We start from the raw sequence: 141,505 nt of genomic DNA, 5'->3' as shown, positions 1-141,505 counted from the left end.
TCATATAGGATTTCACCCTTGTCAGTACAAAGAAGCGCTAATAAACTGAACCCTGAGCTGGCAAGCAGGACAGGGAATTCGATAGCATTGAGCAGGCCCGGTCCTGTTCGGAGAAGAAAACAGTTCAGTCAGATTAATCTGAGTTGGGTTTCAAGCTCTGCCATCTCCAGCAATTGACTTAATCTCCATGAGCCTCAGTTTCCTCAATTATAGAAGGATACGCAGGGCTGTGTTAAATGACCTGGTAAAGAAAATCATGGCAAACACAGACATAGCACTTACCGTGTTCCTGGCACTGTTCGACATAGCACTTACCGTGTTCCTGGCACTGTTCGAAGTGCTTTACACATAACAATTAATGTAATCCTCATAATGACTCTCTGACGTAGGTATTTTTATTACTGTTATTGTTACAGAAGGAAAAGGGGGCGTGGAAGAGGTAAGTGACGTGCGTGCAAAAGGCTGCACAGGCAGTGGTCTTAATCACTCTCCTTCACAGCATGCGTCTCTAATAATAAAAGTGTAATATGCTCATTAGACTGGGCAGCCGAATGACCTTCCGGATGTCCTTCCGGATGAAGCCGGGGCTGCGAGGGCCGAGCCCCTTGCACGAATTTCGTGCACCGGGCCTCTAGTATATAAATAAAGTGCCCAGCACAGGGTGGGGCACCTACATAAATGTTAGTTTGCCTCCCACATTTCCTCCCCTTGCTAAAGAGTGACCTAAACTGTAAGCGCTGTACTGTGTCCCCACCGTCAGTGTTCCCTTCCTAAGACCATCAAGACACTCAGAAGAAGGAAACACCACGGAGGACATGGGACTGAGTGCTTTGAGTGGCAGCTGCTTCCTTGCTAAGGCCCTGGTGTGCGTGTCCCTTTCAGCTGCACTCAGTCCAGCCACCGGCCACTTCCTGTGTCAGTCGTGCTCAACCTTGTTCTGGCTGCCAAACCCTCCTATGCTGGGGCTTTACGAGACGAAATGGGAATCGGGCGGTGGCTGGTTGAGCCTGGGGAAGAGTTGAAGGGGACAGCTGTTCTGGAAAACCATGCAGCCTCAGTGGCTTCCCAGTGATGTGAATGCTCCTTCGGTGCCCCTGCGACGTTGCGAGAATAACAGCTTTAAGCTACATTTCAGAAATGATCCTTGCTCCACCGTCGTGTCTGTGGTCTCCCCTTCTCGAGAGGCCCTCTGCCCTTGATTCCGAGGTCTGACAGCCTGCCTTTGGCCTGTGTCCTTGGAACGCTCAACAAAGCAAGCTTCTAGGGTGGTGGGGTTGTAAGTAAACATTTCTCTTTAAAGCAAACTTCCTCAATTGCTGTCACAATGTTCGTGAAACAATAGCAAACAATTTGAAAACCAAATATCAGCAGTGCGTTTAGTAGGAAGAAGTCGAACTAAGAACCAAATCACAAAAAGAGAGACTACTCTGGTGGCCCATTTCTTAGTGTTTCTTATGCTTAAACCTCCCTTGGCTGAGGACAGGCCCACAGATTTGAGACTTCCAAAGGGAGCTTTTCAGACGACCCACACCTGTGTGTGGTGTGCAGTGGCGCTGAGGATTCATGCTTCCTGTGGAACCCAAGGTTTGGTTTTCAAACGTAACTCAGTTCCAGCGAGCATGCAAATGCCAAAAGTCTTCCTACTTTTCTCCCTGGCAGAAGCTTATCTAAACAGAATGGGTGCTTATCTTGTGCATGACTGAAAATATCAACCACAAAACCAGAAGAGTGGCAAGCTAAAGAGATTTCCCAGTAAAAAATATCTTCAGCCAAAACATGTCTTCATCCAAAATAGCATATGTAAATCCACAATGTGCAACAAGAGAGCACTCGCTTAGGTTTTCCAGAGAAACATCACCCATGGAATGTATAAAGAGAGAGAAAGGAATATATTTTAAGGAACTGGCTCATGTGGCTGGGAACCCTGGCGAGGCTGAAGTCTGAAGGGCACACCAGCAAGCTAGAAACCCAGGGAAGAGTTGATGTGGCCACCTTGAGTTCGAACGAAGTCTGGAGATAGAACTTTTTCCTCGGGGAACCTCCATCTTTTTTCTTAAGGCCTTCAACTGATTGGGTGAGGCCCATCCACAAGATGGAAGGTGATCTGCTTTACCCAAAGTCTACTGATTAAAGGCCAATCACATATGAAAAATACCTTCTCAACAACATCTAGACTAGTGTCTGACCCAAAACTGGGGACCATGGCCTAGCCATGCTGATATGTAAAATTACTCATCACAGGTATGAATCAAGTCCAGCCCAGATATGATATGAAACTCTTCTGAAGGTTCTTTCTGAATATCCATTTTCTATACCTATACTATTTCCAACTAATGCTAAGGCTTTAAAAAATTGTGATTGGGCCCAGCTGGCATGGCTCATTGTTTGAGCATCGATTTATGAACAAGAGGTCACGGTTCGATTCCCGGTCAGGGCATTAAAAAAAAAAAAATAGTGATTGTTCTGTCACCCACAGAGACCTTTTGAGTGTGTTGACTAGGGTCAAATTGATAAAGTCAATAAATCTTATTCATGTACCTCTGTTAGCATAGCATTTAACTGACTACATATCTATACCTATTCCAGGAAATCATTATCTCTCTCTCTCTCTCTCTCTCTCTCCATACACACACTCACACACACACATATATATATGACATTTGTCATCCTATTTTAGGGTGCTCACAGATCTCAAAGCCCATCCACCCATGGACACCAGGTTCAGAAGCCTTTAAAAATGTTTCCTGAGCCTCTACACAGCAGGCTCTAGGTGTCAGGGATGCAGAGATGAAGAGCCACGGCCCATCCTCAAAAGCTCACAGTCTCAGGGGACCAGCAAGAACGTGATGCGAAAGGGTCAGGGCAATCCACAGCACAGGTGGGAGACTGGCCACCAGGATGGCACTTCTGATCGGCCATCGGGGGGACCTATGCTCATAGCTGCTTCTCCACGTTTGCATGGACCAGACTAGAGTAAATAATCAGGAAGCTGTCACGCAGCTTCATGTTCACTTGAAACTTGGATCGAAAGGCGCCGGGAAAATATAGGGACCGTCAAGACTGCATTGTCACTAACTGCTTGTCCACTCACATCTCACAGGGCAGATCCTGAATCGTGTCCTTACCCAGCCACACCACAGCGTGATTTTAAAAAATATATATATTTTGTTATTGATTTCAGAGAGGAAGGGAGAGAGAGAAACATCAATGATGAGAGAGAATCATTGATCGGCTGCCTCCTGCACGCCCCCCACTGGGGATCGAGCCCGCCACCCCGGCATGTGCCCCTGACCAGAATCAAACCTGGGACCCTTCAGTCCGCAGGCTGACGCTCTATCCACTGAGCAACACCAGCTGGGCCACAGTGCGATTTTGAGTGTTGTCCCCAATTGGCACATTTTCCCCAGCTGCTTCTCATGCCTTCCCAGAAGTTCTGTGCGTCACCCAATAGGCATTCAACAGAGTCCTTTTCTACGCAGGTCACCTAGGGTCTGTGTCTTTGCTTCCCTGCAGAGCTCTGACTGACAGAAGTCCCGCATCCTGTCCTGGACAATAACAGTATAAAAGTCTCCGGGCTCCTGTGTGGATAATTAGGAAACGGCCTATTCGCTCATGTGCAGTCTTCACGTCATCCAAGAAGGGAAGACCCTGAGAATGACCACGGCCACCCAGCCAATAGGCACAACTGCATGGAGAGCCCAGGCTGGCCGCACTTTGGCCAACTCGGACCCATGCTCGCCTGAAGGTGGCAGCCCGGAGCAGGTGAGCCCATTTTACAGCTCACTGGCCGCTCCTCACTTCACAGCTCAGTGGCCATCTATTTTGCATAGAGGACCAACACAAAAAATTCTCGGGGGGGCAGGGGCGGGCTAGAAGGGGTCAGTGGGCAAAAAACGGGGACATATGTAATATTTTCAACAATAAAGATTTAAAAAAAATTTCTCTGGCCCTAGCCGATTTGGCTCAGTGGATAGAGCATCAGCCTGCGGACCAAAGTGTCCCAGGTTCGATTCTGGTCAAGGGCACGTACCTTAGTTACAGGCTCCTCCCCAGCCCGGATCGTGGTTGGAACATGTGCAGGAGGCAACCAATCGATGTTTCTCTCATATCAATATTTCTCTTTGTTTTCCCCTCTTTCTTCCGTTCTCTCTAAAATAATCAATGGAAAAATATCCTTGGATGAGGATTAAAAAAGAAATTCTCTGTAACTTGAAGAAAAGCATAAAAAAATGTCCCAACACCTGCATTGAGAAACCCTGATGCCCTTCCCACTTTGAAGTAAACATTGGATATGTGATGGTCTTCACAGTGGTTATTGGTGAGCCTTAATAAGCAGCGTTGGCTGGCCCTTCTGGACGGAATCCTGGCTCGCTGACCAGCCCTGCCTGCTCCTAGATTTGGATCCCAGGATGGAATTCAGTGCCCCTTTTCTGAATGTTTTCCCATCTGTGGTTGCTGAATTGGTCTTATCTACTTATTTCCCTCGTCTTCCTCCCTCTCCTGCCTCCATGGCGCCCCTGCCCTCTGGATTGAGTTTGACATTCTGGATTTTCAGCTAACCTCCTGGCCATGACCCCTGGTTCTCACAGACCCTTCTTCTCCTCAAATCTCCTTGGTACAGTTCAATTTTCCTGCTCCTCCCTATTTTCCTACTGTCCACCAATTCTTCGGCCCTAGTCAGGGATATAAGGTGTAAGCACTTTAGGCAAAGCATACATTCCTGAGACAGATCCTGAGACAGGCTGGAGGGTACCAGCTGGAGTGGTGCCACCAAGTGGAAAATAGTAGAAACAGCTTAAGAGTCTCTCTGGCTTTGAAATTATGTGGTTGGAGCTTGATGATGCCACCTTATGTCAGATTTGCATCATTCTAACGCACACACTTTCATCTCCAAGGTGCTTTGAGTCGTCCAGGGCAGTCATCCTCTCATTCAGTCGCAGTTTCATGTGTACCGACTCCACCAGGAAGTTCCGACAAGAGTGAGCCACACACAGCCTCTGTCTCCAGGGGGACACAGAAAAACACACCTGGGGGAGGGAGAGTGAAGAGTAGTCAGGGATGGCTTCCCAGAGGAGGTGGCATCTCGGCTGAAATAAGAATGAGGAAGAGCTGGGGGTGGGAGGGGAAGATGGACACTTTTCAGAGAAAGGAAACTTATGCAAAACACCCAGAGGTAAGAGGCAACAGGCTGCAGGCAGGGCATTTGGGAGACTGCAAGCAATTCAGGACGCGTGGAACCAGAATCTGTGAGGGGAACTGGCAACAGATGAGTCTGAAGAGTTCGTCACAATAAGGTTAACACACGTGTAGAGTGCTTGCTGTGTGTCAGGGACTGTTCTCATGTGTTCCGTGTTACTCACTTTTACATGTGTTCCCTCACCAGAACCTTCTGAGGTAGGTACGATTGTCATTCCCATTTTACAGATGAGGAGCCTGAGGCATAGAGAAGTTCAATAACTGGCCCAAAGGTAGACCTGGCGTGTGCACCAGGACCTTGAGCTAAGCGAATGAACTTGGGCTTTCATCTGAGAACAAGCGGAACTCTCCCAGGAGGCAGCGACCCGATCGGGGTGCGCTTCAGGAAGATTAGAGGATGCCAGTGTGTTCTCCGATGCCAACGACAAGATTGAAACCAAGGACGTTTGGGGTTAACGCCCGGAGCTGACACCAACAGACATCAGAGCCAGTCCCGGAAGCAAGCAGGGGATGGAAGTGGGGTCATCGCCAGGTTTCCAAGAACTGAGTGGGGAGCTGCCAGGATCCCAGCCGAGGCTTCCGGAGAAAGCGGCACAGGGAGGGCAGCCGGCGGGCTCAGGCTGCACCTTCAGGGCAGACACGGCCCCGGCCTGCTTGAGCCTCCCTGCCCGGTGCCAGACAGCGACTTATCTTTTCAGACTGGCCTCTTACCTTTCCGGGCTTATCTTCTTCACCCTAATCCTCACCCAACTCCAACCGATTTTGTTACTTATAACCAGACACCAAAGGACCGAAGGAGCGTTACAACGCATAGGCCTAGAGTAAAACTGTATTCAATCGTGAATAAGAATAAACATTAAGATCAGAAGAAACCTAAGTAAGAACAGAAATCAGGCTTGGGTGGCGGGAGGAGGGGGGAGGATATTGAAACACAAGTGTTCAACGGTCAAGTTCTCCTACTGTTGCCATAGTGAAGCTCCAGTTTGACGCTAAGCTTCCAGTCCCAGCGAGAAGGGAGGCCCAGACATTGACCTGTTGTTGTTGATGAAAAAGAGAAAGGGCACCCATTGGACAAGAGAACGTTGGTGGCCCTTGGCTAGTGAGCTCACCTGGGTTTTCAAACTGGGCTGCTCTCCAATCCCTTAACACCCCCTCCACCTTCCCAACACCACACCTTTGTCTAGGACAGCTGTGGGCAAACTACGGCCCACGGGCCGGATCCGGCCCGTTTGAAATGAATAAAACTATTGAAAAAAAAGACAGTACCCTTTTATGTAATGATGTTTACTTTGAATTTATATTAGTTCACACAAACACTCCATCCATGCTTTTGTTCCGGCCCTCCGGTCCAGTTTAAGAACCCATTGTGGCCCTCGAGTCAAAAAGTTTGCCCACCCCTGGCCTAGGACATGGGTCCTCCTCGCTCACAAGCATATAGCTATCCGTCAAAATCCGGCCCAATGTCAAAGTCCGGCACCCATGATGATGTCTGTCTCCTCCCTGACCGATGTCCTTCCCCCATCCGTTTCCCTGCCTCGTTTTCACTTCTTTCATAGCACCCAGCGCATTCAGACATATGTCGTAATTCAGTGTGTCTGTGTCGTCTCACTGCGGTGGGATAGCCTCATGGTTGCAGTGGCAGCTCTGAGGTCTCCCTGGCTCCCACCTTTGCCACGCACTGGCTGCGTAACCTTTGGTGTGTCACTTAATCTAAGCTTCAGTTTTCTCGTCTTAAAAGTGTGTATTGTAAGAGCGTCATCCTTGTCTGGCTGGTGTAGCTCAGTGGTTGGGCATTGACCTATGAACCAGGAGGTCACGGTTTGATTCCCGATCAGGGCACATGCCCGGGTTTCGGGCTCTATCCCCAGTAGGGGGTGTGCAGGAGGCAGCTGATTGATGATTCTCTCTCATCATTGAAATTTCTCTCCCAGTGGAAATTTCTCTCTCTCCCTCTCCCTTCCTCCCTGAAGTCAATGAAAATATAATTTAAAAAAATAAAACAAAGTAAAGCAGAAAAGTTGGGGATATAAAAGCTCCCAATTGCAACAACCTAGTACCAATCAGTAGACGACTACATCCTTGTAACAAAATCACATTTTTTTAAAAAAGAGCGTCATCCTTGGTCTCAGCATGGTTCCATCATTTCACTTTGTCAGCGTCTTCATAATCCTCATGTCCTCTTCCCAGCGCTGAGCTGCCCCATGTAGGAGCCACCTGTCACAGGGGGCCCATTAAATTGAAGCCAATGCTAATTGCATAGAACGTAAGTCAGTTTCCCAGGGGCACTGGCTTCACTTCAAGTGCCACATGTGGCTCGTACCTCCCATATCGGACAGCTCAGATAGACAGTGTTTCCACTATCACAACAGCTCGACTGGCCGTGGTGAGTCCAGAGCAAGGATCAGCAAGTTTCTCCTGTAAAGTAATTATTTTACTAGATTTTGCAGCTACCTGGTCTCTATTACAACCACAACTCCACCAAGGTAGCATGCATGCCGCATAAATGAATAAGTGTGACTGTGTTCCAATAAGACTGTGTGTGGACACAAAATGGAACTGCCTATGATTTTCATGTGTTTCAGAATATTATTCCTTTGGGTTTTTCAACCACTTAAAACAATGTAAAAGTCATTCTCACCATGAGAGCTGTACAAAAATAGCTGGTGGGCCGTCCTTTGCTGACCCTGCAATCTGAGCTCCTCCTAGACCAGTGGCTCTCAACCTTCCTAACACCGCGACCCTTTAATACAGTTCCTCATGTTGTGGTGACCCCCAACCATAAAATTATTTTCATTGCTACTTCATAACTAATTTTGCTACTGTTATGAATTGTAATGTAATCATGTATGTGTTTTCTGATGGTTTTAGGTGCCCCCTGTGAAAGGGCCGTTCGACCCCCAAAGGGGTCGCGACCCACAGATTGAGAACCGCTGTTCTAGACAGATCTTCAATCATATGCAGAGCTCTGCATCCTGGAATTCCTAGGATTAAAACTGCCTGCTATGTAACAGGTTCCTGCTGCATGTTGCGGGAGAGTCATACAAAATGTATAGGCTCTGGATTGTAAGACCTCACAAGCTGTAGTCAGCAGAATAGTGCCCTCCAAAACGTCCCCATTCTACTCCCCAGAACCCTGGCTGGGTAGCTCAGGGCTGGCTACTCCCTTTACGTGAAACACTGACCATCTTCTTTCAAATTTCAACCTTCCACCCGCCTCCAAGAGTACCCACCATGCTCTCATGTGCCCCATGTTTATCACCATGACATATGATGTTTATTTTACTAGTTTGAGTGCTCTCTCTCTCCCTCTCTCAGATGCGCGCACGGACACACACACGTACGCTTCATGAGAGCAAGGTCTGTTTTGTTCACTGCTGTGCCTCCAATACCTAGGACAGTGTCTGGCACAGAAAGGTGTAAAAAGAACCTTTGAATGAGTCCATGATGAATAAGTAAATACTAGGAAGAGTGTGAGCCAGAAGAATGTCATAAAATGTTGGCTTAAACTATAACGATATGCCTCTCGCTATGTAGCATGGTGTCTGGCTAACTACATTTGATTAACTAATTTGGTAGCCTTCCTTTGGAAACTCCAGAATGGAAAAATGTACCTGAAGGCAAAGTTTATTTCCCAGAAGTCAAACTATAGGTAGTTTTAGTTGCATATATTTTTTCTGATTGTTATTAATAAAACGATATGTTGAGCCTGGCACCGATGTGCAAGTGGGACTGTCTGATGGGAGCCACACAGCATCCGCCCTGGCCGGTAACCAGCATGAGTAGGGCCCCTAACACTCAGGTGACTGAGGTGTGCTGATGAGTGAGCTTTGCAAGGTAACAGCCAGTCAGCAATGGAACCAGATTTCAAATCAGGGTTGGTTCTGGAGCAAGAACAGCTCTGCACCATGTTGCTCCCTTCTAGAATGAGCACAACTTACTAGTATTTCTAGAATATTCAGAGGAAAAGAGAAAGCTTATTTAAAAGGAGAAGAAAGAAAAGGAGGAGGAGGAGGAGGAGGAGGGGGAGGAGGAGGAGGGGGAGGAGGAGGAGGAGGAGGAGGGGGAGGAGGAGGAGAGGGAGGAGGAGGAGGAGGAGGAGGGAGAGGAGGAGGGGGAGGAGGAGGAGGGGGAGGGGGAGGAGGAGGAGGGGGAGGAGGAGGAGAGGGAGGAGGAGGAGGGGGAGGAGGAGGAGGGGGAGGGGGAGGAGGAGAGGGAGGAGGAGGAGGAGGAGGTGGAGGAGGAGGAGGAGGAGGGGGAGGGGGAGGGGGGAGGGGGAGGGGGAGGAGGGGGAGGAGGGAGAGGAGGGGGAGGAGGAGGAGGGGGAGGAGGAGGGGGAGGAGAGGGAGGAGTAGGAGGGGGAGGAGGGGGAGGAGGAGGGGGAGGAGGGGGAGTAGGAGGGGGAGGAGGGGGAGGAGGGGGAGGAGGAGGGGGAGGAGGGGGAGGGGGAGGGGGAGGAGGGGGAGGGGGAGGAGGAGGAGGGGGAGGAGGGGGAGGAGGGGAGGAGGGAGAGGAGGGAGAGGGGGAGGAGGGGGAGGAGGGAGAGGAGGAGGAGGGGAGGAGGGGGAGGAGGGGGAGGAGGGAGAGGAGGGGGAGGAGTAGGAGGAGGCAGAGGAGGGGGAGGAGTAGGAGGAGGGGGAGGAGGAGGGGGAGGAGGAGGAGGAAGAGGAGGAGGGGGAGGAGGAGGAGGAGGAGAGGGAGGAGGAGGGGGAGGAGGAGGGGAAGGGGGGAGGGGGAGGAGGAGGGGGAGGAGGAGGAAGAGGGGGAGGGGGAGGAGGGGGAAGAGGAGTAAGAGGAGGAGGGGGAGGAGGAGGAGGAAGAGGAGGAGGAGGAGGGGGAGGAGGAGGAGGGGGAGGAGGGGGAGGAGGAGGAGGAGGAGGAGGGGGAGGAGGGGGAGGAGGGGGAGGAGGAGGAGGAGGAGGAGGGGGAGGAGGGGGAGGAGGAGGAGGAGGAGAGGGAGGAGGAGGAGGAAGAGGAGGAGGGGGAGGGGGGAGGGGGAGGAGGAGGGGGAGGAGGAGGAAGAGGGGGAGGGGGAGGAGGAGGAGGAAGAGGAGGAGGAGGAGGGGGAGGAGGAGGAGGGGGAGGAGGGGGAGGAGGAGGAGGAGGAGGAGGGGGAGGAGGGGGAGGAGGAGGAGGAGGAGGAGGAGGAGGAGGGGGAGGAGGAGGAGGAGAGGGAGGAGGAGGAGGAAGAGGAGGAGGGGGAGGGGGGAGGGGGAGGAGGAGGGGGAGGAGGAGGAAGAGGGGGAGGGGGAGGAGGAGGAGGAAGAGGAGGAGGAGGAGGGGGAGGAGGGGGAGGGGGAGGAGGAGGAGGAGGGGGAGGGGGAGGAGGAGGAGGAGGAGGAGGAGGAGGAGGAGGAGAAATGAGAATCTCCTTATTGTCCAGCGCGGGAGCCCCCTGACGCAATAACAGACTTCAGCCCAGTGATTTCCATAAAACAACCCCCCGGAAAGCCATTAGGCTTCCAAGACTCCGTAATCACACAGGCATTTACAAAACCCTGTGGGTCCTCTCTGCCTGGTCCCGACAGCAATCTGACTAACGTGAAATCGATTGCAAAATTGGCTGGCTCCTGAGAGAATCCTTTCTTTCCTTTTGATCAATCAACTGTTCACTGAAACCCTAAACATGATGGGCACCGCAGGACTTGATCGAGGAGCTGAAAGTATGTTTCCTTAGAATCAATGGAATGAATACTATATATATATATTTAAATGAATAAAGTGTAGCTCTCCTGCCTTGGCAATTAGACTGTCTCCTCCTCTCTTCCCCACAACCTCTTGTCTCCCAAACCTGGCTGCAAAGCAAAGTCTCTGCCTCGGTGGTCCAGGCATCACCACTTTGCAAACACAGGGAGGGGGTAAGCGAGTTTAGAACAGTGGTTCCCAATGTGGGGCACACGCCCCACAGGGGGCAATTTGATTTTTAAGGGGGGCAATTCGAGAATGAGTTATTAGCAGTGAATTTTTTGCATTTCTTCTGCTTCTAGGGGCCTCATCTACAGTTTAGAATATATATTGTGACATATTTATGCATTTCAGGTCTCTATTATATGTTTTGAACCTTTATTTGCTATTTTTTCATATTATTTTTTATTTTTAAAAATTATTATTATTTTTTAATTTTATTGTTTACAGTTTTACAACTAGTAGTACATATGTCTCTTTTATTTTTTCCCACTGACCTCCCCCCGGCCTCCATTTCTTAGTGATTTCTTCCTCGGTACTTCAACTGTCCTTTCATTTTTTTAAAAAAATATATATTTTATTGATGTTCCACAGAGAAAAAGGGAGAGGGATAGAGAGTTAGAAACATCGATGAGAGAGATCGATCAGCTGCCTCCTGCACGCCCCCCAGTGGGGATGTGCCCGCAACCAAGGTACATGCCCTTGACCGGAATCAAACCTGGGACCCTTCAGTCCGCAGGCCGACGCTCTACCCACTGAGCGGTTCCGCTATTTTTTTATTTTTTCTCTTTCATGGAGGCCATGCTCTTTGGAAGCTTGTTTTGACCAAGATCATGGCCTTTTCGGCTTCCTCCACGGGAACAGGAGTCCACTTTTTGAATAGTAAGAATTCTATGTCACGGGGCGGGGGAGGGGGCGACATCAGGATTTTAGAGATCTTAGGTGGGGCACGGCCAGAAAAAGGTTGGGAACCACTGGTTTAGAAAGTCCTCTTTCCAGAGCAGGGTGGAAATAAAAAGGGACCACTAAAGGAGAAATATTTTTAGAAGGCTTCCCTCGCTAGGAGTAACAGGTGCCTTCTCCTTTTCACCTTGCCCTCTCTCTTGTGCAAAGCAAGCCTGCTCTTGTATTATTACAACACAACCCAAGGATGCGGAGTAACTCCGAGGTCTAAGATAATTCCTTGCACGGCAACAGCTGGTCTAGAGATCATTTGCCTCGTCATGGAAGTGAAGTCAGTTACGGCCTCCCACTCTCCACCTCTGTTGAGCTTGACTGAGTCCTGGACAAGTGGTCCTGTGTGCACAAACTTGTGCTGTTCTTTTCAGGGTTTTGCCAAGATAATTTGCTGGGTGAAATCACCTAATTTCAGGTTGCTCTTTGAGTCCTTGGTAAAAACACACATCTGTGATGTCTTCGTATATTTCTAGGTATTCCTTTAGACTGCTACTTTGTTAGTGCTTTGCTCTTAAGCACCAACACTCATTTGGTAGAAAATGAATGTATTTTAAAGCGAATGGAGCAAATATAACTTTGACTTGAGCCATGAAATTTAACACTGTCCAGTGAATCGCCACATTGATTTTCATGATGAATATAGGGATTTTGGGTTAGTTTACATGGCCCCCAGGATCTGAGACAGAACAGATCCAGGGATGTCCCTGTTTCTTTAAAAAAAAAAAAAAATTTTTTTTTTTTTATTGATTTCAGAGAGGAAGGGAGAGGGAGAGAGATAGAAACATCAATGATGAGAGGGGATCATTGATGGGCTGCCTCCTGCCCGCCCCACACTGGGAATCCGAGCCTGCAACCCGGGCATGTGCCCCGACTGGGAATCGAACTGTGACCTCCTGGTTCATAGGTTGACGCTCAACCACTGAGCCACGCCGGCCGGGAGGACGCCCCTTTTCCCGCCTCCAACCACACCCCAACCTCCTCTCCAGGTGTCCCCTTCAGACCCCTCTCAGCCGTCCTCGGCCTCCGAGACCAGCTAACACCATTTTTAGCTTAACTCCTTATTGCTGCTTAACTCCTTATTGCCGAGCAACATGAGCTCCCAAATTCCCCCGAATTATTCCACCGCGGTGGAGGCCCCATCAACGGCCTGGTCACCCGGCACCTGCAGGCCTCCTACCCTACCTCTCTCAGGGCTTCTCTGTCCCCCTCGCGGTGGAGGGCTTGGGCCTCTTCTTCCGAGAGCGGGCGGCGGAGAAGCTGGAGGGCACTGAGCGTCTCCGGAAGATGCAAAGCCAGCGTGCGGCCACATTCTCCCCCAGGACACGCAGAAGCCTCCCCCAGGCGAGCGGGTAAACCTCAGGGCGCCAGGGAAGCCGCGCGGTCCTGGAGAAGAACCTGAGCCACGCCCCTTTGCACCTGCAGCCTCTGCCCACGCAGACCCGCAGCTCCGTGACTTCCTGGAGGGCCACGTCCTGGGTGAGCAGGTGAAACGCATCAAGAAGATGGGCGACCCCCTGACCACTCACCTCCACAGGCTGGCCCGTCCCCAGGCTGCGCGGGGCAAGTATCTCTTCCAAAGGCTCCCCCTCAAGCACGACTAGGAGCCTCTGGAGCCCAGAGGCCTTTGAGGGGCCCCTCGGCCTCGCCCTGGTGTCCGGCTTCTGCCTGAGCCTCTCTCTGCAACCACGAGGCAGCCTTTTGACCTCCCGGGAGCCCTCTCCCAGGCCTTGACCCAAATGGAAACCATAAAGCTTCCTGCAGCAAAAAAGAGAGAAAGCTTTAGCTCTCTTAATATTAGAAATAAAACAGTATGTAAGACAAAAGCGTGTTCGGAATAAGGACAGATACTGTATAGTGCTAAAAGAGCAACATCCTGGGAAGATGTGAAAACGCCACCTGTAACACCCAACCACGTGGCCTGAAGATACATGAAGTCCTGGGACAAAGACCCGGATCAATAACCTCCCCAGAAGGAGGCCAGATCCACACGGGGAAGCCAGAACCACCCCTGGAGGGCCCAGAGGAGGACTTGGACCGATGGGAAGGCATGTCCTTGCTCAGGCATGTCCGTCACCCCGGTACTGGTGTCTCCTCAGTAAGTCTATGCCTTTAACTCGTAAAAGATACAAAGTTTTATACTTCGACCGATTTTGTTCTTGCCCCGTTTCTGAAATACCTATGCTATTTGCTACAAGTTCTGAGTAGATACTCCCATTAGGCTTAAGGGAGTTTCCTTCTATTCCCAGCTGGCTGAGGAATTTTGTCGCGAATGAATGGGAAATTTGCCGATCCACGCGTATGTTAAATTGCACTGAATGTCTAACTTTTCAAATGTTAAGCCATCCAATACATCCAATGTAGACGTCGTGATTTTTTAAAGACATTTTAAAACTTAAGCACAGCGGGGAGCTCGGTGTGTTGGTTTCGCATGGTGGTGTTCTGTGGTTTTTCTTTGATGAGCTGGTTGAGAAACCCTGATGGGGAGCGGCGAGCGGCAGCCACCTGACTTCCTGCTCGGCTGACCGTCCATCACAGGACCGGAGGCGGCCCTGCTCGCTGCCAGCCTTCTCACTATGTGTGACAGCAGGCAGCCGGAGACCAGGCAGCCCCGGGGCACGGCCGTCCAAGTCCCCCGCCCTCCAGCCCTCCTGCACACACACACACACACACACACACGCAAACGCACACGCACACACACACGCACGCACAGGGTGTCCGGTGCAGGAAATAGCCTTCTGCTGGCCTCCTCAGGATGCACGCCTCATCATTTGAAAAGCAGCCACAAAAATGACAGCTGACTCCCTACCTTTCCAAAAACCGAGCCCCCGAGAACAGCGGAGTGGATCTGACTGCATGCTCCGAGCTGGGAAACTCCCCGGGCTTAACAGCGTTCAGCCGAAGTGAAGATGCTAAACTCCATAGAGCTACGTATAACATAAGATACATATGAAGATATTAATGGTTTTAGGAAGATGAGCAAGAGTCTAAGCGTTACCAATGGACAGCGGAGTGCTGAGACTGTAAGGCAACATGCAGTTCTTTCTCCAAATGTCCCTTTTCTTGTTGACGGGTTTTTTAACTGAACGAGTAATACATGCCGGTGTTTAAAACACGAAACGGTGACAGATTATACAAATGAAGCGTAAGCTGGGACCTCTGCAACAGTGTCAACAATTTAAAAACAAAAAACCAAGAGTAAACTCCCTCCCTCCCCATCCCCCCTAATCTCCAAGCCTTTGGGAATGACAAGAAACCTGGAAATTATTGTTTCCAGTTTATGTCCGTTTTTCTGGAATCAACAATGCACATTCAGGAGAGACAGGGCACTTGGTCCTGGCTGGTGTGGCCCAGTTGGTTGGGTGTCATCTAGTGTGCCTGGGGGTTGCCGGTTCGATTCCGGTCAGGGCACATGCCCGGGTTGTGGGCTTGATTCCATTGTGGGGCGTGCAGGAGGTAGCCGATCAATGATTCTCTCTCATCATTGATGTTTCTATCTCTCTCTCCCTCTCCCTTCTTCTCTGAAATCAATAAAAATATATATATTAAAAAATATTATTAAAGAAAATAGCCTTACATTTTAGTGCCTTTAGCAGCACTTTTTCCTGCTTTTTAAACAAAAGGCCCTGCACTTCCATTTTGCACAGGACCCTGCTTTTCCATGTTTACCTGCAAATGATGTCTCGGCCCTGGTTGGAAGCTTTGTTGGGCCATAAAGACCCACAGGCTCCACCCAACGTGCCTGGGCAGAGACGGCAGGAAGGTACTTGGGAGTCTTAGGGGCTGTGTCCCCTAGCAGGTGGGCAGGAAAGGTGTGGAGCCTAGCACCTGCTCCTCACCCGCAGGTAGCAGTGGGGGAGGTGAGGAGCCCCACCCTCCCGGAGTGGAGTGACGGAGGCTGCAGGAGTCAAGGCTGGACCCATGTCGAAGGGGCGCCGCCACCTCCAGGGCAGCAGAAGCGAGAGGCTGTGGACGGGCACTGGGGGAAGCAGCTGAGAAGGAGCCACAAAAAGTCGCCCACATCAGGAGCCACTAGGCCACCAATGGGGCCCGTGAGAGAGTCTTTTGGAAACATTTGGAGAGCGGCCCTAATGGGAGAGTGTGAGGCAAGAAAGGACGACAAGGGTGTCACTGATGAAGACCTCTCCCCTCTCCTGCTCACCCCACCTCCCAGCCCTGATTCAGAAGACGGAGATGGAGGGGAAGGAGGCGGCGGGAAAAGAAGGAACGAAAGCTCAAAGGCGCTGAATTGGCTTTGAGAAGGAAGTCTCCTACTCTCCAGAAGGACTTGAAAATGTATGGGATCGGCCCGTACCTTAATTTCTGTAACTCTGATTATAGAAAAGTAAGCAGCCTCCTGTTAGCCCCTCCACTACGTTCATGTAAGAAACCAATTAAAAAAAAAAGAAACCAAATCATACACACATTTTCTGATAGAAATAGACCTTATGCTATTTCTTTTCATACAACAACCTCTCTCAGCGATGGTCCTGTGTCAGAACCAAGGATGCTGCCTCACTCCTTCAGTGACTGCGCGGTATTACATGGCGAGGGGCACCACAATGACTGTAGCCTGTCTTCCGCCGATGGCATTTTGTGCTTCAGTCTTTTGCTGTGGGTGTGTTAGTTTTCAAATCAGAAAAAAAAAATGCACTGACTTCCTTTTAAGTACACATCACGGAGAGAAAATAAAAAGGAACTCCATTTTTCTGATTCCTTGATTCGTTTGTAAAAAGCAACAACGCTAACTTGTATAGTGGACTCTTCATTGCTTCTAGTGTCCTGCCCCGCCTCCCCCACCATATTGTGGCAATCTAGCATTTGATGGTAAAACATACATATCTTTGTAGTAACTGAGACTTGAGTATGGTAGTCACCACTCCATCACTATTAGCCTGGTGACCTTGGGTAGGTTAAGTTTTTAGAGCTTCCATTCCTTTGTCCACAAAATGAGGTTAATAATTCTTACCCGGGAGTGTTATAAAGAGTAGAGATAATCTTTGGAAAATATGGAGCATAGAGGACGTGCTCAGTCAAAATGATTTTACTATTGAGGTTTTTGTTTGTGTGTGAATGTGTCTGAGTGCAACAAACTATTAACTTCTGGGTGGCTTCTCCACCACTCAACACTCACTATGCATCTTGATATGCACAATGATATAGTCACGAGGAAGGCAAACATATTTTACTACTGAGCTAAGCAAAGGATGTTGAAGAGGAAGGTACGATGTTTAAAGGCAATGGAGTTCAAAGGCAAGAAAGGTATTCTTCTCTATTAATATCGATCATTTGTTCTCAAACTGTGCTTCAAGGATGCCTGGGGCTACCCAAGAATCTCTTGGGACATCTGTGAAGAAAAAACTATTTTCAAAATAATACTAAGATGTGATTGGCACAGGGGGGTTTTCTGAAGCCTGTAGATGTGTGACATCAGACTGAATGCAGAAGCAGCCATGAGAACCCAGCTGTCTTCTACTAAGCCAGACACCGAAGAGATCTGAAGAAGATGTTAAACAGTGCCTTGCCTCAGGAGCCACTAATACTGTATAGTTCCTGGACATTCAGTGATAATACTAATTCAATTTGGACAACATTGTTTTTCAAGAGAGGCAAAGAAAAGACATATGATGAGTGAATGGAAAGATAAGTAGGAAAATAAAGATACTTTGCGTGTGGTTTTTTAAAATGATTGTTTCTGTGAGTCAGTCGGTTGGTATATTTCGTGAACCCCTATTATGTGGTCAAGCGTCATTCGAGATGCTGGGAGAAGACACAAGAGACCCTGCCCTCATGGGGTTTACCTTCTAGAGCAGTGGTTCTCAACCTTCCTAATGCCGCGACCCTTCAATACAGTTCCTCATGTCGTGGTGAACCCCAACCATAAAATTATTTTCGTTGCTACTTCATAACTGTAATTTTGCTACTGTTATGAATCGTCATGTAAATATCTGATATGCAGGATGTATTTTCATTGTTACAAATTGAACATAATTAAAGCATAGTGATTAACCACAAAAACAAGATGTAATTATATATTCAATATGTGTTTTCCGATGGTCTTAGGCGACCCCTGTGAAAGGGTCGTTCGACCCCCAAAGGGGTCGCGACCCACAGGTTGAGAACTGCTGTTCTAGATGGAGGAAACAGACAGTAAACACATAAATAAACATGATATAGTTTCACATTGTGATAACTACTCTGAACGGAATGCATAGGCTCATTTGATAAGAATCTCTGTGGGTAGCCCGGCCAGTGTGGCTCAGTTGTTGAGCATCGTCCCATGTACTAAGAGGTCACTGGTTTGAGTCCTGGTCAGGGCGCATGCCCAGATTGTGGGCTTGATCCCCAGTAGGGGGTGTGCAGGAGGCAGCCCATTGATGTTTTTCTATCATTATGTTTCTTTCCTTCTCCCTTCCTCTCTCTAAAAAAAAAAAAAAAAAAAAAAAAAAAAAAAAAAAAAAAAAAATCAATAAAAACATATTAAAAAAAAAAAAGAATCCCTGGGGGTAGAAGGAATTTGTCTATATGATCATCAGAAATTACCTACCTAGGTCAAGAGGATAGAAGAATCTATACTATGTTCATGGATTAGAATGGAAAATAACAGCCTGCTATTCAAATACTCAATGCATAAAATTGTACAAAATAAATTATTTCTGTCCTTGGTTTGGGATAAATCTCTTTTTAAAAAAACAACACCGCTCCTCCCCCTAAAAAACATACAAACAAAAAAAACAACCCCATCAGATTCCCTGGGAGTTGCCAAAGCAGGATTCTTTCAAGAGCTCAGGAAAAAGATCCTATCAGAGATGCCAGGGGAAGTGTTGATGTGCTCTGGGAGGAAAGTCAGAGGCAGGCAAAACATTCCAGCGAGCGAGGTCAGACGTGGGTCATCTGTAGATAGTTAGTGGCTTAGATGCCCACGTGTGGGAACAGATCCCTGGGAGAAAGCAGAGAGAGAACAGAGGGCCTAGGAAACAGCCACGTCAGATATTTTAAGACCTGTCTCGTCCACTTGTTATCTCTCCCAAAGGCTCTTCTGAAAGGACCTCTGGAGCCAAACTTCCATTAAAAATTAGAACCCCACCGAAGGGTGTTTCCGACCTCAGAGAAATAATAAAAAATCTAAATCACACACCCTTCAGCTCGGCAGCCGTGCAAACCCTCAGTCGTGTTTTTGGAAAACGCCAGCTTTTTATCCCTCACATGTATTTTCAATTGATAAAGAAAGTAGGAAATCATGTCGAGAACAGGCACCAAAATAAACCGGTGCAATCGGTGTTAGCCAATGAGCGTTGGGCAGTCTGCGTTTCTGTTTATAACAGAGGTTCTCTCCCATCAGCAACACGTGACTGACTGGGAGCTGCAGCAGCCTCTCCAGCCGGCCTCCCTTCTGACAGTGTTCCCGAAATTAAAGGAATACTCAAAACACCAACCCAGGAATTTCTCTCCAGTGCTCAGCGACTGGCACATCCTCCGTGACCGCTGCCCTGGCATCAGCTGCCACCTCTTCACCAACGTCTCTCTCAATGCCCCCATCCACCTTACGCCCAGGATATAGCTATCTACCAACTGTCACATTAATGTAAGAATGGAGAACACAAACATGATCGTTTCGATAAAAGCAGAAACAGCATTGGGGAACAAAACCACAACATGTTGGTGCTGTCCCAGTGGACCACAGCCCTGACTGTAATGAGGCATCATCCTCAAAGGTCACACCCAAGAAGGCAGGTCCTGCGTGTGTGAGACATTTCTGGGGACTTTATCATTACGGGGGAAGGCTTTGAAGGTAGAGGCGACAGCCAGCGAAATGCGGGTAACCAATGGCACAACCACATTCCACCAGGAAACCCAGGTGACATGGCTGCCAGTCTACATGCTGACCTGTCTCTCCTTAGTCCCGTGTCTAATACCACACCGAGTCCCACAGCTTCTACCTCCACCCCCCAGTTGTCCCTGAAGTTCAAGTCTAATCATCTCTCACCTGGTGCACCAGCCTCCCACCTGCCCTCGGCCTCTGCTTCCCCATCCGTCCGCTGAAGCCTCCACTACTGCTGCCACCTGAGCTTTCGAGGATGCAGTCTGGCTTGGTGGGTCAGCTCACCCGCGCACACAACTCCGGTGCCCTAAGGAAGTGTACCTTGCTTAGCCTGGAGCCAATTGGGCCTTTCTCTGGACCTCTGTGTATTACCCGAGACCGTCCAGGGAGGCCCAGGGCAGGAGGGAAGGGAAGAAGCCCTCATCAAGCCCAAAGAGCCTACAGTACAAACGCTCAGCCAGAAATGTTAACATCAGGAGGGACCAGGCAGACGAGAGGCAACTTACAAAAATAACACACACACTTCCTATTTTAAAAACACTTGGCAAAACAGTCCTCACCCCTTTCGTTCATCATACACTATTTTCCAACTGGTACATAGACAATTTCAGCGGGTGCTGTGTTTCCACTACAGACTCACAGAATTTTATGGTAGGAAGTCATCGTTCCGCCCAGCTTTTCACAAACTCCGTTCTATGAAATGCTCGGGGCGGATCACACCTGTAGGAAACGCCAACAGGCTCACCCAGCGTTGGTTGTACTAATGCAGTGTGCACACCAGAGGTGCTGGGGCGTCTCAGGGACAGGCTGTGGGCAGGGGCTTCGGGAAGCTTTGGGTCTGTGCTCAGAGATTCGAAGGTGGAAAGGGAAGGAGAAACAGAAATCAGGTCCGGCCGGATCTGGTCAGGAAGCAGGTGTTTTAAAAACTGGGTATCTCACACCTTGGTTTAGGAGGCAGGAGGAACGGAGTGAGTCCGGGAAGTCACCCCGTGTTGGTCATTCTGCAGCTGCGCTGTGGCCTTGAGAACCACACTGTTTTCCGCTGGCCTCGCCCAGGCCTTGCTTCGGACTGTCCAGTGCGGACATCACAGAGCAGGGCTCATTTCCACGTTCTCAGCCCCTACAAGGAGTCTGGGGGCGTTCCTGGAAGGAGGAGATCTACAGAAGCCTGGAAAACGCCTGTTAAACAACCTCCAATATGCACACCGCTGGGCTTTCTGGCACTTTTTTTTTCTGTTTTTCCTGCACTTTTAGCATGCCAAAGTGATTAGAAATTTCCCGAGACACCTTCGGTTCATTTTCAACACAGCTGCCTGCGTGATTCTGTTCAACTGCAAGTCAAAATGTCCAGTGGTTTCGCCTCTGTCCCCACCTCCCTCAGCATATCATCTGACCTCTTTTCCTATTTATTGTGCCCCCTCCTCCAGCCACCCTGGCCTCCTCGGTGCTCCCCGAGCACTTTCCTTCCTTCTGCCCAGAGCGCCGTTCCTCCAGGTGGCTGCACAGCCTGTCCCCTTCTCTCCTTCAGTCTTTGTCCAAACGAAATCTCCCGGTGAGCTCTTCCCTGCCCACTCTCTATAAAATCTCCCCTCCCCAGTACTTCCAAATGCCCTTCCACAGCTTGATTTGTCTCCCGGCCACCCACCGACATGGAAGATACCGTTCAGTTTATTATTTTTTTGTTTATGGTGTCTCTGCCCATGTGGGCAGGCGTTTTTATTTACGGTGCATCTGATGAGAGAGAAATGTCAAATGAATGCATGTGAACCCCCTCCCAAACTCCTCCTTTGGCAGAGGAAGTGGTGAGGCCTCTAGGGCAGGGGTCCTCAAACTACGGGCAGGGGTCCTCAAACTATGGCCCGCGGGCCACATGCAAATACAAATATTGTATTTGTTCCCTTTTTTTTTTTTTAATTCAAAATAAGATATGTGCAGTGTGCATAGGAATTTGTTCATAGTTTTTTTTTTAAACTATAGTCCGGCCCTCCAACGGTCTGAGGGACAGTGAACTGGCCCCCTGTTTAAAAAGTTTGAGGACCCCTGCTCTAGGGTTTTCCATGTGTAGACAGTAAAGAAGTTTGGGAAGGACGCCTGGGGAGCCTTAGGGCTCTAGAATCAGCTCTGTCTTCTTCAGGCCTGACTTTCCTTCAAGGCCCACCCACCGGCCTGGAACTAAACACTGCGCATCACTAGATGGCGCTGTTCACCAAGAATCGTGGGGCTCTTAGCGCTCTCCGGGATCGGCCAGTGGTTCTCAACCTTCCTAATGCCACGACCCTTTAATACAGTTCCTCATGTTGTGGTGAACCCCAATTTCATTGCTACAAATTGAACATAATTAAAGCATAGGGATTAACCACAAAAACAATATGTAATTACATATGTGTTTTCCGATGGTCTTAGGCGCCCCCTGTGAAAGGGTCATTCGACCCCCAAAGGGGTCGTGACCCACAGGTTGAGAACCGCTTCCTAGACTCTAGACTAAGAAGAAACCCAGAGCCGTACAGAACCACTTATCAACTAGCCGGGCCTGCCATGAGCTCAGTAGTTAACCCTTTGCTTGGGAACAAAAGATGTTTTTAAATACTTCTAATAATACCCTGGCAAACATAAGCAAAGCTTCAATCCCTCCCCCACCCCCCCTCCACACCCCCCCCCCCCATCCCCGTGTAAAGCTGCAGGGCTCCATAACCTGCCCTTGCACTTGGCCCGTGGCCAGCCCTCTTGGCACAATGCTCCCCACCCCTGGCCTCTCTGTTCCTGTACAGTTTGAAGTACAGGTTAAGATGCCAATTCTATTTCTAGCCTGGAGCCACAACAGGCTGACAGGCAGCATGGAATGGCGACCTTGTACTCGGGGCCTGGGTAGGAGCTGCATCTCCATCACACACTGCCCTGGCCCTTCAGCAACTTACCCAACATCTCTCCAACTGTCTATGCGGCTGCATGGTGGGGATAGAACCCGCGGAAGCGGACAGATGTAGTGAGCGTGAAATAAGAAGATGGACGAGGCTTCAAGCCACGCTTTCTGTAAAACTCCCTTTTCCATGTTCAGACCCGTTATACTCTGAAAGTTAAGTCAGGGTGACTGGCTGACCGGCTGAATCCTTCCCTGCAATCTCGGCCGGTCTTGAGATGGCCCAGAGAACCAAAACTCCATCGCTGAGCAAACCTCTCTACGTTGTCTTGCATACTAAGTAGGCCTTAGCTCAGCGGTTCTCAACCTGTGGGTCGCGACCCCTTTGGCGGTCGAACGACCCTTTCACAGGGGTCGCCTAAAACCATCCTGCCTATCAGATATTTGCATGACAATTCATAACAGTAGCCACATTACAGTTATGAAGTAGCAACGAAAATAATTTTATGGTTGGGTCACAACATGAGGAACTGTATTTAAAGGGCCAGAAGGTTGAGAACCATTGCCTTAGCTCAAGGCGTGTGCACACACAGCGAAAGCTACCGTCATCATGAATATCAGCCCATCAGCAAGTATTTATGGAGATCTTATGATCTACCTTGGGAGGGTTAGGAAGATTATTCTGGAAACAAAAATAAGACAGATGTGTGGGGGGAAATGAAGGCAAAGACACGAGTTCACTCTCCAGTCAAATGTCATCATTTCTGACTCATGAGAGGAAATACGTAACTCAAGGACTATGAGAATGGTTGTTGGTTTTGCTCTCTGCCCGCCCCCCCCCCCACCCCCTTTTAAATCAATAAAACCAGGAATAATGGTCCTACGTTGGGAACCTTTGCACATGATAGGACTGTTCCTTCCCTGCACATGTTCTCCCACACAGACTGTGCCTGTGATCAGGAACAAAGAGTTCCAATGTGCCTGCGGCTCAGCCATACCGCTGGCCCTGGACTTCCTGTTTGCCAATCTGATAGGGTCACCTGCTCTCCCAGCAATCAGCCCACAGTCACCCTCTCCCCTCCTACTGCAGACTGACTCCGTGAGCTTCCTTCACGTTGAGACACCCCCCCTGGCCCCCGGCCTCCAGGCTTACCGATTCTGTACTGTCCCCAGGCCCTTCCTCCCCACCCTCTCCTCCCAAAGGCCTACCACGCACGCGCCCATTAGGGTTCGGCTCTCTCTCAGCACAAGTTCTGAGTGTTGAAACACATCAGAAAAGCACAAGGAGGTTATTTCCTGTGACCTGATTCTATAAAAATAGATTTTATAAAAAGAAGATGAGGACCGGAGTGCTATTTGCTCACCTAGTAGTTACTCTAATTATAGGCAGTTGGGTGTGATGGGCAACCATAGTGGGTGACATGAGGGTTGCGTCAGGCAGGATGTCTCCTTCCTAACTTCCCCTGGTAATGCCCCGCGCATGCCCCAATCGGCATTTTTGTTCTGTAAATAGGACGCCTCCCCCTGAACTGAATTGGGGGCCTCTGGCAATTTTGTATTCCCCAGGAGGTTTGAGCCCCACAGCCCAGCTTTATTCCCCCAAGATTTTGCTGACTTGCTGTTTCTCTAGGAATAATGGACATTTTGTCTGGGGAAAAAATAGAAATTCCAAATTCTCATTTGGAAAAAGGAGAAAAAGACGTATTCCCATTGCAGACCTTTCCTGTAAAGTGTTGTGCTCACGTCCTCCCCCCAATATCTTTTGCTCCTGCTATTTAGCAGTGAAATTTCTGTTCCAGCAATGTGGATTAGGATGCTGTAAATCCAACATTCAAATTAGGAGTTTCCACGCCCACGGGACCTAGAATTAGGCCTAGGATTTAAAGACCAAAAACTGAGCCTGACATTAAATGCATTCAGCACCTCTGAATTTAGTTGTAGCCTTTCCCTTGGCTTTTTATATGAGTGGACATCTGGGAATTTTTGTTTGAGGGTGGAGCCCCTCAAAGAGGCTGCTTACGCCTTTAACGGAGGTCACCCTCTTTGGCCTTCCACAAACCACATCCAGCCGGCTGATGTATTTAGTTTGGTCCACATGGTGGCTTTTTAAAATAAGAATCAGTTGTCAACATTTTAAATTTTTACATAAAACAATAGTTTTATATAAAATAAACATAGATTTGTATAAATATAGATTAATATAAATATAAACTTATATAAATATACATTTAAGTAAAAATATAGATTTCTGAATTGTCTTGGGAAAAAAATAAAACCAGATGAGGCCCTAGCTGGTTTGGCTCAGTGGATAGAGCATCAGCCTGCAGACTGAAGGGTCCTGGGTTAGATCCCAGTTCAGGGCATATGGCTGTGAGCTCCATCCCAAGTTGGGAGCATGCAGGAGGCAGCCAATCAATGATTCTCTCTCATCATTGATATTTCTATCTCCCTCTCCCTTCCTCTCTCTCTCTAAAAAAACCCCCAAAAAACCCACAATAAAAATATTAAAAACAAAACCAAATCAGATGAGGCAGTCCTGAGATGTTATTTCCACTTGGGTGGATGGTGGATCATGAGCCCAGTAGGAAACGTACAAGGGGGATCATTCACAGGAAGCGTGGGACTAAGATGACCCGTTTTCTTCCATAACTACCTCTCCAGGCCCGAACCTCAATTCCTATGAATATTCAGTTCTGCTACCTCAACACATCTGAAATGAAATGCCTCTTCCTAAATACCTGCCCAAATATCTGAAAGCAGCACAACGGCTTGCCCCTTTCCAACCACAGTGTCAGCTTTAACCCTTCCCCCCTCTTGCCTGCCACGCCCCTTCCCCATCTGTCACCAGGCCCTGTGGCGTTCCACTCCCATACTAGCTTAAAGTCTAGCTAGCGTGAACTGAGATATGCTGTAAGTGAGGAAGACACACTGGGTTTTAAATACTTGTGCAATCATCATCATCATCATCCTCATCCTCAACATTTAAACTGATTAATCATTTTACATTGATTACCTATTAAGGTGGTATTTTTGGCATCTTGGGTTAAATTAAAAATATTAAAATGTACTTGCCCATTTCTTTTTGCCCTTTTTATGTGGCTTCTACAAAACTTAAAATTACATACGAGGTTCACATCAGTGGCTCACATTGTCTTTCTATTGGACAGCACTACCTCAATATATCTCTTGGTGTAGAGGTGCTTATTATCATTACATGGCAATCATGTTACAGTATATAAATGTGTCAAATCAACATGTTACACACCTTAAGTTTATACAACGTTACATGTTAACTATATTTCAATTAAAAAATATCTCGAGTTTGTCCTAACCTATCTGACCTTGCCGCCATCCAATAGCCCAGTAGTATCACACATACCTTCACTCCCAGAGTAAGAATATCCATTAGTTTAGGTTCCCCTACCCCTTCTAATCTGTTTTGCACACCCTGGCTGAGTTTATCTGACTAAAACACTGCTTTTATCATGAAACAGTCCTGCTCAAACACTAAAACACCAGCTCCCAATTCTACTCCATCAAGTCCAAACTCTTTGTAATAACAACTTCCACTTTTAAAAACCTGTTCGGCACCTCATGCAATTCTCCCAGCAACCTAGCACCTAGCACCTAGCATGCCAGACACTTGGTTTTCTAAATAGAATAGAAAGGACTGAAGCTTTTGCCTGAGCTGGGAGGGAGAGGGAACACACCTTTGATCTGAGAGGTTATAAAGATGATGCAATTAAGGCAGCCAAGCAGCAGCTCTTTCCACTCAGGATGCTTATACAAACACCACACAATCAACCAAAGAGCAATCACACACATTGTGAACCTATGAGACAAACTATTTTTACATCAATTGAGAGAAGAAACTGCTATATTTGCATTTCAGAAAACCCAAACTGGAAATCCAACCTGAAAAGCTTAAGTGAAATAGTCCTCTTCTCTCATCCATTTTATGTCCAACTTTCAAAACAGATACATTTGAATCATACCAATTTGAAATGCTGTGACATAACAATAATTGAAATACTATTTCATCTCAAAATTTGAAAAGCACGAATTAAAATTTCTCAGGAATTAAATAAATCTAAAGCTAGCAGAGCTGAGAGAGGTAATGATTCATAAACTGTGCTGGTATTTCTACATGGCAGCATGTTTTTACCTTGGGAACAGAGACCCTTTGTCACCTCGAATTATATGAATTTTGAATTGTGCATTCACGACTTCATACCTTTCATAAAATATATCATCCTATACATATTTTCTTTGATTTTTTTTCAGCTACAAAAATCGAATTGGTTTTGTCAAATACTGTCTAGTAGAGCCGTTTGGTGCTTGGATCTTGAAATCAGACAAACCCACATTCTCCATGGCAATCATGTTACAACATATAAATGTGTCAAGTCAGAATACTACACACCTTAAGTTTAAAAACACCCCATACCATTTATTGTATTACTTCGGACAGATTGTTATGCAGCCCCGGGCTTTAGCTGCCGCTTTTTTAAAATGGTCATAATTATACTTTCCTCACAACGTTTTATAAGAATTCAACGAGATAATACACATTAATGCAGTGCGTGGCATGTAGTAATTCTCAACGGCAGTGCAATGGTAAGATAACTTATCTGTCTGGCCTTAGCATCCTCATTTTAGAAACTTTTTTTTCAAAGCAGCTTGGAGACTCGACAAAAGGGTGGGGCTTTGGCGTCTCGCGCTCTCTACTAATCTCTGTAAATTTAATAGACCAAGAGTTACACATGCCGGGGACTGGGTGGGGTAGGAACGACAGCGTCCGCCTGTCCCCTTCGCGGCAGCCGCGACGCAGATGCCGGCCTGGAGCCAGCAGGTCGGGCCCCAGCTGCATTTGTTGTTTCTCTCTCCCGGCCGGTCAGCGGCTCTGGCGATGAAAACACTACCACGTGGCCTGCAGCCGCGGCATCGGGCGCCTTCGCCCAATGCCGAGCCACGTCACGGAGTTGGGGGCGGACCTCCAGCAAGGCAGGTCCGCCCACCGCCGCCTCCAATTGGTCAAAGATGCGCGGCAGCATGGGCTTGTGGCCAATAGAGGCCTGAAGTTTGGACCCCGCCCTCTTAGTGGCACTGTTCGGCGGCACTGGCGGGAGGGGCGGGGCGAAGCGGGACGGGGCGGGGCCAGGGCGGAGAGGGGGCTGGCGACCCGGCCCGCAGAGCCGGCGCCAGCGGGCTGCTGAGGTGGCCGTCGCCGGCTCGGAATTGCAGCTGCCCCGGGCCGAGCCCCCGATGGAGGCCGAGGCCGCGGCCGCGGACGGCCCCGCGGGCGGGGTCGAAGCAGCGCTCAGCTGCTTCTCTTTCAACCAGGACTGCACGTAAGCCGCGGAGCCTGCCTGGCCGGGAAGCGGGGGACCGAAAGTCGCGACCAGGGGTGTTGTCCTGTCTGCAACTTGTAGCCATAGAGGCGCGGGCCTACGCCCCGAGAGGCCGGCGGCGGGACGGCCGGCGGCTGTCCCCGACTGGTTCGGGTCTAGGTAGCCACCTCCTCTCCCTGCCTCCTCCCCCAGCAGGGGGCTGGGGCGGGCCCCCCCAAACCCTGGCTCGGGCGGAGAGCCAGGAGGGGCTGGCCGAGGGTGAAAGGGGAGAGTTAGCCAGGGGAGCAGAGCCGAAGAAAGCTAAGGAGTGGGGGTGGGGTGGTGACCCGAGTGGGGGTCTGGGGAAGGAGTGGCAGAGACCAAAACAAAGGAGATGGGAGGGGAGGGGCAGGCTGCAAGTTGACCCTAGGCGTGGTAGCGGGGCCCAGGAAGATGGGAGTCCAGGGAAAACTTTCCCATTTGTCCTTGAGCATCTCAACGTGGCATCTGGGCAGGGCCTCGGACAAAGAGGCAGCCTATCCCGGCGGCCAGGCCGGCCCGTCCCAGCCCTGGCGCGGGCGTCTGCCCGGCCCCCTCTGCCTGTCAGAAACCTCCCCGTCCGCTCGCGGCTCCCACACAGCCGCTCGGCGAGGCCGGGGCGCCCTGTCCGCGTCCACCAGCCCTTTCTCGAACCCAGGCTGCTCTCTCCGAGGAGCACGAGCTCCACCCTGTTGCTTTGTTGAGTGGATTTTTCCGGTGTCACCTGGATGTTCACGTTTGGACTTTGGCCAGAGAGCTGGGATTTGCTGAACTGTGTGTTTCAGGCACCCGGAGGACTCGGTCCCTTGCAAGCAGGCGTCCTTTTCCTCCCCGCTTTCCATGGAGTTGTTAGATGCCAGCCCCGGGGACCATATGGAATAACCTCTTTGGAATGTGGCCCCAGCGCATCAGGCAGGGATGACCTCTCCCCGGCGCCCCACTTCCTGCTGTACCAGTTTCTGTTGTGTTCTTGTTTGGACTCAGCCTTCAGGCTTGTGCTTTTGGCCTGCGACTGGGCTGTGCTAATATTGAACCTTCCGTGGTGTAATTAAGGCCGTCATGTACCATAAGCAACTCCGGCTTCCATTCCCTTTGTCTTTTCTGTTTAAAAGCATCCTATGCCAAACAGTATGCCTTTGTTCCAAACACTGTATGTGTGATCCCGTCATCTGGTTGCTGGGCAGCTTGGTCAGATGTGTGACTTTGAAGCTCTCTTTGACCACAACCCACAATAAGAAATAGATATTACAACATCACCCAATACCCATATACAAATAACAGCACTGAAAAGTGAATCACAGAATGGTGTTTACCTTTCTTATGGGAAATCCCCGCTGGTATTTTCTGTTTCCTTTTTAAAAGCCATTTGTGACTCCCTGAATTATTTTTAGGGTTCACTCATGGTTGAGGCTCACAATTTACAGAAAGGATAGTCTAGATAAAATTGTGATGTTTTGTAAGAAACATTTTGCAAGAGGGGATGGCTGTTGAAATGCCTGGGTGTTTTCCTTCCTAAGTGAACACAGTTTAAGGAGAGGAGTTATTTTGCTTATTAGCAAATGTTCTAATTTCTGCTTTATAGCATTGTTTATTAGATTATTTTTATTTTTTAAATGTTTTCAGAAATTGATTTTCGAGAAAGAGGAAAGGAGAGGGAGAGAAAGAAACATCGATTTTGGCTGCCTCTTACTGGGATGGAGCCTGAAACCCTCGCATGTGCCCTGACCTGGAATGAAACTGGGGACCTCTTGACCTCTGGGTGCCTGGGACAACACTCAATCAACTGACCTACACGGGCTAGATTCTATTAAAGTAGTGTTAATCTTGTTTTTTTTTTTTTAATCCTCACCCGAGGATATTTTCCCACTGATTTTTAGAGAGAGAGGGAAAGACAGAGAAATATTGATGTGAGAGAAACACATCGATTGGTGGCCTCCTGCATGAGCCCTGACCAGGGCCTGGACCAGGGAAGAGCCTGCAACCGAGGTAAATGCCCTTGACTAGAATTGAACCTGGGACCCTTCAGTCTGAGGCTGACACTCTATCCACTGAGCCAAACCGGCTAGGGCAAGTCAGGTTAATCTTTATTCTAGTTAAGTCCAGGCTTTCATAGCAGTTGGATACGAATGCTATTTTCAAAACTGCAGGGTGCTTGGAAAGTTAATTTCCTTAGTCCCTACTGTCAGTTCTGTTTTCTTGGATGAAGGCTCTGCTGGGCAGCTCTGTCTCACTATAAATAAAAGTTTTTGTCACAGTCAGTTGTCTTGAGCCACAGAGGGTGTGACATTGAATTTTAAAATGAGTCGAGCCCATTACCGAGCACATTTAGGGTTATCAGTGTGTCTTTTCTCGGTAGTCTGAGTTTGAGATCTAATATTTCTGGGGAAGGTGGGTGAAGATGGCTCTCCTTCACTCAAAGTGGCCCTGTGCTGGACACTTTGGGTGCATATTTTCATTTGATTGGAGAGACCTTTGTGTCCCAAACCCTATGCCCATGAGAGGAGATGAGAATTTTTTGATAAAAAGGCTTTATGGATAAAATAAGGTTTTCGTCTGAATTCTTTGATTCACAGATGTTTGTAGCCATTGATCAATCATTTACAACATAAATAGTGACCACCCTGCCGTTTTCTCATATATAAAACTAGAGGCCCGGTGTTCCTCAGCCTGGCCTGCGCCCTCTTGCAGTTTGGGAGCCCTTGGGGGATGTCCGACTGATGGCTTAGGCCTGCTAAGCTGGCAGTCGAACACCTTAGCGCTGCCGCAGAGGTGGGAGAGGCTCCCACTGCCGCCGCTGCACTTGCTAGCCATCAGCCCGGCTTCTGGCTGAGTGGCGCTCCCCCTGTGGGAGTGCACTGACCACCAGGGGGCAGCTCCTGTGTTGAGTGTCTGTCCCCTGGTGGTCAGTGTGTGTCATAGCAATGGTCGTTCCGCCGTTTGGTCGATTTGCATATTAGCCTTTTATTATATAGGATTCTTCCAGGAGCAGGGCGTATGTTTAAAAATTATTTTAAATTGCCAGATCTTTTGGTTAATATAAGACTCTAGTTCAGGGGTGGGCAAACTTTTTGACTCGAGGACCACAATGGGTTCTTAAACTGGACCGGAGGGCCGGAACAAAAGCATGGATGGAGTGTTTGTGTGAACTAATACATGTTAACACTGCTGCTGGTGAAGGAGCGGAGGGGAGAGCAAGAGAACCCTCCGCTCTTTCGGCTCCGTGGACTGGATAGAACAGCCGAATGGGCCGGATCTGGCCCGCGGGCCGTAGTTTGCCCACGGCTGCTCTAGTTACATTTTTTTTTTGTTACTAGAAAACTTTAGAAACCTCTGTTTACAGCTAAATGTGTCTATCTGTATGTGAAAAAGTTTATGTGAAAAAATTTAAAACACTAAACACTCCAGAGTATATTTTGAAGGTTTAAGATGCTGCTGGCTTGCCTTCCCGGTAGCTGTCTGTCATCACTGAGGCTGTGGTTACAGATGCCAGACCTACTAATTCTCCGAAGCAAAGGTCCAACACACCATTTTAGCCACAGGGCAGGTTGGAGGGCTAAGGAACAGAAGCCCTGGCCTCGCTGATTACAGGTTGACTCCAGTCACACATCCATGTGTCCCAGGGAAGAACAAATGTTTGGGTAGGAAAAAAAAGTATTCCAGAGAAAATCATGTGACCTTCTCTTTTTTAGGCGAGTGAAACAAGAGCCGTGGCCACCTGGCTTGTAGCAGTAAGCTGCTTATTTTAGTATAGGCTGCTCTGTGAAGAGCGAATCTCACCTTTTCATTTGTTTCTTGTTTTTTTAATAATGTATTTTTATTGATTTTTAGAGAGAGGAAGGGAGAGGTAGAGAGATAGAAACATCAAGGATGAGAGAGAACCGCTGATCGGCTGCCTCCTGCATGCCCCCCACTGGGGATCGAGCCCACAATCCCAGGCATGTGCCCTGACCAGGAATCCAACCGGTGACCTTTTGGTTCCCGGGTTGATGCTCAACCGCTGAGCCACACCAGCCAGGCTCATCTGTTTGTTTTAAATGAGGAAGTTGGACTGAGTTTGAGGTCCACTGAGGCCCATGTTAAGGTCCCTTTCAGCTCAGACCCCACTTTCCCGGGATGGAAGTGCTCAGGGAAGTGCTTATTCTGTGCATCTTGTGTGTCAGATTCGGTTCATCACTCAAGTCTTAAGGGCAAAGCAGGCGAGAGCTGGATGGGGATTCCCAGCTGCTGAACAAAACAGGCTCATTTGCCTTCATCCTGAGGCCAAGGCAACCTGGCTTCACACTCTGTCTTTATCTATGGGTTGAGAAGTGAAAAATTTAAAAACAAGATTTTTTTTTAGCCGACCTTGTTCCAGATAAACGTTTAGTTTTTGTTTTGTTAGATTGTAGAGCATATCGGGGGAGCAGAGGTGGACAGTCATCAGTATTTTTTTTTTAATTTCTCAAGTGAGTTTAATGTCCATCTAGGGATGAGAGCCACTGGTATAAAGTGGGAATGTTTCAAGGAAGCATCTATTAAATTTTGCCTACTAATGACCTACTATGCCTACTAGGAACATGTATTTCCTTTTTAAGCAAAAAAAAAAAAAAAAAGTCATCAAGGGAATAAAAAACGACACACCTCTTGAAAAAGTACCTCTCCAACAACCAGATGACCCCTAATTGCGTTGGGGGTAGTACCATGGTGAATAGTCTTAAACAGCCCATTGCCCCTATTTCTGCTCAGCTGGGAAAGCATGGTCTCTGGGTAGTTCACCATTTCATTTGATGGTTGAGCCCATGAAGTTTCATGTCTCTTGGCCATGAGAGTAGTTGTCTTTAACCTCATCCCTCTACCATGCCTCTCCATCTGACAAGGTGTGCCTCACCAGTTAGAAAGTTACCACATAGCACCTGGCCAGTGTGGCTCAGTGGTTGAGCATTGGCCTATGAACCAGGAGATCACATTTCAATTCCCAGTCAGGGCACATGCCCGGATTTTGGATTCAGTCCCCAGTGTGGGCATGCAGGAGGCAGCTGATCGATGATTCTCTCTTGTCATTGATGTTTCTCTCTTTCCCTCTTCCTTCCTCTCTCTGAAATCAATAAAAACATGGTTTTTTTTAAAAAGAGAGGAAAATGTCATTAAAGCATTAAAAAAAAACCCAATATTGAAGCACCTGAAGATGTTTGTTTATCTATCTCCATGAGATGAGAGGGAAAAGGGGTCTCTGTCTTCAAGTCTGTGCTTGGGATTCAGTACCTGTTGTCATTCCCAGGCTCTCCTTGTCTCCCACAGGTCCCTAGCAATTGGAACCAAAGCTGGTTATAAGCTGTTTTCGTTGAGTTCTGTGGAGCAACTGGACCAAGTCCATGGCAGCAGTAAGTGTGTGCGTGTGAGGTCTCAGGGACGCCAAATCCTCCATTTGGACTTTAATCCGTGCTACTCCTGAGCTGTCTGCCTTTCTCTCCCTTACCCATCAAACTTGAGGCAGTATTTTTCAGATTAAATATAAATCAATGTCTTCGCTTGCTTTAAAACCAAAACCATAGCGAAGTACTTAGTGAGATGTAGCAGTAGCTTAGGTAACATTTTATATTAAGAAATCCTTTGTTTGGAACCATACTGTTGACAATTTTTCATATACATATATGCACCGTCATCAGTTCTTATAGTTGTCATAGCAAAAGATCAGTTGGGATTTCCCCCCATTATGTTGGCACTGTAGAATATTGGTAATGTTTTCAGTCATGGAAGTATGTCCTTTGCTGATAAAGCAATACAACCCCATGTACATAGTCCATATTGAAGATGCTGGCGTACTTCTAGTAAAGAGTAAAAAAAAAAAATTCAGCTTAGAAATGTGACTCTCTTATATAGTGAAGAATATAATCTTTGGATTTCCTGGAAAGAAAGTGGTTTGGTAACTAATATATTGGGCTCCTAATTTATTTGTGAGATGTTATTTTTATTATGCCATTTTCATGGATAACTTGCTCTGTACCTGTCCTGGGTTGCTCCCTACAGGACTTGCCCAAGATCAGGAAAGGCATGCATAGGAAAAGAGTATTTTTGGGGGGCTCACTAACATACCTTCTTCCCGAGTACGGAGGTACTTCCCTGGTTATAACACTGACGTCCAGATGGTTTTCAACAGGAAAGGGATTCCAGAAATGGTCAGGGAGCATAGCGGGATGGGGAGGGAGTACAGGTTTTTCTATGCCACTGCCCCCCATGGTGGTCCCCCTCGTAGCAACAGGGACAGGAATTCTGAAGGCAGAGGCTCCTGACAAAGCAGTCACTTCTTTGAAACCTCTGAATGAGGAAAGGGTAGCTGAGACGGCCCAGACCCCTCATTAGGTTTCACAGAGCAAACAGTGGCGCCCCAGGGCCCTGGAGGAGCTCTGGAAATTCTGACTTTGTGTCTGGTCACTAGCATCTTCTTTAGATATGTGAAAGGGCTTTGGAACTGTTCCATTTGGAATTGGCTAAAGCTTCCTGGGGTGGGGGTGGGGGGGCACTGATCATTGCAAATACATTCTAATGGAGGGTGCCCAGTCAGCAGGACCTAAAGGACGCTGGCTGACTGGCCGAGGCCGGAACGCGGGTAACCTCGGCTGCTTTCCCTCCCAGATGAAATCCCGGATGTCTACATCGTGGAGCGCCTCTTCTCCAGCAGCCTGGTGGTGGTGGTCAGTCACACAAAGCCGCGGCAAATGAACGTCTACCACTTTAAGAAAGGCACGGAGATCTGCAATTACAGCTACTCCAGCAACATCTTGTCCATAAGGCTGAACCGACAGGTAAGTGGGGGGAAGATCCCTCCAGATTGCAAGGCTTCTGCTCGTTGGGACTGAGGAGAAAGATGGCTATCGTTCAGGAGGAATGCCTCTAGAACAAGCATCAGATTCTACAGGGCATTGTCATCCTCAGGCCTTGATTTATGAGGCTCCTGTAGAGAGTCTGCTCCATGCGCTTGTCTCAGTGGCGGGTCCTCCCTGGTCCTCCTGCCTCTTGTTCTTTTTCCGACGTGGCCACCGGCGAGGTGAGCCCTCCCCTGGGTGCAGGCTGGCCGGACCCCTGGCTCTGGAACCCTGAGCCGTTGCAAGGACACCTTCAATACAGAGGGACACCTCTCTGGTTTGGGTCCCCGAAGGTGGCATTCGCTGCAGACTGGCGGTCACGCCTCTCGGAGGAAGCTCCTGAGAACAGTGTGTGGTCCTCCTGGGTGGTTCTGAAGCCAGTCAGTAAAACTGCCCAGTGGGCCAGGTTCTCGGGCTTCCACGTCTCTTCCGCCCAGCTAACCCTTGAAGATTTTTCTTGTAGTGTTTTCTTTGTTGAAGGAAGGAATATTCTTATCTCAACTATGCAGCACCTTCTCTTGAAAAATATCCGTTCTTCTTAAATAAGTGGCTGAGGTATTAGCAGAGTTTTCGTTGAATTATTACATTCTAAGTCCTAGGAGCAGGGCAGGGGCTATATCTGTTTTTGTTCACTGCTGTGAGACCTGGTAGAAAAGATAGTGAATGCCCGGTAGGAAAATCTCCCACAAATGTCTGTTTCCTGACCGCCTTGTCCATAAGCAAACAGAGACATTCTCTGCATGAGCGCGCAGCTCTGTCCATTCAGGCAAACAATCCCAGGAGGGTGGAGGTCGTGGCATTCGCCCAGGACAACGTTCTCTCCTGTCTTTGCACCTAAACCACGAAGTGCTGATTAACTTTTTTAAACAAATGAGACAAAGTGCTTTCTGAAGTTTATGGTAAGGAAGAGATTATTTCTTTGAGTTGATCAAATATTTTCACTGACTCTCCACTTAAGCCTGCATAAAAGCAGAGAACAGCCTGAGAAATAGGATACGGGGATTTTTTTTTTTTTTTTTTTTTTTTTTTTTTTTTTTTTTTTTTTTTACGCAAAGAGGAGTCTGAGTAAAAAAGAAAATAAACCCGGGTTCTTAGCAAGAGAGAAAAAGGCAGTTTGAGAGTTTTCAGCTTGAAGGCTTTTAGTTTTCAGCATAATGCTTGGCTCAAGTGCTCGTTCTGAAGTCTGTTGGGAGCATGTTCAACGTTGTTGTCGAACTGTCTTGTTTTTTCCTTTGCATGTAGGAGTAGCCAGCATTAACGATGTTTTTTCGGTAACTGACTGTCTCCGTAAGGTTGTTTAGGCAAATGTCCTGTTAAGATCAGAATTCTCGAATAGTATCTATGGCATGTCTTTGTATAACTTCTCTCTTACTTGCTCTCTGACATTTTCATTAGCGAATGGGACAAGGGAGGATTATTCAAGTGTCCGACCCAGTCTGTTGACCTTTAGATGTCACCCCACTCAGCGTAACACTCATGAGCTCTAAGGCTCTCCGCCCCCACCACCAAAGGACATTAATGCACCTGGACCTACCTGGCTCATCATGGCCAAGCTAAAGTGAACCCGGGTCCAATATTTCTGCTCCTAAGAAGGTGCTTTGGAACAGGTCTGGGAAGCGTTTGGGGTTTGCTTTTCTTAAAACGTTCAGGTTTGGGCCTTAACAACTTCTGGTTTAGGCAACTCCTGCAGCCCCTCCCTGCCAGGTGGCGGCGGCAGCTCCCTCAGATAGAAAGGAAGAATGTCTAGTAATTGTGATATTTTTCACATTTAGTAGATGTGATTCCCCCGGCACTGAGTTGAGGAGATGCGTTCAACAGAATACAGGCGGTTACCCAGATGCATTTCAATATGCGAGCGTGTATGGTTCTTTGCCACCTGTTCTCCACCTCCGTCTGGATGCCAAGGGCCCTAGAACAGATGCAGCATCTGCATCCAGGCTCAGACGCTGAGTCTAAGTCCGTGGTGCTCGAGAGCAGACGCTATAAATATTTTTAACTGCTAAAAGGGGTTATTAAATTATAAAGCCTAGAGAAGTCGACGAGAGTTGGAGTGACAGGGAATGAGCTGAAAACTGGCTGTTAAAGGAAGCCAGTTCCAGGCTCTGCCCGTCCTGGAAGCGTGCTGTCACTTGAACTGAGGGCAAAGCGCATCCTCTTGGCCTCTGCGTGTTCTCGGTCTGCTCCCCTCCCGCTTCATTCTTATCTGCAGCCAACACGGGGGCGACCTGAACGTGGGCCAAGTGGGCCACAGAGCAGACGGTGCTGTGAGCGCCGGTGGGAAGGGACGCAGACGGGACAGGCTAGCAGTAGGGGCCGTTCTGCAGGGGGCGTGTGCTGAGGACCCGTGTGCTGGGGATTGGGTGTGGGGCTGGAGGGGAATACAAGAGGATATCAGAAGCCTCAGAACATCAGCACGCATAGAGGAAGACAGTGCCCACCTGGTGAGTGCTGGCAAAGGCACAGGGACCAGGGCAATCGGAGGACACGTGTTCCACGGAGAAACACTCCTCTGTCCTCAGTTGGGAGACCCAGCACCCAGCCTCAGACCCGTGACCGCAGAGCCCGAGTTAAGATGAAGATGTTGACATTTTATTTTTCTGCTCGGTTCAAGTGTTAGTCTCCGCTTTTCTGAGCTTTGAGGAGTCTTACTGGGCAAACAGTAAGGTGGGCTTTTCCCAGGAGGAGAGCCTCCTGCTTTTTTGTAGTGTTAGGTACCTTCCACGTTTTGTTCCCTGGGATAAAGGGTCTTCTCCGTAAACAGTGGCTCTCAAACACAGGTGTACTTCAGAACCCCCTGGGGCACTGGCTGAATCACCTCCGGAACCAGAATCTCCCGGGAGAGCCCAGGCCTTGCCCCTTGGGTGCTCAGATCCTCATCCAAGTCCGAGAACCACTTGCCCTGAGGGCCACAAGTCAGGCGTGTGCAGAGGTAGGAGGTGGCTCAGAGTGAGGCCAGAGCCACCAGATGCGGAATTCTTCCCAGTAGCTCCTCACCATCACCTGCATCTGCTCACCTGTGCTGAGCTATGCATCCAGTTCCTTACACACCAGCACGTTAGCCCTGTGGCCTGTTTCCACTGGGGAGAGAGCACGGCTGTGGGGAAGAGGCTCCAAACCTGACGGGTCTTGTTGGAAGAGGAAGAGAAGGGTCTCACGGCTCTGGGGAGGGGGACCCCCAAGGAGTGGAGCTGAACATGGAAGGGGGACGGGGTGTTCCCATGCCGAGGCTGGAGGGCGTGCACAAAGGTAGGTCTGCGGGAGAGTTTAAAGAAGTTAAAATCTGACCATTCATTGGAGAGGGATAAACCAGAAGATTGGGGAGCAAAGAAACCTACGTCTGTACAAGAGGGAAGAGAGCCTGTCTCCATATATGACAAACCCACAGCCAACATTATACTCAATGGGCAAAAACTGCAAGCGTCCCCCTTAAGACTGGGAATAAGACAGGGATGTCTGCTTTCACCACTCTTATTCCACATAGTACTGGAAGTCCTAGCCACAGCAATCAGACAAGAAAAAGAAATAAAAGGCATCCAGATTGGAAAGGAAGAAGTAAAACTGTCATCATTTGCAGATGGAGTGATACTGTATACAGAGAACCCTAAATTTAGATCCTACCAAAAGACTAGTGGAATGGATAAATGACTTCAGTAAAGTCGCAGGATACAAAATAAATATTCAGAAATCAGTTGCATTTTTATATACCAATAATGAACTATCAGAAAGGGGAACTAAGAAAACAATCCTTTATAATTGCATCAAAAAATAAAACACTTAGGAATAAATTTAACCAAGGATGTAAAAGGCCTGTACTTGGGAAAGTATAAGACACTGAAGAAAAACAGTATGGAGTTTCCTCAAAAATTAAATTTTTTTAAAACAGGAACTGCTGTTTGACCCATGATCCCAATTCTAGGAATATACCCTAAGAGACTCAAAACACCAGTCAGAAAGAATGTATGTACTACTATGTTCATGGCAGCACAATTTACAATAGCTAAGATCTGGAAATAGCCCAAGTGCCCATCAGGAGATGAGTGGATAAAAAAGCTGTGGTACATTTACACCATGGAATACTGTGCAGCAGTAAAAAAGAAGGATCTCTTACCCTTTGAGACAGCACGGAGGGACCTGGAGAGTATTATGTCAAGTGGAATAAGCCAGTCAGGGAAACACAAGTATCACATGATCTCATTCATATGTAGAATCTAATGAACAAAATAAACTGATGAACAAAATAGATCCAGAGACATAGAAGCATGGAACAGACTGTGGAATCTCAGAGGAAAGGCGGAGGTGGGTGGGTGGGTGGGAAGAGATCAACCAAAGAACTTGTATGCATATATGCATAACCCTTGGTCACATACAATAGATTGGGGAAGGCCTAGGGCAGAGGATAGGGGCGAGCTATAAGGGGTCAATGGGGGGGAGGGCAGAGAAGACATATGTAATACTTTCAACAGTGAAGATTTAATTTAAAAAATAAGACACTGAAGAAAAAAAAGTTGAAGATATAAGTGGAAGCATATACCATGTTCATAGATAGAATTAATATCGTTAAAATGTCAATACCACCCAAAGCAATCTATAGATTCAATGTCATTCCTTTCAAGATACCAATGGCATATTTCACAGAACTAGACAAATATCCCCAAAATTTATATAGAACCACAAAAGATCCCAAACAGCCACAGCAATCTTGATAAAGAAGAACAAAGTTTGAGGAATCACTCTACCTGATATCAAACTATATACATCAAGGCCATGGTAATCAAAACATCATGGTACTGGCACAAAAACAGACATATAGATCAATGGAAGAGAGTAGAGAGCCCAGAAATAAATCCATGCCTTTAAGGACAATTAATGTTTGACAAAGGAGACAAAAACATACAGTGGGGTAAAGATAGTCTATTTAATAAATGGTGCTGGGAAAATTGGACAGTTAAGTGCATGACCTTCTTACACCATACACAAGAATAAACTCAAAGTAGATTAAAGACTCAAATGTTAGACTCGACACCCTAAAACTCCTAGGAGAAAACATAGGCAGTGAAATCTCAGACATTTGTCGTAGCAATATTTTTCCTGATATATTACCTTGGACAAAGGAAACAAAATAAAAAAATAAACAAATAGGACTACACCAGACTAAAAAGTTTGGTGTATACATGTGTGTGCATGTGCATGTGTGCATACATAAACATCATCTTCAAATCCATCATCCAGAGTTTTCCTCGGTTAGACTTGGGATCAAGTTAGGACTTAAGGAAAGGTGAGTGGTTTCGATTGGCTCGGTCCCCTTTCGATGCAGTGATGCGTCTGTGTGGTTACAGAGGCTGCTGGTGTGCCTGGAGGAATCCATTTACATCCACAACATCAAAGACATGAAGCTGCTGAAGACCATCCTGGATGTTCCTGCAAACCCAACAGGTAAGCTCCCGAACGAGACAGGTGCCCCCTCCTCTCGTGTCCAGGTACCCCTTTCTCTATCTTGAGAACCTGAAGCAGTTGTTTTGCTTTATAAGTCTTCATGGTGTTTACCCCGAGGCTGTGTTTTCATGGGGGCAGGTTCAAGTACATCAGGCTGTGCGCCCTGCAAGAGGCTGTGTGGCCCTCACGGCCGCCCACCCCCCGAAACTCCTTTCATCTGGGCCCGTTCTCAGCAAATGTGTCAGGGCGTTTGAGGTAGACGCGTGGGAGATTCCATGCATCTGGTACGGAGAGATGTTTACCCCTAATTATTTGCTGTGGTTGCTCAGCACAGAGTAGGCGTAATAATTAAGAGCAGGTTTTGACTTGGTGTGTCTACGTGACTAGGAGAGAGACAAGCCGAACCGCAAAGAATATGTTCTGTTATGTTACAGAGAAATCTCCACATTGCACTTCCCAAACTTCTCAGGATGGGACGCTGTTGAGTAAGTTTCCCAGTTTAAGTTTGTGAAGTGCAATGTTCTAGCATTTCCTTCTGAAAGGCCAGGGACAGGTTGAACAACCACAGTGTGTCTTTTTCTTTTTTTATAATATATTTTTATTGATTTCAGAGAGGAAGAAAGATGGAGCAAGAGATAGAAACATCCATGATGAGGGATAATCATTGTTGGGCTGCCTCCTGCACACCCCACACTGGGAATTGAGCCCGCAACCCAGGCATGCGCCCTGAGTGGGAATCAAACCCTCTTAGTTCATAGGTTGACGCTCAACCACTGAGCCACGCTGGCCAGGCCACAGTGTGTCTTATTACACCTTTGCCATCTTTTGGAGAGAATGTCCAGGAGTTTTTCAAATCCTGAAATTTATACTTATCATCTCAACAACCACTTTAATAAAATGGAGATGATAATGATCGCCCCCCCCCAGAATTACTCGGAGGATTAACTGGGGGCAGGGAGTGAAAGCCACGGCACGTCTGCCCCGCATCACATGCGGCCCACTAGGCTCGCTCACTCATTGAGCGCCAGCCTGGGGGGCACCCCGGCATCACATGACATGACTGCTCCCCAATCCAGAACCATCGGCTGCCTCTGAACCTTCAGAACCACGACCGTAAAATCCTGAGGCCAGTGGCCTCCTCCATTTGCTCATTCTCTAATAGGTTTTCTGAACAACACTAAAGATGGAGACGCTGGCTCTGATCTTTATAAACCCTTCGTGAGTCAAGGCAGACAGAACTGTGTCTCATGGCTCAAGCACACATTCTGCACGCATGCTGCCCGTGGCTCCAGCACACATTCTACATGCATGCTGCCCACGTGAACCACGAATCAGTGGCACGCACCGAGTCCTCCCACTGCTCTGCGCTCAGCATCTGTGTGGCTGTAAATTTCCTCCCTCTTCGTCTGTGTTTGTGTCATGCCCGCTCCTGTTGTGTCAGAGATTGCAGGCTGCTTCCTCTAAAGAGTTAGGCCAGATGGGGCTCGAAGCTAATTTCCTGCGAGCACAGCAGTCTGTGTGCCGAGCTGTGGAGGGTAGAAATCTCTGGACAGGTCTGCGAGCCACGGACTCGGCTGTGCCGCGGACCTCACAACCGTGTACGGGGTACCGAGGGGCAGTCTACTCCCCCAACAGTGTGTCTAACAGAACGAAGCCGTAGGTATCGTCCAGTGAGCCCTCTCTCTGGAAGAGGTGCTGCAGGCGGGGAGCTGGCTCTCATTTGCAAGCACAGATTCCTTTCCAAGTCTGAAAACAGGAAGGCATGTTCTGGGCCACAGTTCCCAGAGGGAACTGCATGTCATAAATCACCGTCAACTTGCTTGAAGTTTGACATGTCATACTGTGAATCCCGGGACGCCGATGGCTTAGAATCACAGGACTTCCCTGTCATCCAGCGGATGATGCCATTGGCTCTTCAATTGATAGCAGGCCCTTCTCTTCCAGCTGTGGAGGGATGACAGCCACACCACTGTGGTGAAATCATAGTTGACAGTGACTTGTGAAAATGTGTCAAGTGTCAAACATCCAAACCTCGCTCCTATGAAGGAAATGTGCTCAAATGTTGAGAACAGTGAAAAACCTCTGGGGTTTAGAATGGTGGCTGATTTCCCCTTTCTTCATATTTTCTGGGCTCTGCAAATTGTTGATCACTTTTCTGTTATAAAATAATATCAAAGGAAAGGATCGTTTCCTTCCTTAAAAGGCTTTGTGCGGCACCTGTGACAGACGCAGAAGACTTCGTGCTTTCCTTGGGGGCTTTGCAGGAAATAAAGATACATTCTCACAGCTGGTTGGACCCCAGGCCATCGAAGGAACTCATGCAAAGCATTTGTGGGGGCCTTGGTTTCGTGTGCGAGGGTCGGCGTGCAGGACCCCTTGGCTACAGGCAGATGGGTCGGCAGAGATGCAAGTCCAGAGCCCAGCTGTCAAACACGTGGGCATGTGCCAGCATGCACCTGCCCTAGCCGTTCCCCTCCGCCCTTTTCTTGTTATAATCTAGGGTCATCTCATTCTCCTCCAGGCAACACAGGAAGTGCCATGTTAGCTGCAGACGTTGAAGCCTTTCTTCCTTTCTGAGATACTCACATTTGGACATAGAACTCTGAAGGCACCTGTAAGAAGGGCTTATTCAAAAAGGCAGGAAGTAACAAGTGTGCTGAGGACGTGGAGGAAAGGGAGCCCTGTGCCCTGTTGTTGAGAATGTCAGTGGTACAGCCGCTTTGAAAAGGAGTAGGGAGCTTCCTCAGCCAGCTGAAAGTAGGTAGAACTACCATGCGATCCAGCTGTCCCACTGCTGGGAATACAGCCTGAGCAAGTGAAATCGCCTCCCACAGAGACAGCTGCACCTCCCGTGTTCATCGCAGCGTTGTTCCCAATAGTCAAGATCTGGAAACAACCTAAGTGTCCAATGACGGATGAACTATAAAGAAAATGCGGTGTGTATGTACAATGGAATCTATTCAGCCATAAAAAGGATGAAGTCTTACTATTGTAACAACACGGATGGGCCGTGAGGGTAGTATGCCGAGTGAAAGATGTCAGGCGGACAAGGACAAATATCGCAAAAACCGTAGGATCTCTTATATGTGGAATTTAAAAAAATGACTTAGTAGATACAAAGAACAGATTAGTGGTTGCCAGAGGAGGGAAGTGAGGGGTGGGGACCAAAATGGGTGAAGGGGGTCAACAGGTACAAACTTCCAGTTATAAAATATGTCCTAGGAATATGCAGCATGGTGACCACAGTGAATAATACTGTGTTGCATATTTGAAAGTTGCTAAGAGATTAGATCCTAAAAGTTCTGCTAGCAAGAAAAAAATTGTAACTGTATGTTGACAGATAGTAACTAGACTTGTGATTATTTTGCAATATATACAAATACTGAATCATTATTTTGGCAGACCTGGATCTTGAACTCACGTCCTCCATCTGTCTCTGCCAGATAGATATTCTTAAAACACTGCCTGTTTTTCCCAACAACTTATTGCGATATAATTGGCATGCCATATGATTCACCCATTTACAGTACACAATTCAATAGCTTTCAGTATATTCAAAGAGCTGTATGACCACCAGGGCAATCGATTTTAGAGCATTTTATCCTCTCCCCGAAAAAAAAACAGAACATACCTCTTAGCCATCAGCCCCCATACCTCCAGGCCTAGGCAACCCTAATGTACTTTCTGTCTCTAGATTTATCTCTTCTGGACATTTCATAGTAGTGGAATGATACAATATGTGATTTTTTGTGACAGGCTTCTTTCACTTAGCATAATATTTTCAATGTTCATCCATATTGGAGAATACTCACACACACACATATAAATATATATATTTTCATTTAATTTCTCTTTATTAATTAACTAGAGGCCCGGTGCACAGATTCATGCATCGGTGGGGTCCCTCGGCCTGGCCTGCGCCCTCTCGCAATCCGGGACCCCTTGGGAGATGTTGGATAGCCAGTTTCGGCCTGATCCCTGCAGGCCCGATCCAGACAGGAGGGAGCTCAATCCTGTGTGTTGAGCGTCTGTCCCCGGGTGGTCAGTGTGCATCATAGTGACTGGTCGACCGGTCGCTTAGGCTTTTACATATATAGATAATACTCCATTGTAAAAATATACCACATTTCATCCACTCATCAGTTGATAAGACATTTGGGCTGTTTCTACTTTTTGACTGTCATGAAGAATGTTGCCGTGAACATTTATATACAAGATTCTCGGTGGCTCTGTGTTTTCATTTCTCCTGGGGACATGTCCAGGAGTGGGGGTTTTGGTTAGATGGTAACTCAGTGTTTAGTCTTTTGAGGAACAGCCTGGCTGTCTCCCCAGCACTGGCCCGCGTGACCTTCCCAGCGGCAGTGTGAGGGTTCCAATTAGCTGTCTTTTTATAATAGCCGTCCTGGTGGGTGTGAAGTGGTATCTCGTTCTGGTTCTGATTAACTCTGCTTTTTTTAAGCACATGTACTCAGAAACCTTCAGAACGTACTGGACACATTTATACGATCTGAACTCTGCAATGGTACTCAAGTCCCTCTAGGGTTGCACTGTCCGATCTTCACCTCCTTTCCGCTCACCACCCCTCTGGGAACCCACATGCAAACCAACCTGGTGTCCTGGTCTTCCCTCCCCCATTTCACAAGACCAGAGTTCCTTCTGCTGGGCAGGCTGATGTTGAAATTGCATTTTGGATTGCAAAGAACCCAGATGAGATGGGAAATTGGGTTCCCAGAGCAAAACTTGCAAGGTCCGAGTGGTCCCTTGTCAGGCCTGGGCCAAGCATGAAAGGTCAGGAGGCTGCAGGGAGCCAGAGCAGGCAGGTCATGTCTGCCACACCGTTCCTCCCCTCACCAGGAGGTGGCGGTGTAGGCGCCGTTTTCAGAGCCCTTTGCAGGTAAGTGCTCTCGGGACACTGGCTGTTTCATCTGTTTGTTCTCTGCCAGGTCTGTGTGCCCTCTCTATCAACCATTCCAACTCTTACGTGGCTTATCCTGGAAGCCTGACCACAGGCGAGATTGTGCTTTATGACGGACACTCCCTGGTAAGTTAGCAGGGACTGGGCTGACCCCGCCCACCTGCGTGGCTCTGCGGTCAGTGGCAGGTGCTGAGCGGGCTCTGTCGCAGTGGGGCGAGGTGCAGAGGCTGAAGCAACAGTGGGGGAGTTTGTTCTGGCCACAGCGCTTGGGTGTGGAGAAAGCAGTGATATTTGCCCTTGAGCCATCAGTCAGCATAGCCAGGAGGCAGCATGCCAGGCCCAGGCAGACAGCTGCAGCGCCAGGGAATCCACCTGCCAGCTGGGGGCCCGCTGTGGGCTTGGCGGTGCCATGCTGCACACTTCCTGTCCTCCGCTTGCCGTGCTTCACAGAGCAGGGCAGCGTTGCCGGGGAAGCCCCCTAAAGATGCACTGGGGAGGGCCGCGACTGCGCCATCACCCCACACCAGGCACCGTTGGCTGTCCATCTTCCCGAGGGCAGGAAAAGGGATAGAGACGAGTGGCCCTTGAGGCAGAGCCTGGATACACTAGAGCACATGGACAGCTGCCATGTGAAAGGTCTGCTGGAAAGAGAGACGGGCGACTGGCAAGTGAGGGAGGGTGTCTCGGAGGGAACGAGGAAGCAGGGAGGGGCGATCCATCGTCCCTCTTTCCCGGCATCGATACCCGTTGTGCCTTTTCACCAACAGAAAACAGTCTGCACGATTGCGGCCCACGAGGGAACGCTGGCCGCCATCACCTTCAACGCCTCGGGCTCCAAGCTGGCGAGCGCTTCTGAGAAAGTGAGTGCGCTCAGCGTCTTTACCGGCTCTCCTCCTGGGTGGTGAGTGATGACACGTGTCTGGTGACACCAGGACTGACGGGCCTCGGGGCCCGCCCAGAATTCACTTCGGAAGCAGCCTATCAGGCCTGGTGTGGCATACTGATGCCTCTGTTAACTCACTAGTGCAGAGGCCTGCGCCATGCAAGATGCAAGATACTTTGCACCAAAACTTGCTGTCTTACTGAGAAGCGGGTGTGCCCATCACAGATACAGACAGAGGCTGCCTCTCATTAATGTGGTGTAAACGAAATGCTTTGCTAGTTAGCAGATTGAGCTCTTCTGACGGGAATAATCAGGAAGTGTGAGCAAGCTGAATTTTCAAATGCCACGAAGAATAGGTCTGTTGTGACCGGCAGAGACTGACCATTCCAGGAAGCCAGAGCCCTTTGAGTGAACACACGCCGAGCCCTGGGCTGGGGTGGGAGGAAAAAGGGAGACAGACGCCCTGAGAATTGCTTCTCTGGCACATATGCAAACAGACAGGCCTCCCCGCCCAGCACTCTGTGCTTCCTCTCCGGGAACAGATGTTCAGCGCCAATAAAAACACATCTTCTAAAGAGACGTGTCTTTGCGAAGCCATGAACGGTATGAAACGTCCACCCGCTTTCTTTTCCAGGGCACGGTCATCCGGGTGTTCTCCGTACCTGAAGGGCAAAAGCTCTATGAGTTCCGGAGAGGAATGAAAAGGTGTGTGTTCACTGCGAAACCCACTTTAAAGTGCCCACAGAGTTCTGCAGGGGACGGCTGGCAGCCATCCGGGGAGAGGCGGGCGGGGCAGACCTGTGCCCGCCTCTCTGCGCCCCAGACGGGGCAGAACTGTGCTCTCTCAGGTAACTGACCTAGAGGCCTGCTCACTGCTTAGTACACCTGAGAGTGAAGATGCTTTAACACAGGGGTTCAGCACCAGGAGTCCTCGGTGGGTGTCGCTGGGTGTCCAGCAAAAGAGAAACGAGAGAGCAAGGGAGTCACAATCCAAAAGCAATTTCTTAAAAAAAAATAAAAAATACACACACACACACACACACACATATTCTTTTCTTTTTAATATATTTTATTGATTTTTTACAGAGAGGAAGGGAGAGGGATAGAGTTAGAAACATCGGTGAGAGAGAAACATTGATCAGCTGCCTCTTGCACACCCCCTACTGGGGATGTGCCCACAACCAAGGTACATGCCCTTGACCGGAATTGAACCTGGGACCCTTGAGTCCACAGGTTGACGCTCTATCCACTGAGCCAAACTGGTTCAGGCCAAAAGCAATTTCTGATCCCCTTCTGTGGACATAGGAAGGTGTGACGGTCTGGGGTCCCGCTGGCTGTAGGGCTTGCCAGTGGGTGCAGAGAGCAGCTGGAAAACCTCCGCGGTGACCGGAAGGAGCAGCCCCTGTTCCTTCCTGCCTGCGACCGTGACCCTCTAGGAACCTTTCCAACATCAATTTCTAACGCATGCCTGACGCCGACGAGATGTTAGAACGCCCAGACTCGGGGGACACATGGTTCTCTTACAAAGCTGATTTTTCCTGGCTCATCGGTCCCCACGCTGCTCTGGGTTCTAGGTATGTGACCATCAGCTCCCTGGCCTTCAGTATGGACTCACAGTTCCTCTGCGCCTCCAGCAACACCGAGACCGTGCACATCTTCAAGCTGGAGCACCTCGCCAGCAGGTAAGCTCGGCGCCAGACGTCACACACTCATTGGGCGGAAGGATGGGGCCCCGAGGACCCTGTGTTGGCGGCCATGGACAGCACATGCGATTCCCTCTCTCTCTGAAAGCCACAACCTTGACCTCATTGTCATGTCCTCTCAGAGTGGCGAGGGTGTGTGAGCCAAGGCTCAGTGTGTGATGCATGGAGGCAACGTCCAGGGACCCTCCAGCTGGGGCAGTCGTTTAATCTTTCTGGACTGGGGTGCAGATGCAGGGTCTACACACCTGAAGCCTGTTGTAAGGATTAAACGAGCTCCTTGACCTCAGGGGTGGGGAACGTCCGACCTGTGGGTCGTGTAAGGCCCTGCACCCGAAATCATTTGGCCTGGCCCTGCCCAGGCAGTAGGGCTGAGTTACTAGTGATTGAATGTTTGACCAGATAGAGCAGGCTAATATTTTAAGTTGCTCTAAATCTAGTAATACAGTCCTTGCCATTACCCACACGGAATGTGAGGCAAGCACTGTCAGTGCCCATGTGTGCGATGGCAGGTGTGGGTGAGGTCGGCAGTAGAGAGCATGTGTTAGATTGCAGCCGGGGCCGTGTGTATTCATGCCGTATGATCGCTATAACGAAGTACCACAAACATAAAACGGCCAGCGGGCGTACCTCACGGTTCTGTAGGTCGGTCATCGAGGCTGGGGCTCTGTCGAGGTCTCAGGAGGCAGACATCCCAGTGGCGGCCGGCCACGTTCGCACCTGGAGCTGAAAGTCCTCCCGGACTCATCCGTGTTGCTTCCTTCTCAGGCTTTGGCTTTCCCCGGCTCCCCCTCTGCCTGCCTTCCCTGCCAGCACTCGAGAAAGCTCTGTGCTTTAAGGGCACACGTGATTCGATTGAGCCCAGCTGGGTGATCTCCCTCCCTGCAGCCAGCTGGGCCCTCTGACCGTCACTGCTCTCAGCACCGTCAGGTGCAGGGGCCGGGGGCCAGGGGCAGAGTCTCGGGGCCACTACTAGACTCCTGCCTGCCCTCGCGTGAGCGTGAATTCACAGGGCTAAGTGCCACGTGTGTGCCCGTGTCCTCTCCTGCGGACCTTTACACTCAAAAGCACCACAGCTGTGAGGAGTTCTCCCCCCCAGCCACCGTGCGTGGCAGTGTAACCTTGCCCAGCCCGCCTCCCAAGGTCAAGATCCCGCTCCAGTAGCTGGGTAGATGGCTCGCACCCCCCTCGGGGGACGTGGGACACCTTGGGTCTCCTGACACTTCTTTTAAGTGTCATGAAGGGAAATTGAAACGCAAAGGGTTAGCATCAGCTCAGTCCCACTCAGAAAGCAGGTGATGGCATCAGCGGTAATGGCACCGGCCGTAGCCACGCCAGGACCAGAGAGGAGAGAGAGGCAGAGAGTCCCTCCTCCGCTCAGTTCCCACTTCTCCAGTTTGCACCACCGGGATAATCACGTCACCTCGCTGGGACAGCTGAGCAGGGGAAGTATGCACAGGGCCTGGCACAGCGCCTGGCACACAGCACAGCTGTTTCATTAGATGGCGTCTCTGAGGCTGGTGTGACTGAGGCGGCTCTGGAGTGGTGGCCTCTGGGAATAAAGGTACCTGAGGAGGGAGCACCTTGTCCCCAGGAGCGCATGCAGGAGACCGGTCCATTGAGAAGACAGAGGGTGAACTGGTCAGAGACACTAGGAGGGGACCGCATAGAAGAGTCACAGGTTGCACCCAGAGGGGCATTTCCGTTTAGAGAGCACCTCACACACCTCCCGCGGTCCCGCCGTCTCCCTGCAAGGCGGGCGGGGAGGTGTTTCATTGGCACCTGACAGTAACTGCTCGTGCTGTCTTATCGTCATTTTCCTGGGCTGTGTCTCCACCGTGAATGCAGGACCTGGACACGGCAGCTCTTGGTAAATCCCAACCCTGAGCACAGGGCTCCAGGGAGAGCGTGGCGCCGGGACGACAGCAGTACGCCTGGCAGGGCCGGCGCTTTCAGATGAGAACAGGGGGTCCGCCAGCCGGGAACAGAGTGAGAAATAGACCCCAGAGCTGTGGTGCGTGTTTCCTGCCTGGATCTGGTCCCCAGACAAGCACCTCGGAGCAGGCGTGGCCACCCTGGTCCCTGCTGCTCCCTGTGCGGAGCCGGAGCCGAGACAGGTGCCCGTGAGCCGTCCACACTCACCTGCCTCAGCAGCAGAGCAGTCACCCCTCTGGCGACTGCAGGGGGTGCACCAGGTCCCTCCGAATGGTCTGCACCCCAGTGAAGCTCCGGGCACTGGGCGCTCCGGGCTGTAATCAAACACCGCCCAACCGTCAGGCCCAGAGGTTTGCTTCCCACTCATCTGGCCCCGAGGCCGCACACAGAGCTTGCAGGGCAGGCTTGAGCCTGTTTACAGAGTCCAGAGAGCGATCCCATCTCCCCTCACCCGCTTTCAGGAACCTAGAAATCAGACGAATCACCAGATGCAACGTTCTTAATGTAGGAAAGTGTAACACTGGGAACCTCTTAAGAGCTTTGTAATGGCCCTTCTGAGGGACAGCGGGCGCGTGCTGCCCGTTCGGCATGGCCAGGACACTGTGTGCCAGGCTGTGCTGGGTGGGCAGGACATCACACTGAGGCAGTTTCCTCCTCCCGCCGCGAGGGCGAGGGTGAGGGCCGCTCCCCGCGCGTGGGGGGTGGGTCATCGCATGGATGCCGGTGCCTGCAGCTCCGGCTCATCGCGCCCGTGCCTGTGTGTTGCTCCCCCAGCCGACCCGAGGAGCCTTCGACCTGGAGCGGCTACATGGGAAAGATGTTCATGGCAGCTTCCACCTACCTCCCCGCCCAGGTGTCAGACATGATGAACCAGGACAGGGCCTTCGCCACCGGGCGTCTGACTTTCTCCGGACAGAAGAACATCTGCACCCTCTCCACGTACGTAGGGCACACCCACCCTCAACGCCGCTACACAGTCATGTCCCCAAACACACACGCACAGGAAAAAAAAGAAAATAAAAAAGGAAAGAGAAGAAGGCCAGGAGGAAGGGTGAGCAAAATCAAACCCTGCAGCTTCGCGTCAGCTGCCTGGTTATAACATGCGTTCTCGGGGGGCAGCTGGACGCTGGCGAGGGAATTTATGGCGACACTGTCCCGAAAACAGTGTCTGTGTTTACGTAATTATGTAAAAAGGCCTAGACACCTACGGGGTTGACAGATGTTTTCCCTAAGAAGTTTAAAGGCGTTAAACATTTTTAAAATTCCATAACACGAGCCAGCAAAGAGGCAAGCCAACTTTCCACTGTTCTTTCTGTCACTGTTAAAGGTAGAGGCGCCATCCCGTTCAGGTGAGCTCATGTTTTGTTTGTTTGTTTTCGCAACAGCTCCTCCTGGAGTAATTGTGTGGACACACGTCATTTTGTCTCTCCCACACAATTATGGTCAAAGACAAGAATTAACCCTCAGGGTAGATCACTAGGTCAGAATGCAAAGAAAACAGCCAGACACCCAGAACCCGGGCCCAGTGGGCTAAGGGTTTGTTGGTGGCAGAAGTCGGGGGCGGTCAGGGGGAGCGAGGCCTGGTCGTCGGAGGCCGGCCCGTGACCCACCTTTGCTGTAACCACGCGTTTCGCTTGGCTTTTAGGATCCAGAAACTGCCGAGGCTGTTGGTCGCATCCTCTGACGGACACCTTTACATCTACAACCTGGACCCTCAGGACGGAGGAGAGTGTGTCTTGATCAAGACTCACAGGTGGGGCTGCTAGTTTTCAGCCGGTTGTGTAGTCACCACTGGGCCAGGAGCAGTGAGGAGCTTGATCTTCGGTGCTCTCGCTTTCCTTTCTCCCTCACCGGCAATCGCGGCGCACACCTCTAGGGGGCGCCTGCTCCCAGTAGGGCTCAGTGTCAGGCCAGGTGTCAAGCTCACCATGCTGTGTGCTTCTGGGAAAGTGAATGACACCCACCATCTCCCTCCTTGTGCGTGATGGGGGCTCAAAAATATTTCCCGAACGGAACTGGAAAGTTCTCGTGACTTCCACGCCCCAGCACAGGATGGCCTGCTCCTGCTGTGGACAGGACACTGAGCTGCCCATGCCCCTCCCCCCGGAGCACCCCTTGCGAGCACGTCTTCGAGTCCTTGCCTGAGTGACCCTAGTGACCCGGGCAAGGCCGAGCGCCAGTCCTCCCTTATTAAACACTAAAAAGGAAGGGGCCATTGTGAGTCGCATGGTTGACCCTGGCCATCGAGGTCCCTTCCGTGTCCGCACTGACCCAGCAGCTGGGCCCTGAGGGGCTGGAACTAGTGGCTGGGCATGAGCTTCCTGGTGCTTCTCTCGTGGGCTCCTGGGTGCGTGACGATCGCACTTCTCCCTCTTAACTGCCGCCATTAGGTTGCTTGGCTCAGGAACCACGGAAGAGAATAAAGAAAATGACCTCAGACCTTCATTACCTCAGTCCTATGCAGCAACAGTAGCCAGACCAAGCGCATCTTCCGCCTCCACGGTGCCAGGTGAGCGGCTGGTCGTGGGGACATGCCTAGCAGGCTACCCCCCCCTTCACTGTTACCTGTGGAGGGAGGCTCTCCCCAACTGTACAGAGGCCATGGGAGGAGCCTGGACAGGCAGCTCCCTGAACCTGGCAGGCCGGGCACTGGCTCGTTTCCCTAACAAGTTAACCCTTGGCCTCTCAGAGTTGGCAAACCACTGGGAAGTTTTAGGCGCCCGGGTGGGAGGTGGTGAGAGGAGCCTGCCCATCTCTCGGGGCTCGGAGACCATCCGTGGTGGGGATTCCGACTCCCCACCATGGATGGCTGCCTCCCTGGTCCCCGGGCCCCCTGTTTTCTGAGGTCCTGCCCTGGGTCATGGCGCAAGAGGAGACCCCGTGGCTTCTCTCACGCCTCCTTCTTGGTTTCCAGGTTACTCTGAGGACGGCGGGGCGCTCCGCGGAGAGGTTATTCCCGAACACGAGTTTGCCACGGGACCAGTGTGTCTTGATGATGAGAATGAATTCCCCCCTGTGAGCATTAGGAATCCTTAAGAGAGCGGCTCAGTCTGTGTGCTTCGAGGGAACCTCCGCCTGGGGCAGGAGGCGCAGGCCCTTTCCCCACAGGCTAGTGTAGAGCTAACCCTCCTCTAATACCCAGAGGCCCGAGTGCTGGTCGCTGCAGACCAGCCCGCAGGTGGCGCTCCACTCGGCAGCACCCAGTAACAAACACTAACCCAGGTGGTCTGGTGGCCTCGCTCGCTACCTCCGGCCGGAGTCCTTGACTTGGCTTCCTTAGCACTGTCTTGGCTGCTGGGTGCACTCTTCGTTTCCTGAGGCTCCTGAGGGCGCTTTAGCTGAACGCTGCGGTCTCTGGACAAAAGATGGTGACCTAACAGGGCTGGGCCACTCTGCTCTGCGGGCGAGTGAGCCGGACCCTCCCCCTCCAGCCGACAGGGCAGACCCCAGCCTCAGCGGCAGCAGCTACAGTCCTTGTTCGCTCACGGCCAGCCCCTGTGGAGAGACACCCCTCCACCCGTAGCTCCCTGGGGTCCCAGCATCCTGCTTTTCCTGTCCTGGCAGCGAAGGCCACGGGCTGGCTGGGCCCTGGGTGCTAGGCTTGGCTTCCAGCTCCCCTGTACAAACAGCAGGTCCTCTCCCTGGGTGGCCATGGCCGCTTTCGCTTGATTCTTCAAGCTTCCATTTAAGGCAACATATAGATGCCTCTTGTGAGCTTCAGTTCAAGGCCAGCCCAGATAGCGGGCCTGAAATCGGTTAGAGACGGGGCAGCGCGTGGGCTGAGACTTTGGGAGTCCACCGAGGGACCCGGAGGCAGAGCCACGGCTGCTGGGCGCTGCTGCAGGCCCCTTGGGTCCTGGTGTGCAATGCTGTCTCCTGATCAGCACTTTCTGTCCGTGGACATTCCTTTTGCAAAAGGGTGTTGTACAGGTCTGGCTTCTGGCTTGCATAGACCCATAAGGACAACCTAGTAAGCACAGTCACTAAAAAAAGGGGGGGTGTTGTGGGACCCCCAGTGCACGGCTGGAGGGCTGTGTGAGATCCCAGAGGCAGGGGTTGCAGGGTGAGATGTACCCTCTGGCTCTCAGTCGGCAGGCCCCCAGAGACAGCGCCAACAAGGAAGGTTTATAGTTTAGGGGTGGAAAGCGGTGGTTCTTAAAAATACTAATTTTTGTAAATTTAAAAACCTCTGTTGGCTTGCTGCCTCCGATGTGCCAGGTGCCTTGCCTTTGGGTTCTCACGCCCCACCAACCGTGAAGGTTTTTTTTTTTCCATCACCCAAAAGTTGGTGGTTATTTACCCAAAGTCGCATCTTCTGGGAGCCAGAGCAAGTCAGATGCAGCTGGGGATAAAACTGAGGTTCCCTTTCAGTGACTTTGGTCAAAGTCTGTGACTGCTACACAGGTTAGTAGATTCTTAACTGTCATCAGAGTGGACCTTGCCACCCCTTGTATTTACAGAACCAGGTACTTCGGCTGTCAGCATGCAGGAGGGGGTCCTTGGCCAAAGGTTAGACCTGCACAAAATAACAGGTCCACGGGGCAGAGCACTTGTTTGGAGTAAAAACAAAAACCATGGCGACGCTTCAGAACTGGCCCAGAGGCCTGTCCGCCTGGGCTCTGCCTAAGGAGGGAAAGATGGTTTAAACTCTGTCAGGCTCCCCTGAGTGAGACCACTGGGCGAGGTTCCCTAGATCGGCTGTCAGACGCCAGCAGGTGTCGGGTGATGGGGAGGAGCGGGTCCTGTTCCTACGAGACACTGACACAGTAGCAGGCGGTTCCCCATCTCCCCGCTCAAGGGCCAGAGACACGAGCGGCTGCCGGGATGCGCTCTCAACATGGACCATCCCGGCCATGCCTCTCCCACAATCACATGCAGCTGGAGATGCGAGGCGCCTTCCTCTCTCTGCCTCTGTTCTTTGCCTGTGATAGACATATCTGTCCAGAATCCACATCTCTACCCACATTCCTTAAACACTGCCAGGACAGTGAGAGGATCCTGGTCTCAGCCCGGGCAAAATCCCTTCTGTAGACGTGAATGCGGGCTTGTCTGGACGCCGTGAGCACATGGGTCATTTTAAAAAATACACACGGACCCGTCCCTGGGTATGCTCACTCTCATCCCCTTGGGTTTACTTTGCTCCTGGGAAAATGAAAGAAGAGAGAATGCATAGCCTCTGGTACCTTAGAAAGACGCAGCCCCCTTTCAGGAGGACGGGCAGCCTCTGTTCCGGGAACCAGCCAACCTTACGGCTGCGTGCTGCCCCACACCAGTCTTATTCTAGTGGGCAAGAGGAAGGGGCTGGGACCAAGGGTTTACTGACTTTAACAGTGATTTAGCACCCTGTGTTTACAAGTTGAGCCTTTAAAAAAAAAACACCCACATACACATATCAATACACATGCAAATATTTTCTCTACAGTCAGTATGTTCTGAAACGGTGCCGCCCTCGCCTGGGCATGAGTGAGACGGGCGGCTGCCTGAGGCCTGTGTGCCAGTCTCCCCTGCCCACCCCGCAGGCACAGACCTGCTGCTGATGCAGCCTGCTCTGCCGCCTCTTCCTGGGGAGAGTAAGGCCATTCTGTTTTGATTTCGGTAGATAATATTGTGCCGTGGAAGTCAGAAGGGCAAAGCGAAGCAGTCATGATGAGAAGCGCGCCTCAGAAATCAGGACACCCCCCATCAGGTGGTTTTGGAGAAAACCAGGAAGGTGGAAGAATGGCGTGCGATGGTGGGCGCAGAGTGGGGGCAGGAATCCCAGGTGCCCCCTGCTTAAGCCACAGGACGTGGCTCACTGCTCACCAAGCCCCCCCCAGTCCCGGCTGCCAGTGGGTACGGGAGACACCGTGTACGCATCCTGCTATTGGAACTATATTACAGCCATAATGTCAGTGCTAACTAACCATATTGGTCTATAGCCGGAATTTTGTATTAAAAGCGGCATCCTTTTTCAATGTATGCTGTGTAAAAATGTATCTATAGGAATATGTCTTCGAATTGTACTTCTTGTATGTTACGTACATAGAGACTATTTTAACCAGGCGAAGTACTTTTTTTTGGCAGTGATTGGAATAAATCACGTACTACCTTTGAGTCCCATTTAGGACACTAATAATAAAATCATGGCAATGCATTTTTAAGGCTCTGAAAATTTATTTCTTCATGGCTTTAGGAAGCAGGAAGAACTCCTCAAGTCTTTAAAACACAGCCATTTGACCTTTAAAGGGGGTCGGGGTGGCGGGTCGGGCCATGGACTGATCTGTGGGCTCTTCTGCTTGGAGACCTGGAGCCGCTCACTTTGTCTAGTCAACACCCATGCCACCCAAGCACCCCCAGGGGTGGCCTAGAGATGGAGGTGGTCAGGCCCCAACCCAGACCTCCTGGGTCAGAATCGGTCCATTCACAAGCTCCCGGTGATTCGTATGCGTGTTAAAGATGGAGAAGCGTTGCCTAGATACCAGTTGGCACAAATCTCTACTAAAATGACGAGTGAAACTGGGTGCATTAAAAAAAAAAAGACTAAAACGAATTAAGTGCCTGCCTCACGTGTCAGGTAATATGCCTGGCACTTTCATGAACTGCCTTACCGAATCTTCAAAATCAGCTCACAAGGAAGGGTAAGTCTTGGCCCAAGTTCAAAAGCCGGGCCTTGACCCTGGCCTGCCTCTGAGCCCGTAGGGTCCCCGTTACAGCTCTTGGCAGCCGACCTCCCAAGCCATCATGCAGACGGGACAGTGGGGGATGAAAGGTGGTGGCTTCCCGCCGAAATCCCGAGACTTAGAAAGCGTATGTCACTAGAAAGAGGGTGGACGTGCACTTGCCGTTTCATTTCCTGCTGCTCCTGCTCCTGGGAACACGGGCTGGGAGGTGGTCTGGCAGCGGCAGGCAGTCTGGCGGGGGTCACAGCAGGGAGCTGCCGCCGGGTCCAGCGTGTAGTCCGCTCTGGAGACGTTGTCCCCAGCAATGTCGTGCAGGACGTCGGCAAGAACCTCCCTGACCTGGGGCAGCACGCGCTGGTACTCCGCACTGCCTGTGTCCAGAGGTACAGCTTCCGTAACATCATCTTCCAGGTTGAAAATAAGGGGGGGCTCGTGAGACCGCGCAGGCCCCACACTCCCGTCGCAGGCTCTGGCTCCTCCTAGAGGGGGACAACAAGGGCCCCGTCAAACCCAACTCTAGCCCGTGTCGTCAGAGGGGAGACCTGTGACTGATTGTAAATGAACTCAAACACACCAGCACCTGACTATTCAAATGACTGCCCTCCCTGTCCAAGAAATGACCTTGAGAATCTGCGTGCTCGTCCCATGATGCTCCTGCTGTCTGGAATAATCCGGAACTTCTCCTTGGACTTGCCTTCAGAGCCAGTAGAACATGCGTTCAAATGTCTTTCATCTCTGCCCTCTGGGAGTAAAATTTGTTTTAAAATAGATTTCTTGGATAGCAAATGTATTCAATTTCAAGCATCAGGCAGGCAGACAAGGTGGCTCCTGCCAGTTCGGGCTGAAGTGGAGGTTGCGGTGCGTCCGTCTGGCTGTGGAGGCAGTCCCAAAGAGGGCCAGGTGCCTGGGGCCATGCAGCCTCCTTGGTTGTGAATGATTCAGATGACTTTTTTTGTTTTGTTTGCCTTTTCCACGCAAGTAAGCAATTAAGGTATCTGACAAAAATGAATAGAATACAATTGAATGAACAAAAGGAATGCAGGCCAAGGATGGCCCTTGGAAGGAAACAGCGGGAGTTAGTTCCTAGAGACCTCCTTCGACTCCAAGCTTCTCAGCGGCCAAGCGTGACTAAGTCAGAAACTGAAATCCAATTGCTCGGGGAAGCAGAGCTGCTCTGGCACTGACGTGTGAGAGAGCGTTTTCCACGGCTCCTCATACACGCTGACGGAAAGCACAGCCGATGACCTCTCCTCACCCTTTATTACCCAGGTGAGAGCTCACACCGAGGTGCCAGTCAGTGAAGGCAGACCCCCAGGGGCCAGAGCCGGGCTACCTGAGCACCGGCTTCCACCCTAGTCCCCTGGGGAGAGGCTGACATCTGAAATCTCCCAGTCACAAGAATGAGTCGGTGGCGTGGCCTTGAGGGAACCGACCTAAATGGTTTTTCTCCTGTGACTCAGATTCAGGTTGTTCAGCTGAGAAAGAGAGTCACTGCCTTTGCCTGGAGTTTGGGGTTGAATCAACAATGAAGAGGGGTCACGTGAGGTTTGGCCGTCAATCACGTGAAGGCTGGGATGGGCTCCTATTATAAGAATTAAATATTTTTGCTTTAGCCGATTTGGCTCAGTGGATAGAGCATCAGTCCAAGAACTGAAGGGTCCCAGGTTCGACTCCAGTCAAGGACACCTACATGGGTTGCAGGCTCGATCCCCAGCCCTGGACTGGTCGGGGGTGTGGAAGGCATCCAATCAATGTGTTTCTCTCACATTGATGTTTCTCTCTCTCTCTGTCTCTCCCCTTCTCTCCCACTCTCTCTAAAAATCAAAGGAAAAATGTCCTCGCGTGAGGATTAACAACAGCAACAAAAAATTAAAGACTTCCCATTAAGGGAATAGTGGGATTGCTTGCATATAAATAACCTTCCTATAGATAACAACTATGCATTCTAGGCAACGTATTAAAAAAAACATCCTGGAAAAAAAAAGAGGGGAAAGAAGAAGAAAATAAATAAAAACACATGTTGAGGGCACTAGAAATTAACCAATGCAAAGGCAGCAACCTAACGGGACTCAATCCTTGTGAGAAGGAAGCCACACTGGGTTGGGTCTGTGTTTAAACGATTTCCCCTGGGAAGACTCGTCGTCCCCAGGCTGTGTGGCTCCGAGCAGCTCACCCGAGGAGAAAGCTGTGGTCCCTGTGGTCCCTGAGGTGTCAGGGGACAGAGCTCAGGGCTGCCATGACAGACGACAGCGGCTGAGCAAAATCCTGGGTAAGAGGGAGCTAGTGAGGGGAAGCCTCAGAGTCCTGGCTGAGCCCTGACCTGCGGGCACAGGGGACACGGGCTCCAGCAGCAGCTACGGGCAGACAGAGCTCAGCGGGCGTTTCTATGCGGCCACATGGGGGAGACGGGCTCAGAGTGTGGACGCTATTAGAAAGGCCTCAGAAACATTTCGTATTTCGCACTGAAGTCCCAAAGGGTTGGTGCTAGGATTAAAGACCACGGCCCAGGACCGAGGCATTCACCTAAGATGAAGGACCAATTCTGCGATGTGGAAAACCAACCTCCACAAGTTTAAGGGAACAGAAAGACCCACACTCCTCAAATACCAGAAGTCAGAATCTCTACGGTCCGGCATCCACAGCGACCAGCGACTACGCAGGAAACCTCCGTTTCCAGCCCAGCGTGTCAGGAGCTGACAGACCATCACTCCGTCCGAACCAGTGAAAGGCTGAACCAACTGAAATAGCCGCAGCCTTTCTGGGAGCTGTCGGAGAGGCGATGTCACAGGCGAACGATGCCCCCAAATGGGAGATGCAGATGAATGAAGGGAACTCCCCCAGAGCAGAGCAGACCGGTCGTCTTTTCAGGCCACTCCTAGTTCACGACCGTAAACTCACACCCTCGTCACAGAAGGACACACATCTTCCTCCAGGAACGGACGCCCACCACGTTCCTGGGAGCTCACCCCAGACCAGCTGTGAGTGAGTGGGAGGCAGGCTTCCCGGGGGTCGGGGGAGGCATCCAAGCATGTCCCTGTTCCATCCTAGCCTGTTTCAGCCCATCCGCTGAGCTGTCGGTGGTCCCCGCCCCCACCCCGTGGGGAGTTGGTGACTCCTCAGAACAGACGTCCCCTGGGTGTCATCACGCCTGTCTGACTGGGATCACTGGAAACAGCCCTGTGACTTCACGGTCACACTTGTGATTCCAGCACTGTGGTGCCGAGGGCTTCCTGGCACGGCTCTCCCTTCTGAAATTAACTCGGCCTGGGGAAGCCGTGCCTCTTAGATACTGTAATGTAAGGGCTGCGATCTAGACACGTTCCATCCGGGAGCGTGACAGTCATCCGACTGGTTTGCGTTTCAGCGTTTGGAGGATCAAAGGCGGCTGTGGCATTTTTAATATCCTCCAAGCGATGAACTCACAGAACTTGTTTTCATGCCGTGTTCTCTCCGGGGTCTGTTATCGACACTCCGGGAAAGTCATTTTTTGTTCTGTTTTGTATAATTCTTTGGCAAGTTCCAACATAAATTAACTGAACCAAATTGGAATCTGCAGCAGGTCCCAGATTTTGGTGGGGTTAGGGTTTTTTTTGTTTTGTTTTGTTTGTTTTTCATTCATTAAAAAAAAAAAAAAGTTAATGTTCCTTCTAGATGCAAGACACTGTCCACGCACATCAAGATAACAAAAATGAAAGGGCTTATGGAGCTCTGAGCTTAGAGAGCTTGAAACTAGTCAGGGAAGCCTGGCTGGTCTGGCTCAGGGGTTGAGCATTGACCCAGGCACCAGGAGGTTGCCAGTCGGATTCCTGGTCAGAGCACATGCCTGGCTTGTGGGCTCGATCCCCAGCAGGGGGCGTGCAAGAAGGCGGCAGCCTATGGATGTTTCTCCCTCATTGATATTTCTCTCTCTCTCTCCCTCTCCCTTCCTCTCTCTGAAAACAAAACAAAAACTAGCAAGGGAAATAGAGCACGCACCTAAATGACTGGCATATAGGTGAGAAAAGCGTGAAAAGGGGGGATGTATAAAATGGAGCCACGTGAACCAAGCTGCTAACATTAACATTACGAAGCCTGAGGCATGAAGAACAGGTACGTTCTTGTTGCAAGGAGCCCGGGCATGTGAATGTTTTGAACTTTCCAGTCCTGCCTCAATGCCGGGCTGTGCATCTGGACACGTAGACCGGGCCCCAGACAACCCCCTGGCTGCCCCTGAAGGACTCACGCCTGTCTCCACCGGACATCTGACTGACAGCCATCTCGGAAGAATCCTCAGAAGGCAGGACTGCTAATTCTCACGAATGTAGTTTTCACTATAAGAACTCGTAACTTTTCTTTCTTCTTGGGAACACGTCTGGGTTTTTGCCTCGCTGTGTCCCCAGTTTGCCAACTCTGAGACCCTTAAAGAAATAAGTCTTTACCATTGATTGCTAACAAAGCCTGCGGTCTCTTCCTGAGTCTGTTCGACATGCGGCAGAATGTGATAAATATCAGATTTCTCCAGATCCTACGCTGCTAGGAAGACGGGAGAAAGTTTTATTTTTATTGATTTCAGAGAGGAAGAGAGCGGTCTCTCTTGATCAGCTGCCTCCTGCACGCCCCACACCAGGGATGGAGCCCGCAACCCGGGCATGTGCTCTGACCGGGAATCAAACCGTGACCTCCTGGTTCACAGGTTGACACTGAACCACTGAGCCAGCCGCCCAGGCGGGAGGGAGTTTTATGATATTTGGTTGGAGGCCTTAAAAGTTGAATTGAATATGGACGCCGTGGCCGTGGCCCTCGGAGAAGACAGGAAGGGAGAGGGACCCCGGAGGCAGGCGTCTGAATGCAATTGGCAGCAACAGGCCCTTGGGAGGTTCTGAGATGCATCCTAATCCGGTGTCACGTTTCTAAAGCACCCACTGAAGATGGCCACCCGGACGTCTGTCGTTTTGCTAAACCGACCTCCAAACTCTATTTTCTGCAAGTCTCTTGTCAAGTAAATTTCACTGTCAAGTATCTCCGAGCTTCCATGTAATAGCCACCCCAACTCGCATCTAAAGCGTAACAGTGTCATGTGTGAAACGGAACAGAAAGAACCACAGGGTGAGGTGAGTCCCTGGTGCGAAGCCACCGCACCAACCCCAAACTCTAACCTCACTCACGGCAGCCTCAGCCACCTCCCGGGAGCGGGATTTTAAACCAATCAGTCCGGAATGTCTTGATCAATACCAGTGAGCTAATCTGCAGGATAATCCCACCCCCACCTCACCCCGCTATTCCTTCCTTCCCCAAAAAGACGACTGTCCCCAAAGCAATCCTTCCTTATCTTTTTCTAATAACGCCTCCGCCACACCCTTCTGCCTGTAAAACCTTCCCTCCGGTACCCGTCTCCGCCCAGAGCGCCCTTCTATTTGTTAGATGGGCTGCTGCCCAGCTCATGAACCACTTAATAAAGCCAATTCGCTCTCCAATGGACTCGGTGGTGTTTGTTAGCAAATGAAATGGCCTTCAAGTGAAAAGCGCTATGCACTGTGCCGAACGGCTCCGAGCTTGCTGGGAATTTAACAGCAGAAAGACCTTGCTCGCTGCGTGTGATGGGTGCAGAGCGCCTGTGCTGGGCCCTTGGGTGCTGGGACCTCTGCTGGGCCCAGGCTTTGGATGGGAGGGTTGGGGGGATGGGGGTGAAAGTGCTTCCCAAAGGAGGGCCCCCCACACTCATTCCTGCAGGCCTGATTGAGTCCCCACGGGGCCGGGGCCGGGGCCAGGGCAGGGGCAGGGGCCAGGGCCACCCTCCAGGCCTGCGGGGGGCGGGCACCTCCCTAACTCACCAGTGACGTAGAAGGCCTTGTAACGCTCCAGGCGGACAGTCTGCAGGGCTCCGTACTCTCCCGCTGCCCCACTGTTGGGGTGAAACAGCACCTGCAGAAGGGAGGCGGGGCTCACTCATGAGAAAACAGGCTCTCTCTTCTCGTCCCCCCAACCCCACATCGAGATACATTAGTCTGTTCCATGCCTCCCTGCTTCAGGTCTTATTTTGTTGGTTAATTCATTTCGTTCATTAGATTCCACAAATGAGTGAGATCGTGTGATACTTGTCTTTCTCAAGATATACCTATATGCATGGCCCACAGACATGGGCAAGAGGGTAGTGGAAGGGGGCTGGAAGGTGGGGGATCAAAGGGTAGGGGAATGGGAGAGATCTGTAACACTATCAACAATAAAAAATATATTTAAAAAGAAAAGGAAGAAAACCAGGCTAGAGGCTCCCTGGGAAGCTAGCGAGTCCGTCCTCCCCCCCCCCTTTCCTTGCCCCCCCCTTTCCCCATCCTGCCTCAAACACTGACAGACACCGGCCCGAAGTCCACACCAGCCCCGTCCTGGGCGCCTCTGTGGCTGATCGGAGTGGGTCTCAGCTCTGGCCAGACTCCTAGCCCAGCACCAGCTGCAGGGTTCCCAGCAAAGTGAACATGAAAGGAACCTTGTCCAAAAAATTGAGAATTTCAAGACGACCACAGCAAGTGCACGCTAAACCCAGCACAGGGTCCTTCTGAGTGAGGGGTCCCTGTGTGCGTGTGCGTGCGTGCGTGTGTGTGTGTGTGTGTGTGTGTACAGCTCGCGTGGCCGGAGGCTGGCCCTGCCCGGCCCCACCCCCCAGGTGCAGACGGGCCTGGGGACCTGCAGGCTTCACAAGGACCCGCGGGGCCTCCGGCGCAGGTGACCCTCAGGTTCCTGCACACAGCGTCTCCAGCAGCCGGGCGATCTCTGAGCCGGGGCGGCCCCGGGCGGCACCCGAAGAGACCCTCTCAGTGATTCCTCCAGGAATGGGCACGCCCTGCCCTCTGAATGGAGCCTCAATCCTATTCCACCCGACTGAGGGCCCCTTCCTCTGCTGGTCCCAGATGAAAGAACCCCGACAGCCTGGAAACACCTCAGTCAGGGACCCCAGGGCAGGGTTTGGTGGGAAGGCAGTGGCCAGTGCCCTTGGTAGGCTGGTGGGTTTGGGCTGGAAGTGGGAGACCGCCCTGGTATGAATCATGACCAATATACATCACTGGGAAGGCGCTTACGTGATTCAAAGTTTCCATGGGGCTAAAAAAAAAAAAATCAGAACCATCTGTTGGAGCTGTAAACAGCTGTCCCCCAAGTTTCCCGCTCCGGGAGGATGCCAAGGGCGGGGCTCCTCCCACACCTGCCTCTTCCGTGCCGCGCTCTCGTGACAACCTCTGCGGTTCCCCAGGCAGCGTGATGACAGCGGGCTCCTTCCAAACAGGAAAAGAAGTCGTAACTCAAAACCCTCGCTCCTTCCAGGCCCGCAGGACGCCAAGCCTCTCGCCGCAGGAGGCTGTGGTTTCCTCCCGGGGACGGCAGGAAGCGGGAGGCTTGGAAAACCTTCTGTCCACTGATCGATGATGCGCTCCGACAGCCAGAAGATGGGAGTCGAGTCCGCTGGTCCCAATCACGGGCGGGCGCTGCGTCTCGGTCGCAGAAACGCCACCGAGTGGGCCGGGATGTTTGTGCGACGTTACCAGAGGCAACCTCCACAACTCCAGAGGACGCTGACTTGGGGGGCGGCTCACTCTCAGAAACCTGGCTGGATTTCGAGAGCTTGTCTCTGCCTCCCCCCTCTCCCCCTGGAGCCGACTGATTATATTCTTGTTTCTATCAACACAGGAAGGAGGCTGGCAAACCGAGCCATGAATCACAGCGGAAGGACGATGTTCTCTCTCGGAGGGCGCCCGGTCCAAACGTCAAAGGTGACACCACCTCCCGAGAGCCCGCTGCACCCTCGAGGGTGCCTGTCCCACCTGCTGGCTTCGCTTTATTCTGTTCCGTGTCTAAGCACGCGAGCACCGCCTCCTCTTCCAGTCTGAAGGCTGGTGCCTCTGTCGCACCCCAGGAGGCCCCCTGATCCCACAGGATGGGGGTGCACAGCCCTTCGCCAGCCACTCGGGATGGCGTCCTTCACCACGAGGGGCCTCCTGAAGAGAAGTGACGGGTGTGTACAAAGTGGGGGTTTGGTGCCAGGCTGTGCTCCCTCCCCTGCCTGGCTCCCCTCCGTCTCCCTCCTTGGGGCAGCCTTCTCTGCCCAGACACGGACGGACGTATCAAGACCAGAGGCAGGAGGCTCAGCAAATGCAAGAATGTGCAGCATGGCGGCTGCTGCCTTTGGTTTTTTGAGCATCATGTCACAGGCCGTCCCCAGCTGCCGCGAGAAGACCGTTTAGTAGGAAACCCAATCGCCCATTCAACTGCCTCTAAACCTCTCAGCAAAGGACCTGGAGAGGGTGCCAGAATGTAAGGGGCTCTAGACCACCTCATTTGCAAAATAGGGAAGAACCCGTTGCTGAGATGCATTTGCATATTGTACTGAGATGACTGGGAGTTCCTTTGAGCTTCCTGAAACCGGGGTGTTTTTCTTCTAAACCAGCCCATGTTAGGATCGTGGTGAGCCCAAGCCATATCTATCGGTGGACACAATCAAATGGTGCTTATTTTAAAACACACATGACATGCGTGTATATGCATGCATGCACATGTATGTACACACGTGTATACCTATATAATCACGCATAGTTTTACCCCCTGGCCTCCCTTCAGCAAATTAGAGCTGGTTTAGCGTAGTCTCATTAGTAGCTGGCCAGAGAAGTCCAAGGCCAAATTCGGAGCAGGGCCAACAACTCCCATGCGGCCCCCAACGAAGGTCCTCGCTAATGCAGCCGAGACCCAGGGCCCGGAGAGGCGGGTGGCCACAGGTGTGTGCCCATGTGCTTTCGCTCGTGCCGACGACAGCAGCACCTGGCGGGGATGTCCACGGGGCCCCGGGGCGTGGTCAGGGAGCAGATCCGCCCGACGGAGCTGCGTAGCCACATGGACGTTCCCACGAAAGCCCAGTCGGCGCTGTGGTTTGTCTCTGGTCCTCGAGGCTGAGCCCTGAGAAGGGGCCTCCTGAGCCTGCAAGCTTGAGAGAGAGAGCGAGCGTTCTCCCCTCTGGGAACGGAAGTGAGTGCGAAGGAGCTGGCTCGACAGGCCCCGACCACATCAGGGAGACCACAGTCCTTGAAGCACTTCCTGGTGACTCCGAGGACTGTTAGTTGCCATGGTGACGCACACTCAGGAGCATCTCCCTGATGTCCTGGATCGGCCCCCAGGGTCACGTACTGCGACTCCTGCCTTCCTGCCTCTCGCTGCTCAGGAGCAGGGCGCGGCCTGGGAGCGCCTGCGGCTCCAGAGGGGAGGATGTTCCCGAGAGAAGCGGTACTTCTCGAGGGGTGAGGGGTGCGGGGCAGGGAGAGTACGTGCCAGGCATCATCTGACAACACCCAGACACCAATGAGTGTTCACAGAAGCACTGACGGCCCTCCCAGGCCCAGTGTGGGGCTTGCTGGGGCCGCCACGGGGAAGGGCAGCTGCAGTAGCTGCCACAGCACATTGGAGCGGCATCTGAGTCACTTCCATGTGGCCCTCGGTAAAGGCCTAGCTATAAATAGACGCTTTGATGTGCGGCCTCTAACTGAGAAGCCCTGTGCTCACAGAGCCTCGCAAAGGGGGTTCCGGTCCCTCCATCCTCCTCCCTCCTCCCACTTCCTCTTCCCCTTTTGGCAAAAGGAAAACTGGGAAATGACAGGGACAGGCCATCAGGCCCAGCATTTCCTGGTTGTGCCTCAGAGCATCTGAGGAGAGGACACTAGGCCCTGGCTGGTGTGGCTCAGTGGATAGAGCGTCGGCCTGTGGACTGAAGGGTCCCAGGTTTGAGACCAGTCAAGGGCACATGACCGGTTGCAGGCTCTAGCCCCAGTAGGGGGCGTGCAGGAGGCAGCCGATTGATGATTCTCTCTCAACATTGATGTTTCTTATCTCTCCCTCCCTCTCCCTTCCTCTCTGAAATCAATAAAGATATTGAGAGAGAGAGAGAGAACACTGGGTGCTGGGTCTCACAGCCTTGAGCTAGTGTGGCGGCTGCAGAGCCTCAGGCTGGGCCTCCAGGAGCCAGGGCCTGTCCCTGACATGCAGTGTGCACCCGTGCACACACCTCGGCCGAACGGTTAGACTTAAATCCGACTGACATCCGGGCTGAGTATAGGGAAGCGGAGGAAGGGAGAGGAGGGAGGTTCATCTCAGAGGAGTCGCCCTCAGGGTTTCTCAGGCTGGATCTGGGCGGCCTGCCGCTTGCCTGCCTCCCCTGGGATGGCTCTGTTTGGGGTGAGGCAGCAGGTCCACCCCGAAGAACCGGGCGGGTACATAGCTCCTTCACTTACCCTGTGCCCAGTCTGCGACCCGCCAAAGAGCACGTCGGAGGCATCCAGACCGTCGAAGTGGCGCCCTCGGGGCAGGCTGGCACCGGCCAGGGCCAGCACGGTGGGGAAGATGTCCAGCACACTGCGGGAGGATCAGACAGACAGCCTTGGCCCGGCTGGCCCCAGACTCGGCTGGCCATGCTGTGGCCAACACCCACCCGCACCAGCCCAAGCCCAGCACTGGCGGCCCAAGCCCAGCACTGTGTAGCCCCCCCTCCCCCGGCCGGTCCTTCCCTCACGTTCCACCTGGGTTTCTACCCTCCAGGCGGCAGAGCGGCCCAGTGGTTCAGCACCCACGCTCTGCGGCCAGGGGTTGCCTGGGCTCAAATCCCAGTGCTGCCACCTGTCCGGCCCATCGGGACTTCAGTTTTCTGTTCTGTAAAATGGGCACGATGCCCTGGGGGGTATGGCTCCGTTGGTTGAGCGTGGTCCCTGGCACTGAAAGGTCACCAGTTCCAATCTGGGTCGGGGCCCATGCCCAGGTTCCTTGCTCAATCCCCAGTCGGGGTGGGTGCAGGAGGCAGCCGATCGATGTTTCTCTCTCTCTCCCTCTCCTTCCTCTCTCCCTAAAAATCAATAAAAACACATTAAAATAAAATGCGCGTGATAATAATCACCCTAAAGGCACAGAGAAGAAGCTGGCGCTCGGTCGGTGCTCCTTGGAAGTCTGTGCTGTCACTGTTCACAGTGACACCCTGTGGGCCGGTCTACGTGGTTCTGCCTGTCACCACGGGGGCCACAGCCACGCGCTGAGACGGAACAGTGAGTGGCAGGTGTCTGCATGAGAAGGTGCCTGTCCTGTTCCTTCCCTGGGACTCTGTGCCCTGAATATCTAGTCTTTCTTTGGAACCCAGTGATGTGAGAAATTCCATCTCCTTCAATTTAGCTCTTTTCCCATTAAAAGAGCAAACGCTCCCGACAGACACAGCTCGTGCAGACGAGGAGAGGAGGAAACGTGCACAAGCAGTGCACCGCCCAGGGCAGCCGTCGGCGACCGAGGCAGACTCGCAGCGTCGCCCACCAAGGCAGCCGTGTTACCGTTAGGGTGCACTTGGTTAATGTGACCTTTTGTTTTTTTAAATATATTTTATTGATTTTTTACAGAGAGGAAGGGAGAGGGATAGAGAGTTAGAAACATTGATGAGAGAGAAATACCGATCAGCTGCCTCCTGCACACCCCCCACCGGGGATGTGCCCGCAACCAAGATACATGCCCTTGACCAGAATCGAACCCGGGACCCTTCAGTCCGCAGGCCGACGCTCTATCCACTGAGCCAAACCGGTTAGGGCGGTTAATGTGGCCTTTTAAAGCTCATGTGGTACAATTTTACTCCACTACGGGGCACCCCCTGCCCCTCCGTCCAGCCTGCTATGCTCTCGGTGCTGGGAGCAGCTCTCCAGCAGGAACACGTGGGCTGCCCTTTCCACAGAGCTGTCGACCCGCGGGCCCAGACTACCAAGCGTCTGTGGGACCTATTGGCACAAGGCGGGCAGGGCCAACGTGAGGCCGAACTCCCCCACAAAGAGGCTCTGGCTGGCCCAGGGCTGGGCCTGGCAGCAACTGGAGGCTCACTCCTGTCAGGCGTCTGCCCTGCAAAGGGGCTGCAGGTGGGACCTGCCATGAGGCCCCTCCTCCCTCTGCCCACCTCCTCCTCCGCCTCCTCCCCAGAACTCTGCCGACCACCCAGGGCAGAACCTCTCCTTGGGCTCGGTACAGAGTGTGTCTGCTTTGCCTTCTGCTCTCAGTCCACGGAGCCGGTGGCTTCTCTCCTGAGAGACGTGCTCCGGGATCTGGCATCCCACAGCCGAGCCACGGCACGCCGCGCAGAGAAAGCCTCTGCAGCGTCCAGCACAGCCCAGGGCCCTGTCCGCAGGCCGCAGCCACGCCCCGCGCAGCACCGGTGCCCTGTGGATAGGGTGTGGTCGGGGCTGTTTGCTGGGCTTTGTGGAATGTGTGCCCCCGAGGGGTCTGGGGCACAGATGGGCCAAATCCGTGAGCAAGAGAAACAGGAGGTGCTGGGCTGTGGGATGCACGGTCACTTTCTTTTCCATCTCATGTTCCCCTCTGTCTGAGGCTCCGTCTCCTAGTCACACAGCACTAAGTCCACGTTCTCGGACCCCCAGTGTCTCCGGGATTCCCGGGGCCTCGGCGAGTCCTCGCCCACCCAGAGCAGAGAGAACCGCTGGCCGGAGAGAACCGTGGCAGCGTCTCCGGGACTCGCCAACGCCGCGCTGCCTGGAGGCGCGGGCTGCCAGCAGTCCTTCCTCACGTGGCGGAGGGCGCCAAGCCGAGGTCCCCCTGGAAGAGGGAGGTCGTCTTGGGCACAGATGGTCCCGGGGCCTCCCAGCCGGGCGTGGATGTGGAGGAACCAAAGGGGCCCCAGCTGCTCCGAACTTCAAACCTCACCCGAGAAATCGGTCCTGGGAGCCTTAAACCCTTGAAGAAAGAGACAAAGCAACCCGGAAATTCCAGGTTTCTGCAGTTCATTGTGCTCCTTGGGGAGGCGCTGGCAGGGCCGCACTCCGGCACCCGTGGCACCCGGGTACCGTTCCCTTCCAGGCCCTTCGTCCACACAGAATGTCCGAGTCCCCTTTCCCGCTGTATGGCCGTACAGATTACACTTTAAACCATTTTCTTCTACTGAAAAGGTCTCTGCTTTTCCTTTCTCTCGGTTTTAAAAGAAAATAAACATGTCAAGCGTCCCCAAAGTCTCCTGGCCCCTGCACTGCGCCTCCTGGGCCTGACGGAGTCGGAGACACCGGCCCCGGCTTTAGGGGGGACAAAACCGCACCTCCATGGCCCCTGGCGACGAGAGGGCAGCCAGCAGCCTGCTCACGGGAGAGGCGAGGTTGCCCTCCGTCCGCGTGGGCAGGGACGCCTGTGCAGGTGCTACTGCCCGTCTGAAAACATTTTCCTCCTTCTCACTCCGGCTTCGGCCAGCCCAAGGCGCCGGAGGCTGCCCGGAGGGTGTGTGCGTGTGCGTGTACGCGTTCGCGTTCTTATCCAAGGAGCTGCCAAGGAGCCTGGGGGTGGACCCGGGTGATGGAGAGAAGGATGCAGGGGCTGAAGGGCTGCAAGCAGCGCCGCCTGGACCCCAGGATCCGTGCTGCTGGGAACGGGGGTGCCAGGCTGGGCGGGCTGTCCTGGGCGGAGTGCATCCCAGCAGGTGGGGAGGGACGGGGTTTCCTAGAAGCTGGGACATTTTATCTGGGGAAATGGAGGATGTGATCAGAAGACGGGAAGTGAGAATGGTGAGGGGTTGCTCGGGAAGGACTGGGGGTGCGTGGGACTGGGCACGGAGGGGGGGAGACAGAGCAGAACTCCCTTCAGACCGTGGGAGAGTGGGGAGTGTCCCTAGGATGTGGGGAGCAGTGTGTCGGCGTTCCATGGCACGTTTCTTCCTGCGTGGTCATTCCGTCTCGTTTCCCCTGGGAAAAGCTGGGAGCCCACCCCTCCCTGGCCTCAGCCCCCTGCGGAGGGTGGAGGGGCTGCGGCTGCCCCCGGAGCATCCTCAGAGCCCAACAGTGAAGGTGCAGGCTCATTACAGAGCCCAGCGTGGCGGGGGGGGGGGGGTGGCACCGCCTCATCTCCCCACCGCTGCTCACAGTTCCTCAGGGCCGGCCGCCAGGGTGCAGGCGAAGCGACTCTGGCCTTGTCCAGCTCTGCATCCTCCAAGCTGTGATGTCATGGGGATAAGCACCCCGGGTGGGAGGGCGGGGCTCCCGAGAACAGGACGTGTTCGTGCCCTTCTCCTGAGCGAACCACGGGAACAGGCGGCCGGCACGCCGTGGCCAATCCTGGCAGCGAGGGTGCTCCCCGCAAGTGTGCACGGATTCCCGTGGGAAAACACAAGAGGGTGGCGTCCATGGAGACACACTGTCCTGCCACAATCAAGACGGATCTAACACCAAACACTACCCTACGAGGGGCTGCTAGGGTCAGCGGTGCTGTCCTGGCAGAAGTTCCCGGCGCCCTCAGCAAGTGTCCCCTGCACCGCGTCTCGCTCCTGCGGCCCCCGAGCTGTCCCCTAAGCCGCGTTGGCCTCTGCGGCCCGAGATGGTCAACAAGCTGATGCGACTCCGTCACCATCAGCGCCGAGGTGGATCCAGGTGTAAACACCGCTCTCGAGGGAGAGGCGTGTGCTTGGCTTCGGTGATGGAACTCGAGACGGCCGGGTTGTGTGCGTGTGCAGCCCGGCCTGTGAGCACTGGGCCTGGCTGTGTGCACCACGCACCACGTGGGCCCCATAAAAAGCAGCCCGCCTGGCCCTCTGCCCGGCCAGCTGACAGCACGGGACTCCAGGCCTCCTGACTGTGCGGGGCGGACCCGGAGTCCCGGGGCCTGCTTTCCTCTGCTAACGCTGTGTTCCCTCGGCCGGTACCCACGCGGCTAATGACGAAGAACCCGCAGAAATACATTCGTCTCCAAGCAGACCCAGTCCTCCGGGCACATGAGCGGGCACTGGCTTCCACCGCGGGTCCCGCTGCCAGGGAACACAGGCAGAGCCCTGTCTGAACGAGTGAGAAGTCCCCGCGATGGATCCCTGCATGGCACCGCGCTCCGATGGCCACCCAGCCAGGTCCTGTGCCCAGGGGATGGCCTCCCGGACCGGCCCCAATAAGGAGCTGAGAGCGCTGGCTGATGACACAGTACCGCTGTCCTTCCAACGGAGGCAGCGCCCAGGGACCCGCCTCCTGGCAGAAGCTTCGTTGCCAGGAGTAGGAAGAGTGCCCTCGCCAGGGGCTCACTCCCTCTGCTCCAGCCTGGGGGCCCCGCCTCCCTCCTCCCGCCCCTCAGGGCACGTGGACATCTACACGCCTTTCTGGGGGCCACGTGATTGCCTGTGAAGGGCTGGCTTCACACAGCCACCCCTCGGACACCTGCCCCGCCTCATCACTTCAGCTCAGATGAGGATTCCTCCCGCCAGGTGGGGCCAGGGCAGAAGGGAGAGGCCGTTCTCTCCGGCAGACACACCACCCGGACTCAGCGCCCCAGGCCATGAACCTGCCCAGCGCCCTCTTCACCCAGACGTTAACCCAGGCGTGCGAAGACGCCACTGCGCTGCTGCCTGAACCAGCACGTGAACTGCCGACGGCAGGCCCGGCTGCTCCCAGCGGAGCTCCGGCGCTGTCTGGAGACACCTGGCAGAGGCAGGTGGCGGAGGAGGTCTCTCCTCCCGAGGTCTCTCACCACTCGAGCGCCTGTGACTTCCTGGCGGTAAACCCCAGCGCATCAAGGCCGTGTGGGTCTCTTACCTTAACAGGGCGGCGCTGGTGATGTTGCCGGGGACTCTGCCGGGCCAGTACGCCACCGCCGGGACCCGGTGCCCTCCTTCCCAGGTGGTCTGCTTGGCTGGACTGCCCCCTGGAAAGGAGGAGGGGCAGGTGGTGCTTTGACAGGGGCTCCGGTCTCTCCATCTCACAGCCGCCCTCGGGGACAACAGTCCCTCCTAAGGCGACCCGCCAGGAGCCTCTGAGAATCACAACAGTAACCAGCTATTTTTTTTTTATAATATTTTCTTAATCCTCACCCAAGGACATTTCCCATTGATTTTTAGAGAGAATGGAAGAGAGAGGGAAAGACAGAAACATTGATGTGAGAGAAACACATTAATGGGTTGCTTCCTGCATGAGCTCCGATCAGGGCCTGGGCTGGGGAGGAGCCTGCATCCGAGGTACATGCCCTTGACCAGAATCAAACCCGGGACCCTTCAGTCCACAGGCTGACACTCTATCCACTGAGCCAAACTGGCCAGGACATAACCAGCTATTTCTATTCAGGTGGTTAATATCTTCCAATGCGAGCTTTTATTTTACTGGACTCAACATGCATGAGGAGTTGCCTCCGTCCCTCCCTATTGAATCAGGTCACTTTATTTCCTTCACGACACCTTTCATACTTCTCGTCGTCTGGTTACTGGCTTGCTTATCCTGTGAATCCCCACCATGAGATTTCATGTCTCCTGGGCCCGAGACACAGGACTTAACAAATATCCATTAAAGTAAGTGCATTTGTCTTTCTGCTGATTATCATGTGATCGTTTCGGATGAAAAAATACAATTGGCCCAGCGGCAGCGCCTCAGTGATTGAACGTCGACCTATGAACCTAGAGGTCAAGGTTCGATGGCTGGCCAGGGCACATGCCCGGGTTGCGGGCTCGATCCCCAGTGCGGGGCGTGCAGGAGGCAGCCCATCAGTGATTCTCCTCATTGATGTTTCTATTTCCCCCTCTCCCTTCCTCTCTGAAATCAATTTAAAAATGTATTTTAAAAAAATACAATTGTTTGAAAAGAGAGAAAAAGCAGAACATTCCCCAGCTATTTGAGCTGCCCAACGCCCAGCGACGGGTCTGGCACGGGTTTTCCTGTTGTCTTTTGCTTTGCTTTGTTTTTCCTTGAATTCATGAGTTGTTCTGATGTCGTGGAGACGGCATTAGTAACAGCGCCGACCTCTTGCCTCCCGGGAGGAGGCAGGGACAATCCCTGTGCAATCTATGAATTTACACTTTGGAAATGAAAGGAATTCTTTTCGTATCCGCCAAGGCCAACGTGACCACCAGTTTAATGATGACCGGCGGGCTGGAAGAGATGAGGTCATGTTTGATGGAAACATCCTGAATACATGTTGCCTGGAGCTACCCATGACCTCCCCACTCCCACACATACCCCACCCGCATCCTGGCTGAGCCAGGGATTCCACAACGTTCGCGTGTGGAAGGCCCTGCCAAAGCAGACGTGTGTGGCTCCCACGGACCGTGGCCAGGCAACGCCCCCGCCCGGCTGGCGTGAATGTGAGAGCGACGGCGACGGGAAGGAGGGGCAACAAGACCGAGGCATCTGCCCCGCTGCACTCACAGCGGACCGTCGGGGCCCGGGTCCTGGCCCGGCACGCCACGCCAGAGATGCTCGGCGTTCTTGAGCCTTTCTCAGAACCCGCTTTCGAGCCCCCCAAGTGTTAAAGTGACCATCAAAACACAGAACGTCTCCCCTCCTGTGGACGGCTCATGTTTAGGGGTGTGGGGCTCTCGAAACCAAGTGGCGTTGGGCAGGCTGAATGGGAAGCCCTCTGGCCTGGCCCAAAAGGTCTCAAACACAGCCTTCCCCACGAGAGGCACACCTTCCACAAACACATACAGAGCCCACTCCCAACGACCGGTGCACACGGACGAGAGAGTCCACAGGAAGCATGGAACGCACTCCCACGCGGCTGCGGGTGCATGACGTTCGCCCCGCTGAAGGCCAAAGAGCAGGCAGGCGGGGAGTGTCCACGCGTGCACGTGCAGGGCTCTGCAGAGAATTCCACGCCCACGAGGGGAATTTATGTAGAAGCCGGGGGGGGGAGGGGCGGGCCGGTGGGTGGAACATGGAGCCTGTTTATTTGCATGTCCACGGTGCACAAGTTTCGGACAGGTCTGCTTAGCCTTGGAGGCCAGATGCTAAGGAAGGCGAAGGCTTTAGCTCCCAGAAATGAGCCGACAGTGCTGACAGCCAGCCAGAAGGCAGGTGAGAGCGCTGCGCGCGGCAGGCGAGGGCCCCCGGGTCGGCCCAGGAGCTGGCCTCCGCCTCCGGGATGTTTCTCGGACGGTGCACCAGCCCCTAATGAACAAACCTGCTATGGGCCTCCATCGCTAGGGAGTCCGCTTGTTTGCCACACGCTTCTGTGTTGCTGTGTTCAGGCAAGGGACGCCCCCAAGTCGTTTTTCAGGAGAATATTGCTGTGCTTGCCTTATTTCAGCAGAGGGTTGGAAGCTGGAGGGGCTGCAAGGAACTCAGTCAGTTATAAGGTGTGTATGTGCCACCCAGTGCAGGGTCCACAGGCAAAGGCTCAGAACTACGAGGAAGCGAGAAGAGGGCTGGCTGGGCGCAGCCCCTCGGCGCGCCCCCTGGAGGGTCCACCCCGCTCTACGTCTGCTGCACCCTGGGTTCTGGCTTTAACAGAGCGACGAGGTTCCAAATCCCAGCCACGCCCATGTGCCGTGTCCCACACGGCGTGGACACCCTCTTACTCTGAACCCCGGCATCCATGGCACTGGGGTGGACAGACTTAAAAAATCCAACTAGCGTTTTCCATGGGTCCCCAGGGCTGTGGAGTCAGATGATCAGAATAGCGTTGCTTGTTGTGATTTATCTGCACCAGCAGAGGCGAATCCCAAGAGAGCTGCCTCCGGTCCCCCCCGCCCCTCCTACTCTCCAGTGATACGTGCTCCTACTAATGGAACCTCATTTCCAGTTAAACAACAGTAACACTACCATCTCCTGTCTAGGGAGCCCTGCCTACGCACAGAGTTAAAGCACCCCTGAGCGCAATGCGGAGAGCTTCCCTGCGTGACCTCATTTAATCCTTTTGATAACCTTGAGAGCCAGGTGCTTCTTATACCCATTTTTCAGATGAAGAAACTGAAGCTCAGAGAGGTTAAGCAATTTGCCCAAGGTCACACAGCTAGCAAATGCGAGAGCCAGGATTTGAGTCCAGGTTTAACTAGACAGCCAACACTCTCAGCCATTAAATCTTCTAGGGCCGCGTACCCACTCATCCCTGAATGCGTAGTAGACTCACTAGGGGAGCATTAAAAAATACCCACGCCGAGGACCCTTTCCCAGAAACCGTGATTTAATTGGCCCGGGATGCGCTCCTGGTGAAGAGCGTCCATTCCAGAAGTAGGAGGGCTGGGACATGATCAAAAAGTGGACATAATGCGCTTGAGAATTAAATGTAGCCTCGTGCGTATAATCACAGGGTTTTATACTGCCCACACCTCTATACCTTTAAGACACAGGATCATGAATATGAACCTGTAAGTTATAATAAGAACAATAGGTAAGTCCGTAGATTAAATGTCTACGAACTTTCTGATTCCAAAAGCCACTTCTCGGCGTGGAGGAGCCCTCAGCCCCTGACCGTGGCACGCACAGGAGAAGTGTTGGTTGCGTGTGGCTTTCTGTTGAGAAAAGCATGTCCCACGGTCATGAGAACGCATTGCAATGCGCTTGCGGTTAGTTATGACTCTAATTAAGGCAGAACCTCTTACTTAAAGCAATAACTATTTAGCCTCAGCAACCAAAGCATAAACAGAACCATGATTCATGGATTTGCTTCCTTGTTCTTCCCTGGTGACGGAAGTGACGTGCCTTCCCTCCTGCGTGGTGGCGGGGCCGGCCACCAGGCTGCCTCGGCCCACGCTTAGGAATAGCAGTCTCTCCGGAAGGGACACCGTGCCACGCCGCGCTGAGTCGGAAAGACAGCGCGCGCCACTTCCCGTAGAGGAGAACCCCGGGAGGCCCAGCGGAGACCCTGGCTGACTACGTCCAGGGGGGCTCGGGTTCAGGCGACTCCGATGCCGGTGGTCTGAGGGCCAGCGTTTGAGGAATGTTAGCAAGGTGAGTGGGAGGCGCCTGGGGCACCAGCAGACCTGAGGTCTGGCTCCAGGGCCACCCTTCTCGTTCGGTGGCCTGAGGCAGAACTCTGAACACCCCCGTCCGACTCCCTCTCCCCAGCCACGGAGGGCAAACAGGATGGTATTTATCTCCTGGGGCTGGGCGGAAAGCTACGTAAGTGACTGTACATGAAATTTGAAGCAAGAGTGGTTGAGCATTGACCTATGAACCAGGATGTCATGGTTTGATTCCCAGTCAGGGCACATGCCTGCAGGAGGCAGCCGATCCATGATTCTCTCTCATGATTGATCTTTCCCTTTCTCTCTCTCTCTCTCTCTCTCTCTCTCTCTCTCTCTTCCTTCCTCTCTGAAATCAATAAAAATATATTTTTAAAAAACCAAACAACTGAAAAATCACCTACAGATAAGAGAACGGCAGAAGCTGCCACCTGACAGCTCGCGCGCTGAACCAAGCCCTTTGACGCGTGGTTTGGCAAGGATGGCTTTGTTTTATTCAAACTAATTTTGTATGTCTTTGGACAGAACCCAGTCTCCAGGGTCCTGAATCCCTGACAGGCCCACGCCGATGACACGGACACGTGTCCGTTTGGATCCCCGGCCCGAATGGGGCCCTCAAAGGCCTCTGAATCTGTGGCTTGGGCAGAGAACACGCCTGTGCTGAGGAGCGCACGTCCTGCAGCCCCTGAACAGCCGGCTTCCTTCCTAAATAGAAACACACGCGTGCCCTTGCCAAGGGTGCGCGGAGCCGACGGGCTTTCCAGAACCAAAGGGCAGCCAGGCCTCCGTGGGGACCGAGGACGCTGGCTGGCCGGGTGGCCTGAAGTGTGACAACGGGGGCGTTTCAAGCCTGGTGGCCAAAGGCCCGGGGGGGCGCACAATTCCACCTCCCTGTCCCCGACCAGGGCCAGCAGCCACCCCCTGTCCAGGGCACCCTCACCCAGCCCACCTCTGACCTTTCGCCACCCCCCCCCCGACACACACACACACACTGGACAGAAGGCCCCAATGCAGAGCGAGTCCCAGTGGGAAAGGTTATGCAACCACCTGATAGCATCAGATTACAAACAACCAAGGTCTCTTCGAGGCTGAGGATGCCAAATTCAACAGAATGTTTCCCCATCACCCAGGGGGAGGAAGGAACAGTCCTGCTCTTCAAATAAAACAACAAAAAAGAGTTTCCAGACAGAGGAGCCGTCTGTCAGCGGACAAACAAGGCGCTGGCTCTGTCCCGGCAGGAACGGGGTCTGATGCGGGGAGAGGGGCAGCTGCTCTGGGCCAGGGCCAGGCCGGGGCGCGCGCTTGGGGTCAGCATTGGGCAGGCACCTCACATCCTCTTTGTTTGGGAGAAGGCAGGGCCACCTGGGGTGGCCGCCCCCCTCCCCCCGAGTTCGGTTTCTCCTCACCCCTGCAGGCACAAGCCAAGCCCCGGGGAGCACCCTCACTCCTGCACGGGGCGAAGCTGTGACTCCAGGAGACACTGCCTCATCCCATCCGCTGAGCAGGGCGGCGTGGCCAGGAAAGGGAAGGGAAGACCAGGCGGGGGCCGGGGCCTGCGAGCAGGAGCGGGCCGGCGACAGAGCGGGAAGAGCAGGGCTCTGCGTACTGTTCGTCCCACTCTGTTGCAAAAACACTGTCTTCTCTCTTTCATCTGCTCTTGAGACCGGCCCCCTTACAGCAGGACATGCAGGCTTCCCACCGGCGAGGAACAGGTGGTCTAGAGGGACCCCAGCTCCCCTCCTGCCCTGAGCCCTGGCTACACCCTTCCAACAGGGCTCTGCCTGGCTTCCCAGAGCCCCCAGCAGCTTCCTGGGCAGGAGGAGGAGCAAGGCTGTGGAGTAGCTGACAGAAGCTGGTTTGGGGAACGAAGATGACGTTCAGGACCTCCTAAGAAAAGGAGAAAATGGATCCGGCCCCAGCCCCACCACGAACCCAGGGCCTGTGCCTGCCACTCAGATACCACATCAGGCCTCCCTCACAAATCCCTGGCTGTCCCCTACTCATTCTTCAAAACTAGCCACTCAGGAAAGCCTTCCTGTCGGCCTCCCAGTGGACGAGAGGCCCTTGAGCTTCCTGCTATCATGGCGTTCTCACCCTGCAGCAGAATGACCTGCCGATGTGTTCGCTCCCATTCTGTCCAACAGAAGACTCTGCCGTCACGCAAATGTTTTCTATTTGCACCATCCAATAGGGTAGCCGCCCGCCACACATGGCTTTTGAGCCCTTGAAGTGTGGCTAAAGTGAGCAAGCAACTGAATTTGAATTCAAATAGTCATGTGTGGCTACTGCCACAGATTTCTGGGCCCCGTCCCCAGAGTTCCTGATTCAGCAGGTCTGGGCAGGGGGCCTGGAACCTGCGTTGCTAACGAGTTCCTGAGACCACGCCTTGCCAACATCTGGTTGACATCTGGACGTTCAAGACGTGGATGACTCTAGAATCAAGATGGTCTGGATGTGGATATTCGAGGTTGGTGGTTCTCCAAGTGGGGTCCCTGGGGTAGACTATCGGCGTCACCCAGGTGCTTCTTGGAAATGGAGCATCTCCATCGCCATCCCAGACCCACCGAGTCAGAACTTCACCACCCCTTCAGGCCAGGGCCTTTGATGACCTCTGTCCCCAGCACTGAGTTCCGGGCCCATAGTAGGTGCTCAACTAAAGGAAGGAAAAGAGCGAAGTAGGTAGCCCAGCTAGTAAGTCTGTTTCTCCTAAGGCAAGGTGCTTCCCTCGGAGAAGGGCCCCTGTCCACAACCCTCAGCTGGAATCCCTCTTTCAAAACTGCCTCCCGGGATGGGGGGAGAGACACGATGAGGCCGGTCCTCAGGCAGGAGACCAGAGGTCAGCTCTGGGGGAACAGAGAGCTCCCCACAGAGAAGCCACTTACCGACAGACCCTTCCCCCCCCATCCTTGGTTTCTATGCCTTCTAGATTTTCACCCTGGACAATTCTGATTCCAGGCTCTCCCAGGCTTTCCAACTGAGCGTGGGAGGTGGCAGCTGGCCTGCGGGTGTCCCAGGTACGGAGAGCAGGCCCCGTAACCTGCTACCGCAAACAGCCCCTCCCGCTCACACCTGCTGCTGTTCCAGGCGTCAGACGTGTCGCCACCCACGTCCAGTCCTGGCACCTTTTCCTGGACCAGCTCTCCAGGAACCAAAAGTAGGTTACCGTGCTCTTGAACTGGAGAGAACCAAAGAGACCAACAGAGGGAGAAACCCCAACCCTGTATGCACAGGAGAGGGGAGGTGGCACCTGGTGCCCTGACACGAGACGGGGCCACAGTCCTGGCAGCCGCTCCCTCGTAAAGTTTTCCAGGATCCGAGTCAAGGAACACCAGGTTAAAGTTGACGGAGAAGAAGGAGCAATCGGCACGTCCCTCACACCCCTGGCCATGAGGGGCACAAAGGTTATAGTCTTGGGGAGGACAAATATGCTGACTGACGAATATGGGAGGGGCTTTGTGTCCTTTGACCTGGACACCGGGGGCCACAGCTCAGGATCGAGCTGGACGGCAGGAAAACCCAGGCACAGGGGTAACCCTGCCACGCCCACCTCCAAGCCCCTTAGGTACAAGCACCTTCTAAAAACTTAATTTAACTTTTTCGGATATAATAATACCAGTTCGTTGTGGGGGAAGAAAATCGTACTTCAATCCTCCGGAGATAATTGCCGCTAATCATTGGTTACCTTTCCTTGCCTCTTTTAACAATTTTCCCAAGAATACCTATGCTTATTTTCATATAATTACCCCTTACCTATTGTTTTTGGGTTTTTGCTTTTTTTTAATTAATCCTTGCATGAGGATATTTTCCCCATTGATTTTTAGAGAGAGGGAATGGAAGGGGAACTACAGAGAGAGAGAAACATCGATGTGAGAGAGAGACATCGATTGTGTTGCCTCCTGCACGTGCCCAGACCGGGGCCAGGGATGGAGCCTCCAAGCTCTTGACTGGAATCGATCCTGAGACCGTTCAGTCCGAGGGCTGACGCTCTATCCACTGAGCCAAACTGGCCGGGGCCTTTACATGTTGTTTGGCAACCTGCTTTTTCACTGAAAAGCACTGCAGGCCAATGCTTCCAGGTCAGTGATATGCAGCATTTCACACTCCTGTCGGTAGATACCTGGGCTAAGTCTAGGAAGCACTGTTGTATGTGCATCATTGTGCACTTGGCTACTTGTCTCTTCAGGACAAATTCTCCGAGGAGACACAGAAGCATCAGCAGGCTCGCGCCTTTTTCAGGGTCTGGCCCGCACTACCAAACTGTCAGCAGATGGACACTGAGCTGAGAGCGGAAGGATGTTTAAACAGAGAAGGGCAGTGGGGAGATGACCGGCTTTCACTGTGTGATGGTGGGCAGGTGGGTTGGCCTCTCTGAGCCTCTCTCTCTCTCCATCTGTAAGTGGAAATGAACCTGCCTTTCATGACTGTAAGCTTTAGAGACGATGGGCACAGAAACCTTCAGGGAGCGGTGCACTACATACTTCTTGAATGAATGAAATGAATTAATGGTTCGGTGGATGGAGGGATGACTTTTTAAAAGGAGAGAAAGAAAGGAAAGAGAATGAGGAAGGGGCTGGCTCGTGGGAGAGGGTGGTCCCAGGAGAGGAGAGACCAGGATGCTCCGGGCTGAACAGAGGCTCTCTGCCCCATCAGGTTCTCTTCTGGGACCTGGTGGCTGGTGAGGACCTTGTCCCTGGTTCACAACGATGCCCTGAGGCCCGGAGACAGAATCCCATGTCCTACCCACAGTGGGACCCACCAGCCCCAGCTGAGCCCCTACCTCGAGGAACTTGCCACCATCCGGTAAAGGGACCCACGCTGCCTGCCAGCTCACATTTCTGAGCCCACGGGCCGTTGTCTCCTAAAAACCAAAAGAAGAAACATGGAAAGGTCAACAAACCGGTGGTCACTTTGGCTGAGTCTCTCTCTCTCTCTCTAGCCCTACATCCCTGGGCACAGCAGGGGACTGGATAGAAGAGGGACCTGTAAAATCAACTAGGACCCTGCCCTTGAAGAGCTGCTGGGCTTTCAAAGAGCAGGGTTCCTCCTCCGGCATCTTGAGGCGCCTGCCTTATGGACTTGGGCCTTTTATAGCTTTAACAATCTCATTACCAATGCCATCAGCCCAGCCACGACTGACTGACCACCTATGATGCGCCCGGGGCTTCACATACATGATCTCATACCCTCCAACATGCTACAGACTCAGACCCCAGGGTTAGCTTCACTTTGCAGATGAAGAAACAGAGGTATGTAGAGATCAACCTTCTCAGCAGCAGCGTACGGATTCGAATCCAGGTGTCTACGTGACCCAGCGGCAGCGCTCTGACCCCCTGCCTCCTCCGACAGGGACCTGAGACCCACTGGGCTGGGTGGGGGCCTCTGAATGGCCGGCCAGTTCAGCTCCACTCAGCCAGAGGACGGGACCTGGCGAGCTGGTGGCCAGTAGCAACTGGAGTCCCTGGGACCGGGAAGATGGTGAAGAGGGAGTCTAGAACAGTCTGAGTGCTGCACAGGTTCTCAACGTCCAAGTTATTCATTAATTAAGCACAACGCCCAGAGGGCCCTGACCAAGACTTAAGGGGCCAGGGGGGCACCTGCTGTCTCTGCAAACCTGCCTGGCTCGGCCTTGGAGGCCCCAAATGGACAGGTGCTCAGCATTCAACCAACCATCACCAGTGGGGCCCCAAGTTCAGAGCGAGCCCCCTGCCCGGCGGAAGACGATCACTTGACCAGACTCGGCTCTCAGGGCGCAGGCACAGGCAGCCGTCAGCGCCCAGCTAGGCAGGCTGGGTCTCGCTACCTCACCTGTAAACCAGAGGAACGTATTTCCCTTCGCCGTGCGGTCAGCTGCGTCTTTGATCTGGCCCACCAGGCCGTCCATCTCCCGGAGGCCCGCAGCGTACGGCGCGCGGCCCTGTGGGTCTGCCGACAGCCGGGTCCTGGTTAGGGGCACGTGCATGTGGGCCAGGCCCACGTAGAGCAGGAAAGGTCTCCCGCTGGCGCTGGAACAGAGAGCCAAGTGGTCACCCTCCAGAGATCTTGTCCTCTGTCTCTCCTGATCAGCCAGTTAAAACTGAGAGCAGCCCTGGCCAGTTTGGCTCACTGGTTAGAGCGTCAACCCTCAGACCAAAGGGTCTGGGTTCGATTCCCAGTCAAGGGCATGTAGCTGGGTTGCAGGCCCAATCTCCAGTAAGGAGTGTGCAGGAAGTAGCCGATCAATGATTCTCTCTCATCATTGATGTTTCCATCTCTCACGGATCATTGTGCAGGCTGTTCCCTGCTTGGACACGTCCTGCTGAGAGAGTGAACGGGAGCTTAACTCCCGCCCACTGTCCCCTGGCCCAGCAGGCCCTGGGGCCCAGGTCAGCACCCACTCGAGGGGGCGCCTTTTCCTAATTTGCAGGGAGATGCCGCACTGCAGTGGCCTGCCGGATACAGCTGGCTGGAATGTCAGGAATCCTGCAAGCCAGTTTTAAACATGACAGACATTTAACAGGAAGTCCAACCAGCTTACAATGAGATTATATTAAAAACAAAGGTAATACGTGCTCATGATGTGTCACGTCCTAATCATTCTACCGCATTTTACTGTTGCCTGTGCTCTGAGGCTTACGTCCACTGCATCTGTGTGATGGCAATACCACAGAACGGGGTGCTGCTCTCCTCCCTTCCCAACTCCACACTCAGGGACATGGCGCTGGGAGCTGAACCCAGCCCGGAAGACGGTGTTTATAAAGAGAGACGGGGGCATGTGCTACAAATGAGGCCTTTTTCCTCTGAGTGCCAGGTATTACACATGTAGCAGCTCATCGCTACATATGACCTGGGGGGGAAGGGGGTCCCCATCGCCCACTCTTTGTCTCCGCCCTCATCACTATCCTCCACACGTCCAGCCGTCATCAACGTCCTACTAGCACCCCCGGCCAGAGGCTGAAAGGGGAGTGCAGTGATGACAGACGTTACACGTGTGGATGGATGAAAAGCCAGGCCTTGGAGGCCCGCATCCAGATTTCAAGAACTTTTAGTTCGTGGCTGTCTGGCCCTGGGCGACGGACTTAACCTCCACGGTCGCCTTTTTATTAATAACTATAAATAATACAAGCTGACACGCGGCACCCAGGATGCACCTCTTCCCCTGGATCTTGATGCCACTTGAGAATCCATGAAGATGGCGTCTTGCAAAAACCACACAAACTGGCTCCCTGGGGCCTCGAGCCCCGAGGGCACCCCTTCGTGAGGCTCCTGTCAGAGCAGAAAATAACGGAGGGTGGCTGGTGCTCGGGGGAAAGGCCGATCATAAGACAGTAGGATTCAGTGTTTGTTTGTCCATAAGCACCGGCACAGAATGAGGCTAGGAGGACGCGCCCCGCCTCTCTCCAGGGGTTATCTCTGGGACGGGGCATTCAGGGCGATTTTTCTGTTTGCTCACCTGTTTTCAGAAACTCCTAAAGGGAACCTATTATTTGTGTGGCCAAAGGAGTGGAGCGGCAAGCAGGGAGGAGAAAAACAAGATGCTAGAGGGGACATTTCAGGGGAGAGGGGACGGGATGGGCGTGGAGATGCACTGAAGACGAGGCCCCGGAGAAAATCCTGACCTGAAATTATAAACGGCAGGCGAGGGGCACCCACCTCTCAGGAAAGGTCCCGGCAGGCACCTGGCCGGGGAGAGCCAGGCAAGGAGGTGAGACGGGGCGTCCCAGCTGGCAGGACGGCACTGGCTTCTGGGGATGGCCCCATGGGGTTGAGCGGACAGGGGTCCCTCCGGAATGGGCTGCTGCAATAGCCCCCCCCCCCATTTCCCCATCCCCCTCTGGGCCTCGGTGCTACAGATAAGCTTCGGGAACCTGGACTGGATCTGTCGGTTCCATTTGGAAACCCACTGGGCTCCTGCAGCCTGCCAGGCGTCCAAGCAGGATGGAGGGTGTTAGGTGGGGGCTGGGTGAGGGCAAGATGAGGAGGGGCAGCCCCAGAGGGGGAGACAGACCAGTAAGAAGAGCCCCTGGGAGGGGGGGCAGGGCAAGTGGAAGAGGGACTCAAGATCTTGATGCGGGTCCTGGGCTCCAGGGCGTGGGCACCTCTAGGACCTACTGCCCAATGGTGAACACCCCGGAATCTGAGCCTCCCCTCTGACTCCAAATACCCCTCGCTACTCCTCATACCTGTGCCCCACACCCTGATCCTTGTCAGGCCCTCACGTCCTCATGAGCTTCAGTGCCCCGTCCCAGGCCCTGCAGGAGCAGAGGCCTGGCCAGCAGGGACGCGGGAGCCCACACCATCTGTTTTCCCCCTTGTGGTCCATTCAGAGCTTCGCCTGCTGCTTTCAAAAACCCAAGTCAAGGGTTAGCTTTCAGCGTCGCTGCTAGAGGAAGGGTCTATATTCAAGTAAGGATCCAAGTCAAACATTTGAAGATGTCCTTGGGCTGCCCCTTGCCGAGGAGAGCAGGACCCCACACTCTGGGGATCCTGGTAGTTCTGACAAACAAGTCCCGATGGGGGCAGGGGTCGCAGGGGGAGGAGAGGGGCGGGGTGGGCAGGAGGAGCAAGGAGCACAGACCTGGGGGCCTTTTCTGCTGATTCTGAAAATCACAGAGGAATTGGAAAGTCACATCCTAAAGAAATCCGCATGCCTGAGGGTTACTTTCTGTCTGTTAAAAGCCAATGGGATTCGTGTGACTTTTCACTCAATAACCAGTGGATAAGTGAGCAAACGCTTCACCTTTTTCATGAGATAAGTACAGTGTTCATTGATCGGTTTGTCCTTTAACTGATTCACGAACTGGTGAATGGACAGTATTGCACTCTTGCCTGGCGGGCATGGCTCAGCGGTTGAGCATCGACCTATGAACCAGGAGGTCACAGTTTGATTCCCGGTCAGGGCACATGCCCGGGTTGTGGGCTCGATCCCCAGTGTGGGGCGTGCAGGAGGCAGCCAATCAATGATTCTCTCTCATCACTGATGTTTCTATCTCTCTCCCCCTCTCCCTTCCTCTCTGAAATCAATAAAAACATATTTTTTAAAAAAACAACCAGTATCACACGTTCTTCAAAGCAAGCAGTAAACCGTTCCTAGACCCAGCCGGCGGCCAGCCCTGCCTGAGAAAGCTGTGATGCTGGCAGTGGAGCCTGCCCTCAGCGGGAACAGGGGAGCCAGGAGCTCGGGGAGCAACCTGAGGCATGTCCACCCCAGGCCTGGACAGTCCGAGGAGGACTGCTTTCCAGTTTGTTTCCGGGAGACGGGTGTGCATCCCCCTTGGCCGGACAGGGGAGCTCGCTGTGGCTTTGTAGAGCTGAGGGAGGCCAGGGGGCATGGTGGCCGGGGGTCGGGGGTCGGGGGTCGGAGGCACTCGGGGCCAGAGGGCGCCTCACCTGGCACGCTGGATGAACTGGGTGGCTTTCTCGGCGTACCTGTGCGCGAGGCCGCTCAGGTTCACGGGCTGCTCCACGATGCGCAGGTTCTCATACAGAGGAAGGGCCACGTCCGTGTAGCAGTCCCTGTCGGGGCTCCTGGGTGCAAACCGCAGACGGAGGGCATTCAGTCCCACGACCTGAGCGGCCCTCAGGTGGAGCCAGGTGCTTTCACGCAGCGACACACCCAACCACGAAACCCCTAATGGCCTGGCGCCGGGAGGCCTTTCCAGCGGCCATCTCCTCCGAGTGTAAAACCAACCCCGCGCCTTCTTGCATTCCCTTAGAAGAGAAAGACTTGAGCGCTAGAGACTTTATGAGTCCCATGTTGCTGGGAGAGAAACTGAGGTCTGAACAGACTGCATTGCTCAAGCGGAGCCCCACAGCCCACCAGTAGCCCAGCCCTGGCTTCCCCCACTGTCCCCCCTAAATGATGACTTGTCCGTGGGGTGCAACAACTTCATGAGGCACAACATCTGACAACAGAACAATAGATGGCCAGGGACAATGGTAAAATTTCAAACCATGTTTAGAGAGAATTTGGAGACACTTTAGCCATTGGGGAAAAAATGGAGGTCAAGCCAATAGCCCCTCCAGGAAAAAACAAACGCAGCCCTTGGTCTTACGGATCAAACGCCTCCGCAGTGGGGCTGAGGGAAGACTGGGCCAGGCGCTTGGGCAGGTGTCGCCCTACTGGGTACCACAATGCTCATCTCAACATCTGTCTCAAGTTTTTCAGCTTTTTATGATCTCGTTGCAACTCCATCATTTATACTCTCCCCTCCCCCCCCCACAAGCCAGTCCTTTTTTCTATTTGATTTGTTAATTTTTAATTATTTTTATTGAATTTATATTGGTTAATAAAGTGATATAGGTTCCAGGTGTACAACTGCATAATACATCACCTGTCTATGGTATTGTGTGTTCATCACCCCAAGTCAAGTCTCCTTCCCTCACCATTTATCTGCCCTTTACCCTCATCTACCTCCCCCGCCCCCATTTGATTTAACATGGATTTAAAAGGAACAGGCTGACAGGTGACAGGTGGCCACCGGTGATCCCCAGATAAGAAGGGCGGGGACATGCTCTATGGCCTCACTTCTCACGCTGCAGTGTGCACACGGATCACCTGGCATCTTGTGAAACGCAGGCCTCGGGGTGGGGTCTGAACTTCGACGTTTCTAGTAGGCGCCCAGGTGATGCCCATGCAGGTGGTCCAGAGACCACCCTTTGAGGAGCAAGGATCTAGAGGACATGGGCTCTGGACTGACTGAGTCTCCGTCCCTACCTCCTAGAGCTCCAGGGTGACCTGGGCACAGGTGCAGGCCAGCAAACCCGGGCCTCGCACAGTGGATTGCAGGTAAGTACACAGAGTGCCTAGATTGTCACAGCTTCTCAATAAGCGGCCATTATTATACGAACTATTGTGCTGTTAATGAGCCAGCGAGACGGCTTTCCCCAAGCAGCTGAAATACCTGCGACCTTATAACCTCTGTGCACAGTCTGAACAAGCGGAGCACGTGGTTTGTGTTGCTTTATTACCTGCATAACCTGTATCACCTTGTTCTTTTTGTTAATCCTCACCCCAGGATATTTTCCCATTGATTTTCAGAGAGAGTGGAAGGGAGGGGGAGAGGCAGAGAGAGAGAGAGAGAAACATCAGTGCGAGAGACACACATCAACTGGTTGCTTCCCGCACGCGCCCAGACCAGGGCTGGAGATCAAGCCTGCAACGGAGATACGTGCCCTTGACCAGAATCGAACCCAGGACCCTTCAGTCTGTGGGCTGGTGCGCTACCCACTGAGCCAAATCGGCTAGGGCTTTGTCACCTTTTTCTGACCGTTAATGTATTACAGGCTTATTACTGAATTTTGGGAAACGCAATGAGGAAGAAAAAAACAACAAAACCCTTAGTCCCACAACCAGAGTGAATGGCCCATGGTTGGCATGCTTCCTGTGGTGTCTCCCGACGGGCTATAAAGGCATAAACACGGAGGCAGTTATGGTCCCACTGTTGGTGATTGCTTCCTGCTTTCTTCACTTACATGGTGAGCATTTCCCCAGTTCACTGACTATGTCTGTAAATTAGGGCCCGAGGCGTTCCAATGTCAGATGCAGGCTTATCTGCAGGGGCGGGGGGAGTGGGGTGAGCTTGTAAGGACCCTGTGCGCTTCCTCCCTGGGCCAGAAGCGTGGCCCAGGAGCAAAGCCAGCAGGCAGAGCAGGAGGGAACCCTGCCTGTGAGACCGTGGTGGTGCCGGGCTCTGCCCAGCAGAGCTAAACGGTCCAAGGAACCCGGCAAATTCCCATAAGGAAGTTCTGTGAAATTCTGTTGGCCTCACCTTTGCTAAAAGTTTTCTTGCTCTTTTTCGCTGTCTTTTTGTTTTCTTTTGTTGTTAATCCTCACCTAAGTGTATTTTCCCCCTTGCTTTTCAAAGTGGAAGGAAGGGAGGGAGGGGCAGAGAGAAACATTGATGTGAGAGAGACACATCAACTGGTTGCCTCCCACAGGCACCCAGACCGGGGACAGGGAGCGAACCCACAACCCAGGTGCGTGCCCTTGAATGCGACCCTTTCGTGCAGGGACCGATGCTCTAACCACTGACCACATCGGCCAGGGCACTGTTTTGCTGTCTTAACTGTCCCCTGTCAGCCCCTCTGACTTGCTCTCGACAGACTACACCGCCAGGATTTGTGGCTCTGGATCCCACAGCCAGTTACCTTGATGGTCCCTCGCCCCGGGGGCATGCCGGGCAAGGAGGGAGGTTGTAGCCGGGGCTATCTGTGCAGCCCATATCGTGGCTGTATGGGATTCCGAAGTAGTAATCAAACCCTGGAAGAGAAGCAACTGGTTAGCACCCCCACTCAGCTTCGGTTCCAGGAGCCTATGTCCTTACACCCAGGACAAAAATGTAATCTTCCCTGATTTAATACCGCAGTGCTATGGAGGATGTAATTAAAAGAGGATTTGATGAATATCCCTTTGTAGTCTGCAAAGAAAACACTGCTGGGTTCTGGCTGGAAGGCCAGATCTGGGATACAGCCTGTGATTAGTTAACCCGGAGTGGGAGGAAGTGGAGAGAATGATTAAGCCCGGACCATCCCCCGTGCAGTTACTGGCACATTGGGGAAGTATTGGCTGAAAATCTACTACGTGCATGACGCCGTAAGGGACAGAAGAATAAATTCTGCCCTCAAAATACTTCCCATCTGAAGAGAATGTAAGATACAGAGATTAAGCTGTAGGAGATGGAGAATCCATAAGACAATAAGAGCGATTAGGTCAGGGGTAGGGACCCCTTTTTCTGCCAAGGGCCATTTGGATATTTATGACATCATTCGAGGACCATACAAAATTATCAACTAAAAACATCAGCCTGCTGTATTTGGTCAGACACATATATTTATGGTTAGTCCTCACCTAAGGACATTTTTTTCCCCTTGATTTTCAAAGACAGTGGAAGGGAGGGGAGGAGGAGCCGAGAGAGAGAAACATGGATGTGAAAGAGAACATGAACTCACTCCTGATGCCTTGTCAGGGCCAGCCCAATGCCTTTGCAGGCCTAACATGGCGCACGGGCCACACGTTCCCCGCCCCTGGGTTAGAGGAAGACGTTACCCCCAGATGCTGGGCGTGGGTGGGTGGGGGGAGAAATCTCAAAGTGCTTCTAGGAAGGGGGGGCATTTCAGCTAGACCTCAGAAGGCTGGCGGGCCTGGGGTACTGGGATGGGGTCGGTGGGGGGCGGAGGGGGGGAGGATGTGAGTTAAATTGAGGCATTAATATCTGTGTGGACCTTTTCTCTGAGATCCTTCCTCATCCTGTCTCTTCTCCAACCCCAGTTTAGTGTGAAGCTTCCCACGGGATTTCTCTACTTTTCCCCCAAGTCCCAATGGGCCAATCCCTGCTTTGGTGACCCTATTGGACAATTTTTACTTCTTACCACACTAGATGGGTCTGGACCTCATGTCAGCCATGTCCCCTGGGACGCGAGGAACCAGGTCAGGGAGAAGAGTGGGGCTCGTGATGGGGAGCCAGGGGGCAGACAGGAACCAAGGAGAGGGGACAGGGAGGAGGATGTGAGATCGAGGGGAGCCCAGGTACCCCAAATACACCCAAGGGATACTGTGAACGAAGATATCCTAACTCAGGAGCAGGATAGCTTAAAGGTTATTCCAGTCCTTTTACACAGAGGTCCTTATTTCCTGTTTCCCAGGTAACAAAGCCCCCAACGAGTTCTTACCACGGAAGTTGGGGTGATAAGAGCTGTGATGCCCAAGGTGCCATTTGCCTGCAGGAAAACGAGAAAGAGACTTTCAGAGGCATCTCATGGGGGCCCCAGCCCCTTGGGGAGCTGATCACACTCTCAGTTCTCCATCAGCGTTGCCCTTTACTGGGTTCCAGCTGCAAGGCCAGATTTGTGGCCTGCAAAGTTGATGAGGCTGCAAACACAGTGCCAAAGCCAAGCCCTGCTCTGTGGGACCCAGAGAGAGTCTGCAGGGAGACAGAAAGCGAGCAAGGGTGACTCAGCATCTCCACAGGAGAACGCACAGTGAAAGGGGAAGACAAGCCGTTCCTGGGAGCCCAGCGAAGCCAGCAGGCCGAGGTTCCAGTGCCCACAGCACCCCCCCATAGCCAGCTGCACCCGCCACCCTGCCCTCCTGGGCTGGGGCCCTGCCAAGGGTGCAGGTGCATGCCACACAGTCTCAGAGACGCCTGGGTCTCGCCTGGTTGCATCATCTTTTCTGGCCAACGCCACAGCCTGTAAGCAGTGGTTCTCAACCTTCTGGCCCTTTAAATACAGTTCCTCATGTTGTGACCCAACCATAAAATTATTTTCGTTGCTACTTCATAACTGTAATGTGGCTACTGTTATAAATCGTCATGTAAATACCTGATATGCAGGATGGTCTTAGGCGACCCCTGTGAAAGGGTTGTTCGACCGCCAAAGGGGTCGCGACCCACAGGTTGAGAACTGCTGCTGTAGAGCATGAGCAGGAAACCATGAGCAGGAAACGGCCTCCCCACTGCGGTTCAAGTGCACAGACACCTACCCAGCTGCCAACGACGAAACTCCTCGCTTTGTCGATGCCTAAGGTCTGGGGTGGGTGCGGGGAGGGGGGCTGGTGATGCAAGCCCAGTGCTCGGATAATGCTGGACTTCTCTGACCTGCTCATTCTGCTCTGAGTAAAGAGCCCGGGGAAATCACTCACTGGCAAAGGGGCCGGAAATGAACGTGGTTCAAAGATCTGAACAGTGGACCCTCACTGCGGCCCACTTGCCAGCACCCGGCCCTCCTACTTCACGCCCGGGGGCAGGAGGCAGGATTCCCACAGGACCCAGCTCTTGGAGAGTCGGAGTAAGAAGCCCCGGCAGCCTGAGGAGGATGCGGGCGGCGGGGTTGCCTCGGCCCCAGAGGAGAGACCAGCGATGAAGCAAAGCACGAGAACAAGTTGGACCAGACACACCTGTCTCATCTCCCCGCTCCGGGCCAGGCAGCGCTAACAAGTCCCCACACCTGCCTGAAACTCAGCTTCCTCCCTGGCCGGTGGGCAAGCCATACCCAGGGCACGACCATGTGTGGAGCAAGTAAACACTTGGCCCAGTGCCTGGCACAAAGTGAAGGCTAAGAGGTGCTTAGTTAGGAAGGAGAGCAAGCTGGTGGTCAGTGTGGCAGACGCTGCTGTTGGCCAGCCCTACGCCCATGTCCCCACGCATCCCGCTCACAGAACCGTGGTTTCGGGAACCTGGGGTTGGGAACCTGTGCCTGAGGCCCAATCACCCGTTATAATCCTGACCCTCCATTTCCCAGACTTCCTTGCAACGAAGAGTGACCATGTGACCCGGCTCCGGCCAAGAAGGTGCAAGCGCACCCCTGGGGCTGAGGAAAGATTGTGTCCCTGATAAAAGGGAACAAGGGGGCTAGCACTGCCCCCTCTCTCTTTCCTTCCTTGAAGCCAAATGGCGGCGAATGGTCTGAGGCCGCAGTACGGCAACCAAGAGGCAACATGCAGGGGGACAAACGCCAACACAGTAAGGACAGCAGAGCAGAAATGGTTTCCCTGAGTGGCTGAGCCGACAGAAGCAATCACTTACCTCTACGCTTATCAGAATGAGAGGAAGATAGCTCAGATTCCCTTTAGCCCACTGTCAGGTCTTCCCAATTACTTACAGCCGAAAGCATTCCCAGCTGACACAGCAAGAAATCAACAAAAAAGCAGACAGGAGCAGAGGAGGTGGGGGCGTGTCAGGGCTACGCGGAGGCGAAGCAGCCAGCCCAGTGCAGTGTAACCTCGGTTCTCAGATTTTGGGAAGGCTGCTCGAAAACCGAATCACGTTTTCCCCATTAGAAAGAATGTAACGGAATTAACCCGCTCCAGACCCCCAGTGAGCCTCTGCTTTAATCTTTCTCATATACAGTACATGCCTAATGTTTAATCTATAAATAAGCACTTTGAAAACAAAAAGGACATGAAAATAAATGAAAAGTCGACAAAACGGAAATGAAATGTCTAGTGAAAAATGAAAATGTAAAGTAAGAAGCAGCAACGAAAGCAAAAACACACACAAATATTCACAGCACAGTTTCCTGAGGTGTTAACAACATGAGGTTCCGTGGTAAGCTGACGCATGCTCCTGCATTCTCTCCTTTGTCACCGGAAAGACACGTGACTGATCATAAGGTATCAGCGGGGGTTGTTGAAAGGGTTGTTGGGTTGAGAAGCGAATTGTTCGAGATGGGAGACATTCGAGAACCCAGGTTTGACTGTAAATACAGTGGGAGGTGGGGGCTGGGCTGTGGGCCACCCATGTTACCTATCATCCCGGTGACGTAGCCGGCCTGCTGCAGCACCTCGGCCAAGGTGGTCTCATTGAGCGGAAGGCCCCCCACAGAGGTGACTGCAAAGTTGTGTGTGACTCCGTTGCGCAGGCCCAGCCGGCCGGTGAGCAGGGCGGCCCGGGAGGGTGAACAGGTGGAAGCAGCTGCGTGGAAATCCACAAACCTGCCGGAAAGGAAAGTGATGAGATGTCTCCAACCACAGAAAGCCAGGCCAAGAGAAAAGTCAACTCCCACTCTGTTCTGGGGATTCCAGTGCTGGGAAAAAGCTCGCCCAGTAGAACAAGTAAAGAAAAGGAAGCCCAGAGAGGTAAGGTGACTAACCCAAGGTCACACAGGTCATTCCAATAGATACAATCCAACACATTTAGTGGATCCTCTTTATCCAAAGACTAGAGGCCCGGTGCATGAATTTGTGCACAGGTGGGGTCCAGCCACCTGCCCTGATCAGAGTGGGAGCAGTGATCAGGGGTGGGGCTGGCTGTGGGTAGGGGCTGCAGGCAGTTGGCTGGCTGGCCCTGCCCCTGATTGGGATGAGGGGGGGGCGATCGGGGGTGGGGCTGGCTGGGGGTAGTTATTAGTGTCAAAAATCTTTGCAGGGTGTATACATGTTTGCTGTTGGCTTTTGGATGAGTTGAAGCTTCAAAGGCACTTTAGTGACAGGGACACTTACAGCTTCTGTTTCTATGCCTCTCCCTACACAGGTAATGCGGTTTAGTTCCCTGCTGACAAACCCTCTAAAGCAGCGGTTCTCAACCTGTGGTTCGTGATCCCTTTGGCAGTCGAACAACCCTTTCACAGGGGTCGCCTAAGACCATCCTGCATATCAGATATTTACATTATGATTCATAATAGTAGCAACATTACAGTTATGAAGTAGCAACGAAAATAATTTTATGGTTGGGTCACAACATGAGGAACTGTATTTAAAGGGCCAGAAGGTTGAGAACCACTGCTCTAAAGAGAGGCCGTGGTGTGATGTGGCTGCCCTCTTTGGGAGGAAGCAGTGGAGAGAGAACGCAGGAAGATGGTGGTTGTGCTGGGCACCTCTCCAGGACATCTGACTGACGGTCCAGACCATGAACAGGTTCCTGGCCTATGAAGGCTGGAGAGCATTTAAGTACTTAGAATCATTGAAGGTCACACTTCAGTGATAGGGTGCGGGGGACCGATCAGGGGCGGGGCTGGCAGGGGGAGGGGCCACGGGCGGTTGGCTGGCTGGCCCTGCCCCTGATCGGGAGGTTGGCCTCCACAGTGAGCGTCATAGCCATCGGCCGTGCTGGTTGTTCCGCCGTTAGGTCGCCTGGCTTTTATATCTATATACATAGATTCCATATTTCTTAAATGTATTTGTACCCCCAAAATCAATACTCCATGGCTCTCACTCGGTTATACAGAGTCGCATGCAGACCTTTGGAAAATCTCAGCCACCTAACGTGCACAGGCCCAGCTGAAGTCGGCTCTCATCCTGTAAGCAAGTGTCCTCCTTTTCAGAGTCTGGTTGGTACCCTGGTTTTTGCCTTTTTGTTCTTCGTGTTGCTGATTTCGCTGTTTGAAATGGCCCTCGAGCAGACCGCTGAAGTGCTGGCCAGTGGTCCTAAGCTCATGAAGGCTGTGATATGCCTTACGGGAAAACATACATGTCCTATAAGCTTCATTCAGGAGTGAGTTCTAGTGCTATGGGCGGTGAGTTCAATGCTAATGAATCAAAAATATATATTTAACAAGCTGCCTTTAAACAGAAACACACACAAAACAAGATTCTGTACTGATTAGTTGATGAAAATGCGGCCAGGGGCACATAGGAACCTAGCCCTGTCTTTCCCCAGAAGCAATGGCTCAGGTTTCTTCATAATTCAATAATTATCCAATAATTCAGTGTTCACAGAGACCTTCTAGAACATAACTACCACCAATAACAAGAGCTAACGGTACCCACTATACACTATCACATGCCCAGCCCTCCGTCAGACACCGTGAAGAAACAGGTACAGTCTAGCCATTTTCCCGTCCTCGAGGACCATGACTAAACTTAATGTTTGTCTATTATTAGGTAAGATAGTCATTGCAGAGATAATTAGTTAAGTTGAGGTAACAGTGGAGTAGGGTGAGTATAAGTTCCCTCTCTTTACCGCAACCAGCATGGCTAGAGAGCGGAAGAATTCCTGAGTAGGGGCTGCTGCGGATTGAGAAAAGGAAAAAAAAAGAGACAGACACAGAGACAGGAGGGGAAGCTGGGACCGGGTGGGTCCTCCTCTGAGCCGCCCTCGGGTGGAGAGACAGTGACCCAGAGCTGGTGCAGCGCGTTTGTTACATACAGCATGGTCCCAGGAAGTTTTACTGGAGTTTAAGACAAAGGAAATGATGTGAAATCACGGTTAAAGATCAAGCTGTAATTCTTCATTCTTGTGGCTTCTTTGTAATTGTCACTCCTGGCTGAGCCCAGATAATTACGTCCGTTCCTTGCGCCTGGCTGAACTTAGATCATGAAACCCACCCCCTGGCACCTGAGCTAAGGGTCAGGCTGACAACATGCCTGCCTCTGGCACAGTATGTTTCCAGGACGTGGCTCTGCTGACACCACTGGACTCAGTCGACAATTAGCTCATGTGCCTTCCCAGGCGCTCTCTACAGGTGAGTCCTTAACCCAGTATAACTGCCGTGTTTAAAAGGAGAGAGAGACAGTGAGGAGAATGCCACATGCAAACAGAGACACACAGAGGGAAGGGGGCCCTGTGTGTACAGAGGCCAGGCCTGGAGTTATACTGCCTCAGGCTAAGGAATGCCTGGGGCCACCAGAAGCTGGAAGAGGCAGGAAGGAACCTCCGCTGGAGTTTCGGAGGGAGCGTAACTGCCAACACCTTGATTTTTAACTTCTGCCTTCCAGAACTGTGAGAATCAATTTCTGTTGTTTGAAGCCACTCCTTTTGTGATCCTTTGTTATAGCAGCTGCAGGAAACTAAGACATCACCTACATAGGCCCAATGTTCATCTCAACAGGACCCTGAATCCTGGAGCATCTCACATCCCACTCACAACTCTCTAGCTCAACACCTTGGCTCTGCCGTACCTCAGCCCAGGGTGCTTTACCCCTCACCTCCCTCCCCAATGCCTACCTATCCTCTGAAGACTGTCGCACAGTCTTTCCTTGTCCCCCAGGAGGATGGGCCTTGACCTTGACTTCTGCAGCCTCTTCATGTCTGAATGACATCAAAGCCCTTATGAGAGCCACCCCTTCCTGTGGTGCCTGCACCCCTTCTCCACCTGCCCATCCCCAGGACTCCCGTGGGGCTGCGGATGCCTGTTCCCTGTCCTCACGCTCACTGGCCTTAGGCTGAGGAGGTCCCAAGACCCACCCTCGGTGGTGTCAGCTCCAAAGCCTGACTGACTTCCACACAACCACGGGAGCCAGAGAGAGAGAGACCAGAACGCCCATTTCCCAGCTGACCTCCGGGGATGGGCACAGGAACCAGCGCGTCAGTGGTCCATGTTTTCTTCCTGCTCACAAACTGCACAAGAAGCCAGACTCCGAAGTTTGCCTTGGTGGGTGTGGAGTTAACTAACTGAGGGCATCAAATGGATCAAAGAAAAGTCATGCAGTTGCTAAGCATAAGGGACTTCTGTCCACAGTGGACTGAACTTTGCCAGTGGGTCTGGGATGCTCAGAGGCTGTTCACCACCACGTCTTCACCCCTAGTGTTACAGGATGAATGTTTGTGTCCCCCAAAATATGTCTGTTAAATCCCTAAAAATGTGATGGTTTTTGGAGGTCGGGCCTTTGGGAAATGATCAGGTGTAGAGGAGGTCATAAGGGTGGGGCCCCCAGGATGGGATTAGTGCCCTGATAAGAGGAGGAGACCAGAGCGCTCTCTCTATCTCCACGTGAGGACACAATGAGGGGTCGGCCATCTGCCATCCAGGAAGGAGGCTGTCAGCACAACCTGGCCACGCTGGCAACCTGACCTTGGAATTCCCAGCCTCCGACACTGTAGAGCAAGCATGTCAAACTCAAAGGCTAACACAGGCCAAATAAACAAGGCATGTGGCCCATGGGCCATGAGTATTACATGCTTGATGTAGAGAATAAATGCATATTGTTTAAGCTCCCCGCTCTGTCATATTTGTTGTAGCAGCCCAAGCGAATACACCTGGACAGTGCCAAAAACACACGGCGATCCTGACCCTGACCTCGCTCGCCCGTTTCCCGTGACTCTCCTGAGAGCAGTCTCTCCTTGGCCATGGTAAAGCCATCACCTTGGAAAGAGCTGCAGCACATTTCTACAGCAAGATGGAGCTCCGAGCTCCTTCCCAGTCTGTGGGTTTTGTGAGGATGGGACCTAGAGTTGCAACTCCAGCCCCAAGCAGAGCGCCCTGCTGGGATGGAGGGGCTCTGTCCAAATCCGGTGGACGAACAAACAAAACTGGAAGAGGAAGAGGCCCGTGTCGTTTGATTGGAAAAAGCGCGTTAGTCCACTTTCCACATAATCGCTTAAGCGGATGTCTTCAGGGCTCAGTTCCTGCCCCACCATGTGATCAAGCTCACAGCTTAACTCTCAGAAGCAATCTTACTTCCTTTATTTCCAAGTCTTTGGAGGACCCTGACTGCACCCCTTGCAAATAAAACCCTAACCACATCCCACGCAGCCCTCTGAGCTGACCTGCCTGTCACCTTCCCCCCTCCCCTCTCTGCCTCCGTTTGGCAGGGACTAATTAATAAGGAATAAAATGGTCTTGCCTTTTGGAAAGCCTCTTTTGTTTTCCCCCAGATCTATCTGGGCAGGCCCAGGCCAGTTCGCCAACAGGGGTCCTAATTAAAGTCTGAAAATGCATTGTAAAGCAAAGCTGGAATCACAGAGCCAGACATTACAGCAGCCTGTTAACGGGAAAATCAGCTCAAATTAAGACACAGCCAGACGGAAACCAAAGCCGCTTGCCACTGCATAAATTACGTGCATTAGAATCAGGGGAGGTGAGCGCTAGAAACGCCACCGCCAGAGCCCTGGAGAGACATAACGTTGCAAAGTTAAACGTGTCCGGCCTTCGTTTATAAGGAATTTAAAATAGATGATGACACCTTCTGTGGCAACTTTCTAAATTGCTATGTGACTGGAATAAACACTGCCTTTGCTCCATTCATCATTTAAAGGCTTGGAGGTGGAAAAAGGTTTGAAAAAATAATTTGTTGCGGCCTCTGTGGGTAGAGGGACAGGAGTGGGAAGTAAGAACGAGAAAAAAAGCTACAGTAGGACTTAGACCAGCTCACCTCAGCCCCCAGGTTTCCTTCATCCTTCAGAAGGTTCAGTGGGATTACTGGGACAGCCAGCATGCAGGCCCTTTATAAACTACAAGCAAATGTGGCAGCAAATAGCAAAGTTTGTGTGTTTTGTTCATTCATTCATTCATACACCTACTCATACTCCTGATCTTTTCAAAAAAAGATTCCTGACAGCCGAACTTGGTATGATCATTGGCAATTTTTCCCCTTTCTTCTTCACACTCTCCTTGTGGATATGTGCACATTCACACTCAAGGAAGGACACACAAAAGGTACATGAAAGCAAGACGAACACACAGGCATCTCAGTGCCTCCTAGATCCGTGGTCGGCAAACTGCGGCTCTCGAGCCACATGCGGCTCTTTGGCCCCTTGCGTGTGGCTCTTCCTAAGCCTTAGGAGTACCCTAATTAAGTTAATAACAATGTACCTACCTATATAGTTTAAGTTTAAAAAATGTGGCTCTCAAAAGAAATTTCAATCGTTGAACTGTTGATATTTGGCTCTGTTGAATGGTGAGTTTGCCGACCACTGCACTAGACCAACACTTCTCCCCATTGCCACGACCCTGAGCCAAGCAATCCTGGAGGCACCTGCAATGTGCCCCCTGCCCTCCACCGGAGGGGACCACCCCTAGAAAGCTGGGACAATCCATCTCAAATGCAGGTCGATGTCCTCAGCGCTCAGGCTGCCCGCTGACTTCAGGATCAAGGTCAAACACTTGAGCATGCACACGATGCCCTTCACCACCCACCTGCCCACTAGATCAGCCTCACGCTCCCTGTCCCAGCCATAGTCAACCACTATGATGCCAGCCAGCCCCAGGAGAGAGAGGGCCTCATATTGTTTGGGTCATTCGCACATTCCCCGCACCTAGGACAGTATCTGGGGGAGCCTCTAGGAATATCTGTTGAGTGAATGGGCACCTTTCAGTTGTGGGTCTTCGTTCATGCTTTTCCCTCTGCCTACAACACTCTGTCCTCTCCCTTCATCTGGCTGATGCCTACTCACCTTGAAGGTCTCAGCATTCACTTCAGCACAACCTGACCTTGGACTTCCCAGCCTCCTAACAGATGAGCATTATTGAGTACGTCGTGGCTTCCCTGTGGAGAAATGGCCTTTCTTTCCTTACAGTCCCTATCTCCAATATGATGTAGCTCCAAGGAATTTAGCTCTTATCACCCAAAAGGTGAGAAGCCGAGCGTGGACATTCTTTTTTATATTATTATTATTGATTTCAGAGAGGAAGGGAGAGGGAGAGATAGATGGAAACATCAATGATGAGAATCATTGATCGGCTGCCTCCTGCACGCCCCCTACTGGGGATCGAGCCCGCAACCCAGGCCTGTGCCCTTGACCAGGAGTGACCTCCAGTTCATAGGTCGACACTAAACCACTGAGCCACGCTGGCAGGGCAGCAGAGACATTCTTGACTGTGACCAAGGTGTAAATGACGTGCTAATTCCGTCCTGTAGGATGGAAACTCGGGTTATGAAGGGTGGGTCACACGTCACAATTCCTGCACTGACAGCACATCACCTTCTGCATTCCAAATGCTGGTTTTCTCGTCTTTGGGGGCCAGAGGACTGCAAGCCTGGAAGGGCAGAGCTGGCTGGGGTCTCCGGCCTTGTCTCATGACCTGCTCTTAGTAGAGGCCCATCGTTGAATGAAGGTGGTGGGGAGGATTGGAAGCGAAACGAATGAGAGCCACGAGGCAGGCTATTTTGAACTTGCAGTTGTGAAGCAAGCTGGCGCCAAGGCCTCGCTGGTTACTATTTCAGTTCCTTTTCTCTAAGATTAGCTGCCATCCAGATCATCGTGTGCCTGTACGTCCCCATCTACTGAAACAGACACGAGGTAAAGCCCGCAGTACCACTTCTATAGGCTTCACCTTGCCCCAGGCGGGCAGGACGTGATTTCAGTGTCTCCTTGACCTGCTTACCCAACGGCAACGATGTACAGCTGCCTGCCCTGTGACGCTGAGAGCCGACAAGGAAAAGATGGGCTGGGACCTCCCAAAGCAACCATCTCAGAATTCATGATGAAGGTCACAGGACAACAGGATGTCTCCCTGATGAGGGTCCTCAGCCCTGAATCTGAATTACCACGGGGGGGTCGGGGGGCAGAGCTGGATGGGAATTCCATGGTGGGGGAAGAGCCTTGTTCTTGCTGATGTAGGTCTCCTTCAGAAAGTTCTAGCTCTCACGGCGTCCGCCAGACCTCATTACACTCCCCTGCAGCTCTGGGCGCCAGCCTGGTTCTCCTCTTCCTTGAGGTTACTGCGAACCCCAGGGGTGGCAGAGGGCTGAGGCAGTCCTGAGAGGTAACAGGATGGAGGAATAGTTGCGAAAGCCAATGCTGAGAACAGAAATCCAATCGGGTGTTTGGCTGAACTGACAGCTCATCTCACTCCTTGCTGGGGCCCTTTTTAGAAACAGCCTAAGCCCCTGACAGCCTCTGACCTCCCAGGGGTGAACACTGCCCTCGGACGTCTCGCTCAGCCACCACCTACAAGTCTCAGCAACAGCACCAACTTTAAAGAGGATTAAATTGTTGGTGGAGAAGAGGTGACGCAGGAAGGGAGAGAATTCCAACGCAGAGTTACTCTAGTGCCGTGGTTGGCAAACCGCGGCTCGCGAGCCACATGCGGCTCTTTGGCCCCTTGAGTGTGGCTCTTCCACAAAATACCGACTTCTGCACATGGGCCACGAAGTTTCAATCGCACTGTACGTGCGCGCCCGCACATGGTATTTTGTGGAAGAGCCACACTGAAGGGGCCAAAGAGCCGCATGTGGCTCGCGAGCCACGGCTTGCCGACCACTGACCTAGTGCAAGTCTATCCACCTAGGAAATGTATTTACAACATACCGTCCACCTCACGTCTGAGCCTGCCCAGCGGACAATTTCAGTGAGTGGGCAGATCTGGGCTCTGCTGGCTGGGACCACTTCTCTGTGTCACGGGGCATCCTTTTTCTCTCCCCTCAGACGCCTGTGGGTCAAGACTGCTCAGGTGCTCAAACCTTAGTCTGCACATCCGAAGGCCACTGCCTGACTCCAGTCACCCACCAGGAGACTTACGCAGGCTACTCCTGAGCCTGAGAATGTTCAAGAAATAAGTGGCGTTTCCATATCAGGTGAAACCAGCCATGGCCCTCCCTGGACGCGCTGCCCACAGAACTGAACTAGCGTTCAACCATCAGGATCATTCACTGGGTTGTCCTGAGGACTTGGATGATTTTCACATTTCTCAGGCTCTTGGAGAGCTGGAAGAGAGGCCAGGGAGAGCCCCTGTCCATTTCCTTACAGCCTGAGCACTTCATTCCTCCACCCTACCTTGCCATGCCAGTTTTCTACCTGCTTGAAACGGTTAAGTTGTAGTTAATTACTAAGTCCCCGGCGTTTTCACTTAAATTCTGACATTTTTATTTTCTTCTGGTTATTGTATCCTTTTTGTTTGTTTGTTTTTGTTTATCCTCATCTGAGGATATTTTTCCATTGATTTTTAGGGAGGGTGAAAGAGAGGAGGAGACAGAGAGAAACGTCGATGTGAGAGAAACACATCGATTGGTTGCTTCCTGCAGGAGCCCCGATCAGGGCCTGGGCCGGGGAGGAGCCTGCAACCGAGGTACATGCCCTTGACCAGAATCAAACCCAGGACCTTTCGATCCACAGTCCGATGCTCTATCCACTGAGCCAAACCAGCTAGGGCTATCCTATCCTTTTTTAACTTTCAAATGTTCGCCAGCACTGCTCAGCTCAGCTGTGCACAGGGAGAAGAACGCCATGCAACAACGGAGGCAGAGAATGGAGTGCTGTGTCCACACACCAGGAAGGCCAAGGGCCGCCCGCACCCACCAGAAACTAGAAGAGGCCTGGGACCGATCCCACCTGAGAGCTTCTGGAAGGATCAGCCCTGCTGGCACCTCGGTGGAGGGCTTCTGGGCTCTGGAACGGCGAGGAGATAAAACGGCGTTGCTTTAAGCCATCCCGTTTGTGGTGATTTGTGGAGTCTGTCCTAGGAAACTAACATGCTAATCTTTACAAAAGACAATAGAAAAGTTACGTTCTCAAGTCACCCTGTTTGGCCAGAAGAGTTCTGGTCTGGGAGCCCTGGTTCCCCCTGGCATGAGCGGCAGGGGGAGCAGCCAGGGATAGAGTAATCCTCGGCCGCACAGGAAGCCCGCCTTCCTGTCAACAGAGCCCAACGTGAGAAGCCCAGGACCTCGGGCCAGAGGGCTGTCTGCCTGGCCGTCACAAGGCTCAGACGGAGAAAGCATTTCCATTCACGGGAGAAAGAGCTCGCAGGGCTCACCACACTCTGTTCTCTGGTCCCTGAGGCCCCTCTTTCTCAGGAGGAGAGCGTGCAGGTGGGGACAGCCCCTAAGAATGCCCAGGCCCCCCCCAACCCCCCACATATCAGTTTCCCCACAAACCCACCCGCCACCAAAAGCACAAGTTCCCAAGCTTTTGGCAACCCATTTTCCTCTGGCGATCTGGTAAATGGTGTGGTTTAACCCCTTCCCCCAAAAGAAATCCCTGTGTGGAAAACTTGGGGTGACATTCGAGGCATTATGAATGCCTAAAGCCCATTTATTGATGAACAAAGATTTATGAATTGCCTACGGGCTAAGAATATAAAGGGGAAGAACAGATAAGGCACTTCTCTCCCTGATGCCCAGAGCTAGGATCGAGGTGTACGAATTTCCTGTGGCGGCCGTGACAAATGACCACAAGCTAGGCGGCTTAAAATGGCAAATCTAGTCTCTCCCAGCTCGGGAGGTGAGAAGTCTGAAGTCCCCATGTCTACCAGATCGGTTCCTTCTGGAAGTTCAGAGGGAGACTCTATCCAAGCCTCGCTCCCAGCTCCCCGTGGTGGCCAGCAGCCCTTGGCGTTCCTGGCTTGTAGGGGCATCTCTGCAATCTCTGCCTCCATCTTCCCATCTCCACCTCTGTGTGTCTCTCAGTGTCCTCTCTTCTTATAAAGACACTAGTCATTGGATTTAGGACCCGTCCTCAGTCCTGTATGACGTCGTCAAAATCCTTACGTACATTTGCAAAGACCCTGTTGTCACAGAAGGCCACGCTCTGAGGTTCCGGGTGGACCGGAATGCGGGGCGGACGTTGTTCAACCTGATGCCGGTGCTCAGGTGACTCGACGATCGCCATGGAGAGCTGCAGGGGCGATGGCAGAGCTCACCTGAGGCATCCAAGCAGCTTTCCTGACGACCATGCGTGGAATTGGGACCAAACGGTGAGTAGAAACTAATTCAGAAGAGGAAGCGGGAAGTGCACCAGGGGGAACTAATCTCATAGGTGAGGACAGCTGCCAGCCAGAGGGGCCTGCAGACCAGCGTGGAGCACGCGCTGGCCTCGGAAGCTGCTGGGCGGAGTTGGGTTTTATCCTTAGGGACACAAGGTCACTCTGAAGGACTGGAAGCAGAGGAGTGTTTCTACAGAGGTCACCTTGGTTAGATGAGGAGGATGGACTGGAAAGGTGAGAGCACACGCGGGACCCCAAGGGTGCACACCTCAGGGGGCAGCTCCCGGCCCCAGGTGCAAGTGGCTGAAGCTCTGTGGAGATGCCCCCGCGTTGTCCCACCAGCGAGCTGGAGCGGCCCCACTGAGCAGGATGGAGGAGCAACCCAGGGCAGACAGGGTCTGAGCCGGCTAGTCGGATCAAGGTCAGCTCGAGGAGAAGGCCCAAAGGGTTGAAAGCTGATACTTGAGTTCTAGCGATGTGGGGAGGGGCTAGGCATTTGGACAAAAAACTTATGAACACTTCTATCCGTTCAGTGCAGACCCTCTGGGTACGTGTGCCTCCTAAGTACTCACCTCCCAAGTCAGTCCTCTTACCTTCCCTGCCTCCCTGATTCTGGTTTTCGAAGGTCACCTTCTCCCTCAAGCCCCCAGGCTGGGTTCCAACCCCTCCCCAGGAACTCCAGACTCACGCACTAGATCCTAATCCTTACTTTCCACTGAACCTATCTCCACGTCCAGACAATAAGTACCTCGAGGGCCAGGGTTTTTATCTTGTTCCCCTTGGTATTCTGATTTCCTAACACACACAGATTCTGAATGTTATCAGATGGATGGATAGATGGATGGATGGATGGATTTCTCCATGAGGCTGTCCTGGCTTCATGCCACATTAATCAATCACATAACTAAATCAACATGGACCCATTAATTGCTCTTTCAATGCTTTATGCTGTCCCCTCCCCGCAAAAGAGGCAAGTAACACATCCAAAAAGTGGACTTCCCAGCCAGCGTGGCTCAGTGGTTGAGCACTGATCTATGGGCTAGGAAGTCATGGTTCAAATCCTGGTCAGGGCACATGCCTGGGTTGCAGGCTCGATCCCTAGTGGGGGACATGCGGGAGGCAGCCTATATGATTCTCTCTCATCACTGATGCCTTTATCTCTCTCTCTCCCTCTCTGAAATATATATATATATGTTTTATACATATACTAGAGGCCCAGTGCATGAATCCTGGTGGGGTCCCTTGGCCTGGCCTGCACCCTCTCACAATCTGGGACCCCTGGGGAGATGTCGGATAGCCAGTTTCAGCCTGATGCCGGCAGGCCAGATCCAGACAGGAGGGAGCCCAATCCCCGCAGGCCCGATCCAGACAGGAAGGAGCCCGATCCTGTGCATTGAGCATTTGTCCCCTGGTGGCCAGTGTGCATCGTAGTAACTGGTTGGCCGGTTGTTCGGTCGCTTAGGCTTTTATATATATAGATTAGGACTTAGCATCCTCAACTCACCTCATTCCTTCGGCGGCCATCTGATCAAGGTTGGCAGTGTCCTTTGTTTCTGCCCAGTTTGCTCCCAGGTCACCCCACCCCATGTCATCTGCCAAAATGATCACGAAATTTGGTTTCGGGGCTCTTGTTTCCCCACTGAAGCAAAAATCCACAAGAGGATAAAGACATCCCAAGAAACTCACCCCCACCAATAAAACCTTTAGAAAAAGCCAGGCCATGGTGGGAAGGGGCGGGTTCCGGTTCTATGGGATGACGGCGGGCCACCACGAGAGGCGTCTCTGAGAGTCCCCTTCGGCTCACTCTCAACGCAGGGAGTCTCCGGAGGCTGGTGTTTTGCAAGAAGATACTGCAACACCCTCACTGTAAAGATGGGAATGCTGAGGCCCGCCCCGCGTGCTGGTGGGGGTGGGGGTGGCGGTGCCGCCTACGAGGAGGGTGGGAGCTGCAGAAATGACGCCCCCATCTAGAATCCTAACTCAAGAGAGTCAGGAAAGCTGCACCCCCAAAAGTGGCTTTCCCCTAAGATGACTGGCTGTGTGCAGCTCTGGCCGATCAGAAAGTGACCCCTCTGTGCCCAGGGATGTCAGAGCCGAAGCACAGGTCTCGCATCTGGTCGGGACTCCAGCTGCTGAGTGCGGGGCACAACCTCACATCTGCAGAACACCTGGACGTTCCAGAAGCCGCCGTCGGTCCCCAGTGAGTTTCTGAGCTCCAGGTGGCTGAGGGCTTCATGTTTCTGTGAGGTTTCCTGAAAGAACCAAAATCGACAAGAAAACAGAGTGAAAAGTGCCAGCGCAGCTGTGTTTGACTCAGTAGCCTAGGAAATAATCGCTTTTCCATGCCAGCACATGTTTTCCTTATTATTCGAATATTTCACTGGCTCATCAGTTTCTCCACCTGAGAAACAGTGATGATAATATTTACAACGAGCCTATGATCACAGGGGTGGGAGCGACATCAGAGATGACCTCTCTCAACCCGCTCCCTGTATACTCGAGACTGCCGAGGCCCCGGGCTTGGATGGGGCAAGGACCAGCACGCCACTCTGCATGATCCCAGGGCTCCCCCACTGCCACCCACCAGGCTTCTCTGATTCTCTGAAATCCCCACACTGACTGTGACGTTACCAAACCCACCGAGGAATCTAGAAGAAAGGGTATGACCCTGCTATGACCTTTTCTAACAGTTGTGCTGCAAACAATCCCGTACAAAATTCTTGACAGATGTCCAGCCAGGGTGGCTCAATTGGTTGAGTGTCACCCTGTGCACCAAGAGGCTGTTGGTTTGATTCCCGGTCAGGGCACATGCCAGGGCTGCGGGCTCGATCCCCAATAGGGGGCCTGCAGGAGGCAGCCATTAGATGTTTCTCTCTCATCGATGTTTCTACCTTTCTCTCCCTTTCCCTTGCTCTGTCTCTAAAATCAATAAGAACATATTTTTAAAAATCTTGACAGAAATTAAGTGGGAGAAAAAGGAACTGTAAAGAAATAAGTTCATGGTAGAATCCAAGTGGAGATCCTATGGGAGCTCATTGTAGACTCTTTAAATTTTGCAGTGTCTTTTTAAATTGTTTCATAATAAAATGGTAGAAATTTTTTTTTCTTAATGAAACTGTCCATTTACATCTTGACAATGTCATTTTTAATAAGAAAATCTAAAGGTATATACTCAACCTGTGCTTCTCACACTTCAGTGTACATACAAATTAACTGGGGAATTCAAAATGCAGCTTCAGCGTTGGTGGTATAGTGGTGAGCATAGCTGCCTTCCAAAATGCAGCTTCAGTCAGCCAATGTGGCTCAGTGGTTGAGTATCGATCTATGAACCGGGTGGTCAATGGTTCAATTCCCGGTCAGGGCACATGCCCAGGTTGCAGGCTCGGTCCCTAGTGAGGGGCGTGCAGGAGGCAGCCAATCAATGATGCTCTCTCATCATTGATGTTTCTATCTCTCTCTCCCTTTCCCTTCTCCTCTCTTGAAATCAATAAAAAATATTTTAAAAATAAATAAAGTAAAGCAGGTTCAGGAGGTCAGGCCGTGGCCTGGGTTCCGTTCTCTGATCAAGCTTCTGCTGGGCTGAGTCACCCCTTCATCAGCAAGATGCCCAGGAAAGGAGAACTCCCTGAAGCAGGTCCCGGAAGAAAACAAGCCCAACTGGGGAAGGGTGGGCTTCCGGGGACAAACACAAACACGCCCGGGTCCGAAAGACAGGAGTGGAAGGTGATGCGTTCCACACGGGTTGCAAATGGGAACCATAAGACAAAACCCCATCACCCCGAGTTCACTTAAAAGCCAGAACTTTATGAAGTTAGTAAGGAGAGAGAGACTTGAATTCTGGACCAAGTAAAAAGCTCAGTTGGACACCCAACCTCCGGAGAAGATGAAAGGAGAGCGGAATTTAACACGGCACGATGCGATCCTGCCTGGGGAAGGAGCGCACAGCTGGCGAAGCCGACCCGTGGCCGACACGAGTGGATGGGGCTAGCGGGAGCTGTGTCGACGCTGGGAGACCTGGGTAAACTCAGAGGGATGGGCAGATACAGACTCAGCCATCAAAAGGAAGCCCAAGGAAACAGGCAGGGCCTCTAGAGGTCAATGAATCCATTGTGCAGAAATGCAAATGTCTGTTTCCCAAAAGGAGAGTTATTATTCCAAAGCCAATTGGATTCCACTGGTATTTGTTGATCTTGGGGCCCCAAGGACGTCTCCCTTTCTGGGAGAGCGAGCCCTGGCACCAGGAGGGTGCCCAGCAAACACTCGTGGGCCCGCTGGTTGACTCCCAGCCTCCATGCCACTGGCTTCTGACCACGAGCAACAACCACGGGAGGCTTTCCTGCTGGAAGCTACTGAGCTTGGAACGCTGGCATGGCCTCATTCCTGGTCGATAATCCATTTCAGAGGGACCCCACGCAGAACGACTTGAAAAAAAAAAATATTCGCTTAAGAAAGAAGCTAAAATGAAGGTGGAAAGATAGATGGTTTTTGCTTAATTGTTCCATGATAAAACATTCCTTTGAGGATTTTCAAAGAGAATCACGAAATACTTAACATTTCCGTAGAATGGAAAGAAGCCAATGTAGCCGGTGCTCCGTTACCGTCGGTACCCTGCAGGCCCACACTTCCAGGGAGACAGTTAATCCTCTCCCCCTTTATGTCTCTAAACTGCAATGAAAAGGCAAACAGAACATTCTGAGGATGGACTCTAAGCCACAGACTATAAGACCCCAGCAGGAAAAAAAAAAAAAGAAGATCCAAGCTGACATTTTGGGAAACAGTATGGAGGTTCCTCAAAACATTAAAGAGAGAATGGCGGTAGGATCCAAGAACCCCACATCTGGGTACCTATCCAAAGGGAAGGAAATCAGTCTCTGCCACCGGCTGCCCGAGGGTAGCTGCAATGACTCCCCCAGGCACTGCCTGCCCCCAGCCAGCTAAGTGACAGGTGTCAGCTGGGCGCTGTGCACACAGCAGTGACACAGGAAGCCTGCTGCCCTCCTGGCACTTTTCTTTTGAAGAGATATCTGCCCCCCGTGTTTACTGCAGCATTTTTCACAACAGCCACGATGTGAAAACAACCTACGTGCCCATCGATGGGTGAATAAGGAAGGAAAATGTGCTGCCTAGAGAACACATACAAACAATGCAGGATTACTCAGCCTTTCACAAGAAGGAAAGCCTGTCATTTACAACAACCTGGTGAACTTGGAAAACACCATGCCACGTGAAATAAGCCAGGCGCAGAAAGACAAACACTGTACGATCGCACTAACGTGTGGAATCTCAAGAAGTGGAACTTGCAGAAGCAGAGAGTAGAACGCTGCTTGCCAGGGGCTGGGGTCGGGGGTTGGGGAAGTGGGGAGAGCTGGTCAAAGGTTACAAACATTCAGCTATGCAGGACGAATAACTTCTGGACTACAGTTAATAATACCGTATTGCAAACTTGAAATTTGCTAAGACAGTAGATCTTAAAAGTGTTCACCACGAAAAAAATAAATAAATGGTCATACGCGAAGGGATGGATGTGTTCATCAGCTTCACTGTAGCAATCACTTCACAATCAAAACATCATGTTGGACACCATAAATATATACAATTTTTATTTGTCGATTATATCTCGGGAAAGCTGGCAGGGTTATTTTTCAAAGATCCAAGCTGAGACCAAGCTCAGTGCCTTATCTGACACTTTTTCCTTTTTCCCCTTTTTAGTATGTTTTTATTGATTTCAGAGAGAGGAGGGGAGAGGGAGCGATAGAAACATCAATGAGGAGAATCACCGACCGGCTGCCTCCTGCACGCCTCTCACTGGGCATGTGCCCTGACCGGGAATTGAACCAGTGACACCCTGGTTCATGGGTTGATGCTCAACCACTGAGCCACACTGGCTGGACCCAACTTTTCCTTACCCACCGCCCTCCCCTTCTCAGAAGAGAACGTGGACGCAAACAAGATGCACTGCTGTGGGCTAAGGAAGAAAGGGGGCGTCTTCGGCCAACAAAGCCTTCACCCCTCCTTCTGCAGGCTGGAAGCCGCCTGACCACCTGACTCAACAAACTCCACGAGGAAGGCCCCTCGGCACCGTCTGCTCTGTGGGAGCAGAACTGGCCGGGCTGGCTCCTTGCGGAGCATCAGTGTGGAGCCTGCCCCGGCTCCCGGCTCCTCGGGCCGCAGTCCACTGAACTGGAGTTGCCGTCAGCTTCGCAATGACTCCTGTTCTTTTCCATGACCCCTGTTTTAAAGCAGGACTGCTGGGTCTGCTCAAGTCTGGCCTCCCTTCGGGTCCCGGCTTGTTTATAGACAAAGACGCATACAAGTGGCGTGGCCCACAGGTGGGCTGTTGTCTAGAAGAGCGAGAAGTGAACGGGGTGAGGCCACCCGAAGATGTGCTCTGTGCCTGGCGGTGCCAATACCAGAGCAGGAGTCCGTCACCTGACCGGCTCCCCGGGGCCTCGCCGTGGCCACGCAGCCCGTGAGAGAGCCTTGAAAGCAGCTGAAATAACCAGAAGGTGAGGCGATCTCTCCAAGCTCTGCTGGTTAAAGCTTCCGATGAGCTGAGGCCAAAAAAGACAAAGGCCCGCGGAGAGTGCGGTCCCTGGGGCGGGCGCTGTTGTTCTGCCCGCAGATCAGAACCCGGTCAGAGCGCCTGCTGCCCGAGGAGTCACGTGGGGGCGGCCAGGAGGGGGGCTGAGGCACCGGCTGCCCGAGGGTAGCTGCAATGACTCCCCCAGGCACTGCCTGCCCCCAGCCAGCTAAGTGACAGGTGTCAGCTGGGCGCTGTGCACACAGCAGTGACACAGGAAGCCTGCTGCCCTCCTGGCACTTTCCTGCTGGGGGGACGGGGGTGGGGACAGAAAACGAAACGAGTAAAGACATGTGGCCGGCAGAACAATCAAAGCGGGAGGAGGACCAGGAGGGTGGGGGTGGGCAGGTGCAAAGTGACGAGGGAGGTCAGGGACAACCTCACGGAGCAGGTGATCTTTCTAGAAGGATCTGTAGAAGACAAGGAAGGAACCTGTGCAGCAGCAAGCAGGAAGGGCTGGTACCTCCCAGGGCAGCAAAGAAGCCACCAGAGGCATGAGAAATGGCAAGTGTTAGAGGAAGTCGGGGGAAGGCAGGTGTACTGAGTCGGGGGGCTGGAGGGTTTGAGCCCCAGCAGCAGGTCCTGCCGGCATCCACCACGCCAGCCGCAGCTCTGCAGAGAAAGAGAATGTGACCCTAGCCAGTTTGGCTCAGTGGAGAGAGCGTTGGCCTGCAGACTGAAGGGTCCTGGGTTGAAATCTGGTCAAGGGCACAGGCATGGGTTGCAGGCTCGATCCCCAGTAGGGGGCGGGCAGGAGGCAGCCGATCAATAATTCTCTCTCATCATTGATGTCTATCTCTCTCCCTCTCCCTTCCTCTCTGAAATCAATAAAAATACAGTGGGGCCTTGACTTAGGAGTTTAATTTGTTCCGTGACGGAGTTCGTAACTCAAATTACTCGTATGTCAAATCAAAAAGTGAACGAGTGAGACACGTGATGCTGGGCTGATGTTGTGGCGTTCGCTGTGACGTTCGCTGCGCCAACTAGCGGTGGGGTATCTGAAGCTGGTTCGTAACCCGAATTTTAGCTCTCAACTCAAAGCAAAAAATCGGCCGAGAGACGGCTCGTATCTCGAAAAACTCGTTAGAACACTCGTAAGTCAAGGCCCCACTGTATATTTAAAGAGAGAGAGAGAGAGAGGAGAGCATGTTGCAACAGAACAGGGAGGGGGGAGCTGAGAAGTGAGCTGTCCACTGGGTCCTCAAGGTGAGAGACAGTGCCAGAGGCGGGCCCAGTGCCCGGGGCACTCCCTGCCCTGGCATGGCCCTTGCCCTGAGCTCCTGCTGAAGTGTGTGTGGCCTCACCCTAATGCGAGCCCAAGTGGAGTGGAGAATCTACTTGCCACGGCTGCCAGGACAAACAGTGACTGAGGCGGTGAATGTCTATGTGTAATGAATATCCTCGTGGCCCCTAACTTTGCCCCTGGGCCCTAACATGTCAGTTAGAAAAGTGGAAGGGAAGGGGAGAGACACACAGAGAGAAACATCGCTGTGAGAGAGACAGATCGATTGGTTGCCTCCCACATGAGCCCCAACCAGGGCTGGGGATCAGATCAAGCCTGCAACCGTGATACATGCCCTTGACCGGAATCGAACCCAGAACCCTTCAGTCCGCAGGCCGATGCTCTACCCACTGAGCCAAACCGGCTAGGGCACCAGTGCTTTCTTAGGGCAGATCGGGGGAGACCTCACAGTCTTAGCTCCACAAAAAAAATGTGAAGTAAATCCTTTTTTTGCCCAGCTGGTGTGGCTCAGTGGTTCAGCATCGACCTATGAACCAGGAGGTCACAGTTCGATTCCCAGTCAGGCACATGCACAGGTTGTGGGCTTGATCCCCAGTAGGGGGCATCAATGAGTCTCTCTCATCATTGATGTTTCCATATCTCTCTCCCTCTCCTTTCCTCTCTGAAATCAATAAAAATATATTTTAAAATAATTTTTAACCCTTTTTTCCCCTGTTCTGTATTTTCTTTAGTTCTATTGACATAGAGTTGACACACTACACTGTGTAAGAGGAAGGGGTCCAGCATCATGACCTGGCTTACATATACTGTGAAATGATCACCACAGGAAGTTTAGTTAACACCCACCATGTCCTACAGACACAATTTTAAACGGAGGAAAAAGTGCTCCTGTCCCCACGATGAGAGCTTTTAGGACCTACTCTCTCAGAAACTTTCAAACATCGCGCAGGCAGTGTCCACTGCAGTCACCGTGCCCACATCCTATCCCCAACACTTCTTATCTCGTAACAGGAACAAAGGAAGTGATTGCCCGAGTGTCTCCATACCGGCCTGGAGAGCAGTTTCTCTCAGATAATTAAAATGCTGGCGTGTTTGTTTTTTAAGCTTGAAGACGTCAAGCCAGATCCTGGTGCTGGGAATATCACTTCCGTGAACCCAAGGATGCCAGGAAACTCCTGGGGGAGGGGGGGGGGGCACGATGTCCTGCCCGCCTTTCTGCAGGAATCACCTGTTGGGACTGCCTCAGGAGGAAGCCGCGGCAGGAGCCAATCTGGGAAGGCAGAGGCGGCGCACGCCACGCGTCTAACAACCCGGCTGCCTGCAGAAACGGTATCTGGGTCCCTGAAATCGGGTCAGAAACACAGGAAGAGTAGACGGGCCTTGGGACAACATCCTTCCTCTAAAATTCCCCCCTCCCCTTGAGAAGAACACTCAGGAGAAGTGAGGACAAGAGGGAAGGGCTCAAGGTCAGTTACCTGAAACCCACTCTTGAAAGCTTATTTCCCAAATGTTTAAGGATTTCTTTTACGCTCTAGCCGGTCTGGCTCAGTAGATAGAGCGTGGGCCAGCGGACCGAAGGGTGCCTGGTTCGATTCCCGTCAAGGGCATGGACCTAGGTTGCAGGCTCTTCCCCGGCCCCAGGCCCTCGTCAGGGCATGTGCAGGAGACAACCAACCCATGTGTTTCTCTCACATCCATGTTTCTCTCTGTCTTTCCCTCTCTCTTCCACTCTCCCTAAAAAACCAGTGGGAAAATATCCTCAGGTGAGGATTAAGAAGAAATTCTTTTTTTACATAGCAGTACTTACTTACTATTTATTAAACACTAGAGGTCTGGTGCACAAAAGTTTGTGCACTCGGGGGGAAGGGGGTTCCCTCAGCCCGACCTGTGCCCTCTAGCAGTCTGGGACCCCTCGGGAGATAATGACCTGCTGGCTTAGGCCTGCTCCCGGGTGGCAGAGGGCAGGCCCAATCCCTAGGTGCAGCCCCTGGTCGGGCTCAGAGCAGGGCCGATTGGGGGATTGGGGCACCGTCCCCTGTCACACTCAAGGCAGGGTTGATGGGGAGGTTGCGGCGCAACCCCCTGTCACGCACAGAGCAGGGCCAATCCGGGGGTTGGGGCACTGCCCCCTGTCACACACAGAGCAGGGCCCATCAGGGGGGTTGGGGCTCCATACCCTGTCATGCACAGAGCAGGGCCCATCAGGGGGTTGGGGAGCTCCCTCCTGTCACGCACAGAGTAGGTCCGATAGGGGAGTTGGGGCACGGTCCCCCGTCACACACAGAGCAGGGCAGATCAGTGGGTTGGGGCGCCGCCCTCTATCACCCACAGAGCAGGGCCAATCAGAGGATTGGGGCGCAGCCACTGTCACACTCAGGGCAGGGCTGATGGGGAGGTTATGGCTCTACCCCATCACACACAGAGCAGGGCCCGTGGGTGGGCGGGGTGGGGTTGGGGCGCCACCCTCTATCACCCACAGAGCAGGGCCGATCAGGGGGTTGGGGCGCCGCTACTCTCACACTCAGGGCAGGGCCGATTGGGAGGTTATGGCTCTACCCCGTCACACACAGAGCAGGGCCGATCAGGGTGTTTGGGCGCTGCCCCCTGTCATGCTGATCCCGGTGCCGGGAGGCCTCTCGGCTCCGCTGATCCTGGTTCTGGAAGGCATATTACCCTTTTACTATATAGAATAGAGGCCTGGTGCACGGGTGGGTGCCAGCTCGTTTGCCCTGAAGGGTGTCCTGGATCAGGGTGGGGGTCCCCACTGGGGTGCCTGGCCAGCCTGGGTGAGGGGATGAGGACTGTTTTCAGGCTGGGGGTGACTAAACTCCCAAACGCTCCTTTTTTTTTTTTTTTTTTTTATTCTGGGCCAGCTTTACCTTGAGGTTTGGCTCCAGCACTTAGGCCTCCGCTCCTGAAAGTAGGTTTCTGGCCTTTGTTTACAATGTTGCGAATCTGCTGGCTGAAGTCAGGGGTATTTGTTACAATGTTTGAAACTGCAGGCTCAGAGGCCTGCAGCCGCAGGCTGGAACGTTGGTTTCCTCCGTCACTGAGGCAAGCAAGCCTCATGTTAGTTTCAAGCTGCCTGGCTGCCGGCTGCCATCTTGGCTGACAGTTAATTTGCATATCTCGCCAAGGAAAAGGATAGCGGTCGTACGCCAATTACCATGTTTCTCTTTTATTAGTGTAGATTCTATGATGGCCCTAGCTGACTTGGCTCAGTGGATAGAGCGTCAGCCTGCGGACTGAGGGGTCCCGGGTTCAATTCCAGCCAAGGGCACATGCCTGGGTTGCAGGCTTGGTCCCCAGTAGGGGGCGTGCAGGAGGCAGCCAATCAATGATTCTCATCATTGATGTTTCCATCTCTCTCTCCTCCCTTCCTCTCTGAAATCAATAAGGAAATATATTAAAAAAAAAAAATTCTATGATGGAAGTTGTCAAACGTACCCAAGTTGGGAAACTCATGCACACCCACCCGATATCTAGATTCAACAGTTACCAATACATGGCCAGTCTGGTTCTTTCTCTGCCTCCTCATCTACTTCTCTTGCCTTCATCCTCCACATACACAACCCCCAGATATAATTTCATCTGTAAATATTTCTATATGCTTCTCTAAAAGATAAGGATTCTCTAAAAATGTAACTGTAATTCTATTAATAGCCACTTTTAAAAATGAACAATAATTTTTTTTTAATATAGAAACATCAATGATGAGAGAGTATCATTGATCAGCTGCCTCCTGCCTGCCCCCACGTTGGGGATTGAGCCCACAACCGGGGCATGTGCCCTGACCGGGAATTGAACCGTGACCTCCTGGTTCATAGGTCAACGTGCAACCACTGAGCCATGCCGGCTGGGCTGAGCAATAATTTTAACATAAAAAAATCCAATCAGTGTTTAAATGTCCTCCCTTGTCTCATCACATTATTTTACAGTTGCTTTGTTCTAATCAGGATCCAAATCCACCACACAATGCATTTGTCTCTTCTCTTTTCATGAATATGTTCCTCCTCTCTTTCCTACAATCTATTTATATAAAGAGGTAATATGCAAATTAGGCCAGGACGCCTTAACGGTCACGACCTGATAGGAGGAGGTTGCCCGTGCAGGTGAGGCCCGGAGCAGAGATGGAGACAGGGACAGGGGGCCCTGCCCAAGCTGGCACGGTGGCTCTGGCGGCCCGGAGAGGACACAGGCGAGGGGGTGAGGGGGGCCTAGGGCTGGCCAAGCTGCCGCTCCCGCTCGGGCAGCCCTGGAGCGGACACAGGTGGGGGGCAGAAGGGGCCTGGGGCAAAAGTCAGGCGTGGGCCCCCGGCTGCCTGGGTGCCAGTCAGGCCTGACTCCTGGAGGCGAGGCACTTCCTCTCGGCCTTTAGTATACTTATAAATTTGTTTTTTTCTCCTATCAGATTTCTTAAATTTTGGGTCTGGCTAATTGCACCCCGTGATGTCATTTAAACTGTTCCCCACTCCCCTGTTTTCCCTGTAGACTGAGTTGTAGATCTCGAGGTAAGATTAGACTCAGGTTTGATTTTCTTTTGGCAAGTCCACCTCATACATCTTACCTTTCCCCAAGTCTTATTAACACTGACAGTGGTTCCTATGGCAAAGTTTCATTTCTCATGAGAACAGGGACCTTTCTCTTAAATGCTACCTACAATCTTTTCTGTTTTTGCAGATTTATCCTTTCCCCAGATCTGCTTCACCTCTGCAAGGAAATGTAATGGACTGAATGTCTGTGTGCTCCCCAAATTTGTAAATTAATTCCTAACCCCCAAAGTAATCGGATTTGAGATGGGGCCTCCGGGAGGTAATCAGGATTGGATGAGGTCTTGAGGGTGAGGCCCTCAGGATGGGATTAGTGCCCTGATATGTATAAAGAGATAGGAGAGAGCTTACTTCTCCAACATGGGAGGACACAGTGAGAGGGTGGCTGTCTGAAAGCCAGGAAGAGAGCCCTCACCAGGATCCCAATCAGCCAAGACCTTGACCTTAGACTTCACAGCCTCCAGAACTGTGAGAAGTCAATGTCTGTTGTTTAAGCTCATCTACGGCATTTTATTATGGTAGCCCAAGCCCACTGAGACAGATTAGCACAATTTTAAAGCAGAAAGAGGCCATCAAGGGTGCTAATGTTGCTAAGAGTGTGAAAGAAACAACAATCACAGGTGATTGAAGAGGTAGGAAAACTGTTGTTCATTGCATATACAATAAGCAGTTAACCAGTGATAGCATTTCGGAGGCAATGGAATATTAAAAATCCATTTATGGCTAGTAGGGGGTGGTTTGATAAATTTAAGAAGCCTTTATTTATAGATTAAACTGTACATTAAGCAAGTGCTGTATACACGGTTAAAGCAGGGAAGCATTTGAGAGTCTGGAATGGATTAATCCAACTTACAATATTTCTAATGAGGGGAAAAAATGATTCGGTTTTTGAACAAAACTGCTTCTCGAACAGCCTTCCGGAACCAATTATATCGAAAGCCAAGGTTCCCCTGAGCATCGAACAGGAACAATGAAGGCCAAGCCTGCTCCGCCCCAACCTGAAAGCCCAGCTTCCTCTCATCACTTCCCAAACCTCGGTGACCTTGCTACGTTCTCCGTCTGTGCTTCTCACTTGCAAAGGGCACTTGCTGAAATGCTGTTTTGGGGTATCACACGTGTGTCCTGTCTTCCCACCTAGACAGTCAGCACTTTGAGAGGAGGGACCACATCCTCTGGGCGTGGCTTCGTGGCCTGGGAGGTGGCCGTGTCCCTCAGGCCAGCTCCTGAGTGGGCTATGCTGAGCAGTCACTGCCCGAAGAGAGGAGCAATGGGTGTGGGACGGAAGGACGGGCGCTTCCTATAGCCAGCCCTGCCACACACCCTTTTTAAAATATTGATATTTGTTATTGATTTCAGAGAGGAAGGGAAAGGGAGCAAGAGATACAAAACATCAGTGATGAGAATCATTGATCGGCTGCCTCCTGCACACCCCACACTGGGGATTGAGCTTGCAACCCAGGCGCGTGCCCTGACCGGGAATCGAACCGTGATCTCCTGGTTCGTAGGTCCACATTCAACCACTGAGCAGCGCTGGCCGGGCAATACACCCTTCCTAAGCGTTCAGATCATCTACGGAGTCCACAACTCTCCACCAACCATGGCAGGGCAGGGCTCCTCTTTGCCTCCGATCCAAAACACAGCCCTGGAGCAAGCATCCTTCTAGCTTCTGTGTCACCCCTACTCGTCTGGAGATGCCAACGTGTACTGTCCCAAAGGGATTAACATGGGAACCTCACACCGTGTTCTGTTCCAGGGAACAGCAGGCTGAGCGTGTTTAGACAGGACGGCGACAGCCAGCCTCTCCCTTTAGGCCAGAAACCGAGCAGGAGAGCAGGTGTTTCTTCCTGGGTCCTTGAGCAACATGACGGGTGGAGCAACACCGAAAATTATCCAAAGAAAGTCGGCTGCAATCAGAGCCAAACCCAGGGGTCCCCCGCACAGCACTTTCCGACACTTCCAATTAGGGTTCCTGACCCACCACGGTGTCACAGAAGCTGCAGATGGCATGGATCTATCGTAAAAGCAATGCGATGGAAACCACTTGGCTCTGAGAATTTTGCTTTTTATTCTGTGTTATTTTGAGGACTTCTGCAGCAGGTTTGGCTGGTTTATGGATGCCTCCTCAAGGCAATGTTTTCGTTTTCTTCTTAAGTAGTGAGAGGCTGACAAAACTCCAGGAGCAGTAAACTGGGTACGGAGAAATCTGGGAACAAATACCAGTGTGGAAATCAAACAAAACACTCCAGAGTGAGTGAGACGCACCCAGGGATAAGGCAACACTGGGCCGAATGGTAACCGGTGTAACAGAAGTCAGATCGACACCTCCCCTCCGGCCCCAAATCCAGCACGCCCTCCCTTATCCCCTGCCTGCCTCCCTCGTGGTTCACCCCTCCCTGGCCAGTCCTGGCACGGTCTTTTCTGCCTTTCTAGGTGTCACTGATCTCCATCCTCCTCAACCTCCCCGCTGAGCCTTCCAGAGCCTTGTCTGATCCAAGCACAATGCTAAGCTGCTAACCCCCTTACACACGTTAACTCAGTTCACCAGCCACTCAGGGTTGAGCCCCACCTCCCCAGGCCCCCACCCCCTGCAGCAGGTGCTCTCTCCCTGTCATGGATGAGCGGAGATGAATGGCTAGTGAGGGCAGAACTTGGATTCAAGGTCAGGTCCCAGGGCCTGTCCTCATGTGCATCTCACATCACAGATAACATAGCCCCCTACCTGGCCTTGCACTGTCCACTTCGGTGACTCTTCAGCTTGTTTTATCTCCCTGGGAAGGCCTTATCCACGAAGGCAGGGAGCAGATCTTTCTTGTCCTCATATGAACACGGACTATACTCGGTGACCTGCAACGTGTTCTTGCTTACGTATCCTCTAAAAGGAGTTGGAGACACAATAAATGCCCTCTGTATTGGTCAGCTCGGGCCACCACAACGAAGTAACGCAGGCTGGATGCCTTAAACAACAGAGAGTGATTTGTTCACAGTTCTGAGGCCAGAAGTGTGAGGCCAGGGTGCCAGTATAGCTAGGTTCTGGTGAGAGCTCTTTTCCTGGCTTGAAGAAGGCTGCCTTCTTGCTGTGTCCTCACATGACTTCTCAGTGTGTGTTCTCAGAGAGAGAATGGTATTTCTCTCTTTTTCTTCTAACAAGGGCACTAATCTAAGCATGAGGGCCCCACCCTCATGACCTCATCCAACCCTCATTCCTCCCAAAGGCCTCATTTACAAATACTATCGAACTGGGGGTTGGGGCTTCCCCTTAGCAATTTGGAGATGGGGGGCAGGTTCATTCAATCCACACCACCCTCACACAGTTTTAAGTTGCCTTCAATGTTTCATCCTAACTTTAAATAACTGCAAAAGATATCGTTTCGATTGTATTTGTAAATATTATTTTTATAGTAAAATTCTTAAACTACTCTTTTACATGTATCAACACCAGAGGAATTTGGAAACCACCGTCATTCGTTTAGAAATTACAGGAGACCATTTCCCATTAGTTCGAAAATTTTATATCATTTTTCTTTTTTCGAAACTATATATCCATTCTGTCTCAACACCATGCACTTTCATGTTCAAAAGTACTTAATTACCTTATTCCATTTCTCTGAAATAGTGTGTATAAATTGAAATTTAATATTTTACACTTTACTCATGTATTTTTAAAAATCCCTTCTGAATTGAGTTCGTATCAGTTGTGACTGTAATAATTTATACTAACACATATAAACCCGGACAATTATTAAGCATAAGTTAATCTTACTGGAAATGCGTCTTTAACAAGATGGAGTAGGGGGAGGGGTGGTACATATTGACTTGAAGGAAGGAAGTTTCCCTGACATACTATTTCAGTATTCCCCCAGAGACCTTTACGGGAGGGACAGGTCACCCGAGTGCATTCCTGGCTCTGGGGAAGCAGGGGAAGGCCACGGTGGGAGCAGCAGGCCCAAGCCCCAGCGGGTTCTCAGATTCTCAGACAACCAGGTTTAGGAAACAGATGATGTTCTGGGCAGTCAAGGACTCCTGCAGAAGGTCCCCTCAAACGCTCCCCCTCTTCCCTGGCTGCTCTGAAAACGCGGCCCGCAAAAGCAGGCTTGCTCCCAGCTCTGAACAGCGAGCGAGATCCCTTTCCATCTACTTACCCCCACGCTCAAGTTCTCACGGGCTGGTAAATGCAGGGAGCTTATTTGCAAACCAGGGTCATATCTGCTTGGCAACCCAACTCGAAGACTAGAAGTTCTACAAATGTTGTTGACAGAGAACAGGCAGGCCAACTTTGCACAATGGAACCTGTTTTCATGCAAATAACCCGAAAGAAGACGACTAGAAAAGAGCAGTGGGGATGGCTCTCAGCCCATTGATTTCCAGAGAAGATGCTGAGGGGCTTTTTAAGGGCATCGTTACAGCCCTGCTCCCTGGGAGTGAAGGGCCGCGGGGCTCTGCTGCCACTTGGCTGCCACAAACACCACCGAAGACGCTAAGAGGGGAGATGGACCCCTTCCTTAATTTCATGATTTTTCTGGTTCCCTACTCCAGACTCCAAAGGTTCTTTTGTTCAGATTTAGAACTAAACAGAGGTGGTTTTGTTTGGGGAGGTGTTCACCATGGCAACGTGGTGCTTTCCCTGGAGGAGTGAAATAAGCAGGGGTTTCCACGCTTGGTCTCACTAGGATTGAGGGAACAAGGGGAAGGCAGCCAGCCTCTAACCAGGCGGGCACGAGCCACTGGTTTGTGGCTGGCAAGGCTGGGTTTTTCAGCCAACTCGCTGTGATCCAAACACAGGCGGCACCTGTCATCTCCAGATGAGCTCTACCTGGGCCAGTGTGTACCTGTAAGTGTTGAGAAACCCTGGGCAAATCCCTCTAGTGCTCTGCGCTTCAACAGTTCTCATCAAGAAAATGGGGACGAGCCCTAGCTGGTTTTGCTCAGTGGATAGAGCAGCTGTGGGCAAACTACAGCCCGCGGGCCGGATCCAGCCTGTTTGAAATGAATAAAACTAAAAAAAAAAAAAGACCATACCCTTTTATGTAATGATGTTTACTTTGAATTTATATTAGTTCACACAAACACTCCATCCATGCTTTTGTTCCGGCCCTCCGGTCCAGTTTAAGAACCCATTGTGGCCCTCGAGTCAAAAAGTTTGCCCACCCCTGGGATAGAGCGTTGGGCCACGGACTGAAGGGACCCCGGTTCGATTCCAGCCAAGGGCACATGCCCGGGTTGTGGGCTCAATGCCCAGTGTGGGGGATACAGAAGGCAGCCGATCAATGATTCTCTCTCATCATTGATGTTTCTATCTCTCTCTCCCTCTCTGAAATCAATAAAATTATATTTAAAAAGAAAATGGGGACGAGTATCAACTGCCTTAGTCTGATGATGGGGTTAAAATGGGTCACATGTAAGGCACTTAATAAAATGTTGGGAACTAAGCAAATCTGTAAGGATTAATTATAATATTAATAAAGGTAATCGTGAGAATGCATTATTAGTATTACTGTTATATTATTACAGCTCTGTCCCAACAGCTGTAATAATTGTCCCACTTGGTCAAATACTCAGAAGTGAGTGTCCCAAGTATTCATTCACCTCTGGCGCCATCTTCCCTCTAACTTTTTGTTGTTGTTGTTCATCTTCACCCGAGGATATTTTTTCATTGATTTTTAGAGAGAGCAGAGCGGAAGGGAGGAAGAGACACAGAGAGAGGATCACCGGATGCCACCTGCAGGAGGCCCCGACCAGGGCTGGGGATCGAGGCTGCAAACCAGGCACATGCCCTTGACCAGAATCAAACCCAGAACCCTTCAGTCAGTAGGCTGACGCTCTATCCACTGAGCCAAACTGGCTAGGGCCCAGCTACGGCTAACTTTTAACATCCAGAAGCTGAAGTGCCAAGACCTCGCATGCCTTGCTTGACTCACTCAGTTGTCACCGCTGGGCTGCACCACTCGGCCCTTAAGTCTAAGCAAGACTCAGACTTCCTGGATGCTGTCATATTCCATATTCAAGACGACGATTCCACACTGAGTACAGAGACAGGTCCAACGCTCTGCAACACCCTAAATACCAAAGATACACTTACAGTCGTGTTGGCACACTAAGGGTTTTCATTTTAGTGATTGCAATCAGGCTCCACATATCGCCACGTGTGGATTCTTCACAAAACAGCCCGAAAAAGGATCGCTTGTGGCGGGGGTGAGGAGTCGGTTATTGGACTTGGTAAGCCATAAATAATAAATCAGTAAGAACCAATGGGTGCGGAGGGCTAGCCATATACCAGTCACTTTGATCCGAACTTTGCAGGCATCAAAAATTAAACCTTTCAATTCTGGGAGCTGTCGCCATTGTCCCCATTTGACAGATCTAAAAAGTTTAGTTACTCCCACCAGGCTGCAGAGCTGGTGGGTGGCCTCTGGCTGTGGAGTACTGGCCCTAACGCAGCCCTCTTCGCCAGCACACCTGCCCCCTACCCCTAGCCCACTGCGGAGCTCAGCAACAGCACAGAAAGGCATTTAACCCAGTACACACTACCCCCAAATCATGAGGAGAATCAGGCAGCGAGCAAAGAGCGGTTTTAATAAAAATTCACATCGCCCATTCCTCCTGGTGGCGACCCAACGTGCACTCATTCGCAGACAAGGGTCTCTCGAGTTTGACATCAGAACCACATGATCCGAACCCCAGGGAAGAGAGCAGCCCGTCCCAGGTAGGCAGGGGAACGCGGAGAATAAGGCCTTTGCCTCGGGGCAGATGCCAGATGGGGCCTGGGGATCCGAGGTGTCCCCTCGGGCTCCGAAACGCCCGGGATCTGACACTGCTTTGTTCCCAGGACTGTTCTTAACCGAGGTTTCCCGTGCATATCTGCTGAGTTCACGGGGCTCTTGGGGTCGGGAACTTCCGGAGGAGGGGCTGGTGTTAGTCCCTAAGGCTACACCAGGCGCCCCGCGGGCCAGACAGCCGTGCACCTGTGTGGCTCACGCCCGAGAGGACGGTCCGCGTGCGCCCCCGGCCGGGGATGCTGACTCAGCCGGCTGCTCGCCTCCCTCCGCTCCGCGCGGATGCTGCTGCTGCAGGAAAGGGGGAAACCAGGTCACCCTTAGCAGCCGGGACGCCAGCTCCCTGAGGCCACTGCGGCACTCCTTCCCTCCCTCCCGGAACGGGAACTGTGGGGTGCACGAGTTGACGAAATTGGGGGAAGTTGGCCCTGGAGGAGGAACTTGGGGACCGTGGTGGTGCGCGCGCGCAGCTCACACTCAAACTGGAAAGAACCTGTTCTGCCCGCGAGCGCCGCCTGGGACCATCCCCAGCGCCCCTCATCCCACACCCCCCAAATCCTCAGGACGCGGGCCGGATTGGGCGCGCAGAGGGGCTGCGAGAAGGACCACGGCCAGGGAGTGCTAGCAGAAAGGGTGCAGGCGCCCCCAAACAAGTCCGCGTTCCCCGCTAGCCGTGCGGCACAGCGCCGGGGGCCGATGGGGCCAGGCGCGCAAAGCCGCGCCCGGTTTGGGCGGCGCGCCCAGGACCCCGGCGGTGCTGGCGGGAGCGGGCCCGCCCGGGACGGCGGCGCCGTTACCTTCCGTGACCCCCAGCTTGGCTCAGGGCGGGCGCGCGCCCGGTGCGGGCCGGGTACACGTGGGCCGGCGCGCGCGCTCCAGGCAGGCCCCCTCCTCCGCGGCGCTCGCAGCACATGGTCGGCGGCGGCGCGCCCCCGAGGCCGGCGGAGACCGGCTGCAGCCGGTATAGGATCAGAGAGAGGCAGAGACGCGGGGACAGGGGTTGGGCAGCAGCACGCACCACCCGGGCGCTGGCGGGTGGGGGGTGGGGAGAGGGTGCAGTCGGGGTGCCCCAGGCGCGGCAGTATGTGGGGGCAGGGGCGGGGCGCTGCGGGCGGGTCCTGGGGACGCTCCTCTGAACCAACTTGCGATAGGCCCACGCCCTAAGGAGTTAAACCTTTCTCATGTTACCCAGCGGCTTATAAGGAGGGGAGGCCAAGCCTGCGCCTTAGTGGGAGCCTTTGGGGTTTATTCTCTGCCCTTCTAACTTGGTGAGTTGGTTTTATTATTTTACATGTTTCAAACTTTGATTATGGGGGTGGGTTTTTATTTTAATGTGTTAGGAGCTTTATTTTTTTTTTGCCGGGTGGGTGGTGGGAGGCGGAGGAGAGCGCTTAACATCTAAACATTTAGGAGAGGTGATTGCGAAAATTATTCTGACACTTAGGAATGCTCAGGGCCACGGGGATGCAGCGCTCTCGCCAGTGTGGGCAGCTGAGAGTTGAACGATCTCGGCCTGATACAGTTGGCTCCGGAAAATAGCTAAAGGCAAGCTTGGCCGACACTGAGTGCGCCCAGCCCCGCTTTAGGGGCTCCCCAGACCGCGGGGCAATTGGGGCGCCGGGCTCAGCCTCTGCATGGATTTTCCGCATGAAGCTGCCTGTGCGCCCCGAGTGCCATATGTCAGAGGTACCTTCCCTAGGCTCGCGCACGCATGCAGGGCGGCCGCTGAGGCGGCGCGAGGGAAAGTGGGGTTCCATGTCTCTCCCACCCCAAGCTCACTACCGGGGCGCCAGCGTGACCCCCTGGGGGGGGAGGGGGGAGGCAGGCATTTCCCTGCAGAGCACAGGTCCTCACGGCCAGCCCGCGCCCCTCAACTTCCCAGGTTCCCTGCGCTGCCTGCCAACCACAGGAAAGCGCCCCTGAGGCTGAGCAGTTCTGTAGGGAGGGAGGCTGATTTTACAGAGGAAATGGGTTATTTCCTTCTCGTTTTCTTCTTCTTTTTTTAAATTAAAAAACAACAACACCAAAACACACACACGCACGCAAACAAAACCAACACGAAACTCCCACCAACCCCCAAAGTCAGGCGATGGAAGTTTGTGAGGCGGCAGCTAGAATGTCACCGAACACGGGAGCGTTAGCAAAAGGTCCCCAAGAGCCAACTGCGGAAGGGAGCGATTGCAACTTGTCAGCCAGGAAGCTGGTTGTGATTGCACTGCTGGCGCTCCGTGCCGGCCCTTTCTCGAAAGAGAGAGCTCCTGTCCTGGAGGAAGGGCATTGCTCGGGAATCTTATTGTTTTGGAAACCATAATAAAATGAGCGATTTGTTGGCAAAAAAAATACCAAGTGCTTATGCTGAAATCTGTAAGCGGTGCATCTCCCCGTGTCCCAAGCACCGTGCTGTGGCATTTGGGGGGGGGGGGGGCAACAGTAAGTACATCCAGCCTGGCGGACACAGAAATGCCTCTTCGCATGACGAAAGCGAGGGGAGGCAAGGTGGAGAGTTACAGTGTGGAAATAAACAGTGCTGCCAGGGAACGCTCCCTCGCTCTTAATGAGAACCACCAAGCCGAGCTTTCCTCTGTGGTTTCCCAGAAAGGACGTCTCCCCAGTGGAACTCCTGAGGAGGACACTTTAATTAGGGGCTTGAGTTTCAACATCATCATCTTGTAAAGCGGGTGAATCGGTCGTATCCGGTGATTCAGCGCTGCTGAGGCAGCCCTACAGGTTAGGTTTGGGATTTATTTATGTTTTTAAATAGAGAATGAACTTTACCTAAATACAGAATGATTTTGACAACTGGGGTCGGAAACAGCTTGTCCAAAGCTGTTACCCAGGCCACACCTTTAAGAAGAATGGAGGTTGGCGATGCACTGCCCAGGCTTTGCTTATCCCAGCTGCCACCACCATTTCCAGCCACAGCTTGCATTTAGAACTTGACTCTGAGCTGACCCTGGATTAACACCCTGATGGTCTATAATAACCCGATATTTTGCATTCTTCGTGCCCCAGGTCAAGTCTTTTCTCAACAAATCAAATCACAGTGAAATTCGCAGGCTTAGCAGCTGAACAAGTCTTGGCAGAGGACTCATTTATTTAAGGTTAAGACAACCCAACGGTCGTGGGAGATGCTCCAAACTGCCCAGCTTATTTTGTTACCCTTCCTTTGCAAGAGCATTAGGGTGGAGACAAGACGGTAGCCAGGAACCAGTGTGTGCGCGGAATCATAGTGTTACGGTTGAAGAGACCCTCAGACTGCCATGTCTAACCCCTGCTTTCAGAGATCCTGGAAATTAGAGACCAAGAGATACAACTTCGCAAATAATGTCCTCAAGAAGGACAAGCCCAGCAGCTTTGCGTGGGTTGGAAAAAAATCAAAGGGTAGCTTAGAGCAAGTCAGGGCCCAAGGCTACCATAGAATGATAGGTGTTCAGGGCAGGGGGAGGTCTGAGATCATCGAGATCTAGTTTATCTGCACTTGACCTGTGGGTGATACTGGCCATCCGGGAGCAAAGCAATTCACCCAAAACCACAGTCACTCAACTTGCCTTACCAGTTAGATCCCCACACAGTAAACTCACATCCCTTCTCATCAGATAACGTCACATAAAACAGAAACGGACAGATGTTTCCCTATTCTGGAAGAATCTGTAGAGGCTTCTAAGTAAGTGAATTCAAAAGTCGGGCCTTAGCTCCTTGCTCTGTCGAGGCTGAGTTTGCTGAATGAATGGCGCAAGGAGAGCAGACAGGTCCGGGAAAGCATTTATTCTTCTTCCTCACTCGATGGCGTGGTTTCCTAAGGACGGAGCAGTGCATGGCTCAGGAGCACCCCAACACTCACAGTTTGTTGAGTAAACTTTTATTGAGCACCTACTGTGTGCCAAGCATGCTGCCAGGCACTTGGTCTGGAAAGAGCTGCCGACTACCCTGTACAAAATATATGTTATTCTTCCATTACTATCTATACTGTGGTCTTATCTTCAAAGCTAAATTGGGCAAACACAGCATGCTTTAGAATGAGGAAGTCACAGACCAGAAAGAGGGCTGAGTTCAGGGGGGGTGGTTAGGGCGGGGGGCAGCTTTCCTTTATGGTATCCCTGTGATAACAAGAAGGTTCCTGTCCTCCAAAAACCTAGGACTGCAGGTGAAAGTCACATTTGCATGTAGCTTCAGGAGAGTAGCACAGATTAAAGCAAAGCTTCGAAAAACAAAGGAATCGAACACCCTGAAGGGGCTCAGAAAGCACAGCGACCAAAAGGCTGCCTTCTCACCCGCTGACCAGATCTCACCCAGGTCCACCCACAGGTGCCCCTTCTTCCCCGCTCCCCGGTGTCCATGGGCCCCCCGCTTGGGCCGGAGGGATCGGGTGAGTAATAAAACTCAGTGAGCCTTAAAGATGCTCCAGAGACCTCTGACTAAAGGCCTGGCAGATGAGGCGCTCAGGCCCAGCGGTGGAGGCGGAGTGACCGCAGCGTCCACAGTGACCTGGTGAATCGGGGCACAGACCTCTCTCTACCCACGGAAGTCAGGGGAGCTTTTTTTTTTTTTTTTTTTTTTAAAGAAAATACAATTTTCCTTACAATGTCTATAAAACAACCTCCTCCCTGGCCTTTAAAATGCTGTCCCAGGCGCTGATCCCACAGGGCCCGGGAGGCAGGAGATCTGACTCTGGACCATTTGGGTCAAGTCCCTTCACCTCCCTGGGGCTCAGTTTCCCCGTTTTGCAAAATGACCTGCCTTGTGCAAGGAGGAGATGGACAAGATGAGGTCCACACTCCCTTTCGGCCGTCACGTTCTGTAATTCCAACTCCACCTTGGGGCTACAGGTTGATCCTAATCCCACCGATGGTGCACATGCAAACCACTGGTCGCGACAGGCAAAGAGAGGGGTGCGCCCACCGCCGGACTGAAACACTGGCCTGGCGCAGAGCCTTCCGAGGTGGGTCAGCCTATCCTTGTACAGAAAGTGCAGTGTAGTCCGCGTCGTTTAAAAAGATCTGTCTTCATCCCGCAGTCATTTTAGGCCAAAGAGAGTCAGTTTGCCTCTTTGGGCCCTCATCAACTTTATTCCAATATGTGTGTTTTTTTACCCCAATGTGTTTATATTCAGGTTGGTCCTGAGCCCTCTGTTAAGACTCTAAGATCTTACCTGCACCCTCCTAGGTTAGAGTGACTACAGCAATATGGCCTTGGACAGTTCTGCCCGTCCCAGTGTGCTGACCTCTGGAAGTACGCTGCTGGGTGGCGGTAAACATGCATTTTAATCTGCAGGTTCCTTATCGTTATCAACAAACACGTAAGTCTCGGAGCAGAGACCATCTGTCTTTTCACTACAGTATTCCCCATGCCTAGCCTTGGGCCTGGCACTAGTAGGCACTTTTTTGAAAAACAAATGTATATGCAAGGTACTTGGGAATGCGGGAGGGCGGGACATACGAAAAGATACAGAACCCAGATTTTGTTTTTTATGAGCTTAACATTAAATTCATCAAATATGATAGACTCATTTAAAGTATTCAGTGATGCCTGTCATGTGGAGAAAGCCCCTTAGGTTGAGTCAGTCAGAGGGAGCATCAGGGAAGATGGATTTTGATGGCACCAGGCCTTAAAGGTGCCAGCTGTAGAGGGCATGCAGCCTGGGGAGAGGGTGTGGCCACAGGCCGGGTGGTTAGAGCCTGGAGGGCAAGGAGGAGTCCATTTGGGCCATGGCAGGCGGGCCAAGTTTTAGAACAAAAATAAGGCTTCAAAGATAGGTCGGGGTTCGAGCCTGAAGGACACGGAAAGGCAGGCTAAGGGTGGCTTTGATGGCTCAGAACGAGGAAAGCCATGTAAAAATGAAGTCAAACCAATGCAGCATTTCAGAAAGCTCAACCGTACCAGACACGAGGAACCAGTAAGAGACCAGTAAAGGAGTGGTGGCCTGGGAGCGGGGTGAAGTGCAAGGGGTGAGGGCTGAGGCCTGTGCTGTAGACGGCCGCCGCCGGCCCGCTCCCTAGGGACCAACACTATTCTGGAGTGAACCCTGTGGGGTGAGGGGTGGCGGGGAGGTTCTTTCCTGCGCCAGTGGCCTCATCTTGGGAGTGGACTGAAACATCTCATGCGGGAGGAGGGCCGCTGTGAAAACCTCATTTGCTGGAGGGCTCAGGTCAGGGCTCCCATAGGGAATCAGTTGCTTTCCAGGATGGGAAATGGGGATGACAACTGCTCTGTAGCTCCAGCCTGCACCTCGAGCTGTTTAACTGCCCTTCCCACCTTCCCAGCTGCTCTCAGGAACGACACATTAACACCCGTGGAAACGCAAAGGCCCTTGCTGCCTGGAGCTTAAAGCTTCTTAAAGCTGCTTACCCCTGCTTATGCAACCAAATACTTAATGGCAATCAGGCAAAAAGTGGGCATCCGAGCCGTCGTAGGCCACTGTGGGATAGTGATGTCAATAGGATGAATCATGAGCTTGGGTCAGATTTGCTGCTTTTTAACATTTATAGAATAAACTCAGAATATGAGATTCTAGCACCAGAAATTGGCAAGTCTACTGGATAGAGGAGGTTGCGTCCTGTTATTTTTCAATTCCTCTTCATTTGCCAATAAAACTTGCCTTAGTACTTAATACAGCAGCTACGGAAAGGGTACACACACCCTAAAAATTCACTGTATAATTGTAGAGACTTCTTCAACTCAAGGTGGGTTAGCAGGAAGAACTTAAAACCATGAACTCATTATTATAGATACAAATTTTTAGTTGGGCGCAAACCATGCATCACTGTTTCAAAGTTAGCAGTTGCAGAGCCTGAAAACCACAGTGTTTGTGTGCAACAGCCCAGTGCAGAGGACTTCAACTTCCCCCTCCAGTGTTCACTACAGTGCTTCCCCTACTTAGCGGCGTTAAGCTCTGACGTTCATTGCAGTTTGAATGGAAAGCTGCAAGGTCAGGGTAACATAGGGTTAAGTTAACTGGCTGCCCAGGTCATACAAGTTGACAATGTCTTCTTTGATCACTATATTCTATGTTTTCATTGATTTTTAGGGACAGGGATAGAGAGAGAGAAACATCAATGATGAGAGAGAATCATTGATCAGCTGCCTCCTGCACTCCCCCTACTGAGGATTGAGTCTGCAACCTGGGCATGTGCCCTGACCGAGAATCGAACAGTGACCTCTTGGTTCGTGGGGCGACGCTCAACCACTGAGCCACACCAGCCGGGCTAGTCACTATATTCTAGAGTAGCATTTGTGGTGTGCATGGAAATTCAGTTGCTAATGTGCCAAGTGCTGAGCAACTTTGATAACTTACTCATGCCAAACTCCCAGGAGACAATTTCCACATTTGGATTTCTAGTTACATCCACGTGGGAAACCGATCATAATCATGAGGTTGCTGACTGAGTGGGAAATGGGATCCAGGAGAAGTGGCTGGTAATCTGGTCAGAGGCGTCAAGCACAGACGCATAGGGTGTCTCTGGCGCGTCATCCGTGGAAGGAAGGTGGCAGGTGCGTTGTCCATGTTTGCCCCTTAGCCTGCTTTTTTCTAGGTTTCATTTCTGTCTTTTTTTTTTTTTTACTATTCTGATCACTATGTTCTTGCCACCTCAGTAGGGGTGTTAAAGTCCCCTAGTATGACTGTATTGTTGTCGATCTCTCCCTTAAAGTCCTCTAGAAGTTTTTTATATATATTTAGGTGTCCTTATATCCAGGGTTATATCCTCTTGTTGGTCAATCCCCTTTAGTATTATGTAGTGACCTTTGTCTTTTAAAGTCTATTTTGTCAGATATGAGTATTGCTACTCCAGCTTTTTTTTTTTTTTTCTATTTGCATGGAAAAAATTTTTTCCATCTCTTCACTCTGTGTGTGTCTTTTGTTCTGAGGTGAGTCTCTTGTAAACAGCATATAATTGGGTCATGTTTTTTTATCCATTCAGCTACCCTAGGCCTTTTAATTGGAGCATTTAATCCATTTACATTTAGGGTTATTATTGATAGGTACTTATTTATTGCCACTTTAATTCTGCATGCCTAGGTTTCTCTTTCTGTTTCTTCTTTTCATTATGGCAGTCCCTTTAGCATTTCTTGTTATGCTGGATTGGTGGTGATGTACTCCTTTAGCCTTTTTTTGTCTGGGAAGCTCTTTATTGGACTGTCTATTTTGAATGACAGCCTTGCTGGATATAGTAATCTTGGTCTCTGATCCTTGCTTCCACTACCTTGAGTACTTGATGCTATTGCCTTCAGGCCTGTAGAGTTTCTGATGAGAAATCTGGTGTCAGCCTTATGGGAGTTCCTTTGTAGGTAACAGTTTGCTTTTCTCTTGCTGCCTTTAAGATTTGGCATTTAATTTTTGGCATTTTAATAATGATGAGTCTGGGTGTGGGTCTGTTTGGGTTCTTCTTGCTTAGGGTTCTCTGTGCCTCCTGAGCTTATGTGACTTTTTCCTTTACCACAGCGTTCTCAACCTGTGGGTCACGACCCCTTTGGGGGTCGAACGACCCTTTTTTTTTCAACCCTGTCTTCTAATTCACTGATTCAATCCTCAGCTTCCCCTAGTCTGCTATGTATTCTTTCCAATGTGTTCTTTGTGTTATGTCATTCTTTATCTCAGACTGTTCTTTTTTCATAGTTACTATATCTTTTTTCATGCTGCTGAGCATCTTTACCATCATTACTCTGAACTCTGTTTCATTTATCTCCTTCTGGATAATATTCTTATTCTTTCATTTTGGGGTTCTTTGTCTCCTCATTTTGGCTGTCTGTTTGGGTTTGTGACTATGAATTAGGTTGATCCTCTATGCCTCTCAATCTCTAGTGCAGGAGTGTCAAACACTATTTCTGACTAATTAGATCAGGCAAAGACTCAAAGTCTCCAGAGACCACCTCTGCCTACAGACTGATAGGATTCTGACTTGAATGGCCCCAGACAATCATCCTCAGGGGTGGTGAGTTGTTTTTTTTTCAACAGAGTGGGGAAGTTGCTTCTGCCTGGAGGCTAATTGTTATTTTTAGTCTCTGAAGTGGCCTCAGGGCAGGGTGTTTTCCAATAGGGTGGGTCAAATGTCTTCCCCCCCCACCCCACCTCTGTCCCCGCAAGGCAAAGGCAAATGTCTGTGTAGGAAAGATTTTCTCCAGAGTGAGGGACTGACTCAGCATAGGAGACTGGAGTTGTCTGCCTTCTGAGCTCTAACCTGCAAGTCCCCAATACTGGCTTCTGCTCACACAGCTCCAATCCACTCTGCCCTCCCTCTGCCAGAGCACAAGGAGTTTGTGCATTGGCCCTTTAAGAGGGTGCCTGCATTTCTAGGCATCACTCCCTGGCAGACAGCAACACTGCTGCTCTTCACAGCCAGATGTTATGTGGGTTCCCTTCTCAGTTCTGGTGCTCTCTGCTGGGGGGGGGGGGCAGCTTGGGGATTAGGTCCCAGAGTTCTCAGTGGCAATCCCCCACAGCTGAGATATCTCTCCAGACCTTCAGTTGCTGTCTGTGGACGCCCACCCAGCCCTTTCGCACCTCGGACCAGTCTCTATGCGGTCTCCACTTTTGGTTCTCGGGTATCAGGGTTCTCCTGTGAGTCTTCTGTTAATTATTCAGGAGGTTTTTCTGTATTTCAATTGTAGGTCCAGTTTGTGTCTGAGAGAATGCCTGTGCAGCATTCACTTACTCTGCCGCCATTTTCAATCCTCAATCAATCTAGGTTTCATTTCTGATCATTCCCCTTGCTCACTTCACTCTTCCTTTACCTAACTTGTCTTCAAGTTCAAGCATCACCACTGATGCTTGGTCTGTTGGTCATTCTCTGTCCTTCACACTGCCTCTACTGGTAAATATTTTCCCTGATGCTTTATGTTAGTTTGTTTTTCCCATTTAATTGCCACAGCTTGGAAATCTTACCTCTAAATTCTTTGGGGGCTCCATTAGATCTTTTATTATCCAAAGACTTTATCCTAACTGCACATGATTTAAATATTCATCAACCTAAGAAATGTGATAAATAGTTCTTATCTGTTATGTTTGCTGAAGAGCATTCGAATCATCAGCCCTGGTGCTATTATGGTTCTGACTTTTTTTAAATTTTTTATTTCAGATTAAGAATGACCGAGAAGAAATCACAGCTTTGTTCCGGAGCCAATGTTTATACTCAAGTGCCTGACGGAGGGTGGGGCTGGGCAGTAGCTGTGTCTTTCTTCTTCGTTGAAGTCTTTACCTACGGTGTCATCAAGTCATTTGGCGTCTTCTTTAATGACTTAATGGACAGTTTTGAGGAATCTAATAGCAGGATCTCATGGATAATATCAATATGTGTGTTTTTCTTAACATTTACAGGTGAGTACATCTTTCACCTTCAACACTATTACGTTTAACTTGCCTAACTACAGAATGGTACACATTATGGTTGTGATGCACCTTCTCCATGACCTCTTGGCACTTTCTAGCCTGAAGTAATGCAGTTTTCAGGAAGTTGAGGATGGCCAGAGAAAGAGGAGCTGGAGGAGGGGAAAAAAGGCTTACTTGTCAACCTTGACTGACTTCAATTTAACACACATGTATTGGACACCTATTGTAAGCAGATTCTTAGGATGCTGTCGATTACTTTGAGGACAGCAGTAACCTCCAGTTCTACGAGGGATGCAATTGTTTTTGTTTGTTTTTTATATTTTTTATTGATTTCAGAGAAGAAGGGTGAGGGAGATAGAAACATCAATGATGAGAGAGAATCATTGATAGGCTTCCTCCTGCACGCCCCCTACTGGAGGATCGAGCCCACAATCTGGAACCCTGTGCTTTATTTTATTTTATTTTATTTTATTTTGTTTGTTTGTTTGTTAATCCTCACCCAAGGATATTTTTTCCATTGATTTTTTTTAGTGAGAGTGGAAGAAAGAGGGAAAGACAGGGAGAAACATCTATGTGAGAGAAATACATTGATTGGTATTTCCCAACCAGGACCTGAGCTGGGGAGGAGCCTACAACTGAGGTACATGCCCTTGATTAGAATCAAACCCAGGACCAAACCAGCTATGGTGATGCAATTGTTTTTAAAAAGCGGCAGATCAAAAGTACTTGGACCCTAGCAGTGTTGCTCAGTGATTAGAGCATTGGCCTGTACACCAAAGGGTCTTGGGTTCGATTCCCTATCAAGAGCATATACTTGGACTGCAGGTTCGATCCCCGGTCCTGTTTGGTGCATGTGCGGGAGGCAACAGCAATGTTTCTCTTTCTTGCTCTCCCCAACTCACCCCTCCTTTCCAATCTCTGTGAAAATCAATGGAAAAAATAACCTCAGGTGAGGATTTAAAATAAAAAAAAGTATTTGGCCAGTGTGGCTCAATTGGCTGGGTGCCATCCTGTGCACATTAAGTTTGTTGGTTTGATTCCTACTCAGGATACATGCCCGGGTTACAGGCTCGATTCCCAGAAGGGGGTGTGCAGAAGATAACTGATTGATGTTCTGCTCTCACATCAATGTTTCTCTCTCTTTCCCTCTCCCCTCCTCTCTCTCTCTCAAAATAAAATATACATATATATATATATATATATATATATATATATATATATTTAAATTTATTTATTTTTATTGATTTCAGAGAGGATGGGAGAGGGAAAGAGAGAGAAACATCCATGATGAGAGAGCATCATGGATCAGCTGCCTCCTGCACGCCCCCCACTGGGGATCGAGCCTGCAACCCGGGCATGTGCCCTGACCGGGAATCGAACCGTGGCCTCCTGGTTCATAGGTCGATGCTCAACCACGGAGCCACGCCGGCCGAGCAAAAAAAAATATTTTTTTTAAAAAGAAGTACTTGGCCTATTGTCCCTGGTCTCACAAAAACATACTTAGGTTGGAAACATGAAGATGTGGCTACATGAAGAAGAAAGATAGAAGCTTTGTAAATGATATTCATCAGCCACTTGGAATTATTTATCCCATCACTATCCTCCGTTTGGTGTGCATAACTGATAGTCCACCATACTTTCATATCACTTTCCTAAGAATCAAATGGAAGTAAATTGGAATTTGACCCTAAATGGAACTTTAATATATATATATATATATATATATATATATATATATATATTATTGATTTTTTACAGAGAGGAAGGGAGAGGGATAGAGAATTAGAAACATCGATGAGAGAGAAACATCTATCAGCTGCCTCCTGCACACTCCCCTCTGGGAATGTGCCCACAACCAAGGTACATGCCCTTGACAAGAGTCAAACCTGGGACCCTTGAGTCTGCAGGCCGATGCTCTATCCACTGAGCCAAACCGGTTAGGGCCTAAATGGAACTTAAAAAAAAAAAAAAGCCCAGCCCAGCCGGCAAGGCTCAGTGATTGAGCGTTGATCTATGAACTAGGAGGTCATGGTTCGATTCCCGGTCAGGGCACATGCCCAGGTTGTGGGCTTCATTCCTAGTGGGGGGCATGCAGGAGGCAGGTGACCAATGATTCTCTCTCATCATTGATGTTTTTCTCTCTCGCCCTCTCACTCCCTCTCTCTGAAATCAATAAAAATATATTTTAAAAAGTCCAAAGTAGTGAGTATAGAAAATGAAGTCATTCAAGCAATTATAGGAAAGTCCATTTTTATTACAGAATAACATAAATCTAATGCATATCTAATTTTATAGGCACTCAAGATAACTCAAAATCTTTCATTTAAAAATATAGAAAAGAGTTTTATACTATTACTCTGGCTTTCTCGCTCTCTTTTTAAACAAAGTGTGTGTGTGTGTGCGTGTGTGTGTGTGTGTGTGTGTTTTAAATCCTCACGAGGATATGTTTTTATTGATTTAAGAGTGAGAGGAAGGGAGAGGGAGAGAGAGAGAAACATTGATGTGAGAGGGAAACATCGACCAGTTGCCTCCCATACACACCCCGACTGGGGATTGAACCAGAAACCTGGGTATGTGCTCTGACCAGGAATCAAACCCGAAACCTTTAGGTGCACAGGACAACGCTCCAACCGAGCCACGCTGGCCAGGGCACTCTGGCTTTCTCTTTAAGGAGCTCAAAGAATATATTGTCCAGTTTAACCAAATACTAAAATACAGTTGACCACTGAATACAGGGGTTAAGAGTACTGACCCCTCAATAGTCAAATGTATATGTTTTGACTCCCCAAAACTTAACAGTCATCCCTGGTATTTTGGGGGAATTGGTTCCAGGACACCCACAGATACCCAAATCCATGGATGCTCAAGTCCCTGACATAAAATGGGGTAGATCGATGCGTACAGTCAGCCCTCCACATCCGTGGACTCCCAACCGCAGACTGAAAATACTGTTATCCATCTGCGGTTACTTGCATCTGCAGATGCAAAACCTGGGATAGAGGACCAACTATATTTATTTTTTAAAATCCAAATATAAGTGGACCCGCCCAGTTCAAACCCATGTTTTTCGAGGGTCCACTGTAATTCCTGAATCGGTTTATGTAACCACTGCAAAATACATGTAGTGTACATCACTGCTCCCTGTTCAAGACTTATGAGAAGGAACCTTACTAAAGCTGATGCTTTTGTGGTATATGGTGTGCACTGTCTTTCCATGTCCGAGACTTCACAGCAGGAATTGTGTTAAAGCGAACGCAATTCTGGGAGTCACATGGTCACGTTATGCTCTTTCCACGCAGCTCCCCTCTCCACTGTCCTGAGCAATCGTTTCGGACACCGCCTGGTGGTGATGGCGGGAGGCCTGCTTGTCAGCACCGGGATGGTGGTGGCCTCCTTTTCCCAGGAGGTGTACCACATGTACATCGCCATTGGCATCATCTCCGGTAAGCGCTTCTCTGGGCTCAAAAGTTTTCCAGACATTTAGTTTGAAGGACAAGGGAGGGAAGCAGGGACTCAAACCCAAAGTGTTATTTCTTTTCCTCTGTCCCTTTCTCTTTAAAATGAAAGTGTCCCAGCCCTAGCCGGTTTGGCTCAGTGGATAGAGCATCGGCCTGTGGACCAAAGGGTCCCGGGTTCGATTCTGGTCAAGGGCACATATCTTGGTTGCAGGCTCCACACCAGCCGGGGCCCTGGTCAGGGCTCGTGCAGGAGGCAACCAATTGATGTGTTTCTCTCACATTGATGTTTCTCTCTGTCTTTCCCTCTTTCTTCTACTCTCTTTAAAAATCAAAGGAAAGCCCTAACCAGTTTGGCTCAGTGGATACAGCGTCGGCCTGCGGACTCAAGGGTCCCAGGTTCGATTCCGGCCAAGGGCATGTACCTTGGTTGCGGGCACATACCCAGTAGGGAATGTGCAGGAGGCAGCTGATCGATGTTTCTCTCTCATCGATGTTTCTAATTCTCTATCCCTCTCCCTTCCTCTCTGTAAAAAATCAATAAAATATATTTTTTTAAAAAATCAAAGGAAAGATATCCTCAGGTAAGGATTAAAAATCCTATATAATAAAAGCCTAATATACAAATTGTCCCCTCGACTGGGAGTTCGACCAGGGGGGTGGCCCCACCCCGGCTGGCAGCAGCGGCAGGCAGTCGGGGGAAGGGAGGCCTAAGCCATCAGTCAGACATCCCCCGAGGGCTCCTGGACTGCAAGAGAGTGCAGGCCAGGCTGAGGGCTCCCCCTTCCCCTGCAAGTGCATGAATTTCGTGCACCGGGCCTCTAGTAAATAATAATACAAGAATAAGCTCTATTTTGCGTACTCACAACTGTAAACCTACTGTTACCAACCCCTATAGTTTGCCACCCAAAGAGATCATTTTCACGAAGTAAGATTTTAATTTCTTTATGCAGTACTTCCCAAATCAGGATCTGAGGATCCTGAGCCATAGGGGGAGGCTTATGCTTAGGAGCCTGAGAAAACCTTTTTCACGGAGTCCATACATTTCTGACATATATATATTCTACAGACATATATTATGTAGATATATAGATATGACATATATATTGTATTATTTGTGTATCCGTACATAGCTAGTTTTGCACACTTTTAAAATTTTTAGATATTTCTGTACATTTCAAAGCTCCATTATTTTCAAATAGAAGTCTTACATATAAAAACAATATTCACTACAAGTTATGTCCACTGTGAATTGTATACATTTGGGAAAAAATGCAAAAAAGCAGAAAAGCAAACAAACAGAAAACAGTTTTCATACTCTAAGCATCCCAAAACTACAGTCGCAGTGTCTCCGAACCTCTAATCCTTTGCTGCGACACCTTTTCCAGAACGCATTACTGGGCTCCCAGAACTTAGGACTAACAAGTAAACACAAACCGCCCAGGCCGTGGGCTGTGTCTCGCCGGCGTCGGTCAGTGTGTGGCTCTCACAGTTCTTTTTGACTCGCACAGGTCTGGGCTTCTGCTTCAGTTTCCTCCCAGCGCTCACCATTCTATCTCAGTACTTTGACAAAAGACGTTCGATCGTCACCGCAGCTGCTTCTACGGGAGAATGTTTTGCTATGTTTGCTTTTGCACCAGGTAGGTGGACCACCACATCTGGGTATTAATGAGGGAAGCCACTCAGCTATACTTGCCACTCTAACTTACCCACAGTTGGCCACCGGATGTCTGTAACTCTATGCCTAATGAAAGGGTGTTTTCTTCTCTCCTTCAGCACATTTTTTGGGGTCTATGCTCCCTAACCCTCATGTTAGGAATTCAAATATATATATTTGAATATATATATATTGAAATCAATATATATATATTGATTTCAGAGAGGAAGGGAGAGAGAGAAACATCAGTGATGAGAGAGAATCATTGATCAGCTGCCTCTGCACACCCACAAGGGGGTCGAGCCCACAACCCAGGCATGTGCCCTAACTGGGGATCGAACCAGTGACCTCCTGGTTCGACGCTCAACCACTGAGCCACACCAGCTGGGCAGGAATTCAAACATTTCAATCCTAGTCCAAATTTACACAAATAGGAAGATATGTGGCACATATTCAGTAGCAAGGCTTGAAACATCCATTCCAAAATAAATAATTTAGCAAACTCGAAATCCCTACTTCTGCTCAGTACTGTCTCCTGGGTCTTGAGTCCATGCCTGGCCTTACCTTCTATTTCTCTTCCCTCCCGTCCACCCAAGCGTTCACGGCTCTGAAGGAGAACATCGGCTGGAGGTACAGCCTCCTCCTCGTGGGCCTGCTGCAGTTAAACATCGTCCTCTGCGGGGCGCTGCTGAGGCCGATCCTCATCAGGGCGCCAGGGTCACCGAAAACAACTGGACAGGAAAATCCAAAAGAAGTACAATATATGCTTGAAAATGAGAAAACACGCACCTCGATAGACTCCATTGACTCAGGAGTAGAACTAACTACCTCACCTAAAAACGTGCCTGGTCACACGGCCGTGGAGCTGGAGCCGAAGGCCGATGTGGAGCAGCGGATCCTGGAGGAGCCCAGCTCCACGCGCGGAGACGAGAAAGGCCCCCTGTTGGACTTCTCCGTCTTGAAGGAGAAGAGTTTCATCTGCTACACGTTATTTGGTCTCTTTGCGACCTTGGGGTTCTTCGCCCCTTCCCTGTACATCATTCCCTTGGGCATCAGCCTGGACATCGCCGAGGACCGCGCTGCTCTTCTGCTATCCACAATGGCCATCGCCGAAGTGTTCGGGAGGATTGGAGCTGGTTTCATCCTCAACAGCCAGCCCATCCGGAAGATCTACATTGAGCTCGTCTTCGTCATCTTGTTGACTGTGTCTCTGTTTGCCTTTACATTTGCTACTGAATTCTGGGGTTTAATGTCCTGCAGCATATTTTTTGGTGTTATGCTTGGAACCGTGGCAGGCACCCACATCCCGCTGCTGGCGGAGGAGGACGTGGTGGGAATTGAGAAGATGTCTTCTGCCGCCGGCGTCTATGTCTTCATCCAGAGCATAGCGGCGCTCGCTGGGCCGCCCCTGGCAGGTAATGTCAATACAACGCCAAATCCAAACCCTTGCCTGCTATCCCCTCCCCCTCTTTTTTTCAAGGTAGAGTTGGACAGGTGGAACTTCTGTCACCTTCCTGGACCTGAATCATACTAATTCAACATGACACACTGTTTAGGGTAGGGATATTCCTAAGGAAGACTGGAGATAGCTTCATAGGCTCTCAATGGAGAGCATATCCTATATATCCTATATAATAAAAGGCTAATATGCAAATTGACAGAACGGCAGAATGACTGGTCGCTATGACACGCACTGACCACCAGGGGGAAGACACTCAGTACAGGAGCTTCCCCCTGGTGGTCAGTGTGCTCCCACAGGGGGAGCACCGCACAACCAGAAGCCAGGATCATGGCTGGCGAGCTCAGTGGCGTGGCGGGAGCCTCTCTTGCCTCCACGGCAGTGCTAAGGATGTCCAACTGAGGACATCCCCCAAGGGCTCCCAGACTGCGAGAGGGCACAGGCCAGGCTGAGGGACACCCCCCCACCCCAGTGCACAAATTTCATGCACCGGGCCTCTAGTTATATCATAAAGTGGGCCCTGTCCTATGGATTCTATAATCTACAATGTTTACTATTCCCTTGTTAATTGTGCTCGCTTCCTGTTCGAGTGTAAATTAAAAGTCTCCTAATTCTAATATGTCCATAGACTTAGAGAGCTGGCAGAATTAGAGATTACCTGAGCAGCTCTCTGGACTAAATAGGAGGACACGGAAGGTCAAAACAAAGATTGTGTGTTGGGGTCCAGCCCCAGCAATTGTGAGCCGATGGTCCAATGGTAAACCGGTGGGTGACCAAGACCCTCTGCAGCCCCAGCTGCCCAGGCCTTGCCGACCATCGTGCTGTGTAAATGCTGGAGGGGCCATGGATTATGAGCTCGTTACCCTCTGACCTGTGGAACAGCAGGACTGAGGGACTTCTGTGAGCCACCTTCCCTTCCTGGGAGGGGTGTCAGGGAGCTGAGCACAGAGCAGCACTCCAATACTCCCCTGATCACTACCGCACACTTCCTTGTGGGAAGAACAGGGTGTGCTTCATACCTTAGACCTGAAATAGGACCTTAACGTTGTTGGGACTGGAAATCTTACCCCCTGTGAACAGAGACCTGCCATGAGCCCAAGTGAAAGTAATGAGCTCTTTCCTCTCTTAGGAATATTCCCTTTCCGAAGAAGCATGCGTCCAACAGTCCCGTGTTTTAGGACAGACTAGCCCATGAAGACATTTAAAAAATATATGTTTTTATTGATTTCAGAGAAGGGAGCGGGTGAGAGAGATAGAAACATCAATGATGAGAGAATCATTGATTGACTGGCTGCCTCCTGCATTCCCCCCACTGGGGATTGAGCCCACAACCCAGGCGTGTGCCCTGACCGGGAATCGAACCGTGACCACCTGGTTCACAGGTCGATGCTCAACCACTGAGTCACGGCAGTCTGGCAGCCCATGAGGACATTTTAGCGACACCATTACCTCGGCTGCTAATAAGTATACGCTGTCTGCTTTACTTCTCCCCCTCTCCTCCCCCCTCTACCCCCCAGTCTAAAAAAGATTCCTGCCTTCAACACTTTTTCTTTAGATAAACAAGATAAAACAAAGCAGGCCAGGAGAGAGAAGCGTCTGAGTGTGGGGGCTGGGGGAGAGGGTTTGCGGCCGGTGCTGACGGTGTGCCTGCTCTCCCCAGGGCTGCTGGTGGACCACAGCAAGGTGTACAGCAGAGCCTTCTACTCCTGCGCAGCTGGGATGGCGGTGGCCGCGGGGTGCCTGGCGCTGGTGAGGCCGTGCGGGAAGGGACTGTGCCGGCGCCACCACGCGGGCGACGGGAAGGCAGAGAGCTACCGGGGGAGAGCTTTGCAAGACATCCCTGAAGACTTCCTTGAAATGGACCTTGGGAAGCACGAGCATAAAGTTCCTATGAAAACGGAGCCAGAATGACAGACAGGCTTTCGTACGACATCAACCACCCAAGGCTGGTTGTGGGGGGCAGCGTCGGGGGGACACCGTGGTGTAGAGGAGCTAACCATTCCACCTGCTTTCAAAACGACACTTGGAAGGGAATGGGGACATGAACACTACCACCAACATCCTTTTCTCTGTGCTTTCCTGTTTGCTTGTTCTTTAAGCCAAAACAGAAACAACCAAATACTCTTCCATACAGAAACCTGGCTGTATTCCGGAGCGACCCAGAGACACGCAGAAGCACCGTGGTCCACATTCCAGTTTTAAAATAGTGACACAAATTGGCAAAGTGGTTGTAAGCGCTCTCACATATATCACCTGCTATACTGTAAAACGATATCTAGCCCGGGTCATTGAAATGCAATTGGCCGTTCAAAAAAAAAATCTTAAATCACTTTTACAATTTCTCATTTTCAGAAATATGAACAAATGGTTAAAACTCTTTGAAAAATACTGAGGTTTTATATTAAAAACGTATAACCTCTTAATTTCCCAAATATTCAATGGAAATGTACACTTTAAGACCAAACATTTGGCTAATAAATGGAAATTTGTGTGTGTGTATATATATATAGTATATATATAGATATGTGTGTGTGTATATATATATATATACACACACACACACATATATATGTAAACACACACACACACATGAACTTGAAAATCATGAATGTGAAGATTCCCACGTCTTTTTATGGCCAGTCATTATCAGAAGTATTTCACACAGAATATACAGAATAGCATTCAAAATGCTCTTAATTATTCAGAAATATGTGATTGTAGTATCTTTAATTTAAACCACTATTTATTATTAAGTTATTCTAGGATGATTAAAGTAATC

General features: G+C 51.5%; 3 protein-coding genes across 3 annotated transcripts; 2 read left to right on the top strand and 1 right to left on the bottom strand.

Annotated features, from left to right (window-relative positions):
• The first annotated feature begins 27,693 nt into the window (after positions 1 to 27,693).
• WIPI1 (WD repeat domain, phosphoinositide interacting 1) lies at positions 27,694 to 55,721 on the top strand. The gene is made up of 13 exons (XM_081109117.1): positions 27,694 to 27,862; positions 33,158 to 33,240; positions 34,493 to 34,662; positions 40,059 to 40,155; positions 45,099 to 45,196; positions 45,838 to 45,930; positions 46,588 to 46,658; positions 47,528 to 47,635; positions 50,363 to 50,527; positions 51,234 to 51,341; positions 51,979 to 52,097; positions 52,503 to 52,603; positions 55,188 to 55,721. The coding sequence occupies exons 1-13, from the start codon at positions 27,777 to 27,779 to the stop codon at positions 55,233 to 55,235; spliced, it is 1,347 nt and encodes a 448-aa protein (XP_080965243.1). The 5' UTR covers positions 27,694 to 27,776; the 3' UTR covers positions 55,236 to 55,721.
• Positions 55,722 to 55,726: 5 nt separating this feature from the next.
• On the bottom strand, positions 55,727 to 104,559 carry ARSG (arylsulfatase G). Its single transcript, XM_081109116.1, has 11 exons — positions 104,196 to 104,559; positions 92,137 to 92,324; positions 89,564 to 89,611; positions 88,043 to 88,154; positions 85,283 to 85,420; positions 81,722 to 81,918; positions 80,694 to 80,774; positions 71,781 to 71,889; positions 66,486 to 66,606; positions 62,058 to 62,148; positions 55,727 to 56,726 (listed from the first exon to the last, which is right to left on the bottom strand). The coding sequence occupies exons 1-11, from the start codon at positions 104,411 to 104,413 to the stop codon at positions 56,383 to 56,385; spliced, it is 1,647 nt and encodes a 548-aa protein (XP_080965242.1). The 5' UTR covers positions 104,414 to 104,559; the 3' UTR covers positions 55,727 to 56,382.
• Positions 104,560 to 130,144: 25,585 nt separating this feature from the next.
• Positions 130,145 to 141,035, top strand: SLC16A6 (solute carrier family 16 member 6). The gene is made up of 5 exons (XM_081109922.1): positions 130,145 to 132,143; positions 135,455 to 135,598; positions 137,122 to 137,250; positions 137,864 to 138,682; positions 140,387 to 141,035. Exons 1-5 carry the CDS (start codon positions 131,912 to 131,914, stop codon positions 140,635 to 140,637), a joined length of 1,575 nt encoding a protein of 524 aa, XP_080966048.1. The 5' UTR covers positions 130,145 to 131,911; the 3' UTR covers positions 140,638 to 141,035.
• The last annotated feature ends 470 nt before the right edge of the window (positions 141,036 to 141,505 follow it).

Source organism: Myotis nattereri (assembly GCF_964212035.1).
Source record: "Myotis nattereri genome assembly, chromosome: 16".
Taxonomy (NCBI): domain Eukaryota; kingdom Metazoa; phylum Chordata; class Mammalia; order Chiroptera; family Vespertilionidae; genus Myotis; species Myotis nattereri.
This window is presented reverse-complemented; position numbering and strand designations above follow the sequence as displayed.

Excerpts from the sequence above, each read along its gene's own strand:
- ARSG (XM_081109116.1), bottom strand. The coding sequence starts at position 104,413 with ATGGCCTGGCTTTTTCTAAAGGTTTTATTGGTGGGGGTGAGTTTCTTG. Across the intron at positions 88,155-89,563 it reads TTATCACCCCAACTTCCGTG|GGTTTGATTACTACTTCGGA; the intron begins GTAAGAACTCGT and ends CTTCTCTTCCAG. Across the intron at positions 80,775-81,721 it reads TACGTTCCTCTGGTTTACAG|GAGACAACGGCCCGTGGGCT; the intron begins GTGAGGTAGCGA and ends TTTGGTTTTTAG.
- WIPI1 (XM_081109117.1), top strand. The coding sequence starts at position 27,777 with ATGGAGGCCGAGGCCGCGGCCGCGGACGGCCCCGCGGGCGGGGTCGAA. Across the intron at positions 34,663-40,058 it reads CCATAAGGCTGAACCGACAG|AGGCTGCTGGTGTGCCTGGA; the intron begins GTAAGTGGGGGG and ends GTGTGGTTACAG. Across the intron at positions 46,659-47,527 it reads TTCCGGAGAGGAATGAAAAG|GTATGTGACCATCAGCTCCC; the intron begins GTGTGTGTTCAC and ends TCTGGGTTCTAG.
- SLC16A6 (XM_081109922.1), top strand. The coding sequence starts at position 131,912 with ATGACCGAGAAGAAATCACAGCTTTGTTCCGGAGCCAATGTTTATACT. Across the intron at positions 135,599-137,121 it reads CGCCATTGGCATCATCTCCG|GTCTGGGCTTCTGCTTCAGT; the intron begins GTAAGCGCTTCT and ends TGACTCGCACAG. Across the intron at positions 137,251-137,863 it reads TATGTTTGCTTTTGCACCAG|CGTTCACGGCTCTGAAGGAG; the intron begins GTAGGTGGACCA and ends CGTCCACCCAAG.